Below are 120,905 nucleotides of genomic sequence, written 5' to 3' on the forward strand. Positions count from 1 at the left end.
CGGAGGTTCTAAAAATAAAGATCTGCATTTGTTAGCTGTCTGCCTTCGTGTCATAATCTACGAGCGTGTTTGGTATTTGCAAACTTCGAATGGCAAATATTTACCAAGTCACACTGAAGTACCGTGGTGATGATTTTATTAACTCCACGACAGGCTCTGCACCTGCCCTCTGCAGGCGGTAACTTCTGCTGACACGGGGCAGGGCCTGAGATTCCCCTTACTCCAGTCTGGATCGGTATGGTTTACCTGAAGTGCAGGAGCAAAATACCTGCGGGGTCCTCTGCGCGCCTGAGCAGATGTAAGGATGTTCCTTTGAAACTAAGAAAACAACAGGCCTAAGCTCTTTTTTTCTCTTTTCCTTTTTTTTTTTCCCCTTCCTTATTTTTCTTTAATTATTACTATTTTTTTTCTTTTTCCAATAAGAAAACTTGTGGATATATTTTCCTAGTTAGTCAGGTTTCCTTGATTAACGGAAGGGAAACATCGAAAGTAAGGGTCCTGCCTCGTGCTGTGAGTCCTCCGGGGTTTGTGCAAGCTGGGATCCACGGTCTGGTGGCACAGAACCACGGAACCACAGCGGGGCTGTGGCTGGAGGCACCTCTGGGTCCCTTTGCCCCAGAGCAGGGCTCAGGGCCACATCCCGGTGGCTCCTGGAGGTCCCCAGGGAGACCCCAGCACCCTGTGGTACCTGGGCCCGGCTCCGGCACCCGCACAGTAAATCAGAAATGAAGTTGCCCAGCAAACTGTAGCATCCTATCACTTGTCACCATAAATATCGGCACTATCGGGTGCTGTGGGCAGATTCCAGCTGGGCGATGCTGCCTGGACCCGGGCCGGGGCAGAGGGGCTGGGTGGCACGCGAGATCTGGTGCCACGCGTAATTAGAGGATGAACGAACAATCAACTTGAGTACCAGGGCTGGGCGGGATCTATACTCCTGCATGATTCACATTGTCTCATCACTCTGCTCCCAATGAGTCCTTCTGAAAATATTAAATTGCTACAGCCAGTTTAATAGTCTGTAAAAGCGAGTGCGTGATCTCCTGTCACAATTTGAATCTCATAAATGACCTACGGAAGATCTGAACACGTCCATACCCAACCCTCACTCAGATATCAGGTGTGAATATTTGTCTTTGCGGATTAAAAATACCTTAAGGGACCTTAAATATCAGACCCTAAAGCTGCCACAAGCTGGGACCCGGCGGCCGAGGGCACCAGAAGTTGGGGCAGCGGGCGGGCGGCAGCCTATGGCACCTGCTCCTGGCACTGCGTCCTCAGTGCTCTGGAGGAAACCTCTTCTTTGGGGGCTGAATGCTTCCCCTGAGGGCACTGGGTGGTGTTCGGTGGGGTTGGAAGCCCTCACCTGCTGGCCGGTGGCGCCAGGCAGCGGTGCGGCTCCTCTGGGTCGCAGCCAGTGGCTGGAGAAGGCTTTCACCTCCGTGTACACACACGCAGTTCCCTCCTCTATCTGCTTCATCTCCTCGTGCTTTCACAACGCTATACGGGTAGAACCAGCCTTGTGAGTAATCCTGCTTATTCTGATACCAGTTTTCCACGGGAAATTTCTGAAACCTCTGGTGTTTTCCTCCCCCCCTCCCGCCTCCTGCCCATCATCCCGCTTCCTTCACAGCCGCCCCTGCCAACTGGCAAACCCCGCTTTGTCTTTCAGCTCTGCTCAGAGAAATGTGCTGCGTTTCACATGAGGTCTGGCACATGGCAAAGCTCAGCACTACACAGGGAGTCCAAACCGGGCTCCGGCACCTCCTCGCAGACAGCAGCTACTGCTGTGGAAATCCGTCCTACCAAGGCACGTTTTTATTCTCTTTGTCCATTTTTAAAGCCTGCTAGGAGAGGTGGAAAGGAAGTCCCTCTGCTCCTACACCATTAAAAGATCTAATAAATACAATATATTTTATAATTTATTTATAATATTAATTTAGTACTATTGGACATTCACCTCCATTATCCTGTCGGAGATTCTTTCGCTGCCTCTGCTGCTGCTGGGAGAGGTGCAGGGAAGGAGGGGAGAGCTGCAGGCAGGGGCTCCTCTCGGGGCATCTCCAGGGAAAATTAGGAAAAATGTGCCTGGGAGGAGGGTTGGTGGTTTGGTGGGTGGGGGATAACCCTTCTGGGCACGGGGTGCTGTCTCTTAAGGAAGTCCCCTGGCAGCACAGGCGACAGCGGCTGCTCGAGCTTTTGGGATGCAGACACCGTGTGCAGTGCACCTCACTGCCTCGCAGAGCACGCTGAGGTGTGAGATGGGCCTGAGCCCATGACGCTGTGCTCCTGCCACCTCTCGCCCGTTAAATGTGGAGTTGTGTTTTTAGGATGGTTAATTTTCACCTTGCGTGGGCACGAGGAGCCTGTTCCAAAGAAACCAGCGGCAATCTTTCCTCTGAATTTAGTTTTGATCCAGAGTCCCTCACATCTAGTTTGCATGTCAGAAGAAACAATGCTCTCCCTCCCCCGTGGCTCTTTAATACTGTAAATACCCCAAACTCCCAGCAAGGTCTGAGCCCTCCACACACGGCAGGCAGCTTTGTTCCCACCTGCTCTCAGGATTACAAGCGTGCAGCACGCGCCTCTTCTAAAACACCGCCACTCCAAGCAGTGCAACCTCGCTTTGTTACAAAACATGCACTTGCCAGGACAAAGCGTTTGGGCTAAAGCAAAGTAGGGGTTTCCATTTCTTTATTCCAGGGGTGTTGCGACACCACAGCCCATCAGTGTTGTGCCACGGGAGCTCTGCGGGATGGAGCTGGCTGCTGCGGAGATCTGCAGGCACATCGCCCCATCGGGGTAATTCACCGGGCAGGTTTCAGGCTGACTCATTTCACGGAGCCATCCACCTCGGGAATCAGAAACACGGCTCGTTGCTTCTTCATGTGCCACTGGCTGTCCTTTCCAGGTGATATCCCTGAAAAATCCCAACCTGTGCCTCATTTCCTCTCAAACGATGAGACTGGAAAAGGTTAAATGCAATTGCATTTGGGATTATTGTTATTTCCCTCTAGCCTGAGTCTTAGCACGAGGCTCAGAGCTGACTTTTTAAAATGAAATCTGCAATTTTCTGCAATCACAGGGTTTTAAGAGATTAAGCTTTAAGAATACTAAATATCATAAGTCTCACAGCAAAGCTGTGTTGGTTTGCAGTAGAGGTACCTGCCCTGCTTCTTGATACCACTTCTCCCCTTTTAAAAAGAAGGTGCATAGGCATAAACCCCTGTTTTTAATTAAATTCTGCCTTTCATAAGGGAACATGGAGGTGTATGGAGATAGACCTTCTGTGACTGGTGAGGTAATTAGATGAAAACTGAAAATATTGGGCTTACTCAACAGGGCTGGCATAAAATGTCTTAAAAACCAGCACCTGCCCTCTGCTGATTAATAGGCAGCCCCTGTGCTGGTGATCCCTGCATCCACCTCTGGTAAATGTTGCCTGTTGTAATTGGGAAAAGCCTTCTTAAAGCTTAGCCGCCAGCCAAGTCGGATTTATTTGTCAGTGCAAACTTCTGGGAACTTTTTGTCTTGAGCAGAAGTACGCCTGGTCCAGGCTCAACTGCTGTGAGCAGTTTTCAGGCTATATTCCTGTTCTAATAGGTCCGATTAAAACACATTGCCTTAACACGAAGCGACGCAAGGTGCTCTTTGCTAGAGAGCTGCGCTGGTGTTTCTGGACGGGGCAAGCGTGAGGTGAATGGGTGCTGTAGGGGCACACGGGGCCTGCTGGCAGAGCAGAAGGCCGAGGTGAGCCCTTTTCCCGGCTGGAGAGAGATTTCTTTCGGCCACGAAGGGAAAAGACAGGCTGATGTTGCTCTCTAGTGGAACAGCCCGTGTCTGCACCGCGAAGCCGGCGGTGCCAAGGGACGGTGCCGAAGGCACTTGTAGGCCCCCCACTGCTGCAGGCCTTCTGCTGGGCCCCCCCCTGCCCTCCTGCAGGGGGAGAGGGCTGTTTTCCCCCAGGGATGCTCCACCTGCAGCATGGCTCTGCTGGGACAAAGCCATCACCTTGCAGCTGGGAGCCAGGGCCCAGCCTGGCCATGCGGGCCCTTGGGCCGTGCTGCTTTGCAGACGGTGTGGTGATGCCATACCTTCGTCCTTAGCCTGCCTCCAGCTCCGTTTCCCCTCTGCCATCCCAAATTTCTCGCTCCCAAAGCCGTGTCCCAGCGGCAGCGGCTCGGAGCAGGGGATGGCACCCTCAGAAGCCGGCAGGGCCCTCGCCTCTCGATGCTCAGAAAGTGCAATTAACGTTGTCTCTTCATATAAAATCGCTCTGACAGTTCCTCTCCTTGCCGTGATATTATCCAAAATCCAGTTTTATAGTCCACAGTGTGAGCAGTTTTAAAAAGTAAATTACAGGTTATGACTGTTTATAGAAGTCCATGTGATTTTTATCAGGCTATTCACAGGCAAGTGTTTAGCCTGAGAGAAATACATATTTCGGACCAGTTGGGTGTCTGTTTAAACACAATCAGTTCTAAATTTGGGTAAATAACCCTGCTAGCCTACAGCATGCTGAATGCAGGACGTACTTCCTTTGGGGTTATTTTGGCCTCCCCAGCCAGCCTGGCTCTTCCCCCCCCCGCCAGCAAACATCGTCTTCCCTGAAGATGGCACTGGAGAAACGGAGGGAAGCAATCCCACCACTCGCTGTTAGCAAAGGCCCGGCGATTGAGGACGGTTTTTGTCTCTTTCTCCTGAGGCACACTGAAGGAGAGCAGCAGTACACCGGAGGAGCAGGGTTTCTGTGACACCCCCACCCTGAAGCACAAAGGGAGACCGGGGGGAGAGCAGGGAGCGAGGTAACTTTATCACTTTTTTTTTACCTCTGGCCATCTCCAGTTCCCAAATGAGCACAATGGGCGTGTTTCTTAGGCAGAAGCAACTGCGTGGTGGTGACAAAGGGATCTGCTCGGTGGCTCGAGGTGTCCCTTTGCGGTGCGGGCTGGCACCCCAAAGGGGCCTCGGGATCTGCGACAGCTCCGTGCTCCACTTCCCAGCTCCCACCTAAATAAGCACGCGCTGCCGATGGCTTAAATCTGCATTTAGGGACTCCTGAGTGATTGACTCAATAGGATGTAATAGGTATCATAAAGTTCTTACAGTTCTTAAATAACTCCCTAAATGCTTATTTATGTGAAATGGCCGCTTTTGGGTCTTTCTAGTCATTACGCTTTAAAGAGCCATAAATCTCTATTTAGGTGTGACCGCACTGCCAGCCAGCGGGCGCAGGAAATGTAAAGCAACACATGGTGTAGGGCTAGTGGGTTACCTTGTCATGGACTGATATATATATATATATATATATATATATATATATATATATAACCCATGTTATTTCCCCTTGATATCTGAATCTTAGTAACACTAAATGCAATTATACTTTTAGGGGGAGATTATTTTATCCTCTTCTAGCCAGTGAAAATCCCTGTAGCAGTATTTTCATTTTGAGGTCAAGCATTGGGTAAATATTTGGGTAAATCTGAGGTAAATTTGAGGTCAAACCCTACAAACCTGCATTCAGGGCTCAGTCTGGAGGCTGCATGTAGGGTGTTAGAGTGCTACGACACACGGAGGGCATGAGAGGAGAACGAAAGCTGTGTCTTGACTTGATTAAATTATCTATTGCACTGTGTCATGTAGAAATACTCCCTCTGCTAATTAACAACCTAGCAGGAAAAATCAATTTCAGTCTGTTTTCTGTTTAGCTCCACTGCTTTGTGAAAATGAATACAGGAGAGCAGAACAGATCCCTGTTTTACAGAAAATAAAATTAAAGGGGGGCGGGGGATAGGAAGGAGGGCCTCTTCTAAGAGATGTATGAAATTGTTGCAGGAAATGTGAGAAATGTTAATTGTTTTTTCACGCAGAATTTCCTTTTGACATTTTTTACGCAGCTCCAATACAATTCAGTTCCATTTTTACCCACTTCCCATTCTGTGTGCGTATTCTCTTTTCCATTTTGCCTTCTTGATACCTAAGCATGAAAGTTTAAAAACACGTATTACTACAAACCTGCCTTATTTTCTGTGCTCCTCAGTTTTTCACTGTTTTCTCTGTTACTGTATTTCCAAAAGCGTTACCTTAGTTTATCAGTCCCCTTGTGTCTGCAGGCCTACATTTTCTACTTCCATTTGCAGACAAATGGCAGTGAGGCCTACTGGGAAGTGCTTTTCGAATCACCTTTGCCAATCTCATTTTAAAAATTCTCAATTAATTCAGTACAGAAAGTGTTGGTGCAGTTTGCTGCGTCCCCCCGTGCTGTGGCACCCAGCATCCAGGGCCTCAGAGCGCTGGGGAGCGGGGAGCCGAGGGGCTCTGGGGACGTGGTGCCGTGGCCGTGAGCAGGCCTTACGGCTGCAGGTGCAGGTTGTCTGCTGATTTGAACAGAGGTTTGTCCAAGTCCCAACTAGTTTGGGAGCAACGAATGCAAAAATGGGCTGCTGGTGGGGAGCTGCTTGTGTGGGGAGCTGCTTTCAGGCCTCCTCCGGGGAGCTTCACTGCCTTCCCTGAGCTTGCTTTCGGCAGGCCCCAGGGGGTGCTTTTGGTGGCCCAGCAGTTATCAGAGGAGCACAGCTCTCCCTACCCGCTGCTGGTGTCGTGCCGGTAGCAATCAGCAGCGCCGCCACAGCCTTTTGTCACTTGTCAGCTTTGCAGATCTCACTCCAAACCAGTTATCTGCAAATATGCAAAGCTGGGAATCTGCTTGAAATGTACTTTGAAGGAATGTTAACAGACCACATGCATCATTTATATCAGTGAAGTGTGGACTCAGAATCCCCCGAATAAACAAAGTGATTAATCTAGTGTTAAATCTTAATTTACGCTCTCAGCCTATGAGTTTCCCAAACTGCTTCAGTAACTCAATAAGTGCTGTATAATTTAAAAACCAGCAGTTGTCACATAACCTAATAATACCATTCCAGCCTGCTGCTGTTTAAGCTATTCAAGAAAATATACTAACCCAGGATTAAAGCTATATTTCTTGCTTAAGCTTTAACGTGTGGCAAATATTGCATTAAATTGAAGTCCATGAAAGAGTAGCTCTGGTGAATATGGAGGCAACACTGGAAAATGCATCAGTCTTGATTAAAAATGGTTAATTTTACCGCATTGAGTAACTTCTGCTGCTAATGACAGGATATAGTTATAAGTGATTTGACTATTTTTTTTAGGTAAGTAGCTCAGGTTATGGTAAGGCCTGATCCTGCAATGCATTATTTGTGCAAGTCATTCAGTGGTTAATAGCTTTGGGTGAGTAAAGTTTCAGTATATTCCTATAATAATTCACTGTGAGAGTTACACTGAAGGAAAAAATTAAATAAAAGTTAACAGTGTGGCCACTAAGATTTTATATATGATATATTTATATATATATATATATATAATGCTCTACGTTCATCCCCAAGAGCAGCCTGGAAACCACTTGGAGCTTTTCCTGTGTTACTGGAAAACACACAGTAAACTTAGTTATAAAATGCTGGAAATGATTATAACTTTTGTCCTTCTTAACTTCTTACATTGTATAAGAAAGGGAGTAACAAGTAAATGCAACCTTTTCCTAAGCTATTTAAAATAAACGGTGACTGGTAACACTCAAAAAAATAATTAAACCCTTTGATACAAGTACACACTATCATTACAATGCAGATGATTAAATGAGTGCATGCAACGTCAGCTCAAATTGAGAATGCAAATTACCATTTTGGTAACAATTTCCAGTTAAAGAAATCCAGTGTTTCATTCGTCTTACCACTGCAGAATGAGAATGTGTTAGTTCAAGTATTTTTTTCTCCTTAATCCAATAATTTCACTGTTGCAAAAGTATGGTAAAACAGCCTTCTTTTACTAGCTTTAGCATTTTTATGGATTCCACCACACAGAATAACACAGTCATGAGGGCGGGCTGGCGTACATCATACATCCCAGCGGGCCAGGCAGCCTCCCCCGTCCTGGAAGACCTCTCCTCTTCACACATCACCTTGCTGGGCTGTTGGGACTGACTTTTCCTGGAGACCCAAATCTCCCATTTGGTAGGGAAGGGGTATTTATGTAGACGCCATCCAGTTTGGCTTCTTAAAGAGAATTAGCCCAAGACTTTAATTCCACCACTGTTGGTGTCCACCCCTCTCTGAATGGAAACTCTTACAGGGAACGACCAGTTCTCGCACCGTAAGATGCTCGTGATTTTATTTGTGATGGCTGCAGGGTGCCACCGGCGGGGCTGTGATTTAGGAGGTCGCCAGCTGCTTCCTTCCTCCTTGGCCGTGCTGGTGCAAACCAACTGCTTATGTAGCAAGTGCATGGAGATGCTTTAGATTTACACCGCATGCCTGAGACGTTGTGTTGTCCTTGATTTAGGTCTAACCCACGAGTGTGTTGCTGCCTTTTATCTGCAATTTATGTGTACGTGTCCAGTCTTGTCAGCAATTCAGCTGCTGAAGACACAGGTATCTTTAACCTCAGTTTAAAACATTTAGTCCAATTATGGAATTGAAAATGATGATGATTATTTTTTTTTAAGGCCTGCTTGAATTCCAGACCTGTGCTCAGTTTTCGGCAGCACCGACGGGCAGCAGGGAGTGCTGGTGCAGGTCCCGTTGCAGGGGCTAGGACGAGCGCCTGCCCTGTGCAGAGTGGCTCTGCAAAACTCCTGACTGGCTTCTTTGGAGCAGCCTGAAAAGCTGGTGAATCGAACCAGCCCGGTATGCTTAGTAATAGACTTTCCTTAATCAACTTTTTATTGCTGAAAGCTGTAGACGATTGTGCAGGAAAAGGTAGCTTTGCGATTCCAAATAAATCATGGAGGCTCACAATTCCCTCAGCTTACATTAAAGAAGAATTGATTGTTTTCTCCAGCCTGCCCGAAACAAGCAGCCTTTCTTGTCTGGCAGCTGAGCTCCGAGTGTGCTGGTATGTAGTAAATCCAGACTGATTGAACGAGACGGTTTCTTGCTCGTGTTTCACCAAGACAGGGCGATGAAGGGCAGCCTCACATTCCCGCGTCTCACACCGCACTGCACCGGGCTGGGAGATCTGGGGATAAACGATGGCCCGTGCTAGTGTCCCTGGGGAAGGAGGTGCGTGCTGTGACTGCGCGGGGAGAGACAAGGAAAATCAATTAAATCCAGAGGGTTGATCAGATCTGATAAGATCTAGAACAACATTACAGTAACCCTCCTATTTTTGGGTACCTGCAGAAGAGCTGGGGATTGAGTGCTGGTGGGGCCACGCAATGTCGTGGCACGAACAGAGTCCCTAATGCTCCAAAAAACATTTTTTGGCTGAAGAACCAAAGAAGTCCCATGTGAAGAGCAGCGTCGCAGGCTGGGGAAAGCGCTTGAATTTCCTTGGATATCAATGTCACCCTGGTCCTTTCAGGGGACATCGCCAACCGCCCCCTCTCCCCACACCATGCGTGCTCTCATTGGCCACAGCAGCAGCACTTACTCAAATAAAACAGATTTTCTCCCAAAAAAGGCTGTGTCTTTCAAAGTGCCATTGAGGGCAGGTCATCCTGGGAGTGGGACCGACTACAAGGTAGGGGACAACGCACACGGTTCGTTTGGTCTTCAGTCAGGATATTTGCAATGAACTCGTAGACTTTAAGACGCAGGGGCAATATGATTTGTCTCCAGGAAAGTTACTGCCATAGAGAAACTGAGAAACTGGTTTCTTAAAGTTAGTGTTTAAAAAGTTTAATTCTTCATATTTTGTGTCCACTGTGCATAATAATCTTTCCTCGTGGGGGGATTCAGATGAATGGCTTCAGAATCACTGGTGGTGAGCTGATACAATAAAAACATCCTAAATACCAGTTTTATTGAAATGCATTTCTATATGTAAGAATAATTAGTTTAGAAACAGGCTGGCCCATTGTAATTAAAACCTGTGTAATGGTTCCTTGCTCTGACCAATTTTCTAAACAGACTGGTAAGGTATATTTTTTTGTTAGTTATGTTTTTCTCTTTTTTTGGTGGCAACCCATCCATGTGGCTACACAACAGGAGGGTAGCTGTTTTCGGACCTGTTGCAGGAGTGGTTTGCTTTTTGTCTCTCCCCAGCAGCTGGCCGACCCTCCCGGTCCGTGGTGGTGGTGGTTCTGTACCGGCGGTGGGGTTTGGCTGCGTCCTGCCTGCGCTGAGCTCTGCCCTCCCGCGCCTGGAAGCTTCATGGTGAGGTTGGCAGGGGCCGGTTGGGATCAAATGTGAGGCTGTGACAAAAACTAGAGCCCCGTGTCCCATCCTAACGCACCTTGTACAGCGAGAAGGGATGCAATGATTACACATGATAACTTATCTTCCTGGAGCCGGTGGGGTGAAGAATGGGACAAACATCAGCAACAGGCAACAGTGGTCACTGGGTGTTTTTTTGTGGATAACGTTTGCTGTTAAATTATTTAGTTTTGTAGGGGAATTGCCTTTTCATGTAAGAACGTCATGAGCTGTTCCTCTGAAACTGAATTCTTGAAGATGGAAAGGTTTCAGTGCAGCCCGCAGACACCCAGCTCTGGGTGGGCCCGTCCTTTTGCCCTCTGGATGGCAAGAACAGTCAGCGTTTCTCCCGGTGGCTTTCTCATGTAATGAAGCACCTCGGCTGCTATAGGAAGGTTAGGTTACAGGTTCAGCAAGAAAGGGAGTCTGTTCTGTTTGTATTTACAGGCCGGCACATGGGATTAAGAAAGAAACAAAGCTGCTTTATATGACAAGTCATCTGAGAGGCGTCATCTGTCCTATAGGAAAAAACAGGCAGTTCTTACTTTGCTCTTTCTTTCTGGTTCAGCCAAACCACCTCTTTAAAAACAAAAAGAATGGACCTGAAAATTTGCACTGAAAGAACGTGCAAGTCTAGGGACTCAGTCAGTAGCAAAGAAAAAAAAAATTACTTTGAAATTTTGGAATACTTAATTTATATATATATATATATTGTTTCATTTATTCTTTTATAGCATAGGTTTTTATGGTGTGTGGCAGTGTTTGGCTCTGAAATCATTACTGAGTTTTTCCTAATCGTATGAATGGAAGAGACATCACGATGGCAGTGATCGTGCCACTCTCAGGGGTCCCCTGGGAGCACTTCCCAGAGCTAACGGGAGCAGCCAGATGGCCAGTGCTCTGCAGGGTGGCAGTCAGCAGGGGTGGGCAGGCAGGGGAGTTTCCTGGTTTTTGCTTTACTTTCCCCATAAAAAGAGAGGCTGTGTGAGGCCACCTGCCAGGCAGATGGGCCCAGCACTGCCACAGGTCGCATGGCTCGTGCGTAGGTCAGCTGCGATGCGCGTGGCCGATGGTTCTCACATTAGCGGGAAACCAGGTGATGATCTGGATTAAAAAAAAATGTGGAAGTATAATGAAAGGGGTGCAGGGAGGAGTGCAGGAATGGAGAGGGTGAGTGCAGAACACACGGGCTCTATGGGGGTAAGTGGGTGCAGAGGGTGCTGCGCTCACTTCGTTATGGCCTTCCCCTTCTCCTACAGCTGCCAGCATGTGGAGCTCTCCGTCGGCCGTCCCCGCGGCCGTGATGCTGCTGGTGGCAACCACGCAGGCAGCAGCGAAGGTCACCCCGGCGCTGAGATTCACCAAGCCGAAGCCATCCCCACCGCCGGGCGCTGCCAACCCTTCCCTCGCCCCCATGCCGGGAGCCCCGGGCAGAGCCCAGCTGCCCTCCATGAGCCCCGCGGTGCGGGCGGCCACCACGCTCTTCCCCTTCGAGAACGACACCCTGGACGCGGCCGACTTCTTCTTCAACTGCTGTGACTGCTGTCCCCCCACCGGCGGGCCCCGGGGGCCGCCGGGGGAGCCAGGGCCTCCAGGTGCAAACCACGATGGATCGGTTCGCTCACACCAGGCAGCTCAGCACGTTGCCAGATGTCTGCAGTGCCAAAATCTAATGGTTATAACGAGCAGTGCGCTAGTCTGCAAATGCTCGCTTTGCGAGCACTAATACTGGAGCTAGGAACTACTCAGCTGAGGAAGGCTGGCGAAAATTGTGAAATAATATTTTTTTAATACAGTGTACTCAAGCGATTTGCACTTCCCTTAGCTTCCACAGCGAATGGAAGTTATATTGGCTGTGGAAGGAGTTTGCACTCGTAGGGCTGATGGAGAAGCTCTCGAGTCAGATGGGTGGTGCTGGGACGGCTCCAGCTGCCTGAGCCTGCCCTCAGATGGGCACCGGGAGCCTCTTGCTCCCACATGGATGAAAAAGTAAACTAAAAGAAAGCTGGCTTGCTCGCCGTTCCTTGTGCAGGATGGAGCCACCTGCCAGGTTCCTCTTCTATATTTGCAGATTTAATTCTTTTTAAGGAGAGGGGCAATTACTAAGCTATGGGAGCTCCTTGGATGTGCTCAAATATTAAAGACAGATTACTTCTGATGTTTTATGAATGCCTGAGCCCCTGCAGCTTTGAGGCAGCTGAAAGCTGGTTTTAAAAAATCTTTAACTGTAGCCAAGAGCGAAAAGGAAAGCTGTACGATTTGGGGATTGCAGCAGCAAAAGGCGAAGGCTGGGGAGCTGTGTGCCAGATCAGGGCATCCTCAGCAACACCAGTGGGAGCCGTGCTGTGTTGTTGTCTCTCCTTTATGTCCCCCAAGGGCTTCGGCTGCAATGCACAGAGGGCAGGGTCAAGCCAAACCTGTCTGTCTCACGTTTGGTTTGCATCAGCCATATGACAGGAAATAAAATAGCCAGCTCTTACCAGGGTGATGGAAACAGGGTTGCCCTTGTTGCATCCCCTGATGGCATGTTGCTTAGCTGTTATCACACATTTTCTCTGTAAAGTTAAACCTCTGAGTTACTAAGATAACTTTGTTGATGTGATTACATTACAGGTCCTAAGGGGGAGAAGGGAGATGCCGGTGTGCAAGGTCTGCCGGGAACCCCGGGACCTCAAGGTCCCAAAGGCTTTAAAGGAGAAAGAGGTAAAGTAGACGAACTGCTCCTTTGGAAAACAAATGCTGTTGTCCTCAGCAGATAACACAAAACTGTAGAAAAAAATATTTTTGCAAAGGAAGCAGAGTACGCTGATACGGATTGACACCTTGCGAGATTTAGCATGGCATGAACAGAGGGACAATAACTTGGGTGGTGGTGGCATATGCGCAGGTGGTACGGCTGCTCATAAAGATCCCACTCAGAACTCCTCTTTTTTGAGGAGTTTTTCCCTTGTTTTGGGGCAGAAATCCGACATGAGTGTGAGATGGAGTTGTCTGCATGATGGTGCTTGGTGCTGGGAGATGCAGCTGGGGGTTGTGAGCTCTGTTCTTGAAAACAAACATTGCTCATCGTGCTGAGGGACACGTGCAAGATGGTACCAGTCACTTTCTGTGTAATGATTTCTGCGCTGCAGACAGTGTCACAAATGACATATTAATGGTGCGATGTCCTAGGAGGCAAAGGGGAGCAAGGCGAGCGAGGAATAAGTGGAAACCCTGGTTATCCAGGCAAGCCTGGGCTGCAAGGTACGTAACACGGGCCGGGAAAGCCGTGAACAGTGCATCGGCCTGTCCCTTTGCTGCTGGTGATGGATACCCTATCCTACGGTAATGGTTGTAACCTTTTCTCTGCCCCTGCTCTGTCCTAGGTGAAGCTGGAGTGAAAGGCAATAAGGGCAGCTACGGCTTCCCCGGGCTGAAGGGACAAAAGGGCTCCAAGGGGGACACTTGTGAGAACGGCACCAAAGGAGACAAGGGGGACAGGGGGGACGCCGGGGACCCGGGGGTGGACGGAGAACAGGGTGACAAAGGGGAGAAGGGGGACACGGGGGACAAGGGGTATTGTGGGGAGCCGGGGGGGAGAGGCCAAAAGGGGGAAAGAGGGGAAGGAGGGATGAAGGGAGAAAAAGGCAGCAAAGGGGAGGTGGGGGCTGAGGGCATTCAGGGGACGGAGGGAAAGCAGGGAGAAAAGGGCGAGCAGGGAAGTAAGGGTGACAAAGGGGACCTGGGACCCGCCGGCGTGACGGGACCCTCAGGGCCCAAGGGGGTGGCTGGCAGCAAGGGGGGCCGCGGGGCGCCGGGCAGGAAAGGCTCCCGCGGGGCGAAGGGGGCCCGAGGGGATGCCGCGAAGCTCCTGCGATCGGCCTTCAGCGCCGGCTTGTCCAAACCCTTCCCTCCGCCCAACGTCCCCATCCGGTTTGACAAGATTTTGTACAACGACCAGGAAGATTACAACCCTTCCACCGGGAAATTCAACTGCAGCGTGCCCGGGGCGTACGTCTTCGCCTACCACCTGACGGTGAGGGGCCGCCCGGCCCGCGTCAGCCTGGTGGCCCGCAGCAGGAAGGTGGCCAAGGCCCGCGAGACGCTCTACGGGCAGGAGATTGACCAGGCCTCCTTCCTGACTGTCCTGAAGCTGAGCGCGGGCGACCAGGTGTGGCTGGAGGTTGCGCGGGACTGGAACGGGGTCTACGTCAGCGCCGAGGACGACAGCGTCTTCACGGGGTTCCTCCTGTACCCCGATGTTTTTGAGATTCTGCTGTAGGTTTAAAGGGTAGAGCTGTTGCTGAGGAGCATGCCTTCCCCTCCGCCCTCCGGAGGAGAAACAAGTATCGGTTTAGTGACTTGGCAGTGTATTGGTTTAGTTTCTAGGTTTTGTGATTTTTTTTACAAAATGTTTGCGAAAGAGTGATTAGTTTTAACTAGCAGCCCCAAGAAGCGGCACGCCCTTCATGCAGGTGCTGATAACTAAGAGAATCCACTGCCCAAAGGCCGTCAGGACCAGCGTGGGGAGGGGGAACCCGAGGGGGTTTCACATCATGGGCTTCAGATTTATAGTCAGTATCATCAAATTACGTGATGAAGCTCCTTATCCAACTGAAATTTTTATCGAGCCAGCTCCGGCAATCCTTACGTGGTCAAAACTCCTCTGGACATCAGTACTGGTAACCATTGGAAAGTCACAGTTTTGACAAAGGTTGTAGTGTTTGATTCAGAGAGCTTAATCCAACACGAGCACGAGCAGTAGGTTTCTTCAAATCACGTGAAAAAATATAAAAGTATTTTATTGAATCAGTATTATGTAATACTTTAGACTGGTCTTTTTTTTTTTTTCGTAAAAAAAAAATAAAGCTGACATCCCATGATTAGCATTCAGTAGCATAGGGATTTGCTCCTCTTCTCAGGCAGTCGCAAGCCTGGGACATTTTCCCAGTGATGCGATGAATGCTGGGTCTGACCCCAACAAGGACACAGAAAATTGGGCTACTATTCCCCTTTCTCCCACCTTCCTTGCTTAAATTGCCATCATGCTTGCCGTGTGCTATTTGAATACCATCATAAATTGTGTCCCTCATTTCTTCTTTTTCCATGGCACCAAGGTCAAGTGTTCCTGAGACTTTTTATATATGCTGAGAAAATTAACACGGGAGAACCGCTGTTAAATTTTAAGATAAAAACAAAGCAATTTAAAAAGGTTGATCCTATCTGTTTGGTAAATGCAAAGGGTGCTTCAACTCATCAGCTTCTCAGCCCCACTTCAACATCAGCAATTCAAATATGAGATGAACCAGCTTTGTCAAAGAGTTGGTACTTAATTCGGTGCTTAATCTGAGTTAGCTCCTATGTGATTCAAATTCAGAGTACCAAGTATATAAAAGATGCAGATTTCAGTTTATGAACTCCCTGGCAGCTGTTGAATATTGAGGAAAAACAACAAGTTATAATAATAATTTCAGATTCCTGCTGTCACAACACCCTTAATTCTTTTGTTGTGCCTTCATGCTGCTTCTCCTACAGTCCCTGTAACAGATGGTGGTATACGGACATCTGACTAGCAATTTTCTCCTCTCCTGCTGAAGTTTCTTACACTTTCTATATAAATAACCTCTACAAATGCTCCTGAGAAAGCAATGCAAAAATGTGGGGTCTCACAAGAACCTGCTCAGATCTAATCCTCTCCATAAATTAATTGCTTGGCTGTCTGGGGAAAAGAAGAGCTGGCAGCACTACACAAGCTGGAAGAGCTCCTGCTTCCTTACAGACATCCCCGCGCAAAATATACCCAGCCAGATTAGGGGTCTCTGGGCTGCTAAAATCCTGTGGAGGTGCCCTGAGAGCAGGTTAACAGGAACAGCTGGAGACAATTCAGGCTACGCAAAAGCCCTCACAGACGCTAAGGAAGGATATGGGTTGCTCACAGCACAACCCAAGTCATTTCTGAACCTCCATAATGGATATGGGAGAGCTGTAATGGCACTCTGAGCTGGCTTCTATGCTCAATATATATTTTTGTCATTAACTTAATACCAGTGGAAGGTATTTCTGCTTGAAACCCTGACTGGGAAGGCAGAGAAGCATGCAGGACAAGTTACAGAAATATCACACAGCTCCTTCATATGTATAAGTGTCTTAGGGTCTATAGCTTTGCCAGTAGTACTTTGAATTTAAAGCGTGCTCACATCTATTCTGTGTTTATTTTGAAATAATTTCTTTTCAGATTTAATTAAGACACATTAAACAAGTATCTTTTGAAGTTGGGCCTGTGTAAAGCACAGTGAACAGGGGTTTAGATAAATATAGACCTTTGTAGAGAGGGAGTTATCTTCATCAAATATTAAATAGAATTAACAGTAATGCCTGGAAAATATTGTTTCTCTACACTGTTATCCTTTCTACTTCAGTGTCTTGGCAAAACCACGCGTTGTTTGTTAGTCCTAGTACAGCTAATCAGATCAGTCCACAGCTGGGCTCATGAATTGCCCCAAATGAGTCAAAAATTTCAATGCAAACACATGCACACGCCTCCCCCTTTTACAGGCAGAGACTCCTGGGGCTGTCTTTTAAATGTCACGTGAAACCTTCTTGCTGAAAGGGCTTGGGGCTGTGGGATGGGCACGGAGCTGCCCGTGGGGCCAGATGCTGCAGCATCCTGACACCTCTGCCTGCTCAGGTCGCCTCCCTGAGCAGCTCTGGCTGCAAAACTTAACCCAAGCCTTTAATTCTCTCTCTCCCTATTTTTTTTTAACCACGTCGTTTGCAGTCTCCCTGCTGTGGGGTGCTCTGGTGAAGCGTTCTGCTCCGACAGCTCTTAACCGAAGCAAACTGTTCCGGGGGAAAGTTTTGGAGAATTAAAAATTCCCTCATTTTCATATGGTTTTCTTCATTTTTCATGCCATGTCAGAACAACAGCGAATGAATTGATTGAGGAGGCACTTTGTCTCATTGCATGCCGTTGCTACAAATGCCAAAATATTTGTTCCGTTTCGCTTGTGCTTCTACTTAGTATAGATTTATTTTGTAAAACTAAGTGTCTCCTGTCTGTGTTGCAATGAAGCAGTTTGACACTGGTATAAGAGAAAATAAATGCTCATTGTGCTAATCAAAGAGCAGCTGTTTTCAATAACTAAGAAAAATTATTCCAAACTGACAGAAGGACATAAAAAGCAGCTGCTTCTTTAATTAGGATCTCGAGGGCTAAATCTACAGGGGAATTTGGGTACCTTGATAGAAAAAATGTCCCTGAGCCCCACGTTAGAGAAGCAAGGCCTCCATATAAAGCCTGGGAAGAGCGAGGGATACCAGATGGAGGACGGGAGGTGCCCTGAACGGTCATGACTTGCTGCAAAATTCTTCTTAACCTCCAAAAGCAGCGTGTGCTGATGGGAAGGAAAATCACTCCTGATACTTTGATGAAGCCCCTATCTGTTGCACCTTTGCTTTATGCCATCAATTTAATCCCCAGGCCCATGAATTGTCCGGCGTGGTGTCAGGCCAGCGCTGAACTTGCCCTTGCCCGGCGCAGGTCGTGCCGCAATCAGCTGCGGCAGTACAAAGCTGGGCCGATGCCCACCTCCCCTCTGGATCTTTTCTTGCCTTTTCATCCCCATCTCTGAAGTTACACAGATGCCGTAACACTAACTCAATTTTTGTAATCGTGTTGGCAGGGCTGTGGGTTTTGCCCAGAGGAATGCCGGAGGCAGTGTCCTACAGGGAGTAGCTTGGCTCTCCTGGTGCCTCTTGCTCATGGTTTTTGGATTTCCAGGTGCCAGTGCTTGTGAGCAGCTGGGCTTGCTTTCAAGCCTCTTATTTTGCTCACCTGCTGAGCTGGGCTTGCCCCAGAATGAGGGCCACCTGCAGAGCCTTAGGGTTGCTGTGTTGGTTGAGAAAAGGGATGATGCGGGTGGGGTGGAGGGTTCTGCGTTGGTGTTTTTGGGTGGCAGAAGGCAGCCTTCCTTGGTTGGGTCTTTTCCCCTGAAAGATTGGTGTGTTGGATCCCCGGCAGCAGCTAGGTAAGTACAGTGCTTGCTCTAACTGGCTGGTTTGGGTAAAAATAGATGAGTTTTAGTGACTTCAGGACAGGAATTCGTAATAGGTTTGAAAGCACAATATAATAATCCCACTTCAGGTATTTCAGTTGAAATATATCTCACCTTTTCTTTGGAGACATGTAACTTTGCTGGTATCTGCTTGGTTGTGGAAAGAATCCCTTTTGGAAGGAGAAAAAATGCCTTTCAATGTGAATTAAAATGGATTATAGTGTGATCACTGCCAGTTATCTAGCATGCTTGTAAAATGCTGGAGCTTCTTAATAGAGGATATCTATCAAGCTGCGTGTAGGCTGATATTGTTTTCTAGATATAGCCACCATTATTTATTCACAGTAAGAGCTCTATCACGGTTTTATGTGCCCTATCTGCAAAGCTGTACCTCTGAGACTAGAGTTTCAGAATTATTATGTGAAATTGTTTCAGAATGGCACGATGCAATGATTTAATTTCAGGATGGAATGTGTTTACTCGTGCGTGGTGTTACAGGGTCTGGTTTAACGTGAGCTATGGTCTTCCACAGAGGTGTCTGGACTTAGGTACATGTATTAAATGTTGCAAAGTCAATTTTGAGGGTAAACTTGAATTGTTATGTCTGTTTTAATGACTCTTTTGAATTGTTCTTCTGTAAGTCAATCTTTTTTGAGGGGAGGCTTTCTGTCTTAATAAAGAAGACTTCTGGGTAAAACTCTACTTGCTGTAACCAGACCTTTCATGCTTTATTTATTTATTTATTGAGTTCATAAAATTTGGGGGGTGAAACCTCAAACCTCTTATTTCCATAAGATAAAGTTGAGGACGGACAGAAAGTGAACTAGTTTTATTCTGTCTGATTCTTCTCAGTTTAAGCTTTGTTTCACAGCCACTATTCCCTCAAACCCTCTGTTTGAGGCTCTTTGGACTTTGAATTGAATTAAAAAAAAAAATAAGTAATCCTAGAATTGAGGCCTTTGAAATGTCTTTATGAAACAAGTATCTTTTTTGAAATTAATGAACCAGTAACGATGAGCACTATCACTAGCCATGGTGCGTTGTGTTTAAGGGAGCATGCCTGACTGAACTGGGCTTTGTACACCTTTAGGTGGTGGTCATGTCCTAGTAAAGTGGGAAAGTTTCTTAGGGGAAAGAAATCAAAGAGAGGGCTAGCAATAAGTAGGACTCTAGGTTCTGCTTGGTAAATGAAAATTCGGAGCTGAATCCCCATATGAAATCCCAGTCGTGCCTCCAGGGGGATAGAGGCCAGGTGTGACTTGGTTGGGCTAATGTGCTTGGTGTTGTTAGAAATATTATACAGGAACAAAATTGGCTTGGGATTATTTACAGCAAAGAATGTGGTGTCGTTTGAAGAGTTTACAGAATAGGTTTTTGGGTAGCTGTCATGTTTCTGCTTTTTTTTTTTTTATAGTAGGGACTACGAAACGTGTTTGCTCTTGGCTCCTAGCTGGTCCTTGGCTGCTTTCCATGTCCTCCCCAGCCTGAACTGCATATGTAACACTTATGTGCATCTAATTCAGTGTTACACTTTTAACCAAAATATTTCAGTAAACTGTTGTAATTCTATTTCTCTGCCTCTCCTGGTCTTGCTTTCCAGGTAGTTTTTTTTCTTCTGAGAAGGCTCTTACCCAAAAGTGTCACGTTATGGTAATGGATCACTTTCCAAAGAGATATTTTAGTGAAATATTTTACATGTCAATGCAATTTCAGAAGGAAAAAAAAATAATCTTGCTCTACGTAGTCTGGAACGGGGGTTTGGCCCATTTCTTCACATGCTGTGTGTGTGAGAGCCACCCAGCAAGTCCTTAATTGCTTCTGCTAGGAGAAGCAACTTTTCCTTCCTCTCCACTAGTGATGCTGAAAAACCTGGGTTGACTTGGATGAAAATCAGAGTGTTTTTCCTAAAGATCAGTGCTCCTTACTCCAGATTGCAGCATAGCAGCCAGGCGCAGAAGGGGTAGGATGCAGCCTGAAAACTTATTTTCAGTTTCCCTTCCATGTTGCTGGTGGATGCTGTGTGGAACAGATATGTTCAACTTTTTGGCAGCCCCTCTGAGATTCTGTCGTGCCAAGCCCTATATAAATGTGGAAGGCTCCCATTCCTGCTGCAAGCTTTCACTTTAGGTCTTTGATGGGAGACAGATCATCTGAAACAAGAACTTTTTGCAAAGGGGCTGGTGTACATGGACTGTCTTATCCCAGCTCTGCTTCTCGCAGGGAGCCAGGCAGACCTCTGGAAGAGGAGGTGACCAGAGACAGCTTTGTTTTTCTTTCTCTTATGCTGCTCTGGTAGGAAATCAATGCAAATGTCTCCTTTAGCAAGGACTTAATTGCTCCTCTCATAGGAGGAGCTATGAGGCAGTGGGGAAACTGCTGGTGTGTGCCTGGCAGAGGAAACATCCACCCTTGCTTTATTGCTAAACCTTCCCTATAGTTGCATCTTGCTTGCCTTTATTTTCTTTCTATACCTTAAGCCTACTACTCCCCAGTGGAAGAAAAAAAAAGTTATTGATAAGTCAAAGCTACTTCTGTAGAGTTTATTGCTGCCCAGAGAAGGAGCTGTGCTGAGTCACCAAGTGGAGAGAAAGGGCTGGAAAACTGGAGTTTGCTGTGAGGGCAAGGTCATAAAAACAAGCTTAGGGGCTGATTTTAGTTGGATTGTGATTCAAATGAGCGATACTCTACTTTATGGTGCCTGTGTAATGCTATTCTGACACTTCTAGTCAGCTACGTAAACTTTCATTGCCCCGTAACAATTTATTAAGCTAGAGGGTCTTCGCAGGTATGTGGCCAGCTTAATGCAATTGTCTGCCATAATTATTCATTGGTTTGGTACTGAAAGGGTACCAGCCTAGTTAATAAAGATATCTGCCTATGATCCTCATAGTCTTGGCGTTTGTTCCATTTTAAAGAGTCAATAAAATGTTAGAATAAAACAATCACTTTCACGAGCTAAATTGTTGTTTTTCCATTTTGACTCTTGCCCTTTTTCTGTTGGTATTCAGCTGCATAATACAGAGCAGTAAATTGGCTTTAGAGGTTTAAGATTGGGGTTACAGAGACTAACTTCATAAACACAAACTGTAAGGATTTACATTCAGAACAGCTGTGGCCCTAGAGAATGCCATTGCTGGAGGAAAAAACAGTTTGCAGCTCGTTCCAGAACATTTTTCTCTGTAGCAAGTGAAGAAACTCAATTGTGAGAGGTAAGGTTGAGAGCACACGAGATGTTCGTTTCTTCCCATTCACGACAGATCTTAAAATTTTGAGTATTTAAGTTTATGGTATCAAAACCCAATTAAAAAAATGTTGTTAAACCTGACAAATCCTCTTAGAGCTTTCGGTACCTCTGTGGCATGTGGATTGCAGCTCCTGATGGCACTCCTAAAAGGTGCCTAGCAGGGATGGTTTGGGGGGCTTTGCTCTGGGATCGGTTATGGTGGTCGGCTGCAATAGCCCAGGTGTGTGTGATGGTTTTCTGTTTTCCTACCAAGTCCTCAAAAAATAATGAATTTGATCCGCTTCCCATGCAATGTGTTCGGTATTTAAGCATCCACATATTCTAGGGTGACTGCCTGCTTAAATAGGGCCAATTGAGAAACCTCCCATCCTGGTTACTGCCTTGCCCTACAGATCGGAGAGCCTGCACTTTCTGCTCCCATGGGGATGAAGGGGCAGGTGCCTGTGCAGTGCTGGGGGCTCTCGTGGGCAGGGTTTATACAGTCCTGACTTGGGCATAAACTCTGGCTGTTTTCCTAAACTTTCCATTTTCAGTGGGTAAACTAAAGAATATATTTCCTCTAGATCAAAGGGGAGGCCATTTACTCTTTTCTGTTCCTCCGCTGAGGGTGGAGGCATTAAGCAGGGGGGTTGAGGAGCTGGGCTCAGCTTCTTGTGTGAGCTCAGCAAGGATTTTATTCATCCCTAAAACGGAGCAATGTTTCCCTGCCTCAGAGGACAGCTGTGGCATTATCTCTAGGACCATCTGGGAGACATTGATGTTTTAGGGAAGAGGTTTGTGTATTTGTGCTGAGATGGACCTTGAGAATAAGGGATGTTGAGCGATAACCAGCAAAGTGTTTTGATGTCTCCTCGGAGTGGAAACTGGGAAGGCCAAGGTGGGAAGGCAAAACCTGGGCTTGTGCAGCTGTGGCAGCCTGAGACCAGGCAGCCTGTGGTTAGGGCTCCTCTCGTGGGTTCGTGCCAGGAGCTCTGGAAGGTTTCTGCAGGGCTGGGAGAGCTCTGGCAGAGCCCGTGTGCTCCACAGATGAGAGGACAAACCTCACCCTCCATCAGCTGGCTTGTCCCTTTTAATTTAAGCAGTTCTGCTCTCAGCTCTGTAGCTCGCTTTCCTGCCTGTTTTGTATGTATCAACGTCATCTGCCTTGCTCCTCTGCTGCAGGAGATGGATCGAGGGGCTCTGATGTATGTAATGAGAGCTGATGTCTCTTAAATTGCAGAGCTGCCCTGCTTTTGATAGCTGGTGAGCAGGAGGGCAGCGGGGGCTCCCTTGGGCCCTGCCCGTTTCCCCATTATGACAAGAGGAGCAGAAACACCTGCCTGAGAGCCATGGCCAGAGCCAGATCAGAGGAAACAAATGCCACAGATGAGAACTTTTATGAACTCCTCCGTAGTTTGTAATGGGTACTTGGGAGGCCCTAATTACACAAGAAAGCTTGGTACAGATGCAGCATTTCCACCCTTCAAGTAAAGCTCTGCTGCTTTTATGGCTTCTGCAAGTGGGCTGAATGGCCTGGGAGCGTTAGGGCCTGACCACGACCACCACGGCCCATGGTCCAGCTGTCAGAGGACTTAGGGCCCTTCCAGCATGCCATTACCTGCTCTACACAGTAGATTAAACTGCCCCACAAATGCAGCTGCAGGTAGCTCTTTGTGGTGTGTTCCTCTGCTTGCCCACAGAAAGTGTAATTAACATGGCTGCAAATGAGCTCTTTCAGCAGTTTTCCCCACCGTCCCATAAAATGTGGAAAAATATGGGTCAGTGCATTTATTAGCTAGACCCTCTGAATGTGCGCAGCTCTGTCGGCTCCTGGCACTTAGCAATAAGTCCTCTGCTCTCCCATTAAAATGCAAATTGGAGGAGAAAATGTCTTCAGGCTGGTGGGTTTCTAACTTCACTCTTCTGGTGCTGCATGGGAAGCTAATGGGAGAATGTGATTTTTCACAATCCCCCTCATGCTGAAAGAATTGGCTGTTTGAGGCTGATATTTAATTAGTTCTGCTTCTACTGGATAATAAATGGGGAGAAGGGAGTTGATGCATGTGTTACTTAACTTCTGCCTGCGATGATGACTTGAGGGAAAGAGCGAGAAACTAACTCGCCAACAGCTTGGCCAGGGCTGACACAGATGTAAGTGGAGGTTTCCACCTCTGCAGTGTGCTAAATATATCTGAAAGGTGGACGGGTATGCCTCCGATCATAAGCAAGCGGCACTTTTAGACTGCTCTGCTCCTTTCATTCAGCTCTGTTCCTTAACTGATGTTGGCAAAAGGATGCCAACGAGTGCTGGGGCCTCTCACCACATGAAATAAGTGGTGCTTTGTAGGGTCCTGGTGATGAGCATTCAAATGCTTCAGCTCAAACTATTCACGTATTTATGAAGAACTAGATTTCAAGTTTAATTAACTAGAATGATGCATTTTCTTAGACCAAACAATGTCTGCTATCATGCTTGGACCGAAAATAATTTTAGAGCGAGTATTTATAATGCTTTGACACTCTTGTTCTCTGATCGCTTCCTGTGCCACCCACTCAGCACAGCTCCGTGGCAGCAGGAGGGAACAAAATACTAGAGCAGGCAGGCTGAAAGGTTGGAATATTTCTGCCTGTGCTCAGGACAAAAGCTTGGGTTTCCTTGTCTGTTCCGCCTGCCTCTCCTACTCTCATTTCCAGTGTTCAAGCTCCTAAAGTCCTTAGGCAGCCAACTGTAAGTGATTTAAGAGAAAATTGCAAGAATTCCTCTGAATAGAGAAAGGTTAGTTTTCTGGTCAAAATGGGCTGTATTTAAAAAAATAAATGTATTCTTTCTGTTCTATGTTTTCTTTGAGACACTGAATGTTGATGACACTTACCAAAATGATAAATTGGTTTTAACAATCATCTCAACTTCCATCTGGAGGTACCCGAAGAGAAAAGCTTTCTCTGCTCAAACTATGCCAATGTGGATTTTGGTTTGGGCCTTTCCTTGGCTTTGTTTCCCAGGTAAATCCTGCTTGCAGTTCTGATGCTATCGCTGCCCGGACGGGTGGGAAATAGCTGCCAGACTAATAAGTAGCTCAACCCTGTTAATTTACCAGGTAGATGGAAACAGAGCAGGGACTGGTGTAACTGTCTTTCACTGCCAAGTGTAATCCAGGTGTCTGACGGCCTCCTGGAAGGAATACTTAATGCTCCTGCAGCTCTTTCTTTTTCCTCCCCTTCTGTGAAGGGCAAATGCCAACAATATCTCAGTTCTTTATCTCAGTGTCCTCTGTCTGAACAAGACAGTAGCCTCTGACTTACCAGAATTTGCATCTGTGGATCTGGCAAACAGTTTCTGGACAGGTGCAAAGCAACGGGGTCCAGGAGGAGGACCTGCAGCGCATATGCTATTTCTAGACACCGTGCGTTACATGTAATCTGTAATGTGAACTGAAGGTAATGACACAGCCCTGACATGAGAGATGAAGTCATCTAGACCATCCTCTGCCTTGGCAAGGTTGCTTGATCTGAAATGTTTCAGGGAGAAATGACTCCAGAAAAGCTATTAACGGTGTAAGGGGTCATTCTCTGTGACTTTAACGCCCTACTAATTTAAATATTAAACTCTGGGCATTAATGTATCCTGAATATCTCACCCCATCAAGCTGCTGATGCACAAGGCTAGGTAGCTTGCTTTCTGGGCACGAGGCCTGCCAGGTGCTTTTTGGGCTTACCGTGGTGAGCGTACAGTGCGGGGAGGTTAGAGAGAGCCCTGGGAACATCCTGCACAGACCAGGGCAAGGGGCTGGGGGTGTGATGGCCTTGCTCCTCTTCTGCAGCATGAAAGGCCAGGAAACACAAACATAGGGACCTCTGTGCTACAAAGACTAATGTTCAATGCTTAAGATCTCAATCTGTCTCCTTCATTTTGTTAAAAATGCAGCCATGCAGGAAATGAATGTTTACTAGTCACTTGTACATAACTGCTTTGTTTTGTCTTTTTCTTCATACTCAGTTTATAGCTGTTTGTATTCTGCATGCCCATGCTCTTTATTTTTCTGTTTTTCTTTTTTCCCTGTGTTCTCTTGCTATCCAGATTTTTCTTCTCCCCAGGGTATATCTATTTGTTTGGATGACTAACTTGCTTCTTCTCTACAGATCTGAATTTCTAAGTTGCTGATCCAAATCTCTCCAATGATAAGTCATTGTCCATCTGTTTGCTTCCTCCTGCGCTTGCAGTGAGCTGCAAAAAGGATCAATGTATATATAGTAAGCATGCAAGTTAGGCTAGACAGAATTAGTAACAAACAGCCTTGTGTTTTGTTCTTTCCATGTTCCTGTTGATGTTTGATTTTTATTTTTTTTTCCTCTATTGGTTTCTGTCTCTGTAACCTGGTCCCCTGGTTCTGTGCTTCTCCGTGGCAGTTAATGAGTGATGCTCGCTCCCCCGTGCATACAGCTCTGTCTGCTCAGGCTGCGGGGATGGTTAATGCCATTTCCCAGCTACTCACTAGGTTTTTCATTTTTGGAGTGCTGAAGAAGTGACCGACTGATCCCCTCCCTAATAAGGGGCTTTGTTTTCCATCCCTCAGACAAAGGAAGTCAAGACATGGTGAAATTAAAAAAACATTTGTGAAGAGGGGTGTTTCCCATGTTCTAGTGATGGCTGGGCAATGCTGAAGGTGGTGTCTCGGAGGTGAGATTCATTTCTGGGAGCCGCTTTTTCTCCTATATCTGTGAAACAGGGCCAACAAGAGCTCCTGCCTTCAGGAGCCTGCTTGCGAAGGAGCTGAAGTGGTGTCTGGAAGGTGAGCAGTCTCCAGGAGGTCCTTGCTTCTCTGGCCTTTCCTGCCTGGCTGCTGTGACAGGGATTGTGACGCATGAGATTAAGGAAAATGCATTGAATGTGCTGTGTTTTCTCAGATGTTTTGTAAAGCAGGGAGGACAAAAGAAATGAACAGTACATCTGGTAGACAAACCTGTTACTGTTAGGCAAATAGGGTAATCCTGCTCATCTTCAACAGAGAGCTGTGACCAGCAGAGTGCCCTGGGCTGGATACCAGCTCTTGAGGAGGCAGTCCCCTTTGTGGGGCTTATTTTCTCAGTATTTGTGCCTAGATGACCTTCTGAAGAAGGTTCTCTGATTTCCCACTGTGATCAAGACCCAGGTTCCATCCCTGGTTCTGGGCAACTTTGTCCCAAAGCTGCTGCTTAAGCCTGTACCTAACAAAGCCCTTCCTGGAGGTTGTATAGGAAATAAAACCAGCAGGACGGAGGGCAAGCCAGGAAGGCTGCCTGCAAAACAAGGTAGCTGATGTGTTCTTGTCTGCTGCGCGTTGGGTTTAAGCAGGAGATTACATCTGCTGCAAATTGTTTGTTGGTTTGTTTTAGGAACCAGTTAATATTTTAATTATCTGAACATGTGTTACCGACAGAAAAAGCATAATTTATTTCTGGATGATGGAATTTCTAGCTATAAGCAGCTATTCGAGTGATACATCCATGCATACTATCACCCTGAAGTACCAAGATTTAATAGTTGCGTTGCCGTTGTACACAGCCTCTTGTTTGTAGCACTTCATCCGACTGCATCCTTGCAGGTTCATGCCTTGTATTTCTTAAATAGTTAATTAAAATGTTAAAATCCATTTAAATAAGCGATGGATCATGGCCCTATTTGCATTTTGAACAGCTTTGTTTGGGCTGAGCTAGCTGTGCTGCTGTATTTCACCTGGCTATTGCCGAGGCTGCCAGGGAAGGGGAGGACAGCAGATGGCAATGTGGTGCCACAGAAGGACCAGCACACCGAGGAAATCCTCGTCTGGCCTACTCAATGCCCTGAAAAATCGAGACAAAAGATGCCATGTGGGGCCTTCCTTCTTCATCTTGGGGCCGTGGAGAGGCAGCTGGGACTGTAGGGATGGAGGCCAGGTAGGCCTCTCCGCTCGCACCGGGCTGTGGTGAAAGTTGGCTTGAATTTATGCTCCAGAAACAGCACAGAAGGCAAAGCTTGGGTCCATGTGCAGCTCCCTGTGGAGGCTGAGTAAGTTTCGGGGCTGTTACACCCAGCTGAAGAAATGGGTGCTGAGGGCACGCGAGTATGGTGGCCGTGCACTGGGGCCAGAAATGGCTCCTCTGAGCAATCTGCCTGGCCCAGGCATTAGCAGAAGTTATTGAAATAAGGATGGAAAACAATACCCGAATGGCAGTGTCGACCCATCTGGTGGCAGAGACTACAAGTAAAGCAATAAATGCTTTGTTTGTAATGCAGTTTGGTGATCTTTTTTTCCCTCCCGGAAAGATGCTCTATGAAATTATTGTGCTTCACATTCTTCAGGAAGAAACTTCAAACGCTGTTTGAAGCCACACCAGTAGCTGCTTCCCAAACCCCAGGGCTGGGCTTGAAGTCAGGCTTCTGTATTTTGGACAAAACGAATATTAATATAGGAACTGTGTGATGTGGGAACTGGGGGAGCAGGGAGGGACTGTGCTGGGGGGTGGAAAAGGGTCTGTAAGGAAGAGCTGAACCAGCCTGGTGAAATCCAAGAAGGAAAGAAAGTAGGATGTGGGCTCAAGTAACCTTTATCACTTTCAAATTGTGTATCCAAGTATGGGTTTTTTCCTCTTGCTGGGCCAGAACTTGGTGGTACTAGTACCCTACATCTTACCTTTGGGTCTGAATCCTCACCGCGTCCTGGGGGTGTGCGTATCCTGTGTGCCACGAGTGGGCCTGGGGCTTCCAGCAAAATACTTTCTGCTGAGGGCTGGGTCTGGGCTGCTAGTTCCTGCTGTTTGCTCAGCTTCGAGCAAGCATAAGTGATATTCCTGTCTAAAACACCTCTTATACTACAGACTTCTTTTCTCATTAGGCTGTAATGCGAGGATTTCTTAAACGCTGTCAGCAACACTCACACCAGTCTAAGCTATTTTAGAATAGCAATAATTATTTTTCACTAGAAATATCTCTTACAGTAATGTTCTCTGAAATGTACTGGAGCAGATGGGAGTAAGAAGAGATGAACATCTTGTTTTTTATTCAGTGTAGCTTAATGGAAGTAGCCTTTAAAGTCAAATGGCTTAAAACTGACTTTCACACAGTTTATATGTATGAAAGAACAACTTCTGTCTTGTCAGGACACCCAAATGACTAACACCAGCAAAATGTCTCATTGTGAGAGATTAAATAAATAGTATGGGCATAGAAGAGGAGACAAAAATGTTATTAACATCAGTGAGGAAATAAATTAAATCGTGGCGAACAGGCTGAAGCCAGATGTGAGGATCAGTTACAATGAACAAGGCGTTAAAGTACGCGTAGCATAATGCAGCTTGACCTTTACTGGGAGACCACCTCGACAAGGTAGCTGAGCTTTCTTCATCCCTGAGGTGGTTGTTTTACAGTATTTAATCACTGGCTTTCAAATGTCAAACAATTTTAGGGGGGAGAGGCAGTGCGTGCCACTCAAGTTCTTAAAAACAGAGACAAGACCATGAGTCGTAGCTCGGCTGTGTGCTTCTGAGCCAGACCTCTGTGCAGGTGAGAGGTGGACAGAGGGCCTGGCGTGTCCCCCGGCATCCTTTTATTGGATGCTCTGACAAGGGTGTGTTGCTGATTGCTGCTGGGGTGGGCACACAGCTTGTCTGGGGGCTGTTGAGTGTTTAAGGTTGGAAGATGCCCCTGGAGGTCTTCAGCCCTCCACCCAGCTGGGGCAGGGTTAGCTTCGAAGCCATGGCAGCTTCATCTGGCTCCTGTGGTAGCACCTGAAAGAAGCTAATTAAGATGATGGGGGGGGGGGGGGGGGGGGTTTTCTCCTTGCTTTCCTGTATGCAATTTGAGAGAAATCTAACTGTGATACGAGGAGGTATATCTTCATTGACTTTCATAGACAAATGCCTCTTTCAATTTAGGCTTTGACACTTGTTAAATATCCCAATGCAGCATCTTATCAACATTCTTGTTGTTTCCATAATATAACTAATAGCTGGCTGTTTGTACAGTATAACTACTCAATTCATACCTGCACTTCACATCACTGCGCTAGGTTTTGGGGATAATAAATCTATCAAACAGGTGCAGTAACTGCTTGCCTTTAAGCTTAATAAGATTTATTCATGTGGATTTACTCTGTGCAAGTAGTAGTCACAGGCTCTATTGGCTGTAGCTTTGCTCTGTTATTGTATAAAGATACCAAGGCACAACAAATACCACTTGAAAGCAGAGGGCTCCGGAATATCAGAGTCTCATGAAGATAGAACAGTATTTGCCATCTTTGGTGCATTGAATATTCAGTGCTGAATACAGCTCCTCTGTGAGGGTTACCCACTGGTGAATCCAGATGAGAGGAATTTGGGTGATGAAAATACTGAGGATAAAGAGATTGGAAGCGAAAATGCTTGATAGATTTGCAGTTCTGGTTTTATGAAGAATTTATTTAAAAGCACTCTTCCAGAAACTACAGTTTAGGAAGACTTTTTCATTGTGTAACTGGGGAAGTCTGCTGTGAATCTTGATAATACTAGGTGTACTGATCTTTGTGTGAGTGCACTGTTCTCCGCAGGTTGTATTTGTTCCACTTCTGATGCTGACATGGGAATTAAGGGTAACTGCTCCTAGGCAGGAGGACAAAGCTTTGTGGATGGGAGAGGAAAGGAGTGCCCTGTTCTGCTGTGTGCACCTCTGAGCAGGCACATCCCAGCCTGCGGTGCTGGTACGGGCACGTCCCAGCTTGTGGTACTGCTGCTGTGATCCTGGTACCTGGCCAACAGCTTCCCAGGAAGTTTTACAGTCCTGTAGGGTGTGTGACCCTGGCTCTAATGTGAAAACTGTAGCCTGTCTTTTTGCACTGGAGACAATATAAAGAAGAACATATATTTATTTGCATTCCCCCCCCGGTCTTCATGCTCTCTGCTAGAAGGCACTCTGTTCTCCATGCAATTAGCTTCTGCGTGTAGCTTTTGAACCCATCTCTTGCAGTCTGCATTGCCCACTCCTACATCTGGGAGAAAGGGCCGTGCTGAGCTCTTAATTCCAAGGCCTGTCCCTCTGGACTGGCTCCCATGCCATTTAAAAGCAGCAGAACTTTTCTGGATCCAGTTATGCAAGGGGTTGACTGCAGCCCAAATCCTGGCTCTTATTCCTGAATTAGGCTGTATAAAGAGAAATGGGGTTTCAACATTTGTAACATAAACAACAGTAATGAAATAGTACCCAGAGCTATTAAAGCAGTAATCACAGTTAGAAACAGCCATGCCACGGTCTCTCTTGCTATTTCAAAGTAAAACCATCCATTTGTTATCTACTGTTGTTATCTGTGTTTAACTCCAATTGAGTGGAAATAATTGTTATTTGTAGTTGACTCAGTCACTTTAAGGAAAATAACTCAAAAAAAAAAAAAGCATCTAAATATATTCTTTCACAGGCTCATAAAACCTTCCTTAAAACTTTAAAATAAACATGTATGAGCTGCTTTTCCCTGTGGAGACTAAGTTCATCTGCAACACAATTAGAGTTACAGCATTTCCTGGCAGCCAAAAAGAGTAATCAAGAAGTAAAATTAGAAAGATCTAAGGCATAGAAAACATAATTTAAAACAAAAATAAAGCACTTGAGTTAAAAAACAAACTTTACAATGAAAACAGTTTTTGGTAACAAACTGTCAGATCGGTCAAACAAGGTATCTAGTTACCATAGCCTTGTCTTTATTTTACTTTGAGCTGAAACTACAGGAATCTCAACAGTTTCGGCATCTGAAGCAAACCCATGGATAACAGAAAACTATCCAAATTCAGCGCGGAAAGCAGCACCTGGAGTTTTTGGCTTTTGGGAGAGGTGTGCAGCCTGACACGGGGAATCCCCAGCCCGCGGTGCCTGTGCCAGCTGCTGACCTGCGGCGTTCCAGATGTGCGCTGCCCTGCGGACGGGCTCCCGGAGGCTTCATTTCACAGAGCTGAAATCGGAGGAGTTGCTTAATGCCACTAGCTTTGCTTTGATGGAGATGGAAAATATTTTCTACTGTCACTTGTATTTCAGCATTTTGTTCATGCATGTTTTCAGCAATATTGTATGATATGGGCCTAGTTTTACTGGATAAAGTGTCTTGGTTTTATAGAAAAGCTAAATCTGATATTTATCTCAAGTTGATGTAAAAGATATAGCTGTTCCTACATCAGACGAATATACAGAATAACCTGCTAAATGAGCCCCATGCTGCTCTATTATAATTCCAATATTGCATGAAGGGTCTAGGACTTCATTTGGGCAAAACAAGAGGGTGCAAAGGCACTGTGCTAATAGAGGCCCTTGTGCACTGGAGGTAGAAGCTGTGGGAGAAGCTGGTCTAACAGAAAGCCAACAGGTGAGCTTCTGATGAGCAGCTGAAGGGCATGCAGATGGATCAGCAAATGCATGGAGAACAATACAGCCACGTTGCCCCGTGTAGAACTGTCTTCTGAAACCAGCCATGTGTCCATCCAGCACTTTGCCCTTGGTGGCAGCCTGGTAGCACTTGCCAGCTCCTAACAGCCCCGGCGTTGCTCTCTGAGGGGTTACCATTCCACGATACGCTGAAAATCCCTGAACAGCTTCATCCTAATGAAAAAATCTTTCACAGTGGGCAGCTTGAAAGATGTGGAAGTTATTATCAGTCATTGAGGTATTACTGCGAAAGTTGCTTCTGAGTGCTGTGTCACTAAGTGATACTAATAAGTCAGCCCTGGTGAGAACACCAAAGTTTAGTGGGGCAGAAATTATGCTTTTGGTAAATGATGGGGTTTTCCTGTACTGCTTCAGGAGCACCTGGCAATCTCCAGCCCCTCCTCTGAGGAGGATGTGACTGGGATGGGCTGTGCCCTGGCTCGGTGCTCTTATCAGCCCAAATGTCTCTAAGGCGTCCTGGCTGCGCGTGGATTTATGGTGAATCGCTTTCCGTGAGATTTAAAGTGACTTCAAATCTGCCTAAGATTTAAAAGACTTAGAGCAGGGAAGCTTTGGGGATTTACAGTGTTTTCGAATTTGCAAATGCTAGAAATGCCATTATCTGAGCAAAGACTTTATTAATCAAAGTAAATAAAACCATTTTTCTTTCCAGCAGAAAGCTGTAGAGCAGCTTCCGAACTTCTGGGGAGCATGTGGTAAAACATGCGATGAACAGAAATCTGTAATTCCATGCCCTGGATAACAAGGAGCTATTTAGAGCCAAATTAAGCCGTATCACTCAGGTGTAGCTGAAATCGTTCGCTGGATCCTCTCCATGTACGTAGCCTGTTATGAGAGGCCTCTGAAGCCCGAGGGAGTCTTTACTATCAACAGGAATGAACTTTGGAGGCAGAAGGATAACATTTATCTCTGCGTGGCATACCTGCCCTTTGAGGAGGACTTCTCCAGAGGGCTTGGTGCCGGCTTGTTTTGTGAGGCCTTCCCAGTAAATCTCCCTCCCTGTGAGCAGCTCCAGGCTGTTGCTGTGCCACAGGACCCGGTGGGACCCTGAGCTGGCCCTGTAGGCTCTCTGTGGGATGATTGCCCCTGTGATGCTGGCTGCTGTTACTGGGTTGTGCAGGGGAAGAGCTGGTGACGTGCGATGCTGGATGGAGCGCCGAGCAGCATATGGCTGGTCCGCAGGGAGCCTCGCGAGTGATTTGCTGTGTGCGCTATGCAAAAATGTTTTGTTTCGACATGCTGGCTTCCTGGATGGGGCTGGTGGTGGGCTGCTAACTGCAATATATCAGTGAGCTCAGTAAAGTTGGTAATTCCGGTCTGTACCGAGCTCTGAGGACACTTTGATGATGTGTGTGGCTCTGTGCAGTGCCAACCCCTGTGCTGCAGCTCCACAGGCCCGTGGGTGCTGGTGGGTGCTTGGTGCTCCTGGTGCACGTGGCCAATGTGAACACAAGTGACCCCAGAAGAGTCAGAGAGATTAATGGGGCTAGCCAGGGTATGGGATCAAACCTTAAATAGCTTGTTGAGAAGTGCTTCTGGGCCTGGGCGGGCTCACTGCGACGCAGGCATTGCGGCCTGCTTTGGGGTGGCGCAGAGAGGAGCAGGCTGACTCTGCTTCTGCTGACTTTTGCTAGGTTGTGTGTTATAATCCAGCAGCTCTTTTGAAACGTTGTCTGGCCCACTTCATGCTTTGAGCATTTACTGGAGTTTATGTATAAATTGTTTTCTTTTTCCACTGCTGACTCTCCCCATATATTCTACCTTTTATTTGTGCATTATCTTTGTCAAAGCATTTCTCGACTTGATACCTTCTGAGGTTTGTCTCCTATTACAGGGGCTTTTTATTGCTTTGCACTGGGAGCTCGCCGTGTGCTGGTTTTGCTGCTCTTGCTGATTATTTTGCTTCTTACCCCTGACAGCCCTTCAAGCTCCCCTGAATGGAGGTGTCTTCATGCCGTTTGCTTCCTCGCAAGCAGAGTCAGCTTTTTAATACCAGGGAAGTCTGAAGGGAGACAAAATGCAAAGGATGACATTTCTGAAGAAGAAAAGATTTGCATTTTGTCAGTTCTTCCATTCAGTGTAATGTCAGTGTTCAGATGCAGCAATGATTGATTCTCTCTGCCATTGAAGTCTTCCTTATGCTTCTGAGTAGGACCACCAGAAATCCAGCTAGAGCCATGTGCAAATTTTTTTCCTTATCCCTTTCAAAAAAGTGATTAAAAAGTAAAGTAGTTAAATAACCCATTCTGCCAGCTCTCACAGCGTATCATGTACCTGTGTCCTTTTGTACATTAGCCTTTACTGAGCTCTGTTAAATTGTACCGTGCTCTAATGGTGAGCTCTCCTTTTTCCTTCTGAGCCATGGACAGGATATTCTTGCAGCTTAACGTGATTGAAGTGTGCTGTAGTCTCTATATCACTATTGCAAAGTACTTAAAAGTGACACTTAAATCTTGCATATCTTAAATTATCCTATATGTAAGGATAAACAAAGTCAGTTTAAATAAATTTCCCCAAATCATGTGATGCATGACAAAGCAGGCAAGAGCAGAAGGTCTGCTTTTAGCAGGTGATGTGCCAGCAACCAAATGGGAGTGGAGTAATGGCTCCCAAAGGGCTTTGCTCTTAGGCAACAGACTGATTGATCAGACCAGCTTTACAAGTGCAAGGTAAATTCAGTTGTTTGTAAACTTAAACTAAAACAGAATAGCAGAATATATTCTGGCTTTATGAAGTTAAGAGACCTCGAAGATCATCTAGTCCAGCCTTTAACCTAGGACTGCCAAGTCCATCATTAAATTATTGTCACTAAGAAAATAGTGCGTTGGATTTGTTGGTGAACTCCAGGCTGATCCGTAGTGGAATTTTTACTGCTGAGATCATACAGATGTACTCAGTGTCAGCTCACCTGTTTTATCCTATAGCCTGTGTGCATTGGTATCTAAAATGACCCCTGAGGTGAATGTATAATGATTGTGAGGAAGTTATAACAGTGTCTCTTTCCAAATTGTCTGAGAACACAGTAAGACTTTTTGAGTTCACTTTTAAGTCGGTGTTAGCTTTTAATACATTCTGCAAATACTTTCTAGCCAGTGGATTTCTTATGGACAATTTGTTGCAAGTATTTGAAATCCATATAATGCCTTTTTCTTTAATCACTAGTATAGATTTATCCTTGGGCTCTGCCTGGGGCATGACCTAAAGCCAGCAGTAGCTGTTGCGTTCTTCCAATGCTATTAATCACTAGAAAAACAGAGTATGTTAAAGGTCTGATTTTGATTTTTACTCAATCCCGTTGGTTTGAACAGGGTTACAAAGACTTGAAGGATGTTGCATCATCTCCAGCAACTTTTAAAGAGAATGCTCCTCGCTTTGGACACATCATTTGTAGCTTATGAAAGGCAAACTGTAGGCTTTTATTACCTAATCAATGGTTCTAATCAAGTTTTATAGGAAGGGTGGATTTATTTTATGTTTTCATAAATTCTTCTCATTTTGTCTATCAATATTTACAAGATATTTGAAAAGTAGTTTGAAAAAGAAACCCAATTCTCTCTCATGTCTAGTTTGTCAACAGAAGTCTTAAATCTTTGTCCATGTTACATTAAAAGCAGAATCAAGGAAGTGTTTGATAACTGCCTATTAAATCTGCTCTCCTAAATCAAATCAAGACTAGAGACATCCCAGATGGAAACTCATCTCATTCTCATAAACACACTTCATGCACACAGGCACAAGGCATGGATACTAATGAATCACTGAAATAAAACTCTGGAAATCAGAAAACCCACGGTGCTGAGTCTGTTCCCTGTGCCCTTTTTAGCACGCTGCAGTTCTTGTCTGTACCTGTTCTGTCACCGAAACAAATAACGCTAGGTATGAAACCTTTGAGCTGCAACTAGAAAGGATGCAAATTGGATTTTCAACCTCAGACTCCATCCTTAAACCCTTAAAACAAATGCACATACTTTCCTTGTTGCTGAGTACTAATTGAATGAAAATGGAGTTATCTAGGGGATTTGAAAGCCCTTTGGTGACCCTGGGGAGCCAGAACACTGCAGTTTTACCTGTTCCTGTTCTGAGCAGGATACTATTTATTTCCTTTATTTTTATTGGAAAATGATTGCAAAACTGAAACAGAGGGTGCAATAGCGAATACCATGTCTGAAGTACAGTAGCTAGACTGCAGGGTGTTTGAAGTCTCTAGCAGTTCATTGGAAAACAAAATGGAGCTCCTGCTCAGGAAAACTTTGGGGTAGATCAGTGCTGTTTCCAGTGTTTCAGAGGTAGCACCAGGGACCAGCTTCCGTCCACGTTAAAGCTCATTGCGTGCTCTGTCCTTTGGAAGGTGCCAGGGAACAGGAGTTATTTCAGCAAGGGAGCCTAAACTGCTGATAATGAAGCTCTGATTTTGCATTAGCTGGTTTCCAAAATTGTTTCTCTGACCTCTCTAGCTTAGTTTCTAGAGATGTCTCCTTAGGCATCGCAGATACTTGGTTCCAAATTTCATAATATTGTACATATGCTGTATGGGTTTCTGTAAACACCTGTGGATAAGATTTCTGGCTTTAAGATGCTAGGAGAACATCTTGTTTTTTTGGGAAATAGTAGCTTTAATGAGGCTCTGCACAAAGGAGGAGTTACCTGCCCTAACAGAGCTGGGTTTGGAGCATGGGGGCATTTGGGGACTTTTTTTTTTTGGTGAGGCTGGAAAAAGTTGAGTTGAGCATGTAGAAGAAAGCTTATTAAACTTTTAATCTTACGAAATCTGAGCATCAGTGCTGCTCCTGAGGAAAGTAAATCTATTTAAAAAGAGTTGATAAAAATGACTCCAGTGGGATAGTTACGATTTAATCTGAGGCGTAACTGCTGTTTTCATCTGTTGCTCTTCTTGGTTTCTTACCAAATGTTGGGTTGGAGCTTGAAATGAGCAATTACATCCAGGCAGAGTTGGGGTAGGCAGACAGAGGATGTGAGAACTCAGGAATTAAGCTCCAAGTGACTCCTTTGCATGTGCAGAAAACTTAGTCTGCCACCCAGCAGCAAGTGCAGGGTAAATGCCACGGAAAGCTATCGCTCCTGTCCTCCAGGCTCAGTCTGAGCATGGGAATGGGGTGGTCAGACCCTGAAGGATGAGATGTACCTAGCTGGGTGAAGTTTTGTTCCCCCTTAAGGTGCCACCATGGGTGCAGTGATGGAGGTGTGAGCCACCCCTGATGTGAGCTGGCACCACACAAGCTGGGTGAGAGCCTGCACCTTGGAGGGCACCTTGGAGGGCACCTGGGCTTCCCCAGCCCAGCGTGATGGGGCGGGAGCGCGTGTTTAGCCAAACAGGCAGGTATTGGCAGCTCTTGTCATTTGCAGAAAATAACTATTTTTTGTCTCCTGTCACTTGAAAATAAATACTGCTTACATTTTTTTGTGTTGAAAGTAGCTTTTCTCCCTCAATTATGGTGTTTGTGCTCTACTTTCTGATGCAGTAGTTACGCTATTTTTTCCAAAGAAAGATTTGGAGGTCGTGTTGGTACAAAACCTGGCCCTGAATCTCTGCTCGTTTGATGCTTTTTGTTTCATACAGGGGATGTTGTATTCATGGGGAAATGTTTCATGGGACTTCCTGCAGAAGGACAGCAAATGTCAGCCTTTGAATTGCCAGGTCACTGCCCACATATGAGCGGAGGTGTCCTGACCCTGAACTTTTTACAGCAGCAGAAATAATTTGTTTGCTTTCTGTAAAGGTTCGCTTCCCTTTTGTTTTGGTGGAGAATATCTGTTTATATGGACACGCATAATGTCGCGCAACTACCCAGACTGCTGATTTAGTTCAAGGACAGGATCAGGAGATGTTGCCAAGGGATTTGAGGTGCCCTTCTGTTGTGCAATATTGTGTCCTATTTCCACCGGAGCTTGATAGTTTGCAGACATCTTGTATTCAACAGTTACTGCGTGTTTTAATTCATGCTTAAGTTCTAATTTATTCATGGCCAAGATGACGTGGCTGGATTATTAAGCCTCCTAATGAGGATGTTTTCCAGTGGAGGCTTTATTTTGTGGCTGAGCAGGAGCTGCCGGTGGAAGCCGGGTGGTGACCTGGGAAGATGAGGCTGCTGGGAGCCTCACCTCTGGACGGGGCCAGGTCACCTTTCTTCACACCGCCTCCTGCTGAAGTCGCTGTCACTTCAGAAGAAACTGCCCTCATGGGTAAGAGGCAAAGTGTTGCATTTTCATTATATATAACGTCATGCAGACGTGGGGAGGTCTCAGCCGAGCCCCTGTACCTGGTCCATTACAGCTGGCAGGTCCTGCGGTGGGCTGCTTCCAGCAGCATCAGGATAGTGGCTTTTTTAACCTTTCCGTGGCATAGACCATAGAAAACCCTTACCGGCTACCCCTCACTTTAAAAGTAAAAACAAGTCAATAGTAAAAGAGAACAACAGCAATTCTTGCAATTTGGTAAATCCAGGTAATCGCTCTGGCTGGGGAAGCTCTCTTCCCTCTACCGCCTGTTAGGGATTGCTGTTTTTGGGGTGGCTGTTGTTTATCAAACCAACAACTTCATTCTTTTTACCCCCCAAGGATTCACTCAAGTGCATTCCCGTAAGTGGGGAACAAAAAGCAGTCAAAAAGTGGAGGTCTTGAACCAAATAACGCTCCAAAGGAGCTGTGAAAGCAGCGGCACAATGCAGAATACAGCCTGCGCTTGCTTTCGTGCTGCCTTACACTCTCTGCTCACGGCTGCCAAGGACGGTACGTGTGCTGCGCATAAAGCAGGGCAGGGAAGATGCTCTTATCTTCTGACTAGTAATTAACCCTGAAGCTGAGCTCCTTCCTGAGTAGGAGGCTGGAAGAATAGTGTTGGAAGCAGGTACTTATCTGATTATTTCTCTTTGGTTCTTCTTGACACGCTGCATATTTATTTCCAGACTATTTCTGGCTGGCAGGAGTTACTGATATTAATGATGGGTGAGACTTTCAAAAGATCCTGAATTTTAAAGCAACTTTGAAGCCAGTTTCCTTTAAACTCCCTTGAAAACTTCAGCCAGTACAAATTTTTTTAAACTTAAATAATTAAAATCTCGCATCTGTGTGATCTTGTAGTTATTACTCTTCATTCCTAACTTTTTTTTTGTGATCTAGACTAGTAAGTGGATTTCTGGGACAGAGGAGGGTATTCCTATACTGCTCTAAAAATTCTTAGGTAGGTCTGACAGCCGTACGTAATTAAACCAAGACCTTGGGAGGAGGCTTTAACTTGTATCATGGAGCTGGTGAGGACATTCAAAGGACACTACATCTAAGGGGTGGAACAGGCTGTCTGAACCACCTCTTGCTCCGACTGACTCAAATCTTGTAGAGTATTTAAAATCCAGGGTGTGGTTTGGATTCTAGTTTTCCACAAACCTTCATTTCTGCTTTTTGCTATTGTAAAAGGGTAAATCTTTTTCATTGAAATCTTAAAGAAAGCATTAACGGAGTGTTTTGGTGCTCTTTTGCCGTGACTGTACCTTCCCCTTGACATTTGATAGCAAAACGTCATTGTTATCTCTTATTCAAAGATGAATTAATCTGAGCTTTGCTGTTTGCTCCTCCTTGGCCGCTTGTCTGATCAAGCTCTGGTGATGGGGAGCTGCTGATTTTTTCCTTTATGAACAAAAAATACTTCTCCTGAAATCCAAAAGATCCAGCTTGTTTCAAAGAATTGCTCTGCTACAATTAAGAAGGTGCTCAATGGCCATTTCATCCCTCAGCTAGTTAGCAGGTTAGGGAACGGAGCTGCTTCTGTTGAACTCATCTACAACTTACCAGGGAATGACAATTACTGTATTTTGTGTCTGCTGGGGATGTGCTGATGGATGCAGAGCATGGTGATGGACCAGATCCATGATCAAACTGCTGACCTCTGCCGGATCTCCTGTGCCGCTGGGGTTTGGGTTATGTATTGCAGACTTGCTTCTGCACCCGAGCGAATACAAATATCAGCAAGTTGGCTTTTGTTTAATTGTTTTAGCTCTTCTGTTTGAGGCCTGATCCAAAGCTGTCAGCTTTTGGTTAGTAAGTTCATTTCTGTTCTGCTGAAGTCTCTCCTTGCTGGGTATCTAGTGGATCCGGCCTTGTGGATGCTGTGGTTTATGGCTGAAACGCCACAGGCATGGGGAACTCAGGGCCTGCTGGGTCCTTTGGACTGTTTGGGCTTTATCCAGGGACAGCACAGGGATTAGAGAATCCCCATTTGACTCGATCATCTCTGGCAGGTGGTCCCCAGCAAGCCTCATCTTTCGGTGTGTTCCTCAGTTTCCCTCCTGGTGTGGAGAAGCTGCTTTGCTGTGGCAGATCCCATCTCTTTGTCAAGCAAGGCACTGTCTTAAAGAAGACCTCAATTTCCCCCTCCTATTCTTTATCAGCTCTCTAAGAGCTGCTACTGGTTCCTTCATAAGTATGAGGTTAAAAAAATATCTTTACATCAAAGAAGTCCTGCAGTCAGGACAGGCTCTGCTCATCCTCTGCCCCGGGGCAGGACGTGCCCGTGTGCCTGGGCTTCACGGTATATAAAGTTGTTCTGCAGCTGACATTAGAAGTCCCACGAAAATGGCACAGCACTTGGCAGCAATGCATATTCATCTTCTGTCTTGTTTTATAATGTGCGAAATGTTGTGGCTTAGGTGCCTGCCTCGGAGCAAGTATAATAACTGCGGTCCTTTCAAAGAAATAATTGGTATTTGCTTGGGGATGTCTGCGAGACTATTGTCTGTTGCTTTATTTATATGGGCTCAGATCCAATCGGCTCAGTCTGAAAAAGTGATGATGTTGTCCTTACAAAGTCAATATTTCAGAACAGTTTTAAGGGGGGGGGGGGAGAGGGAAGAATTAGAGGATACCAATATCCAGAGTGATGGCTTTTTAATCCTTTATCTCTAATTTAGCTCAACTATCGAGAAATAATCTTGTTATCCATAGCTACCTGACTGGGTAGGATGACATTTCTTCATTGTTCGTGTCTCCAGCTCACCGCTCTCCTTGTCTGTAATAGCAACGTGTTCCTGGATACCTAATGGTAGCATGCATGCAAAGTGTCTGATATTTTCAGATACTCTTTAGCAGAAGCTATGAATTCACATGTAATGAAGCCCAAGCGTCTGGGAGAGTCACTTCAATTATAGTTCTGACAATTATAATATTTCTGAAAATGTAGAGAGCTGTGAGAAATAATTGTGTTCCTTATTTATATGGCAACTTCTAATGGAATATGTATATATTTTTTCCCATAGCATGATTTAGTCTCATGAAACAGATTTTTTTTTTCCTCTGGATTGTGGCTTCAGCTGCCGCTTTCTTCTGAGATGAGAATTTGCTAATGAGAGATTTTTCTTCTGTAGGTCGGTTGCTTTTAGTGGCCATCTGAGTTCAGTGGCATGACTTTAATTTTAGCCAAATTTGCTAACGTTCCTATCTGTGTGTGAGGCAGAAAGGCTTGTATGACAGATAATGGATTGTAAGCAAGAAAAATTGCTGAAATGTAAAATAAATGCTGCTTTAAAGACATGCCTTTATTAAGGGCTTGGGGTGCCTGGTGTGCCTGGCACCGTGGCAGTGTGTGGTGGACGGGTCATGCTGGAGCCCAGCCCTGGTCCCATTTGGTGTTTTCTACTCCCCAGCAGAGTGTATTCTCTAAACAAAAAAAAAAAGCAAAGTGTGTTCTCTAAAACTTTTTTTGATGGACAGACAAGAATGAAAATGCATTCTGATCGGCAGAAAAGTTTTCTGGCCTATTGAGAATATTTTTGCAGTTGCAGGAAGCGCATGTTTTATTGAGGAAGAGCTGATATTTGGTGCTAGATTAGTCTATGGAAAACACTGTCGTGCTGTCTGACATTTAAACACAGTCATTTCAAAATCTTTACAGAGGAGAATATTGGATTTATCTTTTAATATTGGTATTGAAAATTTTAACGCTCTGTAGCAGAGACTTGTTCACTTTATTTTAGATATCAAAAAGCCTTCTTTAAATCTCAACAATTTCTCTGCGGATGTATCCTACTGGAGGAACTTGCCTGATGTGGAAGAGTTGTAAACAAAAAGATGAAATTCTCTTGTGGACTGGTTTAATTAAAACCAGGACACCTGACTGTGATTCACCTTATATATGTTGCCAAGGTTATACCTGTGCAGGATCTCTACAAATGCAGTGCTTACCCTGCCCCGTGCCTGCCGGTAGGGACCAGTAGTTCTGAGCCTTCTAAGCCAGAGTCGGGCTACCAGGAAACTTCTGTGGGAAGGACGAGGATGGTGCTGGAAACTTTTTACCCAGTATTTAGGGAGAAATCCACATTTTTTCCCCTTTTGCTTCCTCTGAACTAGTATGCTAATCCTCTGCTCTAACACAGAGCCAGGAAGAAAAATATCCTTGTGATCCTGTTGATTTTCTTTTTTCATGTAGGGTTGTTTTCATTAAATATATATATCATATATTTAAACACATCCAATACAGCTTAAAGGTATCAGATGTCAAACAGCATAGGGTGGACCTTGTCAAACTTGTGAACTCTTTGTAGGTATTGAGACAAGTTCACTGTTTGGCTAAAGCACATTCAGCTCTGCAGACTTTGGAAGTTTATACCAGTGGTGATTTGGCTTCTGGTGAGTTGAACATGATGCTTCTGCTTCAGACGTAAATTTGGACCTAGTCTAAGAACTGTAGAGGATGTGCATTTTGGGAGGATGCTCATTTAATTGAGTATATTAAATAGAGTATAACGTAATAACATAACATATTTTGGAGGATGATTTGTTTCAGGAGAGTAGAATATACTTTATGGCTGTTCAGGATGTTTGCAACAGAAGTCTTTAAGCAAAGACTAAGAGCTTTATAAATGAAACATTTTTCCTGATTTCAAGTTGTTAATCCTTGAATGGACTCTTGCTGATCTTGCAACAAGCCCTGGTGGCAGAGCTTGTGTTGGCTGGGAACCCTTGCAACAATCTGCATATGATCGAGTGCTTTTCTTATTTGGGGTTTGTGTGTGGAAATTTGGAATTGTTTTCCATTAGGGAATATGTAAGTCTTTATTTTGTCATCAAGCCTGAAGTGCTTTTGGATTCCAGAAATAGCACTGACAGTCCGAACTGCTGCCATCGGTGTGCTAATTGGTCCTGACTATGCAGAAATCAGTCACCTGCCTAAAGTAAGGGCAAGCAGAGGAATCCCATGAATGGTTGCAAAGTAACTGGGACGTCAATCAAAGGCTCAAAGATTCGGAGATTATTCTAAATTTACGCGGAGTTGAGATCCCACTGGGGACCTGTACCCTGCCTGGGAGGCTTGATTAGACTAGCTGCCTGCCAGCGGCATGAAGCAGGTGGGTGCCTTCCTGCTGGAAGTCGGTTAATGCACCTTTTGGTAGCTCCAAAAGCACGTGCACAAACTTCTAGGCATCTTCAGCGAAGCCTTTTCTTTTATTTCCTTAAGGAGAGTTTTAATAATGGGAATAACTACAGCAATGAGCGTTGTATTTGAGCGCTGTGAGCTAGTAACATCTGCCGGGCATGGGAATTCATCTGCGGTCTGAACCTGATGGGTGCTTGAGTAATTTTAACAGCACAACGTCTCAGATAAACATAACTTACGGTTTGGGAAACTTGGGGGATACGTTCTTAATGAATTGAGGTATAGAATGTATTAAATAATTTTACATGAAAGTTTATACTTCCCTGATATTTTTCTGAAATAATCAATAGCCTCTTTTCCTAACCAGTATATTTTTGTGAAGCAAAACAGCCCCATTCTTGCACAAAGCTACATGGGTGCTCTTACAGGAACCGCTGCAACTAAACCATAAGCCAAAGACAAATGCACTTCTCTGCAGCCAAGATCTTGCCTGGGGCTGAGCTCTCCTCACCTGCCCCAGCCCCAGGTTTTGCAGCTGCTCCTCGTGTCCCACTCCTGTCGCTTACCCCACTGGGACAAACGTTCCCCTCTTTGACATCTCTCACAAATCAGGGCTGATGCGAGTCCTCGTCCCTAGCTCGGGGACAGCTGAGGTGAGGGCGTGCTGTAATCTTACGTGGTGATGAGGCAGGCTCAAGGAATTATTTTTCTTTGTAGAGAGGAAGGTAAACGAAGTTTTCAGTGACTTCTAGTTAATTTAGCTCTTTGTACACTGTTTTCTTGTCTAAGCTTCTATCTAGCTGTGTGCTGATGCTCTGCTGGCATATTTGTTCCACATACAAACTTGCTCCCTTCAAAAAAGAAGTGGAAACACAAGGGATTCTGTCCAGTTAAAATTTACATACACATAAATAAAATCTTAGTACTGTTTGGTGTCTGACAGTCTGGGGATAAGCCTTATATTTGCATTCAGGCATTTTGGAGGATTTCCGTGCTTCTCTGAAGCCAGCCCAGGATCTGCAGGAGCTCTCGGGGTCACTTAGCGATCTTCGTCTTGTTCCTTGCTCGCGAGAACAGATGGAGGCTGCCTTCGTGCTTGGGCTAAGTTCAAGCAACATCAGGAAATCAGTACAAAGGTAGATGAAGAGAAAAACACTGACATGTTCATTCCTGGTTTACAGAACTCTTCTATATCCCAGCGAGTGTTTTCCTTTGTGCTGTCTCTTGCCAGAAAGGCAGCCTTACCAGCTTTGTGTGGGATTTGGGTCGTCAGGCACAAAGGATTGAATCTTCTGTCCTTGAGTAGCTTTGTATGGACTTTGCAGATTTTTGGTTGGAGTTCTGAACAGGCTTTAATTTAGCCAAGCTGGCAGTTACATTTCATTTCTGAAAAATAAGAGGATCCTCTTAGAATGGCTTGTTACGTTCCTCTGCCAGAAACCTGTCCCTGAAGTTACTGTTTTCACAGTCCCACGGCTCTTGCTGCAATATTATTTTCCTGGCTTTTGATGATTAAAAGAGTAGTAGCTTCTTAGCTTTACATCATGCTGGACGCTTCAAAAGTGATTTGTATTAATGTGTGCCTAGGTGAATCTGTTTTCATGAAAACACTGGTGTTTTCATGGATGAATAGGACCTAATTCTGCTTGCAGGAAACATCACTATAAAGCAGGGCTGATGCGATTGCATTGAGAAGAAACAATTGTAAATAATGGGAAGAAAATGCTGCTCATGGGAATATTTCTTGTCCAGAAGGTCATACGCATTGCTATTGGCTTTTAACTTGACAAATATCTGTACTTGGAGTGACCACAGATGGTGTTGCATTTTTGTGATCTTTTTAAAGGCAGCGGCTGAATGCTCTGGGCTGAAGTTGGCCAAGTTTAGGGAAACTTAATTGCTGAGAACACCCTTCTTACAGAGTCTTCCTGTTGATAAGCTCTGCGTGGCACAACCATCCTCTCACTTTTTTTTCAAGCAGAGGAGTTTTTCTCCTGCTGTTCTGATGCTTTGCATTTCATCACATAGATGTTGAAATTTTCTGAGATGAAAAGGAGTTGCAAGAAGTTATTCTTGAGGCTTCCCTTCAACAATTTTCTCTGACAATTCTTCTTTAATGCTATATTATGCTTGCTTTATCCTTAGTTTTCCTAGGTCTCCTTCCTCTTTCTTTCTTCTTTCTGACACTATAGCATGTTCCTTTCAATGTTTTTTATAGATCAAAGCGCTCTCCTCTACCTTCCTGTCGCTGTCTTTAAAACAGGTATTTCAATTAACGTAGACTGCAGCTGGAAAGAAAAGATGATTCAAGACTGCTCTCGTACCATGGCAACTTCATTTGGACACCTCTGGGTACCTCGCTGAATTCCCACTTGTTAATGTGCTGAAACTTTTTGTCACACTCAATTTTTATGGAGATCTTACGGGACGCATCCAGACAGCAAGAGAAGAGCGAAGTGCCCCAAAGAAAGCAGAAGAAAGGGAAGAGTTTAGCGAGGTCTTGTGTTTTTTTTCTTCTTTTGGATGATGAAATGAATCTTTAATTGGTAGCGAGCTCTCTGGGACCACTGTTCTCTAGTCTCACGTGTCCCTTGGGATGCAGCCACCTCGGAAGCCGTTGCTTGCATGTTTTAGTCGTCTGTGCTGCTGGCAGCCAGCCTGCTGTGAACTCCCCCGGGGAAATCCTGGTGCACCCCTTGGCAGTGGGAGCAAAAAACTATTCTTACTTCAGAAGAAGCTGCTGAACTGAGTTCACTTTATTTCATCCAAACAGCTAAGTAAAGTTGTGTATGTTCTCTCTATTAATTGATGCATCTTATCAAGCAAATCCCTCGGAAGAGGATGGAGGTGAAATCTTTCACAGCTTTCTCCACGGTGGTGTGCTGCTCTTGGAAGTGGAGGCTGCTGAGACGTCAGAAGTTGAAAGGGAGATGGATGCAGATGGTCCTTCCTGTAGCATCAGAGGAATCAAAAAGAATTTATAAGGATGTTCATCCCTTTTAATAAGCTGCTGCTTCTGAGAAAGCATCAGTTCTCCATGAAAGACTTCTTTGCTATATAAGAAAAGACTCCATAACTCAACTATGTGGACGTGGATGTTTTTTTCCTTGACGTGCTCTGCCCCTCCAACTCATCTCCAGGCTCTCCTGTCCCTGTGTCCCGGCTGGGCAGAAGGCTGTGGGGCTGTACAGGCATATTTTGGGGGTCTGTGCCTAGCAATCACCCATCCCGGGCTGTGACCTGTGGTTGGGCCTGCTTCCCTTGGCATGTGCCATGTGTGTTTTCACTTCCCTTGTTGTAGGGCCTACCCCAGTCCTTTCCCCTGGCTGCAGTACAAAATTCAGGTAGGAGAAAAATACAATGGCCTGGAGCCTCCCGAGCCAGGTTTAGCTCCTGAGTTGCATTTTTGGCCACCAGCGCTTTGTTCTGAAGTATGAAGGTGTGGATGTAAATGTGTGCGCGCATCCAGTCCCTTATGAAGAATTTTAATTTCTTGCAAGAGTGGGTGCTTCAAGGTACTGAGCTGAGAAGGCAGGGGCTCTATTTATAGCTGGTGTTCGAGCCTTTGTGGGTTTTGTGAGTACGTGAGAGATGTACAGCTGTGCCACGCGGGCTCTGCTGAGCTGAAAACTCTTCACGGCAGTAAGAATAGGGGATGGCTTTGATTATTTAACTGCTCAGTTGGAATAAAGCAGCTGACGTCTACTGAGATGCTGCGGGCTCCGGTCTGCTCTGTGCACGTCTGTCCCTGCGAGGTGTCTCAGGTGAACCTACTGAGAGCAGCACTTCAAGAAACCTGAAGAGGAGAAACATCGAGGTGGACAGGTCTCCAACACCATCTGTGCTCACACCTCCCTCGTGCCACAGTCACGCAGAGGTGAGGTTGCACCCTGACAGGAGAGGAGCTGCATCTGCTCGGTTTTACAAGCCTTCGCCTAATCTGTTCTTGAATCCTGATTTTTAAAAAAATGTTACTGTTTTATTTTGGTAGATCTTGGTGTCAAAATTTCGCAGAACCATTATAAACTCGTGGGCAGTGTAAATGTGTATTGCAATTCCTTAAAATTGTTTTGCAGTTCAATTAGCTGCTACTTTGATCTGATGTGGTGTAAACAGGAGAGTGAGACAGTGCCTTTTCCCTCAAAGGCCCTGATAATGTTTAAACTGATAAAGACACAATTTGTTTCTGCAGCTGCTTTTGGTTCAGTTTGTCATCAAATATATTTATTTGTTAGAAAGCTGCCAGCAGGATTATGTAGTCTTTTTTCCTTTTTTTTAAGCTTTCAAATTTCTCTTCATTTCACAAATAACTGCAGGAGCATCACACTTATGGTGTGTTAATCTTATGTTCAACGGAAATTGCATTGGTTGTAAGTAATCATAAAACAACAGACTTGAGAAGCTAACATTTTCTGGCTTCAAAGGAATGAAAACTGGTGATAAGTGAGGTTGTAAAAAGTCAAATTAAATGTTAATTGATGCAAGGGCACAAAGCAGGGAGGTACTTAGTTCAGATGCAGGCACTATGTTTGTCTTGACAAATTGACCACTATGGTTTCATGGATGCTCTTGTTTCTATTTTCTTTGTCTTCATTTACATGAAGAATATGTTGTTGGGAAATACAATGTTGGTGGTTAGACTACAGCTAAAGCCAGCTGCTTATTTAGACTGGTGCAGAACTGCAGGTATAAGTTGAATGTCACTGTACACACTTGAAGTGTTTTATTTTAGGAAAAGTGATCTAAGAGGAGAAAAATACTGACTAGTCTTGATAATTTGCATAAGAAGAAAGGACATGCACATACTCGGGGAATTAAATTGAAAATCCTGTCTTAATCATATTACCTTTTTAAGTTATGTGAATTTGCATAAATCCAGATAAATACTAAAAATTGAATGAGTCTTTTTAGGATTGTCACAGAATCATAATAACTATTTTGTTATTACATATCTAAAACAAAGAATTAAAGTTATCAAAATCAAATCAGATGTTAGGGACCATTCTTCTTTTCTTTTTTTCCTCTCTCTCTCTCCTTAATAACCTGAGATGAATCAGACTGTTTAGAATTGCTTAATGCTTAAAATAGGTTGCAGAAGTAGGGCAGATACATGAGCATACATTTAGGATATTTGCATTGGCCTTCAAAGTAAGCTGATTTGGAGGGAAAAAAAAATGGGGACAAAAGTCATCTTTCTCCTGAAAATTAAATTCTTGTGAATTCTAAATCAATGTGTCTGTCTCTGAATGCTGTCTGCTCAGCTGGGGAAAGCTTTGGTGCAGAAATAGCAAGGCTCCCACCCTGGTCTTCAGGTTTCTCCTAGCTCAAAGCTGAGTCCTGCCAAATTGGTCTAAATTTTGTGTTCTCAGAAAATAAATAAACAGCAGGCGCTTTCTCACCCACTCATCTGACTTGTGTTAGGAAACCTTTGGGACTACTTGGGTGAGCAGCATGAGTGGGGTTCTGCACTGAAGCTACTCATATAAAGCCTTCAAAAATTAATGCGTATGTGGAGTCTGAGAGCAGCTCCTTTATAGTGATAATTTTTGTGCAAGTAAAGCTGTACAGCAGAATAATAAGCACTTAAATAATGAAACAGCGAGGCAGTAAGTGATACCTCTGGGAGGTGGTAGTAATATTAGATCACGGATTCAGGTTTGCGTTGCCAGGACTCTGTAGGTGTGAGGGGAACAAGAAACCTCGCCCTGGTTTTGTACCTCTTCAGCAATGTCAAACCCCGCAGCCTCACTGTGTCTTCAAAGACTCCCGCTGCTGCTATCTTGGGCGAGAGGAGCGTGTTGTGGCGCAGCGGAGACAGGTGCAGATGCTCTCCAGAGGAGCCTCTCGCTGCTTGCTTAAGTTTATGAATATTTTTTCTTAAAGAATAAAACCAAAACAAAACACAACCGCCCCTCTGACACCTGCATGCTGTCACAGATGCAGGTATCTGCATCTTTCTGACCTTCTGGAGAATGCAGTCTTTTGGGAAACTGGACTCAAATCTCTGACCTTATCTCGTTGGTGCTTTGGTTGCATAGCACTAATCCTATGAGGAAGGAACAGGCTTGCGTCCATTGGACTTCGTGTATTGGTTGATGCCTGCTTTGCCATACAGTGAACTGAGTCCATGTCGACTCTGATTCAGGAGCCAAGCATTACATTTTCAGTATAAATGATGAGAGGATTACAGGAGAGCTTTGCAGATTGCCGCAAGCCAGTCACAAAGGAGCATCCTGTTCATTCAGCGCCACCTTAGCATCCGGGTGCTGATTGTAGGGATAAACGTGGAAACCACACAGATTTCCTTATGTGAATTTCACATATACCGTGCTCAAAGTGGGGGTGTAGGGGGGAGCTGAGTGATCAGCTCAAAATACTTTTCGTATTGAGTAGGCCAGGCCAAACGAAGCCCTGTTAGAAGTCAGGATGGTCCTGGTGAGCTGTTGGTGCTCAAAGCAGAGAGGGCCCAGCCAGCAGCGTAGGTCCCTGATCCCTGTTTCACAGAGGCATCTAGCTGAATCTGGAAATGATAATCTTTTAATCTCGAATAATCTTTTGACTGCAGTCAGAAGGCAGTTCTTGGCTTGTGATGACCATCTTATATAAGCCTCCTTTCTAACTGTTTTTTCTCAACTTTGGCCCAGGTTTCTGGTTGTGAACCCACTTAGATTGAAAGCACAGGGAACGTATACCCCCCCAGAGCACGCCCAAATCAGTCACGTTCTTCTAGTTTTCTTAATTCCGTGTTCCATTGTGGCAAAATGGAAAACATTTTGGCTTGGTGCTGCAGATCTCTGCTTTGCTTCCTGCCCAGCTGCTTTGCAGGGATCTCCTAAGCGGTGGCAGGGCCTGGTGGTGGTCAGAGCAGGCATTTGTCCTTGAGAACTGAAACGGTTCTCTAAGTGTGGACTCCTTTTGTACTAAAAAATAAGCCCTGAGAGGGAAAAATCAATACTTCCTAGCAATACATCCCAGAGCATTTTGCAATATTAAACTTCTGGTATTTTACGTTTTTTTTTTTTTTAAAAAAAAAAAGGTAGCTAGGTTTCAATATTTTCCTTGTTTTTTGTTCAAAGTGATTATCCTTGAAGGGTTAGGAGATACTCAGAGAATGCCAGAGCAAGTTAAACATCAGGCTGTTTGTGTGTACTGAGAATGACTCCTGAATTTTGCAATGTGCAATAACATTATGGAAAATCGTTCGTGTTCTTACAGATACTTGGAGACAGCTATTTGAATGTGTGGTTTCCAGTCCTTCTGAAAGGACTTTACCTTTTCTACCGCTTTGCTGTCTGTCTTGCCTTGACTTTCGGTAGTGTTTACCTTTTTTGTGAGTGGTGATCATCCCAAACTATGGTTTGTAAGCCCCTGCCAGTGACTAATGTACAGCATCTCCACGTACCATGCTGCTTTCTGTGCATGTTAGCATTGCCTTGCTGTTTGAGAGAGTTTGAGCCAACTGGTTGATGGAAAATGTGTCAAGTTATGGCTGAGATGTGTATAATCAACTTTTAAACTTATGAAAAATTTCTCACACTGGAAGTTCTGGCATGTGGAGTTAACACAGCTACATCTGCAGAAGCATGGATGGTACAGCTCTAATAACATCTCCTGTGAATACTGTCTATCAGTATATTTAAATGTATTTAATTATATTGGGAAAGAATTTGAAAAATACCAAAAGATTTTCCCGGTATGTATGTCTGTCTTTATGAATTAGCACTTCAGAAACTTTAAGAATATGTTGTACAGAGCTATTAAAGAGCACTTCCTTATTCAAAATCTCTTAGCTTTCTGGTAGGATTAAGTAGGCTTGAAACCAGCCAGACAGATGTCTAGAAGACCCATGGAAATAAATGTGAGAAACAGAACTATAACATATTCTGTACTAGCAACAAAGGCTCCAAATAGAGCGTACTCAAAGTATACAAGTGATCTTATTATCTCAACAACTATTTGCATAGTAACACTTAGACGGATTTAGATTAACTACATAATTAACTGATACAGAAATGCCACTGAATATGGAATAGCTGGGAACACATCTGCTTGTTTAAAAAGTACGTTTTAAGAAGATAAATTGTTGGGGGAACAAAATACATTAAAGTATTGGCAAGAAGCAAAAAAACTTGAAAGTTTTTCTTCCAAGGTCTTTGCTGTCTGTGAGCTTTTTCTCCAAAACACCCAACTGTTTTTAAAAGCAGACCAATGCTACGTTTTCTGCTTGCATGAATTTCCTTACATTTCGGTTACTGAAGATGACAGTTCTGGCAAGCCCTGCTTATTACACGCCTGGCCTCGTAGCCTGCTCCATGTACCCTGGGCTAATGCTGCTGGAGCTGGACCAATGTTCCAGGGCAGAGCAAGAAAATCTTCCCTCCTCTTCCACTAAGTGCTGCTAGGGACCTTCACATCCAGGTTTTCCTGTGCTGCTTTCTCTTGCAGACAAATTATTGAAGTGGGAAAAAAAAAAATTTGCAGTTAACTTTTACTTAAACTTGGATAGTAATTATGTGCTCTATACCCAGCCAATTTTGCGGGGCCAGTTAATTTTCTTGTAAACAGCAGGGCTTTTTGTAGAATATAGTAACAGCTTCAAAAAGCTCTGAAACATTTTGTAAAAGATTTTGTGAGTCTTTGATGCGAGTTAACAGCTCTTATATATCCTTCTCCTCTTTGACTTTGTCAGCGTGGGTAAATTCCCTCAAAATATTTCATTCTTTGTCTCCACGTTTTGACTTTTATGGGTTGTTTGTCTCTAGTTCACCTCCTCCATATGAGTTAATCACGCAAATCTTCATTTTGTATCCCATAAGGCTCTTCATTTCACACTTCCATGGAGCTGGTTAATATCCCTTAATATCCTATAGAGGTGTCTGTCTGGTGTGTGTGTGTGTGTGAGTGTATTGATCTCCTGACATGAGTTAATAATGTCTCTTAAGACCCAGGGTTTAAATATATTTAAAGTATGTTGGATATTTTTACTTTGTGTCAGTGCAAGTTGTATTTAAGATGTATTTTTAAATATGTGCTCACAAGGGACTAAAAAGTTGCATAATAATATTGCAAGCTTTTATGCAGAGACTTGATGATGTTGCTAAAGGTAAAGAAAAAAGTATTTGTTATAAAAATGTTTAATGCTGTGATGCAGCCACTTGATCCTAAACTGGCGGTCAAAGCTAACTTCTACCTAGTTATGACCAAAAACTCTTTATGCTATGCCAAAAGAAATAGTCTCACGTTACAGAACAGTTGTGTTGCTTGAAGGCACTCAGTAGAATTTACAGGGCATGTTATCATGCCATCATTTCAAGACCCAAGCTATAAAATCAGGAAGCAAGACAGTGGAGTTCGAAAAACTGGAACAACCTGGTAAACAAGGTAATTTGTACTTTTCCTCTGTAAGAATACGCATGAGTTTAGTCAGAGAAAACAGTTGAGTTGGACCCTACCTTTAACAAAGGGGGAACTTCCTTCTGCTTCCCCTTTTCTGCATGAAAACTTCTCACCTTTAGGGAAATGCTTTCCAATAGCTCATTCTACTAAGCTTGAAGTCATCAGCCATTTTGTATGCTTCTTTGGGCTATCAGAAAAACAATAGCTTTGGCACCAGGGGATGCGCTTTTTGGGGGGAGAATATTTGGTTGGAGGCTGACTTTGGGTATGCTCAGTAGGCTAGTGACTGTCTTGGTTGCTTGACTACAAGAGCTGGGTGAAATGCTTGCTTTGAGTTTTCCTAGAACTCTAAAGAAATAACTGCAGAATCAAAGTCAATATTTACAAAGTATGAGTGGTGGCTGATGTACAGCAGCCTTATTTTTCTGAAATATGAAATAGCTAAATATGTGTACATGTATGCATTTATAAAATTACATTACATGGTCCTTATTTTTCTCCAATATTCTGTTTTTCTATTTTCCTTAAAATCAGCTTTTTGTTATTAGATGTTTATCATGGGTGTGTACAAGACTACATATCCCTTGCTGGGTTGAGTGTGACTCATGTATAGACCTTCTCATTCTCCTTGCCTGTTTTCTTTTTCATCAAGATAAAAAGTGAAGAACTGTTCCATGTGGCATTTCCTTCCTTGAATGTGTTCCTGAAATCCTTGCCTTTATTTTTGTTTTAAACCCCAGGTGACGGGAAATCCCATTTCTGTGAGTTTCTCATGAACTATATACTCTACTGGGGAGGACCTTCATAGAGGGAGAGAAGGAGAAGGAATGATGAAGAGGTTTCCAGGAGTCCAAGCAGGACTGATATTAGAAATGGTACTTGTAGGCTGGATGCATTGATGTTTGTTGCTCCCATCTAGTGAGATTTACGTGACTGTTAACAGCATATCAATGTTTCTATACCACAGAGAAAATAGGGACTTGTATTGTGCTGTGACCCAAGTCAAAAATCTCTAGAACTCATTCAGAAGAGATGGCTTTGATAGCACTTGATTTGTAAAGGTCCTTTTGAATTTCTTTGAGTATTGGACATGGCGAGAGGCATGCCATAATGCTGTAATTCAGTAGTATTTGTAGCACAGTGATTACTGGAGAGGTCTGGTATGAAATTTTAGTATAACTCATAAGAATTCAACAGAAATTGCTTGAGTTTACATAATCTCTGCTTAACATTGCTTAATTTAAAAATTAGTATTTCCTAGTTTTTTTCCCTCTTGAGGGGAGGAGAATAAAAACAATTCTCTCTGCAGCAACAAAAGATTACTTTTCTAATGCCATAAAAATCTATTTTAACTTTTTTCCCAAAATGCAATTCTGTTTGTCTTGCTGTCATATTTGGAATAGTTTCTCAGTCTGTGTGCAGCAGATTGTGTGGATGAGCAAAGGAGAAGACAGTGAGTGAAAACAGTTTGCTCTATTGTAGTCAGCAGGGAAAGGCATGATACATAAAAAAGATTTAAGGGATTTAACAATAGGTGCTCCAGCAGCTGAGCTAATATGGTAAATGAAAGCTGTGATAGTACTGAATGGTGTCCTTACCTGGATTATGGTTGAAGCTGCATTTGAAATGAAAAACCTGGCTTTTTAACATATGTATGGCATATGTGATTATTAGAAGGTTGTATTACACTTTTTGATTACAGTAATAAAATCTTAAAAATAAAAAGATGCAAGTCAATGGGAAAAAACCACAGATACAGTCCTGACCTAATATCCAGCAAATACATAATTTTTTTCGCAGCTCACCCCACTGTTTGTGCTCTTTTGTGATGGACAAAGTAATACTCTTGTGTGTGTATCTGTACACCCCATAGTTATCTGCAGCTGTGCCAGCTGTCAGGTTCCTTCCTGTTTGCAGAGGTCAATGATGGAAGAAAACGTCACTCTAAGCTGCCGGTTGTCTGAAATGACAGGATTAGTTCTTGCAATATGTAATAGTTATTTATCTACGTAATATTTAAATGACTCTCTTGCTTTCATCCTTTCCTACGGGACACTATTACTTAATCCGTTAGTACCTGTGCTTATTCATTTTCCCTAATGTGGAATTAAGCAAAGAAAAAATCCAGACTTAAGTTTATCCTGGTTTTATAGCTATTTTCCTCTTCTGCTATGTGAGGCCAAGGGGTATTGTGTTGGCAGGCTGTTGCACAGTGCACATCTCTCTCAGGGTGTGAAAGAGGAGGTGAATGTTGAGATGGTAAGACTCCTTTAACCTTATACCTACGTGGGCAAAAACATGACCAGAGCATTTGAACTATTTTCAAAACTTTATATAAGAGGAGTTGAAATAACATAGAGCATTTATTGTGGACGCTATTGAATATGAAAAAGTCTAACTTTTTTTTCAGTGTAAAATTGTAACATAAACACCAAGTGCCACAAAAATGAATCCATTTTCTTTATACTCTTGAGATTTCAGTGTCGTGGTCTTTCTTGCATGTCACGCTTTGTTTTCAGCGAGTCTTTTCATTTTGAAAACTTCAGGTGATTTTGTGGGTACTGAAGGATTTTGTGCTGTAATTTTCTTAAGGACATTACCAATCATATCCCATGTCCTGACTAACATTTCATTCTCCTGTGAAAGTTAAAAAGGGCTTTTCTACAACAGAATCAGGACAATTACTTCAGCAAAATTACAGTACATTATCAGTGAAGTGTCAGAAGATGGCAGCCAATTTCTGCTGTTTGATCAGGATATTCAAGATCTTCCTCATTCAGTAAGAACAAAAACTCTCAGAAGAGGAAATGAGATGTAATGGTAATTTTCAGATTGCCTGTCAGCCCTAAACATATTTCTATCCATCAAGATGGTGACATAATGTTGACTTCTCTAGTATTTTATAGTTAATTTGCATAACTCATGGCACCAGTACTTCCTGAGATTTCAGAGCAATTTTTCCACGTACTGTAATTCATAAAAAAAAAAAAAGCCTTTCACATATTGTAAACAAAGGTTAAAGGAACTTTACTGTCACTGCATGACTTGCAGTCTCATTATCTGAGCATATTATGGTACTGCTGCACAATTCGTGTAGAACTTTCAATAAAAATGACTGCTATAAAATCAAAGCTCTCCTCAAATAAACCATACTGATATTATTTTATGCTGCTTATTTCTGTGATTAGGATAATAAATACTTGGCAATAGGTTTCCTACAGTTTTTGATGGATTGGTGTTAGGTGCCTAGTTAAATGAATGCCTTTGGTCAGATAAAAGATACCGAATTTATCACCTCTTTGGATCAGCAAAGATGCATGTCCTTCTGGATGTCCAGGCTGCAAAAAGAAAATTCACCCCAGAAGAAAAATGAAAATAACTCAGATTTTTCAAACCTTTGACCTTGGCTCGTCTGGTGGCAATGGATAGAACTTGTAGGTTCAGTTAACAAGGACTTCCCAAAAGGATCTTGTAGAATGAAGACCAGTGGGGAGTGGGGGGAGAAGTATTTACTTTTTCATTGCCAATTCTGATTCTGTCAGTACAACAACAAAGAGGGAAAAGTGTTTAAAGTGCTTTAATATTGGGTGTTGTTGGGGGAAAATGAATTAACACTTCTAAATGTTTTAAGGATTTGCCTAGGATGTAGCCTAAACCTGACAAAAGTGCAAGCACCAGTGTAGCTCTACCAAGGTCTCCGATCTATGTGTTAGCAGCAGATGGTCAGCCTACAAGGAAAAGACTTAAGAAAAAAAGAAACAAAAATGAGCATGGATTTTTTTATAGAAACAGAGGAGGAAAATATGAAATATAAATGAAAAGGACAATGTTCTTGTCCTCAGTTGATACTTAAAGAGGGGTCACTATCTTGCTTCCCTGCTCCATTTTAGAGGGAAAGGGGAGGAGGAAGGTGGCATCCTCCCCAGAGGGATGCTAGAAGGGCAAGTAGCTCATCTGGGAATGATTTATGCCAATAGGACCGAGAGAGATCTGCTTTTGGGTGGTTTCTTTTTGTGTTACCTGAATGTCTAAGGGGGAACTGACAATAAGAGCTTAATTTGACTGTACTTGTAGTCTGAGAGAGACCGAGACAGCTGACCCCAGGGGGACAGTCAGGGGATAACTGCGAGGAAGTTACCGTACGTAGCAGTGTTGTCTTGCATTCATCCTTCTGTAACACAAATGCCGGAAAAGGTTCACCCCAGTTTTGTGAGATCTGAGAAATTTACCCCTTGCAGTCAGGTGTATGCAGCATCCCTGCTCAGGGTGTGTGCCTGTGTTGATCCTCCCCATAACTCATTTATTTGCTGCCTTGAGAAAAATGTGGTGACAGTCTCTGCTGCATTAAGGGATTTTAAATTGTACGTAATGCTCCAAAACAAATGAAGCAACAATTTGATCCAAATGATAATCCTGCTTTAGCTGAAGACATATGGCTATTTTGCCCATGTGTTTTAAGTCTTTATCCTTTACATATTCATAATGCATAATATAATCAATTATTATAATTCCATTGGACTCCAGTGGATTTATAAATCCATTTTTATAAATAGGTTTTCATAATTCTATGTGCATCTAGCTGTAAGTTGGAAGACAATAGACACTATTGGGAAAACCCATTCTTAAAATTTCCCTCCCAACTCCCCAAACTTTGTTTGATTTACCATACTGCTTCTAGCACAGATGTTGTCTCAATGGCTTCCACAGAAACTACAGAAGTTTTACTTAGACCGGCCTGGGTTGATTGAGGAACATCAGATTTCAGCATTGTGGGTGCGAAGATCAGTCAACACTTGGAAGGTGGTCAATCCTGTCAGGATCCAGTTAAACCTCTGCTTATCTCCCAGCTTAATGAACTTATAAGGCACATTTCATAAGAGGTGATCTTCATAATCTGCACCCCACCAAAGTGGAAGAGCGTAGCTGTTGCTTTGCTATGGCCAACAGGTGTGGTAGGGCATGTGGCTCAACTGAACATTCCGTGTAAATGCTTCTGGTTTCTTCATTTTCTTCCATAAACGCTTCATATCAACCACTGTTTGCATGGTGACTCTTCAAAAACATCTGGTACTAAAAACTTAAACAGAGGAAAAATACCCACGAGTATGACCTGCAAAACTTTGCAGGTACAGATGCACTTGGTCACTGCGGATGGAGCATTTTTGGGTGAGGACTTTTTCTTTTGTCTGTGCTTTCAGCGTCTCTGGAAACTTCATTCCTTATAAATAGTCTGAAATTTCTCCTGACTTTTTTTCAGCAATATCACTCCTAGATTATGAATATCAGACTGAAGGTGAACAGACTTCACCTGATAGTGTGGCCTACTGAAGCTATCAGATACAGAGCAGCAACATAGCCTTCCTTCTGAACCCTTTTTGGAAAGGGGTTTATTTTTAGTGTATTTATAGTGTCTCCTGAGGTGTTTTATGAACAGTCTAGAGTATAGAAAGAGACAGTTCTTGCCTGAAAAACTGATGATCTGGCAAGAGGTGAGCTCTCAGGTGGATGGTGTGGTCTGTGATACTGTACTACAGAAGGTGTAAGTTTATTTGGGAACCAGGTTGCCTGCCTGGGTGTACGACGTTAGTTGTGCTAGCTTCTGAGTGTATACAGATGATGTCGAGGTTAAAAGCAGGCAAGGCTGATGGCAGTAGGGAGGGACGGCTGTTACCAGGGAGGGGATGGGGGGACTAGGTAGCAGAGCAGCCTGCTCTAGACAAGTGTAAATGTCTATCAATGGAGAAATATTAGAGAAAGAGGAAAAATAAATTTTGAGATTAAGTCTGGGAGAGGTAATTCCAGTCCTTGGGTGGAAGACTGAAGTGTGCATTCAGGGTGAGTGTGGATGTGGACAGACTGCTCAGCACATTCAGAGGTGCAGGGGAGGAGTGAGAAAGGATGGCAGTCACAGAAAATTATATCTCCTGAAATAGCTTGCTTCCAAGTGTGTGTTCCTGGGACTACAGGGAAGGTATCATTTTTGATGAGTATTATGTCTATAATTAGGCTTCTAAGCTGCTGCAAAGGAGAGTATGATTTTTCAAAGGAATGTGTGCCAAATATATTGAATTAGTTAAAAACAAATGGGCTTTGTTTATGTTTTTGAGGCAATTTCCTAATTATGTTAAGTTCAAGTGCTCAGAGTGCCAGCAAGCAAAGAAAATAAACATGTAATTTAAGAAAAACCATTAGATACCTTTCCTTGAGTGGAAGGATTGATTGCATATCCCCAAATAGCAAGAATATTACAGCCAAAGGGTTCAAGTAGAGTTGTTATCTAAAGGCTGATTACAGAATAACAGGTATTTCATTTATTGCGTACAAAAATGCAGTTATTACATCCTGTCTGTAAACTTCAATTCACCTGTTTAAAAGAAAAGCTTTTCTTTTTATCCTTTTAAAGATGTAATGTATAATGTAATGTGAATGAAAACAGAATATGTACTTTTATACTCTTTTGTACAAATTTAGTTTTGTTCAGGGCTGAGGTTCCGTTCACACCGTTTAATTTTACACTATCAACGGCAATAGTTTCTACAGAAAAGAATATTCACCCTAGAAACAAAAAGCCCTTCAGATAAACTTTGCACATCTGTGTCTCCTATGGCACCTCTATTTCATTTCTTCCAATGTAAACAATTCTGTGTCTTGTGACTCATTGGGCTGCAGAGCGGGACACAATTGTAGGATCCCAGACAAGAGATCCCTTTGCATCTCCAGATCTACCTATCTTATCCCATGCAGATGCACATCTAAACTCTGCTAATGGTTTTCACACACTTCCCAGTATTTTCTGCTTTTCTCTTTTTAATTAGCCTCTCATCAATAGTTGTGTTTTCTAGACCAGTTATAATTTTCATTGCATGTCCTATTTGCCTTGAATGTTGTCAACAGTGAAACTAGCTTTCACTTCATGCAAAGCAAATCCAAAGTTACTAAAAATCACAAAACAATGATTCCTATTTGATAATATGTACATTGTGTTAGTCTACTGTTATCTTTTGAATTCTTTAAAAATAGGCAGTCCACAAACATTGAGATGTTATATTTCATGTTATATTCACTGTATGCCTTCATAAATTTTGAAGTTATATATTGAATATATTTTGGTGTTCTGATGAGAAATCTTAGAAGTCAAGAGGCTGTGAAGAAGGGAGCTTATTTTTTTCCTTAGTCCTCCATGCAGTTTTGAGCTTAGCTGCAATGATATTCATTTCCAAGAAGCAATATACTGCCCTTAATTTCAATAACGAATGATCACATCTGCTCTTATGAGTCAAACAGGGTTATGGAGCAACACGGAACATCTTTTGGTGTTGATGGTTCAACTATATTAATGTTGATTCAGCCTGCCTGAGTTCACTAATTCCTCTTGCGTCTCGTTCAGTTTCTCCTTTGAGCTGAGGATCAGCACAGAATAGTCTTGAAACTCTCAATGACCAGAAGTCTTCAGTGGGACTGGAGTTTCTCTGAAAGCATGTCAAAGCAAGCAGCAGAGTCTGCAAATGTGGGTGCTGTGGGAGGAGGGTTCTGGGAAGTACCAAAGCTAGTTTCCTACCTGAAGTTCTTGCATGGCAATAGAGAGAAATGAAGAGGAAGAAAGAAGAAATAGCTCTCATCCATCATCAAGGGAGGAAAAATTTACCCTTCTCAGATGAACTGATGGTTTTTCCGCTCCATCATCCATCTTACAAGTAGTAGATTCCTGTTCTAGCAGTAAGCATGGCAAGATTGGTAGATGATTAGCAAAAGCTGTGACCCTGCAAGTTTCAGAAATTTGTTAAAGGTCAAGTGAGAAGAGGTTTGGATCTCTGGCAATGAAATACACTCTGCGAAGGGAACATTCAGTTTCTGCAAGCACCTGAGACAGCACTCTCTCTTTCTCTGTCTCTGCTCATTAATCTTGACCTAGCAGCATTTCTCCCATCATATATCTTTTCTCCTGTTAAGGATGAAGATTTTTTTTGTAATTATGAGGGCACAGTTACAGACAACAACATATGTGCATCGGACAGAAGTGTTATCTTAGTACTGAATATCTTCAGAGAGGCGGGGTAGAACCCATGAAGTGTATCTAAGAGAATTAGTAAATGAATTAGTAAATTTTAGGGGGGGAAGGCATTTTGTTTTGGAAGCAAATTTTTTAAAGGGAAAAGCTGAAAATAATTTGGTGTGGAAAATGTGCAGTTTTGTTTTTTTTACAGAGAAGAATGAAGCTTTACTGCCTGTATGTTGGGTCCTAAGACCCCCTGAAGAGTAGCTCTATGTGTTGGCTAACAAAACTTTAAAACAGTCAGTACTGAACTTCAGTGTCTGGTCTGTGCTATACCTGCAATGGTCTCCTGAATTATTCTGATTAATTGCTGCTTTTTTTTTAATATTACCTTACTGATATATTCTTTAAAGATCAGTGGTCTTTGAATTCTTTCTTCCCATTACATGCAATAACTCACTTTTATGGTTTCCACGGGAAGAGCTCATGCCCTGTTATTGCAAAAGGTGGATGTCTGAGGTAGTAAAGACTAGCTATTTGACAGCACTTTTCCTTCTTTTATAGGCGAACACCACCGAGGAATATTTATTTCCTAGAGGGGAAACAGTCCGAGCAGAAAACCCAGACTACTCTGACTATTCCTTCCTGGTAAGAGGTAAGATTTCTTAAGTGTAAAGGTAAATACTAACCCTAAGTCTCGCTCTCACCTCTCACTTTCTAATGTGGAGGTGCTCAAAATCTATTGGAGATCCCCACATAACTGGAGTTTTCCTTTAAGGAAAAACCTTTTCCTTTCCACTGATGCTTTTCCTTTGCATCTGTGCAAAGACCTTTTCCGTTATAGTAGGGAATTGCTCAGAATAATCTGTAGAGAAGAAAAAATTTTGCTGAAATAAGTTCGGATGTTGCTTATTTTCAGGGAATTAGTGTGAAATGAGGACTGTCTCTTAAATTTCTGCTGGATCATGTCTTCCTTCAATTTTGTTTAACAAAAACTAATATGGTATTTTAAATTTCACCTTGCTGTTGCATGTAAGCCACTGCTCTGCCAGCGAGTCAAATAAGGAAAAGTCTTAAAAGTAATTCACTTTCAGAAATATGCACTTGTTACTTTTTAGATATTGATATTTTCAACTCCCAGTTTCATGCTTATCTGAAGAAATGAAGAATATAATGATAAATTATATTAATTCAGATGGATCAGTTTATTTGGTCAAGCTAGGTAATTTTTAGCTGTCTCAGTTCTGAAGAATCATAATTAGTGATTGTGACATAGATTATGAATACTACTAGTGAACTGAGCTTTATTTCCTTGGACTGCTTTTGAGTGCCTAAAGAACACCATCCTAGGGTGGTGAGTTCAGCCCCATTAGGGTCCAGAGCTTGCTCTTGTTCCACCTGAATTCACTGAAACCTTTTCCTGTTCTTGAATTAGTCTATTAGATATCTATCTCATCCTTTGCTTGCTAGGAAACTCTCAGGGAAAGAGGGCAAGAAAGAGAGGGGCACTTTCTGTGTTGCACGGTGTACATATTGACTGTGTGAAGATGATCTTCCTTTGGTTTGAAAATTGGATGCCACCACAAAAGCTTTGCAGAAAAAAGGCTTAAATTAGTACCATATAATCCTCTATCTGCACCTAGGGATACTTAACTTAAGCATGTTGCAACATAAAACCAGTTTTTATTCATAAAGATTCAGTAATCTAAAAGTAAAATGCTTTTATTTACTGTCCACTGGGGGACCACCAGTGCAATATATTGCATTAATTTTACGTGACAAATGAGTTTGAGGTGCATGTGCCATTTCTTTCCAACTATTTGTGTAAATAAGTAGCATTTTTAATGCTGGTATAAGATACATTGGGTAATCCATTGTTTTCTGTTAATTTGTCTCAAATTTTATGGGTATGAGATATAATTGAATTCATCTTTGTTAAAAGTTGACCTTTTGAATAAGTTCCCTGCTGAGTGTTTTAATTATTTGAGCAGGTATTCACAGCTTGAGACCCATGACAGATTGATTTGCTTTGAGTATATCAAAGAGACTGGGTCACATTAATCCACGGTGTAACCTTGCTGAAATCAGTGCTATTTCTGAAAAAGGGACAACTTGAAAAATTCCTTATAGGAATGCCTATTTTGCCCAGGGGAGTCTTCTAAAAAGTGTCTCATGCTTATGATATTTTAATAGTGCAAACTTAGTGTTAAAAAAAAGTGTTAGCTATTTGAAGTTTTTTTTAATTACCATGTAAGGAGCGTGTTTCTTTATCAAAGAGCAGGGAGATGGTAGACCATCCTTGGTGCGAAGCCAGCTGGGAAATCTAGGTGTAGGTAGCCCCGCAGCCATTTTAGCCATCCAGATGTTGTAAAGAAGGATGCTGGGCTCAGCCTGCAGTCCTTGCACACACAAAAGGCATTAGGGCAGCTTTGGCTGCTGCCCTTTGCACCCTCTGATGGCACAGTGACTGTGACCGTTCCCACAAATCTGGGCAGCACGCTGTTCCTGCCCACATAAACAGGCAAACTTATTTTAGTCTCCAAAGACTAAATGATGGAGCAGGGTTTCCAGGAAGCCAATTAGTAGTTAAACAGGAGATAATTAGATTTAATAGAAAAGCTGTAAAGAGCCTAAGATATGAACCAAAGAGGTGAGAACAATAGGTTGTGTTGAAAGAGTAGTGGGCAAGGGGATAACTGTCAGTGGAGTTCCTTGAAAGGCTGGCTTAAGAGAAATATTATTTTTTGGCTGATGACTTTGGCACTAAAGTGAAAAATGTGCTAATGAAATTTTCTGATGACATAAAACCAGAAGACGCTGTCAATGCTGAGAAAAATTGGATTAATTAGGCAGAGCTGGATGGTGTTGAAGATGAGAATAATAGAATTATGATGAAATTGAGTAGTGCAAGTTCAGGGTTATGTCCCAAGGACTAACAACATGAATATCATTCAGCACCAGCAGGAAGAGAGAGACCTCTGGGGCCTTTAGTCGATGCTTCTGACCTGTTCATACAATGCAGCGTGTTGTGAAAGGTGCTGTCGAGTCCTCAGCTGAAATCTGTCTGGGGCTGCGGCTACCTGTGCTCGGGGAAAGCAGAATTTGGGCCAGAGCAGATGCCCAGAAAGGCTGTTGGACTGACGGGGGGGGACAGAAGAGCCAGTCCCAGCGGAGGCTGAAGCAGCTCTGCTCATTTAGCTGAGCAAAATGAAGGGAAATGATTGCTGTGCATGAATACATCTGGGTGTGAGGGAAAGGAGGGGGGTAAACTCCAGAGGACGTTTTTTGTCAGCAGGACAAGTGATTTAAAAACTGGTTTTGAATAAATTTAGGCTGAAAACTAATGGAAGGCTTCTGACTGCGGGAGGAGTGGGAGTGCTGCGTAAGAAACCTGTCCGGGTTTGTGAGGGCAGTGCTGACGTGCAGTAAAGGTTTGGGGTGTCAGCAGGGAGAGGCCCAGGAGCCCTTCCAGCTCCCTGGTCTCACAGCGCTTACAGCTCAGAGCTTCCTGCTACCCAGCAGTGCTTCATGTACCCCTCAGAGGTAATCTACAGGCCCGTCTAGACAATCATCGCAGCATTTCACTAGCTTGTGGGCATCCGTAGAGGTCTTAACACCAAAATATAGAGGGGGTATTGCTACATTTTTAAGCCTGTCATGTAGGCATTCAGATCCACGCCTCTTGCAAAGCCCAAGCGAGTTCGCTTGGAACAATCCCTGGAGGTCTGGATTTTGAAGGGGTGCTGCGTGCTTAGTTGACATCCGCAGTGCGGATACATTTTGCGTAACTGTTTTTCAGCAGATGATTTTTTGTAAGCTCTTTATACAAGAGGGCACACAAAGGGGAGTTGGAAGAGGTAAGGTTCATCTTGAGTGCAACGTCTATTTTAGTGAGGAATACTATTTATCTTGTGGTTATACCTCAAAAAAAGACGACAACTGGCAGATGGTTTTTCCAAAACATCATCAGGCTAGTCAGTCACGCTGCAGGATTATGACATATTACAAAGAAATAATAAACATTTTTTGGACGCATCTGGAGACAAGTGCTTCCCTCTACTCACTTGACAGTAAGATGCCCAGGTGTGTTAAGAACATGCAAAATAACCTGTATGCAATACATTTTTCAGGTCCTGCTTTAAACTTGATACTTGTTTTTTAGAACGTGAGGTTTTTGAATGCCTTCTTCACTGAGGTATCCTTTCCAGAAGGCCAATGAGAAGTGCCTGTTACCTCTGAACCTGGCATCTGGTTACAGATATCCTTTTTCATTATTTCCCACACTTCAGAGCTGTTTATACAAAGGCAGTCCCATGTGGGCTCCTGCAGGTGTGGAGCCGCGGGCTCAGAAGGGCGATGAGCCCCCAGGTCTGTGCACCGGTGCTGCGCAGCACCCTTCAGCGGGCGCTCTGCTCACTGACATCCAGCGTTGGTGCTGTTCGTTCTTTTTCTTACTGCTTTCCACGGCTGCCTCAGATCTTTGTACCTGGGACAAATGGGATATTTTTGAAACAATCGGAAATTCTTCATGTTCTGTCTCCTGCTTTCTGTGCCGCTTTGGAGATCGTGCTGCCACCAGGACCTTGAGAAGTTCACTTGGTATTCACCATTGTTTTATTCCCGTACGTCTTTGGTAGCTAAACACATCTCTTGTAAAACTTTGGGTACCGAGACATGATTCATTTGCATACAAAAATGATTTTTGACTGCTGTAGGGAGTACATATAAACCTCTTGTAACTTGGCAAATACAGATTTCATTGTTTGTCTCTCAGAAGCCATTTCCTGAGTATAACCTGGGAGTATTTGACTTTCCTGAATGCAACCAGATATAACCCTGATGAGCTAATGTAGTTTTAAAATTATTAGTTTGTTATTTGAGTGTAATTATATTCCAAGACCAAATCTTTTCTAGAATTAGTTTTGGTTCTGCTCCTACAAGTGGGTATTATTTGCTTTGTGTAATTGTAGATCTTCAGTTGCCTTGGCAACGTAACACAGTGTTAAATTTAGAAACTAATTTGTTTTCTGTCACTTTGCTCTTTCTTGTTAAGAAGACAAGCTGTTTGCTATTAAATAAAACTTGAAAAGGAGGAGAGATAAAGTGTGCATAAAAATGTAACGTATAAAATATCATGTAGCATTCTCTCGTGGATGAAGGATAAAGCACTGGCGAGGCCAGGAGGGAAGCTCCTCTGTTCCCGAAGAGTTAAGTGGAAGCTGCTTTATGCTTCTGTGGGGGATTTGCATGGAAGCATCCCTGCCCTGCTGAGGCATTGGTACGTCCTTCAGAGTGCCTCCTGCCTACAGGCCATGTAACTGAAAATGTGTCTGTGTGCATACATACATTCTGTGCACACGTACGTACATATGATACACACATATGCAATGGGAGAGCTGCAAAGGGGTGTGCGGGTGTTCCACGTCTGTGTTTATAATCCTGGTTCTTGCACTGGCTTTGTTCTCTCCCACCACAGGGAAGGTCACTTGGCCTCTGTAACTTTTAGCTAAAATACCGACAGCGAGCAAGTTACTGAATTAAGCACAGGTAAAGTCTAGTGAACTTTTGCCCCTAGGAAGGTCCCCCTCTGCCCTCTTTCTTACAACTGAGAGATTTTCTAGCCTCTTTGCCTGCCTGGCAGATGCTTGTCTAACCTCTTAAAAACCTATCCTGATGGAGGTCCCTAAATAACGTTTCATTGATTAGAGCTCTTTAGTAGTAGAAAAAAATCCCAGTATTCTAGTTAAATCTCTGCTTCTGTTTAAGCCTATTACTCTTGTACCGTTCCCAATAGGCATGAAGGAAAGCATCCTCTCTCCTTTTTTACATGTTTAAAGGCTGCTATTGGGTGTCTCCTGAGGGTGTGTGTGGTGTAGGAAACACCCAAATTGTATGTGAAAAGCAGAGGAAAAAATCACCTTGCTGTTAGCAAGACCACCAGCCGTGTATGTTATTGCCATTGCCCCAAAACACCGCTAGCCCTCAGTTCAGCTAAGGCTGTGGGTGATATCCTCTAGAGTATTTAATATATAGTATGAGCGAGGCTGAATGGGATGAAGTCAGGCAGTCTGTGGGTGGTGGGATCACTTATTCATTTTGCTGACGGAAAAGTTCTGGAGTACCGAAAATCACAGGGGTACCCTAGACTGAAGGTGGATGATTTTGATGGTTCTTGGTCCAAAATGTCAGAAGACAATGGAGATAAGTGAAGCAGGTCCCTGAGTTTTTTTTTTTCCCAAGTAGTGTGATTTAGGAAGCCATGATTTACCTCTACAGAACCTTACTTGCTACTGTTTTCCACTTAAAGCCAGCAAGTTCAGCCCTATTTCAGAAAGAACTTAAGTGTGTGCTTGACCTTGGAGGGATTCAGGTACTTTGTCAAGTCAGTACCTATATACGTGTGCCACTGCCTCAGCTTTGATTTGTTCAGATTAGTTGAAATGGTGGCAGGGCAACTATTTTGTTGGATTACTTTAGATTACTGGTTTAAAAGGAGAAGGGAGGAAAAAAAATGAAGAAAGAAGCAAGCACTCAAAGATTTCTGGTCAGTGTTACTGTGCAACATCTAGTAGAGGCTGTTCCAAGTGTTTTATTCTGTATATTTTCTGGATGTTTCTGCATTACAGCGCTACATCTTGTTAGTATATTTTATAAAATCTATCAAAACAGACACAATTGCAAAATTGTCTTTGGGATGGAACTGAGATATGTATCATGTCACAGCAAAAAGCTTAAACCAGTGCTCAGAACTTTCCAGTGATGTTAGCAGAGGATTCCTGAGGAAAACCCATGGCAGTAGTCATCCCTCCATCCATGATTAAGTCTGCACTTTCACAGCTTCCTTAAAAGTGCGTGAATCCTGTACACTAGAGATTTGTCAGTACGTGGCCAAGTGGCTTTTGTCTAACTGGTTGCATGCCATTTCTTAATCATGAAATCATCTACTCTACAAATATTTTCGTATGTTAAAAAAAAAAAAATTAAGTGCACACTTTCATGACAATTTTATTTGGCTTTGCTTCCTAAAATAAAAAGCAGTAGTAATAACAATAATAAAAAAAAAAATCCTGACATTATTACCAATAAGTGGGTCAGTCTACAAATGGATAATAAAGGAATGAAAAAAAGGTAGTATAAAAATTCCTGCTGGCAGAGATGGATTGCTGGGCTGAGAGTTGCTGATGATCAGCATTGCTGTGCAGCCACGTTTTTAATGGCTTTTTATTCAGCCACTTAAAATAGATCATTTGTGACAATTTAGGACACTACTGAACGTGCATTGTCACTCTGATGTGCCAATTATGTCAGAAATAAAATAATAATTTTCTAAAGTCCTTCTGGGATTGCTGTGTGGCAAAGCAAGCTCGTTTTTAAAGAATATGAGAGTTTCCTTTATCTTAACACTTCGTCCACTGTGAGTTTTGTTGGAGATTTAATTCTCAGACTATTTCTGTAGCTTTGGATTAACATGTGATGTTCCCTTGGAGACAAAGGTGGTATTTTATATTACATAATATGATGGGTTCAGTACTTTTTTTTTAAACAATGTGTAAATCAGCCTGGTATCTTTACAGCAAAAGGGAGAATATAAAATATTGATGTTACTGCTGTAAAAGTAGGTCTTTCACATTAATTTTTTTAAAATAAGGAAGTAAAGTAGAAACTCAGGAATGTTTAAGTGAGTAGAAAAGTAGGCTGGCAAATCCATCCAAAAAGTTGCACTTTTGTGTTGTAGGAGATGGTTTTTATCCTGCTTACACTGGTGGCCTTAACTTGGGCTGGTGAAAGCTGAAAGTTGGTCATCAAAACTGTGCAGATTGGACCCACTGCTTTGGGTGGCGACTACCTGCATTTTGTCTCAAAAGCACCAAAGGAACTTGTGTACTTGACAAAAAGTAGGATGACGCGTGTAGTTTTTTTCAATATATAAAATTCTCCTTAGTCCTGATCCTGGTGCCATCGAAGATGGTGGGGAGACGTCCTAGTGCTTTCGGAGATCTCTGCTCCCACCACTTCTGAAGACGTATGCCTGGAGCACCGTCCAAAGGCTGACTGGGTGCAGGGTGGCCGTGCTGCGTGACCTCACCGGCACGCGCTGCAGATGGCACGTGGCGCTTGCTCTGGGGCCTGCTGGCCTCCAGGGGCTTTCTGGACATCACAGCAAGCCCCAGAGCTGCCTCTACTTCTTCAGATTATGCTAGTACCTCATTAAATAAGGTTCTATTTTACCTTGTAGGCTTATAACAGATTTTGCAACAGTGTCTTAAATTGTGACCATGTCCTACAGTGCTTGAGTACTGTTTGTGTTAGGGGTCTTACTTGAATTTTATGTGACCTTTAGATCTGTTAAGTATTGAAAATAATATACACCTTAAAAGGCATTCTTTTCTACCCAGTAAGTTTAGTTTGTGCATTTTTTTGTTTCTATTTTTAATAACTGCTGAACCGATAATGTAAGTACAGTTTCTGTTTTTGTACACTTGGCGATATACTCACATAGATAAAAACCTAATTCTATAGAGCAATATGAATCAATTACCAGTGTGTCAAAAGTGTTGCTGAAGTACAACCAGCATCTAGCTTCATGCATTTCATCAGGAGCATCAGAGAAAGGATTGACAATGCAATGCAATGCCGTATGCTGATGTTTGATTATGATCTAATCAAACTTATGTTCTAATCAATATGTTAAGCAATATCAAATTTTATCCTTCGGGCTTTTATTTTTATAGAAAGAAGTAATAATCTGTGTAGAGGAAATGAAGTTGAAAGCTGGCAGTTTGAAAATGTGATCTCAACCTGAACTAGTGCTGCCCTGTCCACAGTGTCTCTTTCAGGAAATAAAAAATCGGATTTGAAGTAGACAGTGCTGCATGTTTCTGCAACAGCATGTGCAGGGTAGACATTGAATCTTCTAGATTTTTTTTGGCTATGTTCCATTTTAGTAAATGGATTGGTCTTTTACCACCTTTGGTTTAAGGGCTAATAGATAAAGTTATGGAGTCTCACCACAAAAAGAGTATGTCTTAGGTACTGCTTGTGCTTTTGGCTTGTACTTCTTGCTTTTGGCTTTGGAAATACCCTACCAAGTGTGTTTGTTTTTTTGTGAGTGACTTTACGGAGGATACATACCAGGCAAGTTCAACCTACTGGTGCCCGGTTTTCTCATCGTCATAGGTTCTTTAGAATCAGCATAGCTACAGTCAACAGTCATATTCAGGAGTGTGGCAAGCTAAGAACTTGACTGGGCATCATAGCATGTAAAGTAAAGCATATAAAGTAGACTTAATTCATAAAAATACTCTAGATTTTTCGTCAACATTCTAGGAAGAATAAAGAGGAATACCCTCCAAAATAACTTCTATGCCCAGAACAGATTAGTTCGGTTTAAATAGTTTTAAACTGATTAAAAATTCTGTACTGCTGTAAAGCACGCTTATATAAATTTTGCGCTCAAATAATAATAAAAAAGACAAAAAATACATAAAAAATAAACTCTACACATAATCTTAAACAGGAAAGAGGTGGGTGTCAGTTTTGTAATCCCAGTGTCTGGCTTTGAAAGGCAAATCTGAAAAGCACGCAGCATGTCTGCTTGTATTTAGAATAGATTTGTTGAATTCTGTTCAGCCAAAGGAAAGTAAGCCAATTATAAGGAAGTCTTTTATTTTTAGTTCAAGTAGAATAATAAGATGAATCAGCCAGTATGGCACTTGGGCTACTTCAAATACTCTGTCTTTCACCCAAGCAAATACTGCGTAGCATTTATGATTAACTGGCTGCTATTTCCTTTAACTGCAGCTGAAGTGTAATGAAGTTGATGGAGCTATGTTGATCTCAGTGCTTGAGGAGCTCTCCTCTCTGTAGGTTGAGAGCTGTACCCCAAATCCTTCTACAATCTGTGTATGGGGAAAAAAGTAAAACCATAACTTTTTGCTCTGTTTGCTTTGACTTCTGTTGCTATTCCTGGATTAATCGATAACTGAAAAGTAAGAGGTACTGCAATAGAATTTTCTTGATTTCACTGTTTGAGTTTGCTATGACACAAATTTGATAGTATGCGTTATACAAGGGAGCAGTGCTACCAAAAAGCATGCAAAAGCTATACAAAGGAGACACGGTTACAGTCTAAATACAGCTTGTGTAAGCAGTTCCCCAGGTTGAAAGGTGGCATACTGATGCCTGCCTAAAACACTGAAGTGTCTGGGAACATTAATAATACATTTTAATCATAAATTTAATACATTTGCTTCATAAGGCCTTCCTTATGTTTCTTTAATATCTAATGGTGCTGTCAGTGTAGTTGTGGATGCTAAAAGGCTGCATCAACTGCACGGTGCTTCTGAGGAGCTTCTTGTATCTGTCCAACTTATGAAAGTGCAGACGGAAAAGATTCTCCCTTTTAATTTGTTCAATAAATATGCCTGTACTTCTCACTTGATGGTGTAGAAACAGGAATTCACGTTGAATAACAGATGTGTACCTATGTGATGGAACAGAAATGTGCATTTCCCGGTGTCTGACCTGCTGTGCATAGAGGCATTGGGACAACATCTACTTGCCACAGCCTGTTGCAAGTGGCGTATACCTTTTGGGTTAATCATTGGATATGCTGCCCCTCTGTAATTGTCAGCATTTTGTTATAAGAGCTTCAAGGACGTGGATGTTTTCTGGAAGAAACCGGCAAAAGATACTGATAACTTTACTGCATACTGAGGTGAACTTGGATCCATCTTTGGAATGGGTTTGCAAGAAGTAATGAAATGGCAACAACTTGTATCCCTTAGAGTGAACTAAAATTCAGTCAGTCTTTGCTAGATATTGGATGAAAACTTTTTTTAAAATTTTAGCCAAACCTACCTAATGTTTCTTTTAATTTGGACCCTTCAGATGATCCATTCTGTTGTGGAGGGATTCCAGAGGTGACAAGTCTGAAAAGAAAACATTGGAAGTACATTAAATATCATTTGCACAGCTAATTTATGTATATACTTCATAAAATGACAGGATTTCTACAGCGTTAGGCTTAAACTTTATGCCCACTCAGTTTTCTTATCAGCTGTATGCCAGCGGGCTATACACATAATTCTCTTTCCCTGCTTACTGGACCCAAGCCTACTCAATTTAGTTTAGCTGGCAATGGCACTTCTCACTTTCTTAAAACATGGGGCCTTCCAATTTCCAAGAATGTTTATAGTATCATAATAATTTGGAACAGGTGTTCGAACCTCTCTCCTCCACTGCGCAACAGAAGGTTTATATATTTTTCATTATATATGGAGACAACTCATAGCACTTAGGATGACCATCTGTCATTGAATTTCTTCTTTTTGACTATAAGCAAAATGGATTTTTTTTATTGCGGACACTGGTGCAGCTGATGGGACATCCCACTTCCCACATAGAGTTTTATGGTTAGTCATTTCCAGAGGATTAGCCTGCTTGATTACTTGACGTGACTTTCTTTCATATTTGGATAATTCCAGTGAAAATAAGGCTGTGTGCACTTCAGTTGAAACTTCTTGGTGCGTGATGTCCCTGTTTGAAACTGATGAACCTTCCTGTGATAAGGGATCACTTCTATGAGGAGTACCCCCAGAACTTCTGGTGCTACTGGATAGCCTCTTATTCCACTCTACATCTCACCTAGACGGGTCTCATTCACTTTTTTGTAGGGAATAATTTTTTTCTTTCACAAGTTGTTTTCATTGGTGCCCCAGAGGGCCCACCGAGCCCTCTTCTTTCTCCTTTCCTTCCCTTCCTTTTGTTCCCTGTTTTCCCCAAGCTCATCTCCTGTCCTGTTCAACCTGTGCCTGTTGATGGCCTCTCTTCTTCCATTTGGCTACTTCTTGTTCTGCCTAGCAGCTCTATAAGCCCTTTCATGACAGTTTTTTAGGGCTGAATCTGTGGTGTGTTTTTGTTTTTCCCCAGGTAGTGCTGAAGTGCATAGGCTACCCTGGGCGAGATTTCAGATCCCACGCGATTTAGCTGTGAAACTGGAGTGGTAGCAGTGCCTGCACGATGGGCTACCACAAAAAAGAATTTCTGGTGGAAAACACAAATAATGCTGCTGCGTTCCGGGATACGGTTCAAGCTTTGTATGTACCAGTCCGTACTGTGGAACTGGATGTTTTCTTTTAATATTAATAAGATCACTAAGGTGAGCTGTGATGAGAGTAGTTACCACAGTTCATTGTGAAATTATATCAAGTCTAGCAATAACTTTTTCATGATAAAGGCACCAATTGCATGGAAACAGTGACTTTAGGCAACTCTTTGTGGCATACCTAATCTCTCAACTGGGAAGGGAAAGCGAAGTGGAAGATGCACCCCTCAGAGGTCCATGACTACCAGTGTCTCCGGCGTGCCTGCTGGGAGCTTCCAGCCGTGCCTGAGAGCCTGGACCTCCCCTTAATGCCTCTTCAAAGTGCTGTGCCTTCAGCCTGGTGTGTCACTCAATGCCTGCTTTGACATCTTGCAAAGGGCTTTTATTAAATTTGCAGAAGGAAGGGATTAGTGAAGAGTTGTAGGGAGAGAAACCCGAACGGTCTGCTGTGTGGCTGGGGGGCTGTGGGGTAGGGTAGGGAGATTCAGGGAGACCTCGAACTACGCCGTGAGTCAGTAGACTGAAGAGCTCCTGTTAGGGGGCTAAAAATCCTGTTGGGCCTAGGAAGGATTTTGCAATGGTTTGCTCTTTCTTTGAACTCGCTTAATAATATAGTGTCATTAATGTGCTACTAAGCATGCTAACACAGCTGCAAGCTATTGTGTTTTATGGATATAGCAGATCTTGTATCCCTGCCCGAAGAAATCTTATGGGAAATTTTCCAAGAACTCATTAATAGCAGACACTAAATATACATTCCCACTACAGGAACAAGTACTCTCAGGTCTAGTAAATTGTTATGTCAATTAATTTTATACAAGAACACTTCCAGACACACAGGTGGGTGAGGGCTGTAGCTAGGTGAGAGCTTACTTTGTTCCATCCCATCCTAAATTATCAAAGCAAATCCCTCCTCAAAGCTGGAGAAATACACGGCTCCCGGATGAACGGCTCACACTGAATTAAAGTAAAAGTTTTCCCATAGTCACCCATTCAAGGGGACATTTGATCTGAGTACAAGGCCAGTCATTTTACTTCGCTGCTTTTTGCATCTTTGAGATAGTTAGGGCTCTTGCCCCAAAAATTCCACCATGAAGGCTCTTCTGCCCTTTCATAGTTTGTCCCCTTTTCATAGGGGATGATTTCTCCCCCTCCCTAGGAAAAAATAGTATTGAGTAAGGGTAGAGACGGTCATGTTTGGGATGTCTCCTAGCCTCTCCCTCCCAGCATGGTGCTTCAGCCAGAGCAAGGTGGCTGGCCACATCGACTTGTGTCTTTGCCATCCGTCTTTTTCTCAGGAACATAAGAGAGGACTCTTCAAACAGAATTTAAGAGGATGGTCTAGTCTTTGCATGACCGGCGATTTTCAGAGCTTCCTACAGTTCAGCCCAAAATGGGGTTTGGAAACCATTGTATGCTGAAATGAATGGGAACTGGGCACCCAGAGCTTTTTGGCAGACTCGTGCACCTCAGCTGCATAAGAGAAGATAATTCAACTCAGCCAAGTCCTCGGTGTTATTGACAGTGGAAATAAGTCCTCAAGTTCTGTGCTGGCTACAAAGGGACTGGAATTTGGCTATGTATTCTCAAGCACATCTAATTCTGATACTAAGGAACTAAAAGTATTATTAGTACACATATCTTGTATTACAATAACATGGGAAGCAACAACTTTTTTTACTAACTTGATTGATAGGTGAATAGAAAAATACTAAAACTTATGAAAGAATGAATAAAAGCAAATAATAGAACAGTCTCTAATAGCTTCTAAGGGAAGATCAGAATAAATAATCTAGGGTAGTTTTGCATAGATAATTTGATTAGTAGATGAGAGCAGATTTCCCTAAATCTCAAGAATAGCAGTTAAAACAAAATGGTAATAGCTGAAGAGAGAGCAACAATTAGCCCAGTTCTACTAGTCCCTTTCAATTATAACTAACAGGAATGGCAAATCAGTTCAGCCCTTGGAGATCTGCCTCTGCCTCTATCTCCCTTGTAGGCTTCAATCTACATCTGAAAGTAACTATTACTGCATTTTTGTGGAGTCGATGGCTGCTATAACCATCAGCAGCTGCAGACAAACCCAGGTAAACTCGCGCTCAGGCCCGTTTCTGTTTAAGAGCCGTAATCTGGATTGCAAAGTTTTATTGATATAATTTACAACTTTGAACAGAAGTAGCCATTTTTGTAGTAGATTATATTCTCATTCAGCCTTTGAAAAATAACTTATTCCGTATACATATTTAGTTTATATACATATAGACTTATAGGTTACACAGAGACACAGTCTACCTAGTGCTTAAATGTCTAAACAAATACAGGGAAAAAGACCGGAAAATCAATTTCTAAATTGAATACATTTCAGCCATGCGGGTGAATAAGTTGCAGGACTGTGCTCCCTAGGAAGCAGTTTTTCTTTCCTTGTATTTCCAGAGTAGCTGTTGATATAAAAATGCTTTGTCAAGCTGAGCTCTTGGCTGACAGTATGGCAGGTTACTTCTGGGGAAAAAAATAAAATTGGTTATTAAATAAATTTGGAGTCACATCAGGAAAGATCTTTGTCTTTTTTTTCACGTGGCTTTATAGTAGTCTAATAAATTAATTTAGCAATTAATAGTTACCAAAAAATGTAAACTGTTTATTAGTTTAGAAATGCACATGGGCAACATATAGCTTTTGTTGCAATGACTCCTATAAGTGGTTATATAGTGATATACGTAGCTAGGAGAAATTCAGACTAAAATATTTTCTTGTGTATTCTTATATGTATTTGACTATTTTGATCCATTCTCTTGAAATGGAATATTTTTTTCCCTCTTTCAGGATATAGAACCTGCTTTGAGAACTAGGAGCTTGAATTTCTTTGCCGTAGTTAGCCCTTTCCTTCCTGTCTGATGATACTAATATTGCGTGCAAAGAAGCATATGTCATTAGACACTTATAGCAGTGTGAAGCAGAGCTACAGTTTCTACAAAACAAAACAAGTATGCCCTCATATCTGTGCACTTCTTGATGTGCTCAGAATTTGTATATTTTGCAATAAATGATAGTTATCATCAGTCTTCAGCTGAGAGCATCTTGCTAATTTTAAGCTCTAACTTGGGGGTTATTCAAAAAAAATTATAGACTTTTCAAAAAAAGAGGGATAATAGATTGAATTGAGTTCTAGCAGAGAGAGGCTCTAGTAAGAATTCATTTAACTCCACACAAATGTAGCTCTTTATTTCACCTCTTCCATCATGACTTCTGTTTTTGAAGCCTGTAATTGTTATGAATTAATGTTCCTGAGTGGATTTTGAGCTCCTTTCTTCAGATTTATTCAATATCTAGACAAATATAAATTACCGAATACATAGGAAACTACCTAACCGGTCTTCAGTAACCAAAGGGGCAGCTGAAGATAAATGATATTTATATTCAGAAATTTAAATAGAATGTTTTTTTCCCTGTTAACATTAGTGGAAACTGGATCAGATGGCAGAGCTTATGAATGCATTCATATGTTCTTTCTTGTCTTAGGTACAAAGCTTTTGGGAAGAGGACTGTCTTGGTGGCACTGGCCGGGCAGTTGGTGCAATGTGTTCCTGCTCAGTGCTGGAAAGCAGCGAGGGCCGCGTGGAGAGCGAGCCTGCTGCCAGCAAGGAAAGAGCGAAGGGCTGCAGAGCAGTTAATGGAGGTAGGATATGAGGGTCATGGGTTGTGGATCTAGCACTCCTAGATCTTTTCTTTATGTTACTTTAAACAGGTTGGTCATCTCTGCATCGACCCCTTTACTCACAGGAGTGTTCCTGGCCCACCGTTGCCTTGTCCTTTCCCCCCATCCTAGTGCTGTGGCAATATCTTATTGTAAGAGCAGACGGAACATTTGCTTACACAAAGAGTTAATGGGAAACAGTAGCACAGCGAAAACCTCCCACTTAGGACAGAACCGTGATCATTAGAGAAGGTGGATGGAGGTCAGGATGCTCCCTCTGATGTAAATTCACAGGCAGCGTTTTGCTGCTGCAGATGTAGCAGGGCTCTGTAATATGCAGAGCTCCAGTGATTTGGAACCTCCCACTTTACCTAAGCCCTCATATCTTGTTTTCCTTAGCATTTTCTTAACCTTCAAAGAGGAATGGATTAACTTTTTAAGTAGGCATAGTGCTGGCAACTATGAGAACTTGCATTTACCACCCGGAAGAAACTTGTCAGTAGAATACGTTTAGGAGAGTGGAGGATGATTCCTTCCTTAATTATACATTAAAAAATGGTAAATTTATTCCTGCAGATTATTCAAAACAAATTATTCAGCCACCCTTAGGGGAGCACTGTGAAGTCTGCAAAATGGGTAATGCTTGGGCACTTTTGCTATGGATATCTACCACTGCTATAGGTGAGAGAGTTTGAACAGACAATTAGCCCAGGAGGTGGTTGCATGGAGGCAGAATTTGTGTGAGGAGCAAAGGGATCACACCAGCTCCTAATAATCACGCTTCTGTTAAGAGATATCTACTACAACTGCAGCAAGTTCCTTGTCCTTTTTTTCTTGCATAGATTAATACTACTTTTCTCTTGACTTTAGATATGTGTGGTAATAAAAGCTCCCAAGCTGACAACATAAGCTGTGGGGAAGAAAAGACTGGAGAAAAAACACTTGCAGGGCAAAGCTTGCCATCTGAACTCTCATTATATTATCCTGACCTAACAGCGAGCCACTGTTATCTGTTGAACATCTGGAGATGTACGTGCTGCACTGACATCACCTCAGCCTTGAAAACGTGAGAACTAGGGATACAGGTGATGTTGTCCCCTCCATGACAACCGTGTTATGACCAACGACCCAATTTGTATCATTAAATTCCTGAAATAAGTTACGGGATTATCAACCTAAGCGTTGCTGAGACAATGCAAACCAACCATTCTTGGCTTCTCGTCAACAGCCCCACAATCTAATGCTTTTTCTAGAGGAAAATATGTTGTGGCTAAATTCCACGGAAACAAAGTACTCTGGATCTGGATAGCGAGTGTGGGTTTTTGGACCTGTGGTGAAGAGAGGAGTGGACCTGGACCTGCGGTGTGGATGTGAGAGAGGAATTTGGCAGGGGAGTTGCAATTCTTGTCTGGTGGTGTTTCAGAGTGGTGTGAAGAGGTACCTCCTCTTTGCCCTACCTGTTTGCCTGTGAGTTTTCACATGGGTTGAAAAATCTCTTCGTAATTTGCTGCTTGGTTAATCACTTTAGAAGATCTCAGTTGTGGGTTGTGTTTTCCACATAGTGCTGTCTGTCTGGATTCTACTTTGTCCTGGGCTGGTAGTTCTCATCAGTAGACGCAGAGATTGCAGTCAAGCTGTGAGAGAAAAAACAGTTAAACTTTGTGCCAAATATGCATTTAGAAGACAAACTTTCCAGAACAATCAGAAAGGAAGAATCTGGTTCTTGATATTATTCCTTGTTGAGTCTTATGTAGCCAGGTTGAATCTAGGATGTGCCCCTTGGTGTAGTTTGTTATACATCATGTCATGTTTTACAAAAATGCGTGGTGTTTGTAAAAGTAATGGAGAAGTTTTGCACCCGTAATAAAATACGTCTGCCATCTTTAATTAAGTCCAGTTCCTATGGGTAAAAGTATGTAAATCATTCTCCGATAATAAGTTTGCCATTTAGTTTTATTTGCAAAATGACACCACTGAGTAATTGCAGAACATTATTTACAAAATTAAACAAAAGCGCATGCAATTCAAAGAATTAATATATCCACAAACTCAAAAAACCCAAACAAATCAAAGGGAATTCATTTGTTTGACAGGCGCGCAAACTGAATAATAAAATGGAAAAAAACATGAGTTTGAAGCAATTTGGCTTGGAATAATTTGAGAAAGGAAGAGAGAGAAGGCGGGGGCAGGAAGAGGAGGGGAGAAAAACAGTTTTAAATGACAGTTTAATTTGGTATAATCTCTACTGGACAAATTGAATGAGATTACAGTTGTATGAGTGTTAGTGAAGCAAATGTGTAACAGTAAGAATTGGGGAAAAAAATCAGTTTGTTGTTTATGATGGTTCTATTTAATTAGTAGTAAAAACAAAGAATAACAACAACCATTAAAATATGCAGATTCTGGGGCTTTTGCTGATTTACCTGCTTTCATTCAGTCTGCTGACAGGACTCCAGTTTCCATTCTTGTTGTTGTAGCACTTGTGAACTGGGAAAATACAGGACTTCCCATGGATCTGATGGGGAAGAGAGTGCGTAATTTTCTCTTTGAAAGGTCTAGCTTTAAATTTGCTCTAGTGGAAGGTGTTCAGCAGGGTGTGGACGCAACAGACAGCCTGATATTTTCTCATGCATCTATAAGCAAGGGTAACCAAATCAACCAAAGGCAGCCCACTGGGGAAGAGGGCAGATAGTCTTCAGTTTGCTTTCCCTGAGGGCTGATCTCTTCAAGACACAAATCCCATGGTGCCGGTACTTACTTGATTTAACGTATTGCCAGGTCTAAAGCCATCAGTATGGACGTTCTGTGTAAAAGTGGCAAAAGGGTAGGAGTATTTCTTTTAACTATTTTGGTATTAGTATCAAAGCCCCATAAGAAGGACTGAAAAACACGACAGTTCCTTTTTGGGAAAGCCTTGTATGTGTTACAGTCTGAGGCTAACAGTAATAACATTTTTCTCTTTTCTGATTTTAATAAATGCCTCAGGGCATTGCATTTGGTTAAATCAAGCAGCAGACAAAATGTAATGCGCTGGTAACCTCTAAAGTATGTGCAAAAAGTTTCTTCATAAAATATGTATGCAGAACACAGCGCTGTAATGATAATGATCCTCTCTAGGTTATTCTATGAAAGATTTAGTATTTTAGGGTCTGTAGTCTTTGATTTTGTTTGAAAGGGGTTCCAAGTATTTTACTTTTGTATTTGTTTATTTTTAATGAACTTTGCATTAGCATATGAAAGTCATATTAACATATACTATGCTGAGTACTCAATTTATGTTTGTTTCTACTCCTGGTGTGTGTTTGGATGGGGAAAGTTGTCGTATCGGCCTGTAGATGGCATTCTTGCTCAGCAATTTAGAGGTCGGTAGCGAATACAGAACTAGTCTCGCTTTTTGTGCTGATGTGGAAGATGTATTTTAATTTATGATGCTCCCTTCCCCCATGTATACGTTGCATATGCTGTGTATAATCCATTTGGAGCGGCTGGCATTTCTGCAGAGTATAAGAATGATAAAAAGTGCATTGAGCTTTCCTGATAACCATTTAAGTGATTTCTTCTATAGTCTCAGTTTGACACTGACACGATCTGTAGTTAAACGTGTTTTCCCCTGTTAAAGCTGGAGTCCTCATCTGGGTGTGTAGGCAGAGGTGTACGTGGGGGCTGCTCCAGTTCCCTCTTTGTGGAGAATGGGGTCTTTCCAGGCAGTAGAAATGGTGATTTGTAGGCAGATGTTGCTTTGTGCAAACAGCAGAGCGAGCTCTGGAAACAGGCAGTGGTAGGCTGGAGTTTGTGGGCAGCTACCGCTGTTTGCTTTTTGTCCTCTCTCTGTGAAGCATTATATGGCAAAAGAAGGAAATTGCACAGCACGGGTACTAAACAGCCTGCAGGTAGGGACAACCCTTTCTGAATTTGGGTGCAGGTTTTTGCTCTGGATCTGGGGATGCAGCCAGCAGGTGTACAGATACCACTGTGAAGGCCACTTACATTGTTCACCAAGTGCTAACTGTGGATGATGCACTCAGGGTCTGTGGATAGGGAAAGAAGAAAGCAAACTGGAATGGGAAAATGGTTCCAAATACTTGAAGCTTCTTTCTGGCTCATCAGGAGTCGAAAAATCTTGAAGCCTGCCACAGTGCCGCAATGCAACAGATTCCAGGGGCCATCCCTGTTGTGTTTATTTTGCAGCAATGATGACATGCATCCAGCTTCCCTCCCTAAACTCTCAGATTAATTGATTCAGATCTATGGCTAAAATCACAGCCCCAGTGGTCCTTCAGTTGCCTTTCTGTATGGTAGGAACTAAGTATTTGTGTGTGTATTTTGAGTACTGGGTCCTGATTCCTTTGAATAGCCCGCCATCCGCATTGTTCCTGCTGCATCTCATCTACTGTCCCTGTGCTGCTGCTGCAGTTTATCTTCATTTTCCCCAAACTCAGCAAACTCTTCCTGTCAAACCAATGCCTTTTCTGCTCCTAAGCTGGAAGCTCTCTCAGCTGTTTCACAGTCAGCAGAATATCTTTGGGGTAACTGTCTCTCCCAGGAGAGCTGAAGGCACAAGCAACCCATCTTCCTCTTGGGAACAGTTGAAGGTCTGCTGGAGCGGTGATCGATTTACTGCTGGAGGTGATGTGAGGTGGGTTTGCTGCTTGTGTCTTAGCCTCGTGTCTTCTTTGAGATTACCTTTGCAAGCAGTCGGAAAGCGTAATTGTCTTACAAGACAATCCCAGAAATCTGATTGTGTCAAACTGGGTGAGTAAACATCAAGCCCCTTGTGTGCAAATACTCCTCAGCCTTACCACAGCAGTAATTCTTAGTAAGGAAGAATAGATGAGAATTGTTCCTTCATTAACTGAAGTCATAGGCAGAGTGTGAAACATCATTACTGGATAGACATGGGAGGATAATATTGGGTCAGAATGAGTTGCAGTTTTGGTAATTTTCTTGGTCATGATTGACTTTTTTCCTAGTATTTCCTTCATGGCTTCTCTTCAGGAGACTAATTTTAATTGTCAGATAAACTGAAAAGTAGTGGCCAGGTGATTATGCCAGCTCACTGTTGTCTCTGCAGAAATACAAAGGAAGAAAAACAATAAAGTAGAGGCAGTCTTACTGCATGTGCCAAATCTGTCATTAAGCTGTGTTAACAATGCATCCATCCACAAGGAGAAGAAATGCCGAGAGCTGGTAATATCACTTTGCAGAGTTCAACTTACATTGTATTGCTGGGTTCTTGATAATGTGGAATGTTTAAGATTCCAGGCTAACATCACTTTCCATTTGTTTAGAAAATCCAAAGGGTCATATTCGTCCTTGTTGCTGCCAGCCTCAACTCTGATGCAGTGCCCAGTGCGCTGGAGTCCAGTGTTAACACTTCTTGTGTCATACAAGTCTGCTTCAGGCAGAGTAAACAAGGGGCCCACATATTTTATCCTGCAAAGCACGAAGCAGAAATTTCTCTCTTCTCATATTCTTGAACTTTTAACATCTTTCAAAGAGGAAGTAGTGTTGTTTTGAATTAGTGTAACAGTGATGCCTGATGGCTCCAGCAGACATCACTCAAGGCACTTGGGCTAGGTAATATGTGAGAAACAGTAAGACTTTCTGCTCCAAGAGGTTGATAATGTAGATTATAATGTGATTATGCTATTTACAATCAGATTATTCCAGTGCCTTGGAGTTCAGGGAATGGACTTTATAACCTCTTGGCTTGGTTATGCTCAAGAGCAAGACAAAGTTTTTTTTTTTTTTTTTTCCTAAAGAGCTGGAAGTGTGGGTGTAATACAGGAGAAAAGTGATAGAGAAGCAGGAAGAAAGAGGATGAATCAGCTTAAGAGACAATAGTCTCAATACATTAGTGGACCAACCACTGCCCTGTTTCTAAGGGTGAGAAGTAAGAGGAGAAATAGAGACGTGTCCTTGGAGTGCAGGGCGTGCTCGGATTCAGAAACCAGAACCCTATTCACAGCTCAATAACATACACAGACGAATGTAGGGGGTTCTGTGGATTCATTTATGTTTTCATAAATGAACTAATGAACTCTAAGACTTCAGAGGCAGAGATAGAAAATGAAAGAAAGAAAAATAACTTTTCCCTGTTTTACCTAAAATAGACAAAGTTTTTCTTTCTAAATGAATATATTCAGTAACCAGCCCTGGAAGATAAAACTTTTTTTTCCACATTTTGTTGACCTTTACTATTTTTTATCACCTGGAATCTATTCTGGGAGTACCAGAGAAATGCAGAAAAGCCCATAAGAAGGAATGTTTGAGTGGGGTATCAGGAAAGGAATGATTATGTAATGCGTTTTTATTTTTCATTTTAATCTTAGATCTGAATTTGCGTTACATTGAAGAAGGACTCTTGGCCTCTGTTGATAACTGTAATTGTGCTGGGACATTGCTGTCCTTCTCAAGGTTGCAGTCATGTGTTAACTGTATCTGTGTTTGAAGACAAAGGAAAGGAAAATTGTTTGACTAAAAGAAGGAAGTTTCGGCTTCTTTGCACTTGTTACCCACGTAGTCCTGTCACTGGTTTATCAGGAGCACAATATATTCCAAACACATGCTGGAATAAACAGCACACACGACTTTCCTCTGATGAATACTCAATACGGAGCTGTCAGCTGTCTGAGCCAGATGAGTTTACACAATTTTTTTTTTTAGCTATTCAGATGCGAAGACCGAGAGTCAGGGACATCATGTGGATTTGTGACATTCAGAGGCAGACAATGGACTCAAAAACCAAGGAATATGTTGCTTTCATTCATACAGTGTCTTCCGCAGTCCTTCTTTGTCTCTGACAGTTATAATATTCTGATGGTTAATAATCACTTAGATCATTTAGGGGCAAAAGCCACATTTAGTGTATATTGAATCTCATAAAAGGATTCCCGTTGACTTAGAGTGGCAGCGCAGAGACCTTAGTAACTACTGTTAGAATAATTCAATCAGAGTATTAATGCATTTGAGAATGACAGTGTAGTGGTTTTTTTTTTTTTTTCAAACAAGGTTGAGTAGAAACTCCTCATGCAGTAAGAGGAAAAGAGCTGATAGTCTCTGGGAAGTGTACGATATTTTTGAGATGTATCTTTCACCCTTTTATGTCATTCTTGCCCCTACCTGAGAGGTAATAAAATAATAAAGGGCTACTTGTTTTATGAATATCCTTACCAAAATTAAGAGTGTCATTACAGCTACAGTAACAAAGGCATAAAGCTGCTAAATATTGTATACAGTTGTATGGTTAAATTTCCATAAACTTTTTTAGAACCACAGATAGTAAATATTTGGGTGAATATTGTTGGCATGCCACAGAAAATAAATAAATCAGCATCTTGGGGGAAGACTGCTTTTCTAAATCTGAGTAAGAAAGTGCATATTTCAGCCAGCTGAGTATATCTGGTTTGAATCACGGGAAATGGGGTTTTAGTAATTACATGGTGCTTACCATAGGAATTGCTGTGCTTGCCGTTGGGGTCTTGTGGCAGAAGTCTACTTGAGCAGCCACAGCAGTGTCATGGGAAGCCAGGAGAACATCTTGCACCCAGCAGAGATGCCTGTCACAGGGAGCCTCTGCCCTGAAGAGTTCAGAGTTTTCTTTTTGAGGAGAAAAAGTCTGGGATCTTGCTGCTGATGTGGCTGAGTCATTTGGGGAGAAAGACAGCTTCTCAAGCAGCATGTTACAGACTCGTGGGACCTATGTATAGAAATGAGGGAGGCTACAGAACACTGCCGTAGGTATATATGATCAAGAAATCCAGTAGGAACATAACCTTATTTTGCGCTAAATCAATTACATTTTTGTGAAGTGATGTCTCTACAGACTTGGATTTTTGTACAGCTAAAGAGAATTTCTCTGGAGCCATTTCTGTATTTCAGAAAGGTGCGACCCACTGAAATCCTCTTCTGGTACTGCCAGCGTGGGGGTAGTGACTTGTGGGAGTACTTGCTAATCTGGCATTTGCACTGTAAACAGCATACATTTGTGCACATATGGAACAGCTTTCCTCATTACATGTGAGATATATTTCATTAAGCTCAGCCTATATAATTGCTCTGAGCTATATGGTAGCTTTATGATTGACGTTAAGGAATTTAAGACAATTTACTAATCTAGTGTGACATTTTAGATATTAGTGGAACATTTTAATGGAAGCTGGTGGTAAAAACTTGTGGTTTTATTAAGTGATGTTTAAATAAAACATTAACTAGAAAAAGTGTATGAAACTTCTGGAAAAATACCTGCAAACTGCTGACCAGCCAACTCATTTCAGAGTACCTGCACCATAGCAAATTCTAGTCTTATGTCCTTGGCATGGAGGGAAAATGGTTTTGTGGTTTGATGGTTTTTCACCATCAAGAAAAAAAAGTTTGAATTTAAGATAGTTTGTGTACAAAGAATCATTATCTTCATTGTACCTGAAAAGGGAAAGGGGAAACTTTGGTCAAAGTCTACAGCAATCATTTAGGATGATAAGTGTTTAAAAACATTGAAAAATGCTAGGCTCAGAAGAGCAGAGCTGGAAGCACCAAGGCCTTCATGATGCGTTTTCAGTCATTGCTTATTTTTGAAACTCTAGTGAGGTCGGCAGGAATTTCATCAAGCTCTTCAGCTGAGTATGACAGAGCTATCAGTCTACCTGTGCGACAAAGCAACCCATGACCTTTAAAGGGGTAATTTTGATTAATGGTCCTTTTGGGGGTGCCGTCCTCACCTGGCCACTTGGATAGCACTGGGAACAGGCATCACTGGCACAGAGCACATGTGCCTGGTAGTAAAGCAAAACATGTAGAGCTTTGTCTTTCTCCCCAGATGACTAAGCCACGAGTCAATGATGAACAAGACCAGCGGATCATTATGTAAAGACTGCCCCTGTAATCTTGCCAAGGTCAGTGTCAGTTTGGCTTATTGGCTGTGTAAGTGCCGGTCATGCAAGTTAAAGATGCCTGAAGGCAGCCTTAACCCTGGAGCATGTTTCAGTGTAACTCAGGTGTCATATTCTTACTTCCTACAACAGAAGCTGATGGAGTGTAACACTGCCTGAAATACTTGCTATTACTACGGGTTTAGGAAGTATTTCTACCTGTATGTAAGTCAGATTACGTTAACTAAGCCTGTGAAGATGCTTCCAAGGTTAAGCACTTCTTATTTTTATTTTTTTTGGCTAAAGATGTTGTTACAGAGAACAGAGGCACTTTACAGTACGGACTTCCCACTTCTGAAATGTTACGTGTGAGGATGTTGCAGAGAAGACCTTTATCCATGATAGTATAGTTATTCCAAATGGCATCAGTAATGTTATTCTAAAGGCGTGTTTCTGAGCTGACATGTTAATATTTAGTACCACTCTTAAAAACAGTTAAGCAAATGCATTTTTATAACATATAGAGCAAAAAACCCAAAACATAGAGCAAAAGCCAAAAAGGCCCCCTAAATGGGCGGCCCGTTTGAGAGCTGACTGTCTCTGTGGACACGGTGAAGGATTGCTGGATGCAGGATCCGCTGAGCAAGAAATTCTGACTGAATTTCTTTGTATTTTTCTGGAAAACATCCTGACATGTTTGAAATTTGTGGACTTCGTGCTGTGCAATTTGTCTCAGTAGAGGCTGGCCTTTTTTCGCCTTTCGCTTTCATTTGGCACATTTTGCTCGTACTTAGTGGCATTGGATACTACAGGATATCACTTTGTTGTATTTAATCCCACATCATTCCTGCACGTATATAAAGCCTGAGTTCTCTCTTCACAAAAGAGCAGGATTCGTTTATAATTGCCTGATAGAGCTGGAAGAAATTTCCCTCTACAGCCCATGCTGTACTGGTGTACCTGTGCTTGCTGTTGTTGGTGTCTGTACTCTGTTGGTTCTCTCAGGCTTCACGTTCTCTTTCCGTAACATGTCACGCATCCTTGAGTCCAATTCTGTGTGAAGAATTTCAATTGCTGGTGGTGCAGCACCTCTTATTTATGTCGCTGTACAGCCCCAAATGAATATGCAGTGAGCTCAGTGCTTGCAGGTGCATGGTCCTGCATGGTCCATGGCCGGGAGTAGCTTCTTGCAACTCGAGGACATCTGAGCTCATGAGAGTGAGCCAGGACGTAGAACAGTGCTAGAAGTAAGTAGCATTAAAGCCATTTTATTATGGGGTTCTCTGAGACATAGGGTGGCTAAACCTGCTGTGGCACAGCCTGCAATGGCAGCATCGAGGCAAAAGCTGGGCTTTATCTTGGCTCCCATCCTGTGGTCTAACCACTACGTGACACAAAAACGTACTCCGTCATTGAGGTAGTTCTGCTATTTTTTCCCAACAGAAAATTACATTTTTATAAATGGAGATAAATACAAATAAATTATGCATTAAAAAGACCGAAGTGTAAAACAAGCTGTGCAGATTTATCATTCTGGTGGTGTTATGTTCAACTTAGCACAGTTTTTCTTATCTTTAATAGAGCAGCAATTTTATATTCTCTGATGAATTGTTTCAATGACTGTTGACTTTTGGCAATTATGAGGCCACAGCAAATAAAACAAACCAGTGTGCACAGGAGTATTTTAAATATAATATTCTCTTTCAGATGACATTTGATGTCTATGCATTGTCACAGTGTATAATGGCATCCTGTGACATATGTCAACCCTATGTGACAAGCAGCATGAGGAATAGATTTGAAATATAGAGGAAATAAATGCAAGAATCAATGGCTTCTGCTGGCTGCAGTGAACTGTGCAGGCCTCCATGCTTGGCAACTTCATGTTTTATGTAAAAGAAGAAACTCTTCTGGAATGCATTAAGGAGTCTGTGCACAAAACCACTTAGAGTAAGTGAATCCAGGAAAATATGGTCAAGTAGAAAGGAGACCAGTGACCATACCTTGTATGTCTGCAGGTACTTTGAGTAGCAGCTCACAACGCTGTTGGCTGTTTGGCTCGCAAAGCTTTGAACCCAATGATTTGGACGTGCATTTAGGGAAAGAAGCATAGTTTAATGGAGTTTTGTGGGTATTACACGATATTCTTTTTACAAGCTTTTAACGACTGCAATATTCTCGCGTTAACTACAGGAAACATCATAGAAAAGGGATTTTTTTTTTGTTATTGTTGTTACTTTGGACCTTAAGAAAATACAGTGAAACTTGCCTTTATTAGTTGGCTCTGTCTTGCAGCATAACTTATGTGATTATCTATTTCTCTGTTTTAATCCAAATACTTTTCTCTTATTTAAAGAAGCTGAACCATTTTGAACGTGAAAATAATGTGAACTAATCCTTCCTGGATGCAATGAGAGGACCTCTGTACAAAGTCAGAATGATTTAATTCCACTCATGCCATATTTTAATATCAAGAGTTTCTCCCTTTAATATCAAGAGTTTCTCTCAGAAATGGTTCTCAAAATCAGAATGTGTTTTCTTGGAGGAAGGAGAGAAGACGTAGCCCCCAGAAGAGCCCAGTGCCCTGATGTTATAGTACTCAGGGTGTGGGAGACCCTTGCTTCAATTCCTGCTCTGATTCAAAAAGACTTCACTGTTCTATAGTGTTTGTCTTCCTGGTCAGGTGGATGTTTAGAGCTTGGTATTAGTTATTGACTTAATGAAGCAAGACAGATGTTTATTTCCCATTGGAGATGGAGTGAACGTACTGTGAGTTTGCCAAGGTGGACACAAATTTAATGGATTTTGATCCGTAAGTGTGACCTTTTGATTGTAAGTGCGACCTGCAAGAAGGGTGAGGTGATGCTGCTGCTGCTTCTGTCCCACCACCCTCCCTACCTGCTGTCCATGCCAAGCTCATGCCCATCGACCCGCCGTCCCCCTGCGTCACGGCGGTGCCGGACCTTCCCCTTCCTGGCAGGCAGGGATGCTCAGACATCACCGCACCTATGGACGTCCCATAAAGCCATGATGAAAGCCGCTCATGTGGCTCAGCCCTCCAACAGTGCTGTCACCACAATGTGATTTAAAATGTCTGCTATTCGTTTGGCCCCTGAGCAGGGTTGTAAATGATGGTACAATTATTCCAAATGCCATGAATCTGAGAGGATTTGAATCACTCCAGAGTGCAATTGTTTAAAAGCAGATCAGACGTGGCTGACCCCATTTCTTTACTTCCTAATTTTATGTACCATAAATTTAGCTCTTACGCAAGGCTGAGAGCCTGCAGTGACATTGAATGTGTAGCATAACACTGAGCAAGGATCCCTGATCCACTTTGTTAGTGTTGTGCTGAGCATTAAAGAAATGAAATTCGGAAGATGAAACACAAGTTATGGCCATCTCGACCCAGCTGCTTAAGCATACTTTTCTTCAAAGTGAACTGCACATCTTGTTTAAAAAAAAACATAAGGTGGTCTTGAGTGGAGGGTCACGCCAGCTGTATCAAATTAACCGTCTGTGCTGAATGCACAGTGCTCTGCAATAAACCACGTTGTCAACACCAGTGTTTTCCTACTGGTTTCCTTCTGGACAGCTGTAAGTGCTGCCAACTTTTTATTTTTATTTTATTTTTTTGACAATGCTTGTCAAATATACTGGACTGGTAGCCTGGGAGGGTTTATATATCCACACACCTGCAGAGCAAGTATTGAGCAGATGAGAGCAGCGTGGAGTTCCTGTGCTGCCGACTACTTGTACCAGCAGCAGGACTCAACCCTGGTCCCTGTGCATCCTCCTCCTCCTCTGTGCAGTCCCCTGTCCCCTCCCGCCCCTCAGGTTTGTTTGCAAGTGGGGATGCGGATGACTGGATGGGTGCCCCCAGCTCATGCAAGCTTGCATAACATGCTGGCACATTGCAAGGAACATTTTGGCTGTTTTACTTGAGATACATTCATATTCAGATAACTGTCCATTAACGTGTATTTAATTTTAAAACCAGGGCATATGAAATATGAGTGCAAAGTTTATTTATTTATTTTTTAAGCATGAGCATTTTTGTGTGGAAAGTTTAGTCTTTTTTTTTCCTCAGGAATTAGCTCTGCCTTGCAAGTAAATGAATCCCATGCTAGCTAGGAAAGAAAGGAAGAAGAAAGTCTCTCTTTGCTTGAAGGATTTTGCAATGAAAATAGACTCATTTTAGAAAAAGGGGAGAGGCTTATATTAGAGAGGCTTTTTGTTTTTCTACTAACATTTCATAACTTCCTAAAGAGTGAAGACATCAGCACCTTACCAGTAGCTAACCGATCTAGGTGAATACAAATTGAGCAGTTCAAAGATTTGTTTCAAAAACTGCCAGTGGCAGGAGGGGGTTGTTCTTTATTTTTATTTTTCTGGTAGATTCATATTTTATTTAGATTTTGCATTTTTTTCATTCTAAATGGAGCAATAAAACCTTAAATGTTTTCTTCTGCCTCCCAGTTTCTCTTGCACTGCGGTTCTGACTGATGTAGCCAAGACTAAGCTTCACCATCTGAATAATGTATTAATTCCTCTGCAAGGAGTGGAAGTCTAGAGACTAATTTCTGTAAGTATTGTGCTTCTAGTTACCATCAAGAGAAACGTTTCATTCCAGCTGAATATCAGAAGGCAGCCTCAGATGTCTGTGTGCGATACACCACGATTTACCCGGTGGAAGGGGTGCACCCACCTAAAAGCAGACTGGAGCGGAGGCTGTCCTGACTGGAACAGATGGTTTCTGCCTGCTATTGCTCGGATATCTCACTGGTTCAGAGTCGTACGCCGCTCAGACTGGGAAAACACCACGAGCAACCAATAGTAGGGAAGCATTTTGTTGATAGCAGAATCTGTTTTTCACTCCTGACTCGCTTTAAATTCAGTGAAAACGTTACTTAAATGGAGCTAAATAGCACAGCTGAGGGGGAACAATTAAAAACAATATTTAAAAAGTTTTTACTTAAGCCTATTTGATGACTTTCTCCTGTTCTGATAGCTGAAGAGACCCAGCCTGCTCAGAATGACATATTGGACTTGCTTTGTGGACAGGTAACTCCAGGTCCCTGATGTTCTCAGGACGTGTGGTCAGCCCCTGGGAAGCCTCTTGCAGAGGAGCCCCAGGTTCCTGAGCCGGAATAAATTTTAGCAGGAGTCCGTATTAGAAAAACAGGGTTTTGGGCAAGAGTTAAATGCTTTGTCTCTTGGATCAAACATACTTTTGATAAATCCTCAAAAACTGAAAATGAGAGGCGCTGGGCAAATTAACAAATGACACTGCTGGCTATAGTTTTAGCAATGTCACTGTTTTGACAGATTCATTTTCTTTCACCCACTATGATTGATAAGTGTATCTGTCTGGGATTAGAGAAAGTTGCTAGGAAGGGAGTGCTTGAAGGTCAAATTGCTCTAAGGAGACATTATATTTTCCTGCCAGTTTCTTTGGTAGGGTCAAGGCTTTTTTTCCTTCCTTCTATAAAATGTAGAAAGCAATTAAGTTTGATTCATGCCACAAGCTACTTCTTTTGGTTTTGGTTGCCTCTAACCATTCTAGCAGGAGAGAAAAACAAACCAACCCTGTCACTTGGTCTGTAATACTGAAAAAGAGCTTCCAACACAGCGGGTAACTCCTTACTGCTCCAGAAGAGATGTTTTGTGAGTCTTAACCTTTAAGTTACATTGAAAAACATATCAGTGCTGTGTAGTGCCATCCAGGTTAATGACCGCAAATTTCATCAGCGGGATGCACATGTGAGAAAGCTATTAAAATATTGCTTAAAGAGGACAAAGTACCTGTATGTCGCCCGCATTTGGGTGTAGGGGGAAGCCATTCATTGCTTTGCTGACTGAACAAGACCCCAGGAAGATATAGTTATCTATGCTGGTGGCTTGACCGCTACTTTGGTTTGCATGTGTGCGCGCAAAATAAAGGATTACAAGCAAAAGTGCAGGCCAAAACTCTGTAAGAGACAGCTATAATGCTGTTTCTCTTCTGTCTAATGTAGGAAATGCATTTCATGCAAAGGGCCAGCAGAAGGCTGTTCTTAGGCACTTTGATGTTTGGGGTGGATGATTAGAGCCAGTTGTCCTAGCTAGAGCTGGATGATGTGAAATGGTCCATGACCATCGTCTTGGAAGCCAAGAGGGATGATTGTGAAGAGGTAGCCAGTGATTTTCTCATGGGAGATCAGTAAAAAGATCCAGATCTGTTGTTGGTGGTTTTGTTTGTTTCAGAAAGAAACGGGGATTTGTTCTCAGGAATCAGGAATGCCTGACTCAAGTTGGGGACAGCTGGGAACACCTAATGTTCAGGCTTCACATTCTTGGTTAATTGCTTTTTTTCTTTTGTTCATGGTTCATGCTTTTACTTTTTACTTCTTTTTTTTTTTTTTTACCTCCTCCCATTTATTATTGTTCCTTTTCCTCTCTTAAATAATAGTGCCCAATTCTTTCCATATAGTCCTTCCTTTTCCTTTCCCCTGCTCTTCCTACCTTACACTTGTTTCTGCCTAAAGCACCTGGGTAGCTTCAGCTGTTTATTTCTACAGCCTGATGGTTTGAGTGCTGTAACCACAAGTTGCTTCCCCTGCATTAACACTGCCAGCCTGAGCCCAGAGCAGATTTTGGGACAGTCAAGACCAGGAGCAGGCTGCTAACGGCTGGATTACTAAATGAGCTAGGATTACAAAGCTGCATTTGGTGGATGCAGTCATTGAAAAATGGCAAATAGCAAGAAAGCCTTCAATTAAGAAATGTTAAGCAGAATGACCCCTCAGCAGTGCAATCTTTGTATTAATGGGAAAGAGAAATTTTAAGTACCTGAGGCCACGCAAAGATTGGTATCAAGCCACCCTCAGTGTTCGTGGTACTGTGCCTAATGGCATCTGAAAAACGTAGAACAAAGCATCATTTTATCAGTTTACTTTGAAGCTATTTTTTGAGTCCAATTCTGTTTGAAATGGGAACTTGCTAGCTGAGGTCATTAGTGCCCAAAAGATGTGGGCTGCTTGAAATGACTTTGAAGAGCTTGGTTCAGCCCAGTTCAGCTGCCAGCAGAGTGGAGACGTCAAAGACAACCTAAAATGATGCATCTGAGACTTTCCACCAAACTGCTAGGGACTGGGTCAAATTGGTGTTGATGGGAACCATTTTCCCTTCTCTAGTTAACTCCTGTTAATGCAGGGAGCAACTCACGGACTCCTGAAGCAAGCTCCTCAGTGAGGTCCATGCAACCCTCTGAAATAGTTTAGTGCCTTAATATATACAGAAGCAGGAGATATGGGTTTGGCTCTTTTCCCTAATTAACCTACTTGAGGATCGGGCTATGCTGGAGGCATGAAGGACGGATGCTGGCATTACCTCCTGTAGGAGCACTTCTACTTTGTTTGAAAGAAGGAAATATTCTTTTCTGAGGCTGAAGTTTTGAGAATGACCTTGTTGGGTGGCTGTGGGAACATTTAGATCCCACTCTGTGAGTCACTGGTCTCTTATCTTAAAATGCTGTTTCCTTATTATTAAACAATGAAAACTTTGGGAGGCAGGGACAAAAAGCCTGTCTCAACCGGTAAGGTAATTCTCATTCAAAGAAGATTTGAGATTGATAGGACAACTTCAAAGAAAGGTTCAAAAGCATCCCTGTGACCTAAGCATGGGGTTCGGGGCAGAAATAAGACTCCTCACTCCTAGGCAGGGATGGGATCTGTGTGCAGGATTTTCCACTGATGCTTTTCGCAGCCCCTTGCTCCATACGTTTGCTTTTCTGAGTACCAAAATTTGCTCATGACATTCATGGTCTAAGATGAGTGTTGTGAAATCTGATGGGGATGTGAGACCCATGTGTACTTTATGGATCTACGCTCAAAATTAAGCCTTACTTTAAAAAAAGCATGATGTTCAGACCCCTTTTGCAAACCTGGACGTTATGAGTCACAACAGGAGATAGGGAGTGCTGGGCACTTCTGAAAAGCATCCCTAAGTTTCTGACAAATTTTAATTAAGAGACATGAAAGACAAATTACAAACTCCTTGATGGTTGGTCTGGTGTAGATTTAAATACACTCATTATAGGAGCTCAGACACGTTTGTTTGAGTATTCTGTGCGCTTCTGCTCTTTGGGAGGTGCCTGGTCTTCTCTTTGGGGTTATGTGGGGACCGTAGTCTTCTCTTCACAGCAAGCTGTAAGCCTGTCTCCTGGAAATAGCACTTCTGGTCTAGGTGCCAGTGCCAAAAGGCCTTTTCCAATTATCCTGCCTTTCAATGTGGGAAGACGGAGGATGTGGTAAAAGCTTTTGTTTGCATGAATTGAGCGGTACGTGCAAACGCTTCTTTTGCCAGCAGTGAGAGCAAGAAGTCAATCTTAAAAAGTTTTCCTCTCTTTTTTTCCTTTCTTTCCTTCCTTCTTCAAAACAATGAAGATTCCGGAGGTGCAGCTCTGTAGTGGGAACGTGCTGCTGGAAGCTGTTTGCACGGCCCCACGCGATGCTGCAGCGAGCCATGCAGGACGCTTGCTTGATGTTAGCTTGGAGCTACCCCGAGCTTCCAGTCGGCTGGTGGATCCCCGCTGGTCGCAGGCTGGTGCTTTTATAGCTCTGCGAGATACCACGGTGCGATTTGAAAGGGATGAAAGGTGTTAAGAGCACAATGGGATGCACACTCTGAAAAGCTGGATGGGAAAGCTGAGGCTTTGAAGTGCAAAGAGGGTGAAATCATCCCTGTGTAGGGAACTTGAGAGAGTCGTGTGTACCATGTAAATTCCTGTTATACCATCAAAGTAAGGCTTAAGTTGAGCTTAAGTGACTGAGTCTCATGCGAGTGTTCTGCCTGCGGGTAAACTTTTACCCTGGCTGCTTATTTTTGGAAAATAAGCTGTTTGGAGGAAACTAGAAAACACATCGCTAAGTCAGGCTATGAACAGGTGTCTGTTACCCAGCTGCCCAAATCGGGACCCAAATCCATCCTTTAGCTCCTTGGCAGGGACGTTATCATCTTGGAGAGCGCGGAGACACTCTGCAGGCAGTTTTCTTTTCTGATGGACAAAGACCTGAGGAATTACTGGGAGGAGGAGAAAGGGGAGGGAGAGGACGAAGGATGGGGAGGCTGGGAGCAGGATCGAGAGCGGCGGCACCAGGCTCTGGCATGAACCATACTTGCGAGGGCACCGAGCAAACAGAGCAACCTGGGAAACTCGGGGTGATGAGGGTCATGCAGGGATGTGCAGCGATGTTCATTTCTCTGGATTTTAGTTTGTTGTGTGGGGAGGTCAGGGCTGCAGCAGGAAGGCGATATCCTGAGATTATCCTTGTCAAAGGGCAGTAACCCCTGTCTGTAGAAGAGGGGTGAAAAGCCCTGCACAAACCTCTAAAATTAAGGCAGGCACAAAGCTGCAACGAGGATGAGTTTTGGCCGGTATTTTTTCTAAAAATCAACAATTTTCTTATCTTCAGCATCCCAATAAATCCTTTGAAAGTGGGGTTTTCCCTCCCTTCCTTAGAACATTTTTTAAAAAAATAATGCATATATGTATTTATTAGAAGGACCAAAAACCTTATTTTTTCCCCAGAACCAGCCCTCCCCGAGCAGAGCTGTGCGCGGTGGCACCACGGGCAGCGTTCCTGGGGGCTGCTGCAATAAATCAGCGCCGCGGGCAGGGGCTGCAGCCCCCGTGCTGCAGTGCAAGGTGCCGGCGGCTGGTGTCATCCCCCTGCCGCTGCGCCTTCCTGCCTGAGCCTTTAAAGCACCGTTCTGTAATTTTTGTCTCGGAAGTAATGAAGCCTGACAGCGCTGGCTTGCGCATGATAACAATCCCACACTGGTATCTTTTGAATCCTTCCTTGCCAGATTCATAAAGGAAGAACGACTTTTCCAAAGCGACAGTAAACATGTTTCATTTTATAAGACATTGTGGTTAACAGCCTGAAACAACAAAGTGTTTGGTTTTTTTTTTTTGAGCTATAACTAAACTAATTTGAGCTATATTAAAAGTGCTGATCTGGAAGCTAAACCACTTTTTTTGTAACACAGCAGGAAAACATATATGGCCTAACTCTCATAGTTTGCACTGGGAGGAGGAAAGGAGCGTTTGCAGTGTTTTTGGAGCAGCTGGATCCTGCACAGCACGGACCCCAGAGCAGCAGGGCTGTGCAGCGCTGCTGATAGCGTGGTTTTAGGCTTTTAACGTTGTGCTTCCTGGGAAGGAAACCCTTCAAAGATGCTGCGTGGAAGGAAAACCCTTCAAAGATGCCGCATGCAGTTAACAGCAACCTGTGAAGGATCAGGTGGTGGTGATACTAGTGCCGTGGGCTTGGGGGATTGACTTGAAATGATAAAAAGTCGTTTGAGCTCTTGCTTACTGTCGGATAAGTACAGCTTAATTTGGCTGAAGTCAAGTGAGTTACTCTGGGGCTACCTTAATGTAAATGAGAGAATAATTTGTCCCCTTAGGACTCTTGTGTGTTGCTTTGCATTTGTTTCATTTGATGATATTTTGTACTCATGATTTGCAAGCGTAAAGGAGAGGGCGCAGGGCAGGACGGCAGGGGGTCAGGGCCCCGCTTTGGGCTTATCTGGGCTGGAGAGTTTGGGTCCCTGTTTGCATTTAAGCGAGTTGATTGCTCGTTAACCTGAGTTCGCTAATGTGTGTAAGTGCTTGTCTAGCTCATCTACAGGCACTTGTTCCAGGATACGATGCCGAGCTGGACTGGGTTACGGAGAAGCTAAGCCAGCTGTTAGCTTGCAGCGGCAGTCCCTAATTTCTGCCCATGTGAACAAAGCTCTCCCAGTCATGGGGCTTCTCAACTGCTGCTGATTTTGAACTGTGCAATACTTAAAGGTTTTTTTAGGAACTGAATTAAATAAGAACAAACTGTAACTCGTCTAGAAACATATTAAAAGAAATCTAGCGATTTATTGAAAATATCATAATCAGACTGGTCTCGATTGCACCTCATAGGCACACAGCTGCTCTGGGGGCTTCCCAGTGATCTGGGGAAGCGTGTCTTATTGTGCTTCCTGAGTTATGGCTTTATGGAAAACATTGTGGATAAAAATCCAATGAGCTGGTGTGGGGACAAAGCAGGAGGACAGCACGGGACTGCAGCACCAGTCCGCAAGCACTCAGATGCTCCGCCAGACCCTGCGAGGAGCCCTACTCTGGGGATGAGGTTTGAGCCCTTGCTCTGAGCAGGTCCCCCGGGGGGCTGGGGGGGAGTGATGGGGTGACGGGCAAGTGCCTCTGCTCTGCCTTTCCTCCCTGCGGTGTCTTGGGGGCTGTGGGACGTAGCACTGGCGCTCCTGTGCGTGCAGTGAGTGATTACCCACCTCTCGGCCTCTCTTCGCACCATGCACGCTTGCAGGGGCACTTAGTAGAGGAGCTCATTGCTGGCACTAGCATCGCTGGGAAAGCCGTGAGCACAGCTACGCTGCCACAGGGGGGCCCTTACCACGCAGGAATAGATTTTTAGGGCAGGCAAACACAGGTACCGCAAAGGATGAGGCATGGGCAGAGCAGCCCCATGGCCCCTGCAGCCAGCTCAGGCTTGCAGGGCTGGCAGCTCGCGCTGCGCCGTATGTACCACGTCTGTCAGCGCTGCATCGGGAGCTCAACGCCCTTTGGTTCGCAGCGACGGCCTCTCTGTTGGCAGCTCGTGCTGCCAGAGCCTCTGCTCTGCAAACTGACAACGTGACAGGTAAAGTTTTCTGTCTGGTGCTTCTCGTGAATTTGTTTTAATTTGAAGGGCATGAGAAAGCAACAAAAGGTTAGAGGAGACAATGACATTTTTAAAACTGAAAATGTAATTGCGATTTGAGGCTTGTAAATATGCTCTCACCAATAAATAGGCCATTTCCATCGCTTTTATAAGGCTCTTAATTCATTTATCAGTGATCACAGTAAATGCAGCTCCACACCTTTCTGACACGCTCAGCGCGGTCTCCTTGAGGTGCAGTGCACAGGACTTGGCAGGAGCGAATCTTTACAGGTGGGACAGGGAGAAGGGAAAGCCCATTTTCAGCCACAGTTTATTTTCCTGCCCTACAATTTAGTAGCCACCAACAGCCTATTTAATATGCAAGGGTGTTTTTCACGTCCCCAGAAAAGATGCTCCCTCTGTGACGGCAGCATGCATTTAGATTTTGCCTGTTGGCACAACAGCTGTAAAGGTTACGGGCACTCAAAGGATGCACTGAGGCCGTCAGAGAAGGGATGGATACCAGGTAGAGCTGTTAATGCTGGTTATGGAAAAGTAACGTTGTGGGTGAGGAAAAGCAGAAGGTGGTTTTAAGAACATGCCGGGGAAGGTTTATGAGCTGAGAACATTGGGTTGGAGCCCAGACTGGGTGCTGCTTTCTCAGCCCCTTGGTCCTGGGGCCTGTTTTCTCAGGGCTTTGCCGTTTCTCTGGGGTTGAACATGCGACGGGGCTATGGCACCGTGCTGCACTGCTCACCGAGACATTGTGCCTTGAGATGATGTGATGGCGTGATGACCAACAAGTCTTTGTGCTCCATGTCCTTACGTCCTGCTGTGTTTGTGCTGCAGTGCCCTGCAGGACAAAGCTGCCCTGGGAACTATTAGCAAGGGCCATGTGTGTGTGTTTAGGATTTGGTTTGAATTTCTGCCTTTTTGTTGTTCAATCTCCATCTAATACCTTTAGGCACCTTTCCCGTTTAAAACCTGAACGTGTAAAACCTGAACTTGTACTTGAAAAATTGCTATTAATTTTGCTTTTGAATTTTCCTTTTGTTTGTTTTAAAATCAAAAACCACGGGGAAAGTGACAAGCTAGGTGTGAAGTATTTGTGAAAATACAAAATGGCATGCTATAAAGAGTGTGGCAAAACAATACTTGATTAATAACAGCTATAACCATAAAACCATCAATTGGTTAAGTGTCTCTTAGTCTTATGATTAATAGTTTGCTCAAAATCTTAAAGGAAAGACTGCAAAACTAATCTTAAAGATGTAATACTATAGATGAGTTACTGAAAAACTGTTGTTGAAATAGCTTTAAAATAGTTTATATGTTAAAAGCTACAGTAGATTGAAGGCTTTGGGTAGAAATACAAGTATATTCTGGCATTTAGGTATAGAGACACAGGACAACTTGTACCCCAAGGTGCAAGATGAGCGTAAGGCAATCTACAGTCAGAGAGAGCATGGAGACATTTTATGGCTCCTTCGCTGCAAGGTGCTAAAAATCCACCCGAAGACGCACCCGCCGTGCGGCTGGCATTTGCATGCAACTCCATATTCATGTGCTCTCTCTTCTTTTCCAAGTGCTGCGTTCAACCCCCATTAAAAGGGAGCTAGGTGAGTCTTAGCACATTTGATTCCTTCATGTGAGAATATTATCCTTGTCCCCAGCACTCCCACTCCATGCGCACCTGAAGCTCCCCCAGGAGAGACGGGCATTCACGGCACCAAGTGTTTCTAGCCCTGCCCATGCCACGGTGGCCATTTGGCCTGAAGCTTGAAATCATTTTGCTCGTAAAGCTTGGTTTTGGCTTTTTTTTTTTCTTAAAGAATTTGAAGGGAACAGGACTTACAATTTTTGCTGGGTTTGATGATGATTACTTTGATTTTTTTAGCAAGATTTTTTAAACTTGGTGGCTCCTGCTCATATGTAGGAGTACAATGCAGAGCCTAAGACCATAACAGCAAATGCTGTTCCAAAGTAGTTTAAAAATTCTCTTGGGAAAAGTATCTCCCATCCCAGATGGCCCCTGTATTTATTGTCATTACAGCATCGTTCCCTACAGAAGGATGTGATTCCTCTTGAGAAATAAAACTCCAGAACCTGACACTGGGCAGATGCCTGCCATTCTGCAGCTAGCGTGGCTCTTGTACATTTGCATGGTGGAGCCTCTGGAGCTGTGGACAAGAGCTGGTCTCCTTGTCCTCAGACCTTCAGTGACAGCATGCAGCAGCATTTATGTGATTACGGGATTCAGAAACGTCTTAAGGCAGCTGATATCAGTTAAAGAGGAGAAGCCAAATCTCCGCATTCTCTTCTTGTCAGAATCCACACATGAAAATAAAAATAATGATACACCGAGTTCCCTGAAGAAAAGCAATAATCCAGTATTTAAAATCTAATCTGCGCTTTAATTAGTGTTGTCTCTTGTAAGGCAAGGGAAAACAAACTGCGTGCAGCCTGACAAGGCACACGCCACCTCTGAGCCTGATGCAATTTGAACTGTCAAGTTATGAAGCACGGGAGAGAAAATTGGATGTAATGAAATGTAAGGAGATGGCACCGGCGACAGCAATGCTGCGATGCAGCTCTGCTTGCCACAGGAGGCCGTGCTGCAGAAGGCAGGATTTTTAAAAGTGAAGACCAAAGCGGTGCTGCCCATAGGACCCCCGCCACGTGTGTGTGCTCGTTCCTCCTGTGTGGAGGAAAGCACGGCTGTGGTTCTCCCTGAGGGCAGGATGCTGCCTTATTTATTTCTGCTGTTTCCCGTCTCTCTTCCATACGCAGCACAGGTGTGAGCTAAGTGGTAATTTTGACCATTGGAAGTTTTTTCAGAATAATTTTAAGTAAAATTTCCAAAATCATTTTATTTTATGGTTGTTATCTTTTTGTCATATGCTGCTGCTTTTAGCAGCTTGTTAATCCATTTCACTTCTCTAAGCTTTTCATTTATATGCTGTAATTCAGTTTAGCAATGTAATGTCTCTTATGATAATCCATTTAATAACCCTGCAAGGAACATCTCAAATGTTGGACATTTGTTCCAGTGAACACAATGTATTAAGTCTTAATCGGAAGGTATTTTAGGTTATAAAGTGACACTAGAGAATCCAGTAGTCTCACAATTGATATATTTGGCATAAAACTGCACCTCATTATTTTACTGAACCTCCTCAACATGAAAACAAAGAGCCCATGCACTTGCACTGTCACGTTTAGCTGATAAATGTCTTCTCCACCTAAATTTTGATATATTCTGTTTCTGGTCATGGAAGATGGTGATGGATGCACTTCTCTCCCCATGTGTGTCCGATTTTCTTGAGCGCTTCTGTTCCGGTTTCAGTGAGTAACGCTGGTGCCCTGATGTGCTGCTGGATGCAGACCTGGGGCCGGGTGTCCACAGAGCAGGTGAAGGGGGATGGCCCAGGGAGGATGGCAAATGTGTAGAGCTGCTGAAGAGTGGGAGATAACCTCACCTGAACAAAAGGATCATGTATGTACGGTTGTTTTTATAAAACCTTAACCTTAAAATATGCAAATTATACTATATTATTTGAAATCAATTGGTTGGTATACCCGTGCCTCGCATGGCATTTCAGCTTTTGCAGTCTGCTTGCTCTGCTGCCCGCACGATGGATTTCAAAACTTTAATGTGTTCCAGGGTGAGCTGGGCAAGGATACGTCTCAGCTTCTTACATGTTTATGGCAGTCAGCATTGGGCATTTTAGCTAATAATTCATCTAGGCTGTGGTGATATCCTAGCTCAGCCTGCGCCACGCTCAATGTCAGCATTAAGCAGTGTCCACTATAATCTTTTTTAATAGCTTGAACTACATCAATTTTTATTCCTGAACTGTTGATAAGCTCCCTTAACTCAATTCACCAGAGTTTATGAACACATCCTTCATCTCTTGACTTCACATTGAAGTGCCTTTTTTTTTTTAATGAAAGATATAATAGCAACTGAACATCAACAGAAGTAAGTATGCTGTAGCTGTACTCCATGCCTTAAAAGGATGGAGTACAGCTACATCTTAAAAGTTTCAGTGTATCCTATTCTGCTTAATCTTGTTGGATTTAGTGAGTGTTCTTTTTTTTTGCTTTGTAGTGGGTGTTTTGTATTTTGTCCATTAGCTAATTAATAGTTGAAGCAAGTTTTGTGGAATTAGATATTTCATAGTTGGATTTTAATTAAGCAGAACAGTAAAAGAAGCATTTTGTTGTGGAGACGTTTTGATGAACCATGTGTCCAGTAATTCCCTTAATGTAGGAGGATTCATTTCTTCAAGAGAATTTCTTTTGGGAAAGAAAACACAAACAAATAGCGTAAACTTGCAGTCTGCAGAATACCGGCCAGACAGCATCCAGCCTGCTTTACATGCCTCCCAGTGCTAATTAGGAAACCAAATTTTTGTCTATATAAACACAATAATAGCTTTGTGTAAGCAGGTTCTCAATGTGTGAAATACCTTTCTAGCTGAAGCAGCTGTTAATTTCCGGGTCTCTTTTTTTTTGGTGCTTTTTTCCTTAAAGAGAATTTGCAAAAATGAAGTTATAAACATATGGTCAAAGTTTTAAGTGCTTTTGAAGCACAATTTTATAGCTAATGCCTTCTTTCCGGTGAAGATGTAGGCTGTTATTCCAATGGATGCATCTCTAGGAAAGGTTACGGACTTGTGAGTGTGCTCATTAGCAGTGCACTTCTCCACATGCTCCAAAAGGATGGAGCTGTTCCCAAGGACGGGAGAAGCAACAGGAACTCAGGGGCTCTGTGCAAAGTGGCAATGGAAGAAATGCCAATTTATCAACTTCCCTGGGGCCGAGGCAGTTTGATTTCCTGGGCAAGTGCCTGCACGTAAATCATGGCTGATATAGTGTGGCTGCATACGTAAAGGTAAAATTTACTCTCTTGTCAATAGACGTTGAACTTCTGAACCCTTATCCTGTGATTATGCACCAAAATATATAATATGAAAAAATTTTTGTTTGCATTAGAAAACAAGTTAGATTTTGTACACTTTGACGAAATATGACTTAAGACCAGTAGTTGATTTGACCCTTAAAAGGCTGAAGATTTTAGTGTGTCGGGTGTGGATTGGGTTTGGAAATTTTTGATTTTTTCTTTTTGGAAAATGCTCACTTGTCAAAACAAACAAGCAAACAGTGATTTGATTAATCCTTCCATGGGAATTACATCTGAAATCTGCTCGCCTTCACCCTAGGCTCATAGTGTCACGTTTGTGGCCAAACAGAAACGTCTGGCTCTCCAGCTCCCTGCAGAGCTCCTGGTCAGCATGTGAAGGTTTCCAGGCAAATCACTGGGAAAAGCTGAAATCCACAACTTGATGGCAGACGTGGCTCTCCATGAGGATGGAAACTCTAATCTCCACAGCAGATCACAGGGCAATACACCTCGGAGCCCAGGAGGTGGGTTGACGTTGTTTCGGCTGATTGGGTGTTTCTTTGTGGTGGTTTGCTGTTAAATCCTGTGTTTTCTAAACATGAAAAATAATGTTGCATTGGCCTGGTGAGTCTCAGCTTCCTTACCCAAGGGATGCTATACGGAGGAAAGCCTCAGCATACCAGTAAGACCGCAAAAAGTAGTGTTTATACATTCAATGTGTCTCCCTTCCTCCAGATTTATCTGTACAGTTTTCCACCTTCTGCTTATGAAAGGCTTGGCAACATTAGCAGTTTGTTTTTGGAGGCAACATAATTGCAGGATAAACAGAAATATTATATTGAAGGTATGTGAGCAAATAGGATGTTTCAATAGAATTTTTGAAGGAGGCTTGACATTGAAAGCAACTGTTCTAAAATATTTTATATGTATTTTTAATCTAAATATTTACAAGAAAATATCTAGTTGCTTTATTCTGAACAACCACTTATATTGAAAGGATTGCTGTTGTTTCTGAAGAACAGGAAAGTACAAAAATTGTGAGAGTGTTTCTGGTTTGCAGTCTCAGAAGAGCAAATGAAATTATCTTGAAATAACTCTTTACTAAAGTCAAAAATGGGCATTAAGTGCCATTTCTACCAGAAGCTGCAGCCGTCCCTGTTTGGCTTGTTGTTTGATTTGTTCTCAGTCTGATTAAACTTGAGTGTCACTGTGGTCTTACGTGAGTAAATATTGCTTAATATAAGAACTGAAATTTCAGGTCACTTTTTAAAAGACTGAGCTACGCTGCTGTGCAGGTCTCAGTCAGGTTTCTAAGATAATAAAAGAAGGGTTCAAATATTTTACTGTTCAGTGTGAGTTGCGTCCAGTGTCCTTCGGCAGTGCTTTATGCACGGGAGCTCTGCGCATGCTTTGGGTCTCTTGTCTTCAGTGATCTGTGCAAAATGCTTTGTGGGCCCGAGCTGTTAGCCATCTAAATTCTCTCTGCTGTCATATTTATCACTCCTTATTAATGTCCCTTAAGGAAAACCAGTGCAGATAGTGTTTTTTAACTTGGAGCCTGCCCTTGTTTGGCTCTTATGAGAGTTTTTAGGCGGAGGAGGGTAAGGTTCTTGCTTGACAGAAGTCGACTTCAGAAGCGCTGCCGAAGGCTGCGTTATCAGCTCTAAGCGGTTTTCTAGATCTCTCTTACTGTCACTATTTACATTAAAACAATGAACCAGTTTTTCCCCAAGAAGTCTCATACGAGGTATGACCTTGCTTTCCAGCATGTATAAGTGTAGTTTGGCATTGCATTGAAGAACCCTTTCTTGAGGTATCCCAGGGCAGTTCTGTGCTGTAGCTACTCATTTTAATTCAACTTTCACAGTGACCTTTTCCAAGACAAAAATAGCCCTTTATCATTCTTTCACCCTTTGATTCTCTGTTCCTCTGACCCATGTTTAATGCTCAGCTGCTTCCCTCTATCTACTAAATCTCAGAGGTATTCACCTCTGTAGCACTGCCTACAGCAAAAATTGCTGGGGAAGGCTAGGACCAGTGTACAGTGGTTGTAAATTTTCCCTTGTGAGTATGAATATGTCCAGTCTCTGCAGCTTCCAATTTGGTTTCATCCATCCCCAGGGGAATGCCATGTAAGAAATACAAGAAAAGTTTGTTTGGAAGTTGCCTAGACTCTCCGTGTGGCTTACTCAGACTCATCCAACTGAGTCGTGTTAGTAAAGCTCATTTAAAAAAAATTCACTAAGAGCCCCCCAGGGCTTGATTCCGCTTCCACTAGCATTTTTGATTAACAGGAGTAATAACTCAGATTAAGTTGATGGAGTTACACTGGTCTAAATCAATACATGAATAAAATGACCCTTCTTTACTTTCCTTGAAATTAATGTAATGTTATGCCAGATTTTATTTGTTCTTTTTATGAACTGTGTTTAGCTTCTGTGGGAGAGAAGGGAGGGAATGCAGATTTGGAAGGACTGCTAAGTTATAATACTATGATTTTCCCAAGAGATGGCCATTCTGAAATGAGCAGTTGTTTATAGGCAGCTTTCTTTGCCAATTTTTGTGACTTAATTTTTAACTTGGAGCAGCTGTATTTTTCCCAGCTTCCTAAGCCTGCTTAAATTAGCTAAGAACTGGGGAGAATCCCTTAAGATTTTTTTTTTAAAGAACTAGATTTAAGCCTTGGAATTAGATCCCAATTTGACAGATGAGACCACTAGAAAAATGAAAATATCGCAAGTCAGATGAAACATCCCTAACTTGAGACTATAAATCCACATGATTGCTACTTCTGTTTCAGGGCTGTGAACAGGGCAATGGACTTGGCTTATTGTTTAAGGCGGGATGTGGAGCTCCTGCAGTGCTTCATAGCTGAGACCTGCAGCCCGCTGGCACATAGCAGCAGCCTTTGGGGACACAGAGAAGTTGGGAAGAGAGTAGTGAGAAAGACACAGCTCTTGCATGAGCTAAGAGGGGAGGAGGTAGGTTTTTTGTCCTGGACTTTGTCTTCCAGTGTGTGCTTTCTGTGCAGGGCCCTTTAGAGCAAGGACGGGTACCTCTCCTCTGCTGTCTCCAGTAGCATCACAGAGCATCCCATCTCCTGGGAATGCCATAAAAGAGTTGAGGGCTGGATACGGGCCTAAGATCTGTTTTGAAGTCAAAGTCTTTCTAGATGGTAACCCCAGATCACTTGTCTTCTCTTAGAGCAAAGGTGAGAGCTAATCCTTGATGTCAATCTCAAAAATTGCATTGTCACAGAAGAGGTAACAGGCTGACTACCAGCAAGGATGTATTGACAGAAGTGTTGTAACATACTGCATGTTCCCACTGCCCTGCTGATTAATTCTTCAAGATACCAATGGAATAAAATATTATCTGCCACAGGATAAGGGATGAAGCAAAACCATCCCATTTATTTTCCAAGCTGTGAGCTGAATTTCTGTGGGAGAAAACCCCTAAGATAAATTTATTTCTATTATGGCAAAGGGCTGATACAGATGCATTCAGTGCTGTGGATGCAGGTGAGTAGGTGTTCTTCATTTGACACACTTACTGAGTTGTGACTCTTCAACCGTCCTAATGGTGGGCTCTTTACTCTGGCCAGAAAAGATGGTTTTGTTTGCAGAAAAACTTCCCAATTAAAGGCACGGGAATTCTACAAGTGTACTGGGCCCAGATCTTGCTGCAGTTAATGGTAATGTTTCTAGTGGCTTCAAATGAGCTTGGATGCAGACTAGAGAAACTGTGTTGAGGATTACAGTCAGGTTATTTGAGCAGCATCAGTAGGTGTGGCAATATGCAACCTGATTACCTGGCAGCTTTTGATCTAGTTCACACATACTTGGACAAAATTTAGCTCAAAGAAATGAACAGATTTTCTTCGGCTTTTGAAGAAAGACCTTGCAAGCTTGCAAGGAGAATTAAGAGAAGATGAAAGAGGCACCATAATGGGTGTTGAGTTGGAGATGAACTGTGGGGCAGATTCTCCCTAATTAGTTTAAAGATTGTGTACTACTCCCTATTTATTAAGTTTCTGTGCAAAATCTATGTCAACATCTGAGGGTCTAGAAGACTTTTGGGATGCTTTGGCTCCACCTGACCCTTGCCCCCCACCTTTTTGTTGTTGTTGTTTTTGTAGGTCAAATGGGCATTTTGGTGTATTTGGGAGAACTGCTGAGTTTAAGAGTAAAAGGAAATATGCATGGAATTAAACACCATAACAACTTTCTCAAAAGAGATGCTTCCCAGCACTTCCTTAGGAACTTAATGTTTTGAGTTGCCAACTCTCTTCCAGAATTTTGTTCAATAGGCAAATCCCCTTGCAGACAGTGGATTTTTCAGACCTTTCTAAATGTTCTTCCTAGGCATGTTCTTCCAGACATGTCTCGTCACCAAAGCATGCGTTCTGTTGTATTGATTCATGTGTAGAAATGCATGGCTAGCTGTAGCTGGAATTTGCGTCACTAGAATGGTTATTTCCTCTGCTTCCTGCAAGCCAATAGAGACTCATTCTAAATGTTCTTTCAGCCAGTAGAAACTGTGATTATGTATGCTTGTGATTGAAAAAGGTTACGGTAATATAATGGGTGTAAAGCAACTGGTTTTGTTTGAGGAACCTAAGAAAGATTATCAAAATAATTAGATATTTTGTATGAACTTTGTATGCAATAACCCTGTAAAGAGCCCATAAAGAGCTTATTACCCTCATTTTTTAAAAAAATTTGTACATTCTTGCATTGTACACCCCAGTCGCTTTGGTGTGTGTATGTGCGCGCGCTCATCACATTCATTGAGGCAAATTGTTCATCTTGGTGTTTTTAAATTGATCATATTGTCGCTGTTAAGATAATGCCTGTAGAAAAGGACCTTGTCACAGGATAATGGTCCTGCTGCCAGATACATACTGAGGCAAAGCTGGGACATTTATCAGAAATACACATCAAGGTGAAGCAGACACATTTATTTCCAAAGTGGGAGGCTTTTATCCTGTCAAAACCTACCATACTTTTTTTCTTTCACTTTCTTCCTTTTTTTCTTTTTTTTTTCCCCCCTTTACCTGCATCTAAGCCAAATGACTAATGGCTTGGGTTTTGATGTTTTATTTGTCATGTTAGTGGAGTTGTTGCAGGTCTTTGGTATGTGTGCTAAGTTGTGCTCTGGTTGGATCAAGACGACAATTATGTTATGGAAGTGGATGATGCAATGAGTTCATTCATGTTGCTTGGATCTTCAAGAGAGTAGTTGTTTGACTTGTCTCTGATGTCAAGACATAATTCTCATGAACTTGGCCAACTTAACGAAAATGAGGAGCTGTGATCCCACACATCCATGCCTACATTCAAGGAGGTTCAACATAGCGGCAGTAGGGTCACATACCGTATGCTTATATCCTCTCTAAATAGCTCAAAAGAGGTCATCAGGCCTTTGTTAACTCACACCATTTTTGTGTTAGTTACGTAGGCAGATGTCTCCTGTGAGAGATATGAGAAAAATCTGAGAATTATTGATCATTCTGAATGGAAAGTTCTTTGGTCTAAAAAATTCTCTCTCCAGTTAAATAAGTGTGACAGGATAAGCACTCCTTATGCTCTTATCATGCCTAGCTGCTAGGGGGAAATCCAGCCTCTGATACATTCCTGACTGGGCGTGCACAAAAGACAGAAATAAACAAAATAATCATCAGATGGCATAGAATGATGCAATTTTGAAATTTAATGCACCCATCCATTCAATAGGTCATGAATGTTGGTCACCCAAACTTCACCGGAATCTTGGCAGCTAAAAAATGTCTGCTTAGGAAACAAGGAGATCTGAAGATGTCTGCTAAATTTTTCACCTGTCAAGTCAGAAGTAAAAGCTTTTTATTCATGTACCTCATTGTTTGTGGATTTGGGTATTTAATCCCCTGGTCTAGGAGTCAGGATTTCCCAAAGCTAAGCACCAATGCATTATTCATTAGGCAATGTCAAATCCTTACAAACTTACTATTTATTCAAAGCATTTTCATCTTCCTTTTTAATATAAAGTGCAGTGAGAATGACTAACACTTCCCCTCATCTCCATGAGGTGATGGTATTCATTCATCTGCTTGGGGAAGTTTCAGCTTCCTTGAACTGTGTATATATTGCACAGACTACGTAGACATTGTACGTAGGTCTGTCCTAAACTTTTCCTGAATTAGATTTTCTAATCTCATTGGTTCAGAGCTATGGACACTGCTACTTCAACCGAAACAGCTTTTTTCCCCCCCACTTCAGCAATAACAAGAGCTGGGCTTTCAAAATGAGGTGGGCAAATTGCCAGCTGCATTTGCAAATGTGTATGACCATGTCTGGCAGCAAATGATTCTTTTCAAGTGCTGGCATGCATTTTAGGTTCAATCTTCTGTTGGATATGTACCTACTCATCACTCAGTCCACTTCAGAAATAGGTTGGCAGATACTTTCTTTTCTATTAGGATTTCAGCTGTACTGCTGAATTCTAGCTGCTCTGCATTCAGAAAAATAGGGTAAGATTATCAATCCTGTCCAATGTGTTTTGGGCAAAGAGGGTGGGTAATCTCCGTGTGTGTGTGTGAATTTTCTGTTCATTTGTTCCTAGAATGCTATGCCAGCCTGTAAGTCAATCTGACCCAAAGGTGCCTCACGCTGTCAGAAACAGCCAATAATTTTGTCAACACATAATAATATTTGAAATCTTTTATTTTTAGCAATAACGGTTAAAGATAAAGCATGTAACCTAGTACCCAACAGGTCTGAAAATAAATCTCCTTTAGGATTTACTCTATTCCCATTTATCTGTACATAATGAAACAATGAATTATGACTTTGATTTACAGATTGCCTAGTCTTACAAATCCTGCCAGGAAGATGAGCAATTCTAAATCTTTTCTGCACTGATGCTGCTTCAGCAGTATTCTTCCTTGTGTGCAACAGTGTAGTCAGTCTTCTAAACTCTAGGTACGGTGGACCAAATCAGATGAAACTCACGCATGATTACGGTGTATTTTGTTTAATTTGCTTTTGTTTAATTTTGCTTTCAGAACCAAACTTCTGATCTACTGCTCCACCTTAGGAAATGCTGTCTAATACCTGTCAAACACTGCAGCCGGGGTCCCTGCCACAAAAACACATGCGCATCTATCCCCGTGGAAAAAAAAATGAATCCAAAGTTAGATCTGGAAGAGAGCCCTGGATAAGGGTGGTGGTCTCCCAGATGTACCTGAAGTATTCCTCCCCTTAACTGGGGGAGAAAACAATGCTTGGGTCCTGCGGAAACTGCTGCTGCTGTGCTTCTCCAGGTCCTCTCTGCCCCCACCAGAGGCTGACAGCTCTCCGGGGTCCCTCCACAGGGGGAGGCAGCCGGTGGTGGTGGCACAGAGCTTGGTGCTCTGCTGGGCTTAGCCACCCCAAGCCTGTCTCATGGCATCGCTGCGAAGCCTGGCACAGGTCCAGGGGTGGAACCGCCTTCAGGAGCTGACATCTGCAGCACGGGCACGAGCCCATCAATATTTTACATGGAGGTTGCTTGCAGTGGTGAAGTCACTGACCTGGGTGACCTGGCACCTCCCCAGCTCCCTCCACGTCCCGACGATCCCTCTTCACCACGTGCTATGGCACACGCAGTGTCCTGAGGCTGCCTTTAGTCCCAGGCCCCTATAATCTGGTACTCTCCCTTTCCCACAAAAAGAAGCAGGTTGCAGCTCCTGTGGAAATGGCAAGGCTTCGCTTCTCTGGGCAGGTCTGGGAAGGAAAAAGAGATTTTTAATAACTGAATATTGATTGCTCCCCTCTCGGAGCTGTGCGTGCTGCAGCATTACAGCACATGACCCCTCCTTTGTCTTTTTCAAATGAAATAAGCCTGCACTGGCTAGAGAAATAGATCATACCTTCTCATTAATGAAATATTAATTGTATGTTATGTTTTGGTGTGGCCTAAAGTGAATATTAAAGTGCACATAAATAAAACATTGCCAACTTTAATATAAGATGGGGTTTTCTCACGCTTGTCGTAAATGAGCTCATTACACTGGAGAAGGTAATAAATATTTGATATCATAGCATGTTAATGAGGTGCTTGCTTGTGAATTCAAAGTGTTTAGCATAGTTTTCTCTCCCCTTCAAACATGTTATATAGTGCAAACATTTTGAATTATTTAATCAGGGGGATCTTTAAGCACTCTGGCGCTGTGTTTAAAAACCTAAAACCACAAAAGTAATTAATGGTTGCAGCTTCCAAAACGGGCTATAATTTCTTGAATAACGTTGTTTGTTTATAATTTGGAGTTACTGCGGAGGGCTTTCCTGCCGTAAGGGAGGAGCCGGCTCTCACTGCAGACAGCACGTTGTGCTAGCGGTGCTCACCTGGTGCGTGCACGAGGCGTAAATTGCAAGGTGCGTGCAAACTTTGTCTCACTGGAATTTTAGCCACTGGATTTGGCCATCAAGGTTGTTTTAACACACATACAGGCAGTACGCATGGATATGATGCTCCACAGCTGCAGCCCTAATTCTTTCTGGTCACCTCTACATCCTCAAGGAAATGTTGCAGATGTTGGCCCTTTGGAGTAAAGGGGAGTGGAGTTTGTGAAGTCCGTCCTGGTGGATCTCTCTCACTGGAAGTTCTTCTCTCTGGTATGAGACACATGTCGTTGTAAGCTGTGATGGACTGGGGAGGGGACGTGGCTGTGGCTGAGCCAGCAGCCAAACCCTTCTGCTCTTGGTCAGGTGTCCTGGTTGCTGCTTTGCTGAACCATCCGTACAGCTGAGATAACATCCTTGTGGCCTCCTGTGCTTAAAAGGCAGCTTTCTGCTCATCTGTTCACCGGAACAAATTCCCCAAAAAGAGGCAGGCAGGTCTGATTGAAAAAATGGCATAAGACAGTTACAGATAACTAAGTGATAGAAGTGTGAGCAGAAACGTTTCTCTCATCTTCAACCCTTTCCAGAATATAATTTCATCTGTAATTTATGTAGCTCCAGGCTTTCAGGAAGGTGAAAGCTCATGTGATTTTTAGAAACCTTCCTTTCTTTGACTTCTCTGCTTTTAAATTCCCTTTTATAACCCAACCATTAGCAGAGGTACATATTGTTTTTAAGGCAGCAAGTTCTACAGTTTTAGATGGAAAGAGACTTTTATGAAAAGTTAGCATGGGTGCTAATAGGGACACGTCTTTGAGAGCTTGATTCTGCAACATTTTGAAATATTTCTAACTTCTGCTGACATAAAGGGAATTTCCAGATCAGACCCAGTGTTGAGAAACTTCATTTCTTTAAAAATGTGCTCTGTGGTATAGCAACATGAAGGTTCAACTCCTTTCATAATGAAAGATATTTTCCTCAATTCCTGTTTCAAAACCTCTTAGAACATCTATTCTGAGTTCATTGTTTTTCTCCTACATATCTCTGTTTTGTTGATGAAGGAGGATGATCCGTATTATTGTAGGTATATGTAGGCTGTTTTTCACAAAGTACCACAGTGCCCAAGTGGTTCAATAGCCACTGAGATTAACAGTTCTAAACATCAGTTTTCTGATTTGGAAAACTTAGCCACTTAAATTCAATGAAAGTTAAAATGCTAATTTTGCATTTAGCTAAGTGCTAAATTTAAATATTAAATTTAAAGCCATTGATATATATATATATATATATTAAAAAAAAAAAGAACAAAACCACCTCAATTGCTAGTGAGGGCAATCCACCTTCGGGAATTAAGATGCTGGCTCTGATTTGGGGCACTGCACTTTCTATACAGCACTGACCTGGAGTTGCTGAAAATCTGGCCATGAATCTGGCTGGGAAAAGAGCAGGGCAGCTGACGACAGAGCATGCATATGCACCTGACCTCCTCTTGCAATGTTTATGATCTCGGTAGGTAGGAATGACACAAAATCATTCATTAGATCCTCATTAGACAGTGCATAGGCAGTAGCGACAAAGAGCCAGAGACCAGAAGAGAAAGTTGGTGCAGGGAGGCTTTGCCCTGCACAGCCACCTCTCATTTTCCTTTTTCTTTGAGCTTTGCTCTGCAAGGAGACCCAAGGAGCCTGGCGGTGTGGCTTCTGGAGTTGGGTGATCATTTAGCCAGTCTATTTTGATTTTAGGGAGATAGAGGCTATTTTTTGTCCTCCTGTCAACCTGGATAGTAAAAATAGCATGACCCCATGGTCACAAGTGTTGGGTAATTAAAGCACGTGTGCTTGATCTTGTGCTCTGGAGAGGTGCAGGGCTTTGCTGAGCATCAAGGTGAGTAGCTGAGTGCTACTGCTCCAGGAGTCATTCATGGTTCATCCCAGGAAAGCAAGGCATTTGCTTGTAAAAATTTAAGTGCGTTAGACTTTCGTCTGGAGTGTTTATCAGAACTAACAAACAAAAAAAACCCAAATGATATTCCAGTGATAGATGGTTTTAATTAGAAGTAGGTAGAAAACACTTTTTAAAAGATATAATTTCAAGCAGTTTCTATACTTTAGTGCTCCTGGAAGGCAAATAGTATTTATTCTTGAAACAAGAATTGGAGAACTAATTGGGCCTAGGTTTAATTTAGTGATGATACAATTTAGCTATAATTAAATTGGAGCAAAAAATTCTAGATAACAAAATTTAGTTAATTTAGGTACCAACTTTTTTTTGTTCCTCCATAATTAATTTGCTATTCAAATTGTTACTTCAAAATATCACCATCCCTAGGTAAACAAAATGCAGTCAACAGCCTGTAACTTCCAGAACGTTACTTAAATAGTTTGGGAGTGAGAATGTAGTAGAATAACCCTTAAAGTAAGGTCATTTGACATGAGTGCTACCTAATTGTCTTGATTTCTGGATCATTGACTTCACATTAGTTGAGCATGCCTAATTGTGACAGAAATTGACCCATTACAATTTACGTGTTTTGGATGTACTCCTCAAAGGATTGAGAGAATCCTGGTTTTCTGTATTGCTAGATTTTTGTAAATCTAATTTTCGGTTTCATAGTCTGTGAAGATTGATAATGCATTTGGAAATACTAAAGTTTCAAAATAATTTGATAAATCATTCATCATATTTTTGAAAATAAAATTTTAAAGCTTACATAGAGTAGCAGCATTCATGTTTCTTTCTTTACTGAGGCTAGAAGGATGTACATCCATACCATATATCGTCATTCAGTAATGAGGAATTACATTTATTAAGTTCTGAAATTTATTTTGAGGAGCAGCAAATGATTCTCTGCATGCATCTGGATAATTTGACTATATCAATATTGATCCATGCTTTGCAGTTGTTGTTAATCCCTCTGGGAAGTAGATTCTTTCAGTAATATTAGTTGAGCAGATGTTGGTTGTTGATTTTGCAGTTTTATTCTCGGTACTTTCATTTTTCTCAGAAGAAGGAGAAACTTCCTTAAGCCTATGCAGAGATAGAAATATAAATGACAGCTAAAAATACGCTGAATTTTCTGTCCTTCTGCAGCTCTCAGAATACACCCTGCGTTGAGGAGGGAGGATAAGCATGACTGCATGTATCTCTTTGAAGTACTTTATCAGCATTCTTAAAAAATATCAAAGAGGAGACTTACGCCATGTAAAAATAGTTATGATTACATCCTCTTTGGCTGGATCTGATACAGTTCTCAGGCAGTACATCTGTGAGATGACTACCTGAATATTCAGGGGAAAAAGACACGGCTTTCAGGGACAAGACTGCCTCTCGCATTTTGAGGCCATTTTTCATTTCCAACGCTGCTTTTTGTTTTTATCATTTTGTTTCAAGGGTCATGGATTTATCCTCAGTTTGTAGGCTGTATCACAAGTTTAAAATCTAGTTTTAAACATTGAATTTTTACAGATTTTCGTTTAACAAAGCTTTTATAATTCATTTTGCATTGGTTGTAAATGCCTGGCATTTCAGATTTTTGGAGCAATAAGGCACATAGCACTAGCTTTCTCTTTAATAAAGTATTCAGTGCTGTCTTACCTCCTCTGGCTTATTCATTGTTACCTTTCTGGATGAATTTGCTGCTTCTGGATGGGGTTTGGATAGATATTCTCCCATCCTGTGACTGCTGAATTCAGGGGAACTCGCCCTCTGTTGTATGGGCATCAAGCAGCCCTGGGGCTGTCACTGTCACCTTGAAGAGGTTTTTAAGAGAATTGTGGTCTCCTAAAAGGAGACATTTTTATCACAATTCTGCACAATTTTTCAACAGCAATTTTTCATGAAAAAGTGGCTTTTCAGCTGGATCAGGTTGAAGAAGGAGGGGACCTCCTCCCATGATCCTAGGGAGGAGCTGCCATGAGTTCCTTGCTGTGGATCGTCCCTCTGGAGTACCACGTTGGTCCATAGAGGTCTTTGTGTTTTCACAGGAGCTCCTTTTCATAGAATCCAACAACTAGATGATATTTGTATAATTTTATGAAATTGCTATCAGAACTGCTATGTTTTTAAATCATTCCTTTGAAAGAAATCTGAAGCCACCTCAATATTTGTTGTTGTTTGGTTCTTTTGGATGCTAAGCAGTGATGCTATTGTGCAGATTTCAATCTTGTTTCCTCTGTTTCTCAATGTATATTTTAATATTTGTTTCCCCTTGGAACAAAGACAGTCACACAAATAAAAACAGTAAGGAGGAGCAGACTTATGAGGTATGAAAGGGAAAAGACCAACTGATCTCTATGTAGGTAGGAGGCATTTGCATCGACTCTCCTGTCTCTCTGTTCTTCATCTAGCGTGACTGGAGTAAGTACTGCATCCTTTGTCATTATTCATGGTTTACATTGGTTTGAGAGTTAGGGAAGAATAGGGTCCTGTGCCATCTGAACTAGCTAATGGTTACTTAATTCTTGACAGAAAGTAATCCGTGCAATCATATTTTCAGATCCTTTCTGGCCATCTTTAAATGACTTAATATTTAGTGCAGAAATATGGCTTTAAGAATTTCTGTAAAGAAATCCTCTTCAGTGTCTGTTTTCATTGCTGGTTTATCTCATATTTTTTAATTTACTCTTTTCAATATTTCATTTCCAATTCTCCATCCTTCAAAAATCTTCATAAATTGCTACATAAGTGCATATTTACCTCCTGTTCAATGAAAAGTACCAATCAGGCTGTGATGACTGTGACATCTCTTACTAAGAGAGAACAAAGAAATCACTCAACTCTAAATAATCAAAGTCTGGCTTGTCAGAGTTGGGGTATGTGGTCTATTAAGCTTTATTGAGGGCATGTTGCGAAAGCAGTGGTGCTTAAATAAGTGTACAGGCCCTTATGTGATTAGTTATGCAAGTGGCACAGTGATCTTGTTGGAATCAAATTTTATTCAAAGAAAGCAGAACTATCTCCAATAAAAATGTAACATAGCATAAAGTCAAGCAGTGCTTCTTTGCAAGCAGAAAATGCCCTGTTCCTACTGTGTTTTGTTTCTGGGATGTTTAGCTGGGGGGGGGGGTCTTGGGGGGATCTCACCCGTGTGTGTAAATGTTTGACGGGAGGGAGGACCGAGGATGGAGCCAGGCTCTTCTCGGTGGTGCCAAGTGAAGAAACAAAAGGCAACAAACACAAACTGTGCTGAGACTGTGCGCTAAAATGCTTCACTGAGACAGTCTCACCTTTCTTCAGCTAGGGTTCTTCAGCCAGCACGCGTGGAGATGGCTGGGAAGCAGCTCTTTCTGAGACAGATACCAACGGAGGGGTGGCCTTCAAACCGCGCTGGTGAATTCAGCCTTCTCTGCCTTCTGCAAAGTAAATCTCCTGGCTCTGCAGGCAGAGCTTGTCTCGGGGCTGGCTTTGCCTCCCAGCCTGCTGCTCTCATCAATTCTGCCACACTGGAGGGCAGAAGTGGCCAAAAAGAGAGGGAGCATCATTTTGGTGTACACCCTTCCTCGCTTTCTGTGTTTGATCTAATATTGTCTAGAATGGGCTTCTGTTTAGCACTTCCTCTGTTACTCAGTTTTTCTCTGTTAAATGCAGTCAGGTTTCCTGTCAGAAATTCAAGATGACCATTTATCCAGAGCCAAATGTTTCCTTTGCTCTCTTTTGCTAAAGCTGGGGACTTTCCTGTTTGGTGCTAGCGGTGTGCTGGGAGGATTCCCTGGTCGTGTCAAAATCAGCTGGGCTTTTCAGTTACATAACTCAGACGAAATGGAAGACGTTTTTCTTTGATAGCAAAATAGCAAAGGATATTTTACCTGTGAGAAATTTGGGCCGCACGCCCACGCTCCACGGGGGCTCCGTTTGTCCTTTTCACGGCTCCCAGCTCCCTGCCACCCCACCTTGAACGCTCGCTGGGGCTCCAGGCTTCGTGCATCAGGCCAAGTCAAAATGCAGCTTCAGAAGCTGCCGTGAAGCTGAGGAACAGCGCCCGAGCTGACCCGTGGTCACCAGGGACAGTCCTCGCCCCCGAGCAGGGACACGGGTGTGTGGCACGTGTCCCTGCTCCCCTCGAGGTGCCTGAGGGCACCCTGTGCAGGGGCAGCCCGCGGTGACCGTGTAGGCAGCTGCTGCCATTTTCTGGTGAATAAGCCGTAATTCTCAGGCACTTTCTCTCCTGTGAATAGTCATGTTATTTATCTCCATCTGCTGTGCTGGTTTCTGTCTTCTCATTTGGCATCTCGGTTTGATTCTTTATTTTACATCCTGGTTCCTGACATATCTTGTTTATCTGTCAGCCTAAATGGCAAATACCAGCCTCTGACTTACGACTCCTTCTGCTGATGCTCCCAGTCGATCTCAGGTCTCTTTTCCAATTTTCAAGGCTCTCCTGTGGTACTCCCAAGCAACCTGCACACTGTAAATTCTGCATTGTCATTTGCTACTCTGTCATCATTACCGAACCTTTATTCCACAGAATTTTAATGAGACATTTTGCATACGAACAGAGCTATGATGGTTGTTTTCCGAAGTGGGATGTGCACCCAAGCTTTTGTTATTGATAAAATATTGAGCTTTCCCTCTGGCCTTCTCCTGTATGGGGGTTCCAGTGCTGTGTGGGTAAGGCTTCATCCACTGGATTTCTGCCTGGTCAAAAACAAAGGACTTATCACCTTAAAAGTGAACAAATCCTTTTATCTGAAAAATTGTCATAAATTATTGCCAAATTTTCTTTGACTGATCACCGATAGCTGCTGAAGAATTATTCTGTGGTAGCTTAGAGGCTGAGCTCAAACATTCTGTATAGCGTGAAATCTGAAGACTTTGAATAGGTCATTTTTACAGTTGATTATAGGACTTTTACTACTCCAGCTTTCATAGAGACATGTTTGAATGGCTTGATTTATGCAAAGAATTGATGCCGTGGTTCTGAAAAGACATTTGCGGAACTTGCATGCTACAGGCAGAGTGTTGAAGATTGAGGCTTGTGGCTTAGAGAATTATTAACTTGAAGAAAAGTAATTCAATAAAAATAAATCCAGGTATGTATTGAAGTCCTCTGTTCCTGAAACTTGCTCAGATTCACCATTAACTCTGCTTGAGGTGCTGTTGACAATTGTTTTAATCTGAAAGATGAGGAACGTAGCCTCACACCCCACCTCGTCCTGCAGCATTCAGACAATCCCCCGACTGGAGTAAAGGCTGTAGTACCTCGAGGGAAACATGCTCTAAAGTAAGAACAGGGGAAGCCATGACTTCCTTGGGGCTGAGCAGTCCCCCTCCAGGGATGCTCATTATCTGTCTTCAGTCAAAATTGACTTGACCAAGGAAAATGTGGTCTCACAAACCTACGGAAACTTCTTCCTGATGCGAAGCTGCAGGTCAGGAAAGCTCCCAGTGCTCTCTTTAGGCGATATTGTGTCTGTACCCAAAATCAGAAAGTCTACCATCAACTTAAAAGGGGAAAAGGGAAAATGCTTCCTTTAGGGAAGCCCAATTAGGCAGATAAATGACACAGATGACTTCACTAATTTATGTTCTCTGTGATTGTTGTGATGAAACACAACACACATGCTGTTCACTCTGTTCCTTAGAGCTTTGGGTAGTTTACTGTTTGTAGCTGTAAAAACACAATAGGGAATACCTTAACATATGCTGGAGCTAAACTGAATGAAAAATGGCAGCAGCTAATGTGTGAAACATAAAATGCATTTTCTTGAAGTGTTTGTATAGGAAAAAAAAGGCCATTTTGACTTCAAGCTTCTCAAAACCTGTTGGAATTCTCTTCGTCAGGGGCACTGCCTCTTAAATGCATAAATTTCCAGAGAAATATCTTCTGCTTCATTAAAATATCTTCCCACTTGATGCGTTCATCTGCTAGGGTAGGACTAGATAGCAGTGAGACTACTCCATTGACCACAGGGTTCCTCATTTATTTAACGTTTCTCTCAGTATTAAAGGACAAAAAAAAAAAGGAAACAATTCTGTAGCTCTTAAAGCTCTCCTCTAATAAAGTGTTGTTTTGCAAAATGTTTAAGTGTCCACTTACCTTCTGTTCCCACTCAGGAAATCCTCTGTGAGGATGCACTGGATGGGCTGAACACCTGAAGTGGGTTCCTGCTGAGAAAAGCAGCAAAACGGGCGGTGGTATGAGCCCAGATCCACGTGTATGTCCTGGGCAGGTGCTCCTCAGGAAGCGTTTGGCTGAATAACTCTGGTCAAAATGCTACTTAAAATGCAATCCCAACTTAGTGTCTGCATGTGTGCTAAACCTGAACTGTATTAACGCTCTGAAATATTTTGGTAGCAGTAAGCAGATTTTGAAAGCTATGATAAATATTTGATTAGTATGGGATTTCGATCAGGCAAGAGCTGGAAGGTAAACTGAAATGACTGAAATAGCCTTTCCTTCTGCCAGTAGGGACCTAATTATTAGAAATCTTAGAATGAGTCTTAATCACAGAGAATTTCCAGATTGAAGCATTGTTTTACTGTTTCAAGACATTGGGGTAAGTCTTAGATTCATTTCGAAATGGTTGTCTGAATTAAGTTGTTAGAGGCTTACCCATTTTTATGGCTATGCTGTTTCATTTGCATTTAGGCACAGTGGATTTAATGATTAGAAATCTTTTAAAAAATGGTCCCAAGTGTGTTTTTCAAAGATTCATTACCTTAATTTCTTTTGCTCTTGAGATATGATAGCCTTATGTTTGTGCTTTACTTGCTGCTATGATATGCTAAGAAGGCTAGAGCTAAATTATATGTCGCTTTGCTTATTTGACATTGACTCAATTGCTTGCATCAGTCAGGAGATGACACTTGTAGGTCATTTTCCCTCATTGGGATTCTTAAGTTACTGAGTAATTTCTTGTTCTTTCAGAGGCTATTCATTTTAATGATTTTTTTCCCATATATTACAACTCTATGACTGTGGTTTTCAGTAAAGGTCTGTACAGGTATTAAAACCAATCTGTTTCTAGCATTTCAATATGTATTATAATATTTTTGGGATCATCCGTTCCACTGAAGTTTATAATTTGATGTATACAAAGTTTCTTGCATCGATAGAATTCTTCAGGTTTCTAAACACAGATGAAATGTAGAAAGTATTATTAATGGATTTTGGCAGTAGCAGTACCCTACAACAGTAATCCTTTTGAACAAGCGTCCTCAAAATTTAGATGACGTTATTTCTGTAAAAACGCAGAAATGCATGGTGGGTGGTAAGGGACGATGGGGTCAGAGCTTGGCCCAGGAGAGGGGAAGGTGTGAGCCCCTGCACCTCCAAGCTGTGCCCTGGGGGTCTGAGTTCCACGGCATGATTTGAGCTGGCGTGTACATGTTTCGGGAGCACTCCTCAGGAGGCTGGAGTGGCTGAAAACCAGACGGGGTCCGTGGCTGACGGGGAGTTGTCACACCTGTATAGAAGCCGCCTTGCACAGCACCGCCCCTCCTTGGTCCCCAGCTTTGCAGCCCCCACCTGACAGCAGACGGGACGCCAAGTCCCTCTGACGCTGCAGGTTTCTTCAGACTTGAGAAACTTAATGCCAGCCGGGTACACCGTTAATGAGAGATGCACATTTATCTGACAGCTGATGGTGCTGGGAGCGAGGAGGATTGTGTACGAGGCTGGTGCGAATCCCAGGACAGAAGCGAGGCTGATGGCAGACGGCATCAATAACAGACACATCGAGAGCAAACAGCTCCAGCAGGGAAGAGCAGCAAGAGCAAACCTCATCAGCAACAAACGGCTCTTGTACATTGCAAAACTGCGGTTGTAGCAAAGTTCTCTTCTGCTTCGAGGGCCGGGTGAGGACTCATTTTTATTTTTTTTCCAGATGTTTACTTCAGAAACCCTTTCTAGCCTGAAAACGAGAACAGCCTCGCTTATCAAACTGTTAGATGTGGGGCAGTCATTTAAATTTTACTAGAGGGACGAAGTGGATGAATTTTCACTTTGAAGCTATAGGGGGAAATGCAAAAGAATACTTGTCAGACACCTGTAGTTCAAAACTACTTACATGTTCTCCCTCTCTGCACTGTTGCTGCATAAGTCATCCTCATTTGCAATTCATCAGCCCCCCTCCACTCACGTATGAGCAGTTACCTTCCATTTAGACACCACAGGGGTGCTATCACCAAAAGGGTGAAGTCAGCAAAGAGAATCACTTGAGTTAATGCAGAAATGAGGACAACATATTAATGTAGCAACAGGACATCTAGCTTTTTATATTTAGATCTGGGAGCCTAAAATTGTAGGTATAAAGGATGCTTATTGGGAACCAGTGCACCTTTGTTAAAGAATAAAAGGAATCTCAAAGGAGTGGACTTGCATTTGAATAGGGTACAGCACCCAGGCTGCAGAGGGATGTTGCTTTTTCAATGAGCATTGAAGGCATGAAGGTTATAGAGGGCTGCATTTTCTGGATGTTAATGCAGGCTTAAAGTAGATTTTTTTCTCTCCTTTTTGACAGTTGTTTGTGAAAGAAACGTCACAACAGTGCAACAAAAGCACCAGTGGCTACAGGGCGACGCAGGCAGGTGCTGCCCCCCTCCTCTGCCCTCCCCTCTGCTCCGCGCCATGCAAATGGAGGTTTGCCATTGGAAACGTCCAGCTTTTCTCTGGGG

At 42.9% G+C, this 120,905-nt stretch overlaps 1 protein-coding gene across 1 annotated transcript; it reads left to right on the plus strand.

The window, feature by feature from the left end:
- The first annotated feature begins 284 nt into the window (after positions 1-284).
- OTOL1 (otolin 1) lies at positions 285-118,333 on the plus strand. Its single transcript, XM_080604329.1, has 14 exons — positions 285-1,120; positions 1,673-1,810; positions 2,704-2,911; positions 11,477-11,812; positions 12,831-12,920; positions 13,389-13,460; positions 13,583-18,223; positions 61,227-61,317; positions 89,809-89,914; positions 98,419-98,644; positions 100,372-101,007; positions 101,655-101,922; positions 102,251-102,455; positions 115,527-118,333. Exons 1-7 carry the CDS (start codon positions 1,067-1,069, stop codon positions 14,476-14,478), a joined length of 1,794 nt encoding a protein of 597 aa, XP_080460455.1. The 5' UTR covers positions 285-1,066; the 3' UTR covers positions 14,479-18,223; positions 61,227-61,317; positions 89,809-89,914; positions 98,419-98,644; positions 100,372-101,007; positions 101,655-101,922; positions 102,251-102,455; positions 115,527-118,333.
- Positions 118,334-120,905: the final 2,572 nt, after the last annotated feature.

This window comes from Anser brachyrhynchus (assembly GCF_964034855.1).
Source record: "Anser brachyrhynchus genome assembly, chromosome: 9".
Taxonomy (NCBI): Eukaryota; Metazoa; Chordata; class Aves; order Anseriformes; family Anatidae; genus Anser; species Anser brachyrhynchus.

What these genes read in the sequence shown, in the direction of transcription:
- OTOL1 (XM_080604329.1), top strand. Translation starts at nt 1,067, where the DNA reads ATGACCTACGGAAGATCTGAACACGTCCATACCCAACCCTCACTCAGA. An exon ending in AACCCTCACTCAGATATCAG is followed by an intron (nt 1,121 to 1,672) that starts GTGTGAATATTT and finishes TTTGTCTTTCAG; the next exon opens with CTCTGCTCAGAGAAATGTGC. An exon ending in AGGCAAGCCTGGGCTGCAAG is followed by an intron (nt 13,461 to 13,582) that starts GTACGTAACACG and finishes GCTCTGTCCTAG; the next exon opens with GTGAAGCTGGAGTGAAAGGC.